This window comes from Lissotriton helveticus, chromosome 1_1 (genome assembly GCF_964261635.1).
Source record: "Lissotriton helveticus chromosome 1_1, aLisHel1.1, whole genome shotgun sequence".
Lineage (NCBI taxonomy): Eukaryota > Metazoa > Chordata > Amphibia > Caudata > Salamandridae > Lissotriton > Lissotriton helveticus.
Window position 1 is genome coordinate 2,120,871,424 of NC_136057.1, and position 144,179 is coordinate 2,121,015,602.

A 144,179-nucleotide genomic window follows, 5' to 3' on the forward strand; every position below is an offset into this window, starting at 1 on the left:
CAAACCCATTGAGAAAACAAACACACCATCACAAGGACATATTTCAATTAATTACAAGGGGGCATCTCAATGAAGTCCAGTAGCATGCGGGTAAAGGGCCCTCGCGATTTCCTGATGTGACTCATACTGACCACTGTTTTCCTTCCTGCATTTTGTTGTTGAAATTTGACATCTCTGATACAGACTCTCTGCAATGGCTCTAAATTTGGGATTATACCAAGATTGACGAAAGAGACGTGGCATAGCATATCTAACTACATGTGCAGGTCCATGGCAAATCCTTGCCTTCGGTGACAATAGGCAACACAGGTCTCCCATCCAAGTAAACCCAAACCTCATCATCCTGTCTGTGATGACATCCTGTTTTGATCCACCCTTCTCTTTCTGCCTGTGGCACTGAATCTTCTAATTCTCTGATTTCCTCCAAAGTCTCAACAACCGAAAACATCAATCTGCAATTCGTATCATCAGAATTTTCCTTCAATGATTCCCCATTAAATGCACTACTCATAAGGTGCTGTGTTCAAGTTCATGTTAACAAACCTCAACTTAATGTGGCATATACACTTTCAACGGATGTCCCATCACAATGTTCTCACACTGTTCCAAACTCACACATGTTGTAGCAACAGCTTTCAAACTTACAGGTAAATCAGAAGCCACAGGATCCAATGTAGCTGAAAAACATGCGACAGGTCTGCGTGTATTTCCATGCATTTGCATTAGAACTGCACAACATTCACGCTCACTGCAAAACATAGTAAAAATCTTATTGAAGTCAGGCATTGGGCTCAACTTAAACTTTCAAGCTGTTCAAGAAAAGAGTGAATGCATTCCTCATCCCATGGAACAGGATCGTACACGTCTTTATGTGTCAATCTCTGGAGTGGCTTGACTATCAAAAAAAAGCTCGAAATCCACTGCTTGCAGTGACCAACAATTCCTAAGAACATCTGAACTTCCTTTTGTGACTTGCTCTGTCAACAAATAAAATGCTGCTGAATCATAGCGCTAATCTCAGGTCTTAATCACTAAACAAACCGATACACAAAATGTCCCAAATCGTTCTCTGACACATTTTTAATTCCATTATACTCTTTAAATGCCTGTAAGAGCCTTTCATAATAAGCATGTACTGTTTCTTTTAGTTCCTGGGTAGACCGATCTATTTTCACCAAGTCTGTTTCATTTTGTGAAATCTTTCCTTTCAAATATGTAACAACCTGATAATATTTTTTCATCACTTCTGCTGATGCTGCACCTGTACCTGTTTTTAGGTCTCTAGCATATTCTGTTTCTGGCCAATCAACTGCAATTTTACATTCCGCCCATAAATCTGTAGGAATCTCAATATCAAATAGAGCATCCAAATCATTTAACAGGACTTTCAAAACCTTTACAAACCTTTCCACTTGCCTATACCACTCAACTGGTTTCAGCAAATTTCTTATTAATATGTCTTGCCTTTCGAGTTATATCTTTACACATGAATATTAATTCTTCATCACAATATTTTGATAGTCACTCTGGACTAATGGTCCCCAATATAATTTCTTTTAACTCTACCTTTAATTTGCTCACGTCTATATTCATAGTTCGATTGGCACTAGTCAATGTATTTCCTGTAGGGGCTATTGGTTCTAATCCAATCATCAAGTTCTTCTGGGGATGGCCCTATTGAGGTACTCATTTCCGCTCTCGGTAATTCCCTATTAATCTCCACTGGCCTCATCAGTGTTCATAAATCTGTTATCTGGCCTCCCATTTGTAAAATCCTCCCAGTAGTCATTCACTGTCCCCTATTAAGGCGTTTCAAAGATTTCTCCGATAATTTATCAATGACACATTTTTCCCTTCCCTTAAACTCATGCATCCCGTCACAGTCACATTTTCTGCACCCAAAATCACCTGCTCATATTTGGTAACCGACTACTCATAAGGTGCTGTGTTCGAGTTCATGTTAACAAACCTCAACTGAATGTGGCACATACACTTTCAACGGATGTCCCATCACAATGTTCTCACACTGTTCCAAACTCACACATGTTGTAGCAACCGCTTTCAAACATACAGGTAAATCCGAAGCCACAGGATCCAATGTAGCTGAAAAATATGCGACAGGTCTGCGTGTATTTCCATGCATTTGCGTTAGAACTGCAAAACATTCAGGCTCACTTCAAAACATAGTAAAAATCTTATTGAAGTCAGGCATTGGGCTCAACTTAAACTGTCAAGCCGTTCAAGAAAAGAGTGAATGCATTCCTCATCCCATGGAACAGGATCGGACACGTCTTTGTGTGTCAATCTCTGGAGTGGCTTGACTATCAAGAAAAAGCTCGAAATCCACTGCTTGCAGTAACCAACAATTCATAAGAACATCTGAACTTCCTTTTGTGTACTCAGTGGATTAATCTGCAATATAGCAATGATTCGATCTTGTGACAATTTTCTGATTCCCTTTTCAATGTGATGTCTCAAATAGAGAACTTATCTTTTGAAAATCTGAAGCTTTGTAGGTGACACCTTATACCCACTTACTGCTAAATGATTCAGTAGGGCCACAGTATCTGAGACACATGCCTCTTTAATTCTGGATGCCCACTAACAGATCATCAAGGTACTGCATTATCACAGAGTCAATTGGCATCTCTAGGTACACCAAACTTCTCTTCAGGATTTGATTAAACCTTGAGGGGCTTTCCCTATACCCTTGTGAAACTTGGCACCATGCCAATACATGGTTTCCAAACTGGAACGCCAATAAATATTGACCATGCAGATGCAAGGGAATAGGGAAGAATGCTTGACACAAGTCAATCACCGGAAACCATTCAGCTTCACATGGGATTTGATATAGAATTACTGCAGGGTTTGGTACTATTGGGCATCATGGTGACACAATCTGATTAGTTTTCTGCACATCCCGAACTATTCTATACTTCCCATTAGGGTTTCGTATGCCCATGATAGGTGAATTACATGGACTGCCCAAAATCTCACTCAAAAATCCTTCTTCAATCAAAGTCTCAATCAATGGGTTTATTTCACCAATAGTCTCAGGACTAAGGTTATATAGTGGGGTTCTCGGATATATAGCATTTGGTTTCACTGTGATTCGGATTGCAGTAATATCTTTACCTGAAAAAACCTATATTTCAGGCAGGACCATTTCTTTCAGTACAGTAGGTAAGTCATTTTCAGTAAGTAAGGGATACAAACTCTTCACTTCTATCTTTTATCTAGCCATTTTAAACACTGCATGTTCATCTGCAGCATGAAATGTAATTCCGTCAGGAGTACTGTAAATGGAACAATTAATTTTGCACAATAAATCTTGCCCCAACAAATTCACTGGACTAGTATCACACTCCACACATTTATGCATCTCCTCGAATTTTCCAATCTGTATTTTTAATGATTCTGTCACTGGAGTTGGAATTAATTGATTCGATACTCTTACTACTTGGATCGGTTCTCCAGTGAGGGGTAGGTTGGGAATTTGCACAGTTCTCACAGTGGATCGGGTAGCACCAGTATCTACAAGGAATGAAATAGGTGTTCCATTTACCTTGCCATCCACATAGGGACCATTCTGATTTACCTCTAGGGATACGTCAAGCACGGCATTCCTGCTCCCTCCTAAGGCACCATCATTGGGATGTATCTGAGTCACTGTCATCTATCTGTAATAAATATTGTGAAGCCACTTGTACATTTGGATTTTCTTGATCGTTGGTATGAAAACCAATATTTACGTTGTATTTCTGTACTGGCCGATTCAAATTTTGCATTGGAGCTCTAGGTATATTCTGATTCTTCCGTCCTACATTTAACGCTAACGGATTTAACATATCACTAGTCGTCTGCATTTGTATCAATCAATCCGCACTTGACACCATAGTCAAATCCATTTACTTAATTAGCCAAATTTGATTTACACTTGCGCTTCCATTGCCAGAACTTGCTGCAACTGTGACGAGGGAGTCTTTTTCAATGACTCTATATTTGATCCACGTCCCCTTCCTTGTGGCATCAAATTCAGTAAGGGATTTACCATTACCCCTTTCATTCCAGTGGAAGTCTGACCATGTCCCTGTATCCTTCTTGTAAAATCTGAATTGTAACCCACATATCTTTTCTTGGCTACCTTCATCTGTGTAAACATCAACTTTTCTTTCAACTTCTTATGTCACATCTCATTTTCATCCCCACAATACTTTGCATAACGCAATATTTCATCTATTGACTTGCTCTGCCAACAAATAAAATGCTGCTGAATCATAGCACTAATCTCAGGTCTTAATCAGTAAACAAACCGATACACAAAATGTCCCAAATCGTTCTCTGACACATTTTTTATTCCATTATACTCTTTAAATGCCTGTAAGAGCCTTTCATAATAAGCATGTACTGTTTCTTTTAGTTCCTGGGTAGACCGATCTATTTTCACCCAGTCTGTTTCATTTTGTGTAATCTTTCCTTTCAAATATGTAACAACCTGATAATATTTTTTCATCACTTCTGCTGATGCTGCACCTGTACCTGTTTTTAGGTCTCTAGCATATTCTGTTTCTGGCCAATCAACTTCAATTTTACATTCCGCACATAAATCTGTAGGAACCTCAATATCAAATAGAGCATCCAAATCCTTTAACATGACTTTCAAAACCTTTACAAACCTTTCCACTTGCCTATACCACTCGACTGGTTTCTCCCTCAACCTCAGGAAATCATTTGTAAAGGATAATATGTCATGACCTCTCTCATATGAAAAGCCAAGGCATCTGCCTCATTAGTTTCCTGTTCCCTCATCAGATATAGAGGCAATTCCATTGCAGTATCTTTCTTCTTTACCACCCGTCTGCCTTCCCAACTCTCTATCTTTCCCCATTGTTTCAGGATTGTTATTAATTCTTAATCTGCAATCTCTTTCCTGAGGAATTTAGACTCTCCAAATGTTTGTCACTAAAATCCAATCAATAGTTTTTCTGCAGAGCTTTGGACTTTTCTACATCCACTCCAAATGTCTATGCTACTTCAGCAAATTTCTCATTAATATTTCTTGCCTTTCGAGTTATATCTTTACACATGAATAATAATTCTTCATCACAATATTTTGATAGTCACTCTGGACTAATGGTCCCCAATATAATTTCTTCTAACTCTACCTTTAATTTGCTCACGCCTATATTCATAGTTCGATTGGCACTAGTCAATGTATTTCCTGTAGGGGCTATTGGTTCTAATCCAATCATCAAGTTCTTCTGGGGATGGCCCTATTGAGGTACTCATTTCCGCTCTCGGTAATTCCCTATTAATCTCCACTGGCCTCATCAGTGTTCATAAATCTGTTATCTGGCCCCCCATTTGTAAAATCCTCCCAGTAGTCATTCACTGTACCCTATTAAGGCGGTTCAAAGATTTTCTCCAATAATTTGTCAATGACACATTTTTCCCTTCCCAGGTGACATTCGTTTTAATACACTCTTCTGTGCTATTCTCATGAGTCTCTACTCTTACTGTTGTACACCTTGTTCCCTGATTTCTCACTATTTCTCTTGTTCCAGGTAATGGTACGTATTTCACCTTCATTGTCGCTTGGGGCTGTAATTGCATGAATCTGTGAAACTCCTCGTCCTGTCTGTTAAAGAGGAACAACTAGACCAATTGTTACAGGTACTGATAATGCATCAGAGTTATTCGTCATAATCATATTAGAAAATCCTTCTCTCTCAGGGTTCAGATTTTTGTCTAAAAATATACTTTTATATATTGAATTTAAATCTACAGATGGAGCTTAAGGCCTTAAACATACAAATGGATTAGACTCTGAATTATTCTGCTCTTCATGATAAGGTGGGGGTCTTTTCAGCAAAAGTTAATTCAACAACAACTATATCCTGTAAATTCTCATCAGCTACAGAGAGTGCTTGAACCATTTGCTCCTCTGCATGTTTCCTCTTTTCCTTACATTTTTCTCTTTCCTTTTGTTCTGCTACCATTACCGGATACATTCGGGTCCCAAAGCATTTCTACCCTGACATTTCTCTTTTTCTCTCCGATGTGCTTCATACTCCCACTCCTCAAGGGCCTCATATTTTTTCCCCTTTTTATTTTGGGTCTTTGTATTTATCCTATTGCCCCTTTTAGATTGGAGCGATACAAAAGGGGATGATGGACGGAGCGTTTGAGCAAATCAAACACTCACCCCCAGTCAACTGATCTGGGTTTAATCCATCACCATTCATTAGCTCACTCGGCCACCCCAGTTCAGACATGGCAATATGCAAATCAGTCTGACCCTATGCCTCATGGGAACAGTCCAGCCCGAACTACCATGGCATGTCTTCCCTGGACCGGAAACAAGCACCCTGGGACCGGTTTCGGATTCATAATCCTCATCAGCCATGCTATCTTGATGGATCAAACCCAGATCTTTTGACTGGGTGTGAGTGTTTGATTGGTTCAGATGCTCCATCCATCACCACCCCCTTTTGTACCCCTTTGGCCGCCCCAAGTGTGGCAGAGTATGCTCAGACATGAGTCCCTTGCTCACTTTGCCACTGGATTCAAGCAAGCCGGGCTGAAGACGGCTGGAATGCCAGAAATCGGTCCTCGGAAGCTTGTTTCCGGTCCAGGGAAGGCATGGCTTGGCAGTTCGGGCTGGACCTTTCCCATGAGGCACAGGGTCAGACTGATTTGCATATAGCCATGTCTGAACTGGGGTGGCAGAGTGGGCTAAAGAACGATGATGGATCAAACCCAGATCTTTTGACTGGGTGTGAGTGTTTGATTGGTTCAGATGCTCCGTCCATCACCACCCCCTTTTGTACCGCTTTGGCCGCCACAATTATGGCAGGGTATGCTCAGACGTGAGTCCCTTGCTCACTTTGCCACTGGATTCAAGCAAGCCGGGCTGAAGACGGCTGGAATGCCAGAAACCGGTCCTCGGAAGCTTGTTTCCGGTCCAGAGAAGGCATGGCTAGGCAGTTCGGGCTGGACCTTTCCCATGAGGCACAGGGTCAGACTGATTTGCATATAGCCATGTCTGAACTGGGGTGGCAGAGTGGGCTAAAGAACGGTGATGGATCAAACCCAGATCTTTCGACTGGGTGTGAGTGTTTGATTGGTTCAGATGCTCCGTCCATCACCACCCCCTTTTGTACCGCTTTGGCCGCCACAAGTGTGGCAGGGTATGCTCAGACGTGAGTCCCTTGCTCACTTTGCCACTGGATTCAAGCAAGCCGGGCTGAAGACGGCTGGAATGCCAGAAACCGGTCCTCGGAAGCTTGTTTCCGGTCCAGGGAAGGCATGGCTTGGCAGTTCGGGCTAGACCTTTCCCATGAGGCACAGGGTCAGACTGATTTGCATATAGCCATGTCTGAACTGGGGTGGCAGAGTGGGCTAAAGAACGGTGATGGATCAAACCCAGATCTTTTGACTGGGTGTGAGTGTTTGATTGGTTCAGATGCTCCGTCCATCACCACCCCCTTTTGTACCGCTTTGGCCGCCACAAATGTGGCAGGGTATGCTCAGACGTGAGTCCCTTGCTCACTTTGCCACTGGATTCAAGCAAGCCGAGCTGAAGACGACTGGAATGCCAGAAACCGGTCCTCGGAAGCTTGTTTCCGGTCCAGGGAAGGCATGGCTTGGCAGTTCGGGCTGGACCTTTCCCATGAGGCACAGGGTCAGACTGATTTGCATATAGCCATGTCTGAACTGGGGTGGCAGAGTGGGCTAAAGATCGGTGATGGATCAAACCCAGATCTTTTGACTGGGTGTGAGTGTTTGATTGGTTCAGATGCTCCGTCCATCACCACCCCCTTTTGTACCGCTTTGGCCGCCACAAGTGTGGCAGGGTATGCTCAGACGTGAGTCCCTTGCTCACTTTGCCACTGGATTCAAGCAAGCCGGGCTGAAGACGGCTGGAATGCCAGAAACCGGTCCTCGGAAGCTTGTTTCCGGTCCAGGGAAGGCATGGCTTGGCAGTTCGGGCTGGACCTTTCCCATGAGGCACAGGGTCAGACTGATTTGCATATAGCCATGTCTGAACTGGGGTGGCAGAGTGGGCTAAAGAACGGTGATGGATCAAACCCAGATCTTTTGACTGGGTGTGAGTGTTTGATTGGTTCAGATGCTCCGTCCATCACCACCCCCTTTTGTACCGCTTTGGCCGCCACAAGTGTGGCAGGGTATGCTCAGACGTGAGTCCCTTGCTCACTTTGCCACTGGATTCAAGCAAGCCGGGCTGAAGAAGGCTGGAATGCCAGAAACCGGTCCTCGGAAGCTTGTTTCCGGTCCAGGGAAGGCATGGCTTGGCAGTTCGGGCTGGACCTTTCCCATGAGGCACAGGGTCAGACTGATTTGCATATAGCCATGTCTGAACTGGGGTGGCAGAGTGGGCTAAAGAACGGTGATGGATCAAACCCAGATCTTTTGACTGGGTGTGAGTGTTTGATTGGTTCAGATGCTCCGTCCATCACCACCCCCTTTTGTACCGTTTTGGCCGCCACAAATGTGGCAGGGTATGCTCAGACGTGAGTCCCTTGCTCACTTTGCCACTGGATTCAAGCAAGCCGGGCTGAAGACGGCTGGAAAGCCAGAAACCGGTCCTCGGAAGCTTGTTTCCGGTCCAGGGAAGGCATGGCTTGGCAGTTCGGGCTGGACCTTTCCCATGAGGCACAGGGTCAGACTGATTTGCATATAGCCATGTCTGAACTGGGGTGGCAGAGTGGGCTAAAGAACGGTGATGGATCAAACCCAGATCTTTTGACTGGGTGTGAGTGTTTGATTGGCTCAGATGCTCCGTCCATCACCACCCCCTTTTGTACCGCTTTGGCCGCCACAAGTGTGGCAGGGTATGCTCAGACATGAGTCCCTTGCTCACTTTGCCACTGGATTCAAGCAAGCCTGGCTGAAGACGGCTGGAATGCCAGAAACCGGTCCTCGGAAGCTTGTTTCCGGTGCAGGGAAGGCATGGCTTGGCAGTTCGGGCTGGACTTTTCCCACGAGGCACAGGGTCAGACTGATTTGCATATAGCCATGTCTGAACTGGGGTGGCAGAGTGGACTAAAGAACGGTGATGGATCAAACCCAGATCTTTTGACTGGGTGTGAGTGTTTGATTGGTTCAGATGCTCCGTCCACCACCACCCCCTTTTGTACCGCTTTGGCCGCCACAAGTGTGGCAGGGTATGCTCAGACGTGAGTCCCTTGCTCACTTTGCCACTGGATTCAAGCAAGCCGGGCTGAAGTCGTCTGGAATGCCAGAAACCGGTCCTCGGAAGCTTGTTTCCGGTCCAGGGAAGGCATGGCTTGGTAGTTCGGCTGGACCTTTCCCATGAGGCACAGGGTCAGACTGATTTGCATATAGCCATGTCTGAACTGGGGTGGCAGAGTGGGCTAAAGAACGGTGATGGATCAAACCCAGATCTTTTGACTGGGTTTGAGTGTTTGATTGGTTCAGATGCTCCGTCCATCACCACCCCCTTTTGTACCCTTTTAGTTTGGAGTCATTTCCTTCTTTTTCTTCTCAATTTGTTCTTAGTTGCATTCTCTAATATGGCGCTACCCCCTAACTAGGGGACCGAATTCCAGGGCTTCTTTATCTGCCTCTTCCGCCTATTACATCATGGCCGCTCGGTTGCTCTCTATCGCCGGCCCAGGCTCAGGACATTCCGTTCTTATAGTTTTTCTGTGTCTTTCTACCAGCCTCAACCGCCCATTCCATCATGGCCGCTCGTTTTTTTCCGACCAGTCTTCTTTCTATCGCCCGCCCGGTTGCAGGTGATTCCGTTCTCACAGTTACACTGTGCATATTTGTAAGGAAGGATTCAGGACCTGGATTCATTGCGACGGCGAATCGCGGATAGACGTGTTGCCGCTTCGGGAATCTGCACTTTGATTACAGGTATTTCTGCTTGGTTATGGGGGGGCGCTACTAAGCCGGGTCTGGCGGTCAGTTAAGGACAATTATTGAAACATTTTTTATTCTTCTTACATTGTTTATTTTTGGTTTATTTAGCCCCCGTTGTTCTGGAGGGACCTCTCCTTTCCTTGACCTCCTGGGACCTGCTGGGTGCATCGGAGGGTTTACCGATTCCTTCTGGCCCCCTGTGATCTATTTTAACAACACCACGGTCTCTTCTAGGTAGGTTTATCTTTATCATTATATTTGTATGGTTCTTCTTGCTTAGGGACCTGTATTCTGCCCTTATACTCTCCCGCTAATCTCTTTGGACGGTGTTTGTCTGTTTTTTTCCTTAGCTCCCCTTGCAGTCCTTATTGACTAGCTAGCACCTTATCGAAATTGGCGTCCCCTGTGTCCCATTGAGAGGGTTTTTGAGTGTAAGTGGACCCCTGCATTTGCGAGGGTGGAAGCCTTGTGTGATATCACACCTTTAAGTATCTCTTTATGTCCATTTGGTTGGTACTTTGTTTAGTTTATTTTTGACTCCAAGTTAACTTAGGGTCTCACTATACTGTTCGCTTCTTGTGCCCATGCGGAGACAGAATTTAAGAGGTTTTTGTGTAATTTCCTCTTGCTCTGTGTACCTTTTATTATAAGCATAGGGGTCCCAGACTGGACAAGAAATGATTTAAATAGATTTTTCAAAGTTTGAGAATAAACGAATTTGAAACACACAGTGTTTTTATTTTCACTGCAATTTCACCGTTAAATGGTAAATTGATATAAATCTAAACATTTTTCACTTTGTTCACTAAGCCCACAGGGGAAGGGGAACAGGGGAATGTGCAAAAATACTTTAAGATAAATGAATCAATAGTCAAAAAGGTTACTGATATACACATAAATTCATGAATATAAACAATAAGTGCTAGATGGTCCTCGCGGAGGAGGCCACACCACAATATACGCAAAAGTCAGAACATTCTTGACAAAAACATATTCCTAAAAAGGTGCACATGTCACACTATGGTTAGGAATTGACATTTGTAGATAGCAGTCTACGTTTCGACCCAGAAGGTGTAGGATAGTCGATCCTTACTGCGCGGGTCTTCGTCAGGACGTGTGGGAAGGGGTGGGACGGGGGCTGAGTCCTAAATTAAAGAAAAGGAGAACTATTTATTTGAAATGGTCTCCGTAAAGTACCATTGATTCTTAGTGGAACATCTTGAGTAACAAAAAATAATAGGGGAACTGAGGAATATATACTAGGCGTGAGCCACATAATGTGCTCATAAACATTGTTACAAGGCAATTACCTGTTGTGTTGGCGGGGCAGGAGATGTCCAACTCTGCCGAAAAACTTTGCGTGGGCAATCTATATAATCAAAGGAATTTAATGAAAACTAGTCCAACTAGTTAGATAGAACAAGCGTGGTCGGTGATTAAAATTAACTTTTAGAGGATTTACCTGCAAATGTGAAGGGATGATTGGAATTAATCAATCAATGATCCGTATCTGTAAAAATGGAAGGTTGAAGGGCCAGTCATTATTTTGATCACAGAGTGCTAATAGCGATTCAGAAACATGATTATACGTGATATTTCAAAAAAGGGGGGGCGCTTACCCGTAATGAAGGGAATACGGGAGTAAATGTGAGAATCAGGGCACGAGTCCCTCACCGACCCGGAGACTGTACAAAGAATCCAGGCAATTGGAGCAGTCAAGGCTCGATGCGGGAAAATCCGCCGACGAATTCTGTAAATTTAATAAATAAGACTCGTCGTTACTGGCTACATTCAACCGGTATGCATCCTAAGGTAGGGCCATGTGCAGTTGGTTGAAAAGGCTTACCCGATAGATTAGGGCTTCACGAAGAGTACAGGGCGGCGTGTGAGCGCGTCTCCATGTAACCAGGAAGTGCTGCAGCGATTAGACAGCGCAGCCTTCGAAAGCTCGGGGGTAAAAAATGAAAAAAGACTACGCGGCCGTGGTTGCTAGGTAACCACTAAAACCCACAGGTACAGTTTGCTTAATAGGGACTCATAATTGACGTCTAAGTGTGCAAGTATAATCAGAAACGTTCCTATTACCAACAGAATGATTTTGGGGAAGGATTACCACTGTCAAGCTTGAACTTATTAAAAACGGATCATCATAAGTGCGCGAACCTACCAACAGTGTGGTCAAGGCGCATGGCAACCAATAATGGACGAAAGTACAAAATTGTAATTTGGCACATGCATGAACCTGCCATGCTTCAACTTATTAAAAACAGATCATCATAAATGCGCGAACCTACCAACAGTGTGGTCAAGGCGCATGACAACCAATAATGGACGAAAGTACAAAAATATGATTTAGCACGTGCGTGATCGTACCCACCTATGGTTTAAATGCATAAATTAACAATAATACATTTCTCAACATTAGTGATAAGTAGTGCCTGCATTAGCGTGAACCTACCACATGGCGGTTAGACGCAAATCATAATCAGGAATTATTACAGAACTCACCAGACAGTGGGATTTAAAGGATTGCCATTTGTGCAAAACTGCTCTCAGATTCATTAAGGCCGTTACGCACTGAGTCAAAAAATTGGATCCATTTAATTTCCCTGACATTGAGGATAGGTTCTATATTGCCACCCCTGGGGCCAAGCTTAACCTGTTCCAATACAAGCCACCTGAGGCTATCTGGAGAATGGTTCTTGATGTCACAATGTTTCACAAGAGGAGCTCTTTGAACCTTACATCTAATGCGACTACAGTGTTGCAAAAAACGCATTTTGGCACGTTGTTGAGTCTGTCCAACATAGATTAAATCACAAGGACATGTGATACAGTACACCACATCAGTGGAATTACAATTAGTGTGGGATTTGAGTGGAACACGTAGTTGTTTATGGACAAATTCTTTAGTGTGAATGGTCGATGGGCAGGCCTTACAAGAGCCACACCTGTAGTGGCCCACAATAGGTGGAAGATTCCACATCGACGTGATGGAAGGTTCATTTTTCATTCTCAGAAATGAGTACACCACGTGGTCCCGAATGTTTTTTGCCTTCTTGAAAGAATGTAGTGGTGGGCTGTGGGTTTCAAGGTCATTGGAGATCAAATTCCAATATTTATTAATGGTTTTCTTTATCACATTACTTTGAGTGGAGAAAGTCGTCACGCAGATCAGGCGGTGTTCATTGGTGCTAGTCTGCTCCTTTGGTTGGAGTAAGATTTCTCGAGGATTGAACCAAGCCCTCTTCCTGGCTCTCTTTGTCAGACGTTTTGGGTAACCACGTTCTGTAAGTCTGCAACCACGGCCGCGTAGTCTTTTTTCACTTTTTACCCCCGAGCTTTCGAAGGCTGCGCTGTCTAATCGCTGCAGCACTTCCTGGTTAAATGGAGACGCGCTCACACGCCGCCCTGTACTCTTCGTGAAGCCCTAATCTATCGGGTAAGCCTTTTCAACCAACTGCACATGGCCCTACCTTAGGATGCATACCGGTTGAATGTAGCCAGTAACGACGAGTCTTATTTATTAAATTTACAGAATTCGTCGGCGGATTTTCCCGCATCGAGCCTTGACTGCTCCAATTGCCTGGATTCTTTGTACAGTCTCCGGGTCGGTGAGGGACTCGTGCCCTGATTCTCACATTTACTCCCGTATTCCCTTCATTACGGGTAAGCGCCCCCCCCCTTTTTGAAATATCACGTATAATCATGTTTCTGAATCGCTATTAGCACTCTGTGATCAAAATAATGACTGGCCCTTCAACCTTCCATTTTTACAGATACGGATCATTGATTGATTAATTCCAATCATCCCTTCACATTTGCAGGTAAATCCTCTAAAAGTTAATTTTAATCACCGACCACGCTTGTTCTATCTAACTAGTTGGACTAGTTTTCATTAAATTCCTTTGATTATATAGATTGCCCACGCAAAGTTTTTCGGCAGAGTTGGACATCTCCTGCCCCGCCAACACAACAGGTAATTGCCTTGTAACAATGTTTATGAGCACATTATGTGGCTCACGCCTAGTATATATTCCTCAGTTCCCCTATTATTTTTTGTTACTCAAGATGTTCCACTAAGAATCAATGGTACTTTACGGAGACCATTTCAAATAAATAGTTCTCCTTTTCTTTAATTTAGGACTCAGCCCCCGTCCCACCCCTTCCCACACGTCCTGACGAAGACCCGCGCAGTAAGGATCGACTATCCTACACCTTCTGGGTCGAAACGTAGACTGCTATCTACAAATGTCAATTCCTAACCATAGTGTGACATGTGCACCTTTTTAGGAATATGTTTTTGTCAAGAATGTTCTGACTTTTGCGTATATTGTGGTGTGGCCTCCTCCGCGAGGACAATCTAGCACTTATTGTTTATATTCATGAATTTATGTGTATATCAGTAACCTTGTTGACTATTGATTCATTTATCTTAAAGTATTTTTGCACATTCCCCTGTTCCCCTTCCCCTGTGGGCTTAGTGAACAAAGTAAAAAATGTTTTGATTTATATCAATTTACCATTTAACGGTGAAATTGCAGTGAAAATAAAAACACTGTGTGTTTCAAATTCGTTTATTCTCAAACTTTGAAAAATCTATTTAAATCATTTCTTGTCCAGTCTGGGACCCCTATGCTTATAATAATTACCTACCCAGGTCCCTTTGACTATATGGGTCTAACCCAATTTTCTATAACACACTGTGTACCTTTTAGGCACTTTTCCCTGGATTTCAGGTAGCGATCGGCTACACTGATTAGAGGCGGGTTCGATCTATACCTCTTGGTAGGTGTTATTGTGACGTGTATTTTGGGAACTTTTGCAAAGGCCATCACATATCCTGTTCGTTTTTCGTGCCATGCCACGGGTGTTAAGGGTATTCTTTTATATCTATTCATTCATTTTTTCTGCAGGATTAGTCGCTCTGCCCTCTCTACTGCACTAGTCTCTACTCATGCACTCTTTTCATACCATTCTTTTATTATGGTTTTTGGTGGTGGTTCTCCAGCAGCGTTTTGTTGGTTTTATCAGTGCTATGTTTATTGATTTTGTCTCATTGTCCCCACAGAGAGTTAATATACTCGCTATTACAAGCCTCAAGAAATAGCCCTTGTGATTTTGGGATCTCCTATTAAGGACTGATTAATCGAAAGTTGAAGAAATCCACACCTTTGAAGAAATTGTACATATAATATGGTTTTCCTTGCGCCGTGACGAAGGAACTGTGGATATTTGTAATTTCCGAAACGCGCGTCGGCACTTTTTTGCTTGTATTATCTTGTTCTTTTTCTTTGTACCTTGTTTTGTTATATTTGTACTGTTTTTGTGTTATTGTGTATGGTGTTGTGCTTGCTTGAGAGGATGCCTGGATGTGTGAGAATGATTGGGGGCTATATGATGTGTTTATTTGACTGAATTGCATTGTACATATATGTATATCTTTTATCAAACAGTTATCATTGATGGATTTCAAAGAATAAAATTATATGTTTTTCTAAATAATTTTGTTTGTGTGGGACTATGATAATATATATAAATTAATGGATATATTACCTATAGATTTATAATGTTCTAGGAGAGGTTTTTCTGTGTTTTTTGATCCTCATATTGTATAGGCCTAGGATTAGGTTTTAAATCATCCATCTGTCTTCTCCAATTCACTAACGTTCTAACATTAAATGTCTTTTACTTTGGAAACACTAAGGGACCATCTTTCTCAATATATTTTATCCAATTCACTAACCATATACAAGTGTGATATCCTTTTTCTAATTACATCTGCAAAGCAGGTGTACCTTCTGGAGCCACAGGAAATCCTTCTCTAGTTGGCATTGGCTCATCTTTTTGCACTAAAGCTTTTATTAACTTGAAAAATGTTATGATTCCTTTTCTCTAATTAAATCTGTAATTTAGAATAGTCAGTTTCTCTTCCGTATTTTGTTTCCTACTACTAATCACAGTTTTTCTCATCCACCAATACCAGTGCGGCTTTTACACCAACTACCAATACCAACGCTGCACTTTATGACTTCAGTCTAACTCCTCCCTTTACAGTTTGTTCATCATCTTTTCTCTCATCATTTTAAACAAACTTCACAAACAATATAAAATAAAACAGCTTTGTCTGCTCAACTAAAAGAATTAAAGTTACAAATGCTTAGCTCCTTGTTGCTTTTCGAAGAAATCTCAACAATTCCAACTTGTTATGCACCAAGTTCCCTTTCTCAATACCGGCAAAGATATCTCATGCACAGTGCTCACAAAACAGCAGACAAACACACTTAGGGGCCGATTCACAGAACTAACTTAAGACAAAATCCTAAACGTACAACTTTTGGTATTCACAGAAGGCATTTGGTAGTAGTAAAGTTAGGATTTTGTCTTAAGTTTGACTTAAGACAAACTTAAGATAAACTTAAGACAGACTTAAGACAGACTTAAGACAAACTTAAGACAGACTTAAGACAGACTTAAGACAAACTTATTTATTAGAATTTACTACATTTTTTCTAATTTGGTTTGGGATGTTATTTGTCTTGTGTTTTGAGATTATTGCTATTTCGTTACTGCATAAAAGCTTCGCACATTGCCCTAAGTTAAGCCTGTCTGCTCTGTACCACAGCTATCAGTGTGATGATCTCAGGGTAATTTAGTGACTCTGACTGTGTTAACTACTTACAGTGGTTAGTCTCCTTCTTGACTGATAACCCAATTTCTTACACCCACAAGGTAGGTGCTTGTGGGTGCAGTTAAACCATTGTAATGTTCCTCTGCATGATGCCTAAATCCCTGTGGTCTAATGGAGGTAATACCTCACCTCTGCTCACACATATATTGTGCATTCATTTGTTTGGAAGTACGTAACTGTGGTAAGATCTGCAGAAGGGCATGCATGTATAGCACCTGAAATTATGTACATCAGTTGGTTTGATTGTATATGTGAACAACACTTCCATCTGCACACATTGTGTCCTTGTGTAGTAATTATGGAATATTCAGGGGGGCCATCACCACCAATATGTGGAGCATATTTGTGGTGTTCCATAATACATTCACTATGCAGATTTATTGAAAGTGTTTATTCTACAGGAGATGAACCGTGTATTCGATAGAAATGTACTATAATATTTATCAAACGCATTTCTTCATTTACAGCATTGATAAAATCATGATCATGCCAGTGTTTGCTGTAACACTGATGTCTGTGTTTCCTAAATACTTAAATCTGTCTGCTACTGCCTCCACAGCTCCTCCATTAATAACACTTGCAAACAGACCCCCTGACAATGGAAAGCATTGCTCGTAGATGGATGGGCTGGCCTCAAGCATATTTGCATTTGAAAAAACATCACACAGTCAAAGAGATTGGTAGAGATGAATGGCTCATTGTAGCAAAATGACATGGTAAATTTGGAATAGTTGAAGCTGTATTCACTGCCAATATATCCTGGGTATTAGCAGACAAATGTTAGAAGTAGACATGTGTCTGACGTGCGCACATTTCCCTGAGGTAAACATCTACATAGCACAACCATCTTTCTCACTTTCACTTGATAATGAGAAAAAAGAACTGTCTGACGATGATTTATATGATGATCGACTTCGTTCAGTGTCAATTTGCTTCAATTGATGTTGCTGCTTGACCTTTGCGCCGTGGTGAACCTACCTTTTCCTTCACTTTACAAATCATCACAAAATGGTTCTCTTTCCCACAGCCTTTACATATCTGACAAATGGCGGGACATTTACCTTCATGTGGAAAAGAGAATCTACATCTAAAACATAAATTTGCTGTACATGTAGATATTCCTTTGTGTCCTTCAGTCTTTTGCTTTGTCTTAATTTTCAAGCTCATAACTGATTCACTCTGGGCACCTCCGGTCAGCAGCTTGTCTTTCAGCATGTTTCTTAGCTCTGGCGGCTATCAACACTCGCTCCAGACTAAGAGTTTCTCTCAGCATTTGTCATCTTAATGAATCTGACAAGCATCCATCAATAACTCTACAATGCATAGCTTCTTCATCATTACATTCTTTGAACTTACAGCGTTTGATGAGTGTATTGAGTCTCTCCACAAATTCATCAATGGTTTCACCAACTATTTGATGTTCTTGACTGAAAATGTATATTTCGTGATCAACATTTAGTACTGGATTGAATTTGAGATTCAACGCTTCCTTAATCTGAAGCTATGCAATTTATTCATCAGTTTGTGGCATTTTCTTCATGAATTCTTTCATAACATCACCAGAAAAAGTTTTGAGATACTTAATATTTGTTTTGTTATCAATCTCTTCAAGTGCATCAATGAAATCATCAAATGCACCCATCCAAGCAGTCCATCTTTCACCAATATTTTGCTTTTCTGCTGCATCGAAAGGTAGTGGTGGTTTAAGGAAGACAATAGTATTATAGACTAGTGTGAAACTTACTGACACCATTGGTGGATCACTGTGGCTTTGTTTAGGCAACTGATCAGTGAGAAATTGCAATGTGCTGGCCTCTGGATTATCTTTGATGATGACTGGAAATAGGCTTTCTGCTTGTTCTCCATCCCAAAAACAGCCTTTCATTATTTGGCAAAAATCGAAAACTGTGGTGGTATGCTGAGAACCAGTCAAAAAAAACTAATGCTTAGCCTGGGTTGTGGCATCTGGTACTTAGTTTGTGTCTGCTTGATAAGCACAACCCCAGGCCCTTCTCCTTGATCCACTTCACAAATGCAGCGGTACAATGACTTTATTTAATGATTACGGTAAGTTAATTATTTCCTCTGTTCTAACTGTCAAGTTGTACTTTCTGACACCTGTTTGATCTCTGCCTTGCAGTGCTTCTGCTCAAAGTGTTGTTTTGCAAGGTATGATTATCAGTGACTGTGCTTCATAATACCTTGTTGAACCTGCCTTCAGCATCAACACTCTGTATAATGTACAGCTTTATCTTGTGTGGCAGTGCTGTACCTTGATGTATGGCCTACCTGGCAGATTCTTGGCCATCAATGTGTAGACTCCTTGCAATGCTTTCATTGTCTCCAGCTGCTTTACAGTGACTGAAGCTGTGCTTTGACTCCACATACATGAAGGATTCCCGTACTCCAACAGTCACACACATGGCAGGCATGAGTAGTTTGCTTGGACTATGGCAAACTCTCTGGGAGAGCATGGTCATTCTTCTGGTTACTTATCCTGTTTCTCATTGCCAGTTGTAGGGTCCTATCCAGCCTGGGTACCCACCAATGAACTCATTATTGCACATCTATATTCATCTGTGTGTAACTGTGAACTCAACATTCTAAAACAAGCGTTTTATTGTGTTCCACTCCGACACCTACGTCTCAGCCCTATTGAGTCCGATATTACACAAGTGGGTTCCGTCATAAAACTTGCAAGACACTGCACTTAGTCAATAATGCAAATAATTGGACCAAACCTGTTCTGTTGGCACTGTGCCTTGAGCCGTTTGAACATATGCTAGTGAAATTGGAGGAAGGGTGGGTGCTACCTATGAATGATAATTCTATTTACATTTTCAAAAGAAATAAGGGGGGGAATACTATCTGCACAATCTGCAAAGAGGGCTGACCTTGTAATGGCAGAACTGTTCCTTGTAAGTAGGAACACAAAGCTCAAATCACAACCAACAATGGCATTCGTGGCCAGTCAGCCCTGTACCTCAGAACATTGATTTACCTTCAGCCACTTTCCATTATGTCACCTTATTATATAATATCCTGCCCTTAACCAATGTCACAGATGAACCAACCATGCAGTTACTGCACAAAGTCACCCATCAGCACAGGAAGAGTTTATTTAGCTCTGGAAATGCAAAGAATATTTTAATGATGTGAAGGGTTACTCGTATCGGCCCTAGTGAGTGACGGCTTGATATCGCCATCTTTCTAAAGATGTACTTTGCAACATTCAATTGTCTTCAAGTTACAATAGGTTTCTACCTCTCACCTTTTTTTTACAGGACTTTAAACCTCTCGGAGCACATTCAATGAGCAATGTCAGACTCCTGGCCTTGCCATAGTCAACATGATGAATTCAGCACCAGCAATGGGTTTGTACACCACTCAGGTATAAAGACTATTGGCTGAAATGATGAAGACATTGGCTTCTCTTCCCTCTCTCTTAGTTTTATTTTGTGAACAAATTGATGGGATAGTCAAGTCAAGTAGGAGCATCATCAAGGTGGCTAGTTGGAACATTGTATCACCTCTAAACTGAATGATGAGTACTGATTGGGCTTTAGCATTAGCTTTGTGTTGTGCTATAGCAGGAAACATGGAAATCTAAAGATAGTTATTGCGATGGTTATATATGCTACTCTAAACCTGCAATTCCATCACTCTCAGGCAGGGTAAAATCTAGGTTGTCTTTTTTATGTTATAGCCACCTTACCCTACCTTTTAACCCCCTATACTTGTAGAGTGTTCCTTTACACATGCATTTTATTTGAAGTGACCTGGAGGATTATGCTTAGTTTTGATAAACTTTTATAATTGTGACTTCCTGAATAAAGTTCTCTGTAATATGTCCATCTTGTTTGACTTCATAGATAATGTGTAAACCCTAGGCGGGAGCTACAAACTGCTAGTGTGATGCAACTTTAATGTCAAGTTGGGGAGTAGTTCCTTGATTCCATCTGTGAATCTGTTTACTCGTGATGATTAGGAAGTGCTAAGGATACAAGCTGGACCTTTATTTATAACTACTTGAAGAGATGTGATATTTGTAATTTCTAAAATTTTCAAACTGTAGAACCATTGCAACTCCAATGTTTGTAGGTCGTAGTAGAAATTCTATTATTGATTATAATTTTGTCTCAGTAAATGTTTGCAATTCCCTCTTACAGGCTGAGGTCATACCCCACATTTATAATGACTATATTTCACCATTAATTTCTCTTCCTACCTCCAAGGGGAATAACATTAGACATATCTTTTGCTCTCATCCTTTGCTCGAGAACAAAAGGTTCTTTTTTCCATGGTCAGGAGATACCATGGATATCTTATATCAGGATTGGCCTAGAATAACGGGGCTACATCTGTTCACAAACCCTAATTGTATTCACAGCATGGATAAACGCTGGTTAAAATAGGCTTTTTCCAAAGAAGGGACACAGGTGAAATTGGTGGTTGATCTAAAGAAAAAGTCTGTTAGAGCTTATGTGGGTACTACAATTTGCATAGGCTTGGAAATGTTCTTAGACTGGTCATGTAATTCTTGGGAGCTTTCACTGCTTACCCATTTTAGATTTGGTCCAGTTACATAGGTCCTGAGTTTTCCTTTACAAAATGTTTGATCCTAAATCAATCTGTTTGTGCCTGTGTGACGAAAGCTCACCCCAGAGTCTTCTGCATTCCACTTTTTTTAAAAATATGTTCTTGTGTATTCTAAACCTTTTTTATTTCAGATGTTAAAGCATGGTATTAGGAGTTGTAACATAGCTTTAATATTAATGCAAAAACTCTAGTCCTCCGAAAGGCTGTGCAAATGTGTGTTCATTTTTAAAATCTGCCATCTGTCATCGTAAGTCTTTGCTGTTCTAAAAAATTATCAAATGTACTAATATTTATCTATGTTACAGATATTATAGTTTCTATCTATTAATAATGTTTTTATGGATTGGATTTACAGTGAAAAATATTTTTCATTTAATGGTATTGGGCTTTTATGATTATTAATAATCTCTAACTGGAGCGGCCAAGACCCATGACACACTGACAGCTAACCTGGCAGCCAAATTCTGGCCAGTGGGTTCTTCTGGGTGGGTATAAAGGTACATCGGTCTTGGTTTGATGATCGCAGTCACGTGACTAAGTGGGCCCTGATAGAAGCTATCAAATTCAAGGATAAAACCCAAATTAAAAAATGAGGGCATCTTATAGAGATAGCATTACTTCCGCAAAAAAAATGAGAGATGGATCAGTGGGTCTTTTTGAAATGGGCCCTATCAACCAATGATATGAAAGCTTTATGGAATATAACTAACAGGCTGTAGTGATGGAATGCAGGCTATAGAGCCAAATTTACCGACAGACGGCTGTCAAGATTATTTTCAGGCCCTATACACCATGCCGGAGACTGAGGGCACTACCATAACACAAGCAACAATTCTACAACAAAACTCCCATATAAAGGTCCCTGAGCTGACTCTGACTGAAGTAATTAGTGCCATAAGCAAACTAGCCCAGTGCAAAGCACCAGGACTGGACAAGATACCAAGGGACCTCTTTCGGGCTGAGTCAAAAATTTGAGGACCCTATCTGTGGGTATCTTTTAATGCCATGTTTCAAGGAATCACAATCCCCACAACATGTGCTGGAGCTTAGACCCTCCGAGTATATAAAAAAGGCTCAACCACTATTTCCCATTAACTACAGACCAATTAGCTTAAACGATGTAACTTAGAATATCTTTGCCCAGGTACTGCTGCACCGCTGCTAGATCTGGATGGAAGAACATGTAATCCTGAACCCATTACAAACAGGCTTTACGGAAAATCATCCACCATTGGTCAAATACTTAGGCTTCAACTTCTTTACTAGAAAACGGTGTCCTTAGGGGGTGGCAGTCTCTATCTAGTATTTGTGGATCTAAAAAACGCTTCTGACCTAGGGACAAACTTTGAGCTGTACTAAGAGATCTTGGGGTTCCCCTTTATCTTTTGAATATGCTAAGGAGGTTACACAAAGGCAACTATGCTCAAATTAGGTATGGGAAACACAGGGAACTCACCACACCACTTGCAGTCAATGGAGGAGTCAGGCAAGGTTGCATGCCTGCTCTTACCTTGTACTGCCTATACATTAATACATTGGTCAATATATTGAATGAGATGAAGTACACAGATTCCCCGAAGCTTGCTCATAGAAAAGTGCTGTCAATGATGTTTGCTGATGATACTCTCCTGCTCTCCAAGTCACCGATAGGCTTTCAGAGGATCCTTTAATAGCTTTGGTGCATTTTGTAAAAGCAGGGGGCTGGAGATCAACATACATAATACAAAATATATTGTCTTTTACCAAGCTAGTTCGACATGTCCCAATCCTCTCACGAATGGTATTCCACATGAGAGGGTATCGGTCTTCAAATATCTAGGTCTCAATTTACCAGAAAAAATGGATTGGGGGCCACAAATAGATTAATCAAGCCTCATGCTAGCATAGACAGCAGGTGGGTTGGCTAAGCTATTCAGGAACTCCTTCCACAAGCCTGTATGTCCAGTAATGGAGACTTATAAGATGCAAGCAAGGGGTGCTGTAATGTATGGGGCTGAACTTTGGGGGCACTGTCTTCCAAAAAACATTACCAGGTCAGAGAACAACTTCATTAGGCAGCTATTTGGTCTCTCCCCGTTCCCCACTCACTCCACTGTGCTTGGACCTGGGGGTGAGACTGATCGCAGAAGAAATTGGCTGGAGACCCCTAACATTCTGGTGTTGACTATGGAGGACCCCTGAAGTGGCTCAATACAGGACTGAGCCAAGGAGGTGCTGGGTCTCCCGGGCACAGGAAAGTTGATGTGGTTTTTATACATTAAGGAAGGACTCCATAGTATAGGCAGAATGAGTCTATGGAGTAATCCAGAGGTAGCTTGTCCTGCAACATCTAGGAAACACCTGGTCAGGAGATCTAGGGGGGTAACTTGCCCAACTGAACAACAGCTCATCCATCGGCTCTCTAACAGTTAATTTTAAATTAAGGAGTATTAACTTAGAGGCCTGCGTGGACAAAATACAACAGGCACTAGCCAGGAAACTATATGTGTAAGTTAGGCATGGGTCTCTTCTTCTGCGTGCATTTTCTAATAAATGACCCGGCAGCTCCACCCTAGGGTGTCCTGCATGCAGTTGCGAAGAGGAGACAGAACTCCATGTATTGTTCTTTTGTCCTGGATACAAAAAAGCCGGGCAAAGATGGCGGATCCAACTGTTTAGGAATATAGGTGCCAGGTGTTGTGAAGAAGTATTTATACTTCTGAAATATAACACCCAAATGCCAATTGTATTTGCTGTGTTACGCTTTTTATCATACATATGGCGGGTGCGCAAGTCACTCTTAGAAATTAATTAATGGACTTTAGCCGACCGATTTTCATCTGTGACCCATCTCATATCAATTTTAACTTTGTTTTTAGTTGGGCTTTAGTTAATCTTAAACTTGTGAACATTGTGAACACTAATTGCAAGTACTCCCACTATAGGTGATTCCAGCGACCAGGGTAAACATTTTTTATTGTGTACAGTTAATTAAAACCTTTACAATATTGTTAAATTAAAAAGACGTGTTGTTTTAAAAAAAAAAAAAGTACAAGTTCTCGGGCAGTTAAAAAAAGAGAAGAAAAAAAAGGTTTCTAGGGAGTCCATGTGTTTGGTTTAGTTATAAAAAAAGATGTTTCAGAGAGTCTATTCGTTATGCTTCACGCGTCCGACTTCGTGCCTTTTGTTTCCTTTTTCTCGGTGTTTTGTATTAGCTGCAGTGCCTTATGGCAAAATCTGGCGGCCCTGCAAGCTGTCTGCAGTTGATGACTGTTCAGAGCAAGCATAACGGCCGGGCGGCATGTTCTGATTTGGAAGAAACGGTATACGTGAAGGAGATAGTAGCGTCTCAAGTTTTTCAAAGAGGGACAAATGCACAATATGTGCATTGTTGATTCTTCCTTTTGTCCACATAGTCTACAGTCAAGGCTCGTCCATGTTTGTTTCCATGGAGGGGTATGTTCTTTCAAGATGGTAGATCCCAAACGTAGATTTAGAAGCATTTTTTGGGCGGCGGTGGATATGTGGTTGACTAGATAAGGTTGCGGCGCCATTTTCCCGTATGTGGCCAACACCGTCCAGCCGTGTTTTTTCTTTGCTGTTGCATCTTTGTCTGATAGCCATGATATCTGCTTTGCGGCTCCATTGCTCGCTTTTTTAAAAGCCGCGAAGGTTTGGATTGTGTTCCATGCCTTTTCCAGCTTGAGGTCTGACAGGGCATTCTCACATACTGTTTTCCAGCTGTTTTTCGAGTTTATCTGGTTCTTCATCTCCATCCAGCAGAGGCCCATGAGCGTGCCTTCTTGGGCTGCTCTTAGTTTCCAGCATGTTTTTAGGATAGCCCCTTGTCTGACTTGGTGCTGGTTTGATAGGCCAAATTCCAGACGGATCTGTGATTGGGATACAAACTTCGGGATCCGAAAAATGTGTTTGAACAGCTCTGATTGATGTATGTTCAAGAAATTTGCATCTTTTCCCCTGAACAGTTCGGACCCATATGTAAGAGATGGTAAAAACTTGGCGGCTATTACCTTCAGCAGGTGCGAATTAGATGGACAATTAAATTTTGTTTTTAGTAAGTTTAAGGCAAAACGTAACTTATTTGCCTGAGCCTTTCTGTACAGTTGATGATCTTTCAGAGTCCACCTGGCATCGACCACCATGCCCAGATATTTGTAGGAAGCAGTCTGCTCAAGTGTGTTGCCTGCGATGTTCCATTTGAAAGATTTCTTCCCTGGCCGCAGGGCAAAACAGACGAGCTTCGTTTTTTTGTAATTGATTTGCAAGCCCTGGGCACTGATGACTATAGGGGATTCCTTTTTGTAGGGTGTCCGTGGGCAGCAGAAGGCACAAGATGACATTGATGGTGGGGAGAAATAGTTTACCTGAACAAGGTCACTTCCGGGCAAGTAGTTTGTTCAGCATGGCAAACATTTAGTATTATATATCATTTTATTTCCCTTTTTAGGCTTTGCATTGTAATTGAGTGGATCCCAGATGATAGTATCAAAGGTGAGTCATCCAATATTCTATGTTCAACTGCAATTTATTTAATCCAACCCTCCATCTTCATCACAAGGAGTGAATTCATTATGATCAATTATATTGCTCTTCCATGGATCCAAAGCAACAGCTACCGTCTTTGATAATATCATTTGGGATCTACTCAATTATAACGCAAAGCCTACCTAGAGATGATACACCTGGTTTTGAGCATTTACTTACAACCCAGATGAAGTCCGTTTAGGATGGCATGCGTTGGTTGGGCTGAATGAATGTCTACATCTACAAAAGGAATAGAAATAAATCAAGATTTTTTCATTCATCAAGATTCTGTGACTCCTGTGTATTACTAATGTACACTCCCGTAATTACTGGTTGGATAATTTATATATTTGGTATTTTAATAGCTGTACTTAACTTAGCAGTATCATTGGAAATGGATATACATTGATATACCAGTATAACAGGATAGCATGATGGACCTGTGGGTAGGGGGGACAATTGCAACAAGAAGCATATAAGGAAGGGAGAAACAATAGAAAGATGAATGGATGGCTTGAGACATGGTTGGAAGGCATGGAGGGTGGATGGATGCAAAGATGGATAAGAGATTTATAGAGAGAAGGACAGAATGGGTGGATGCAGAGTAGGAATAGAGAGAAGAGTGGATGCCAGGAGAGAAGTGTGGACAGATCCAGCAGAGGATGACTGGATAAAGAAAAGCAAATAAATTTAAAAAGGAAGGAAAGAGGATGGATGTTGCATGGATGAATGAATGGATGGTGAGAAATATGAACCAAATTATGGATTTATGTATTGATGAATGGAGAAAGGAAGAAAGGGAAAAGACCGCAGATTGCAGAGAAGAAAGAATGGATAAAAGAAGACTAGCAAGACAGAAGGATTGATGGATAATTGGAAACATATCAGAAAATGATGATGGAAATTTACATGAGCACCAGTTACGTTACACAAAGATACATTCATTTTTTTGTTAGGCACAGGTAGATTAAGTGATTTGGCCAGAATCACAGGATGCTGAGCGTCATAGCTGAGATTCGAACCCGGTTCCCCAGATTAGAGATTGACTGCCCTAGCCTGTTCTCGAACCCGGTTCCCCAGATTTCAGATTGACTGCCCTAGCCCTTTCGGCCACATCCTCTCCCGGATTATTGGACTCCCTTGCTTATTGTCATTTGCAATATGGTTCAAGTGAAGGGCATTTTATTTATTTTTCTGGCTAGTGCCTTGTTTAAAAAACCAAAATGTCAACCCTCTTCAAGAAGTTAGACACAATATTATAAGTCTTCTTCAATCTCTTGTTGATTGAGACTTTAACTTGTGAAAAAAGAAAAAAGTATGTTCTTCTCTGTCCAAAATTAATTGCGCCCATTGAGTGATTATTTTCAGTGTAGACTATTATTCCCTTTTATCTTACAAACGGAGATAAGTTGTATCTAAGTAAGTAAGTAATATTTTATTTTATTGCATAGGTATTTTAAACCATTATGAATACCAATGAAGGCACTAAAAAGAAAAGGAAAGTTCAATCGCGTAAATAATAGATACTGACATTGGTTTTTCAGTAATAGACAGAAGTTCAATATTTTATAACAGTGTACTATAAACGGTTTATAATTTCAGCTAGTAGCTACCCAGGCCTCTGATAACAGGATTTGAAAATGTCATTAACCATGGGGAGCATGACGCTGAACTCACATCTAATTTAAAAAGTAACAAGCATTTGCAATGCAATAGATCTCGCATTAATTAAGTTTGAGCTATTGGCATTGCTAAATATTGCAACACCAATTGCATCAAAAGTCTATAAATTGTAGGTCAAAAAAATGTGTATTTATTTTTGTAGCAATGATGGCATGCTGCGCTTTAGAGTAATATGTTTGAAAGTAAAGTGCACCATACTGCGATTGCTACAATAGTACATTTCATTATGGATGCGTTAACAATTGTTGTGTGGTGTGTGTGCCTGTAGAAAATGTGCACTGATGACTGGTGGTGTGGGTGCCTGGTGGAAGTGTGCACTGCCAGCTAGTGGTGTGTGTGCCTGGTGGAAGCGTGCACTGATGGCTAGTGGTGTGTATGCCTGGTGAATGCGTGCACTGACAGCTGGTGGTGTTTGTGAGCCTGGTGAAAGCGTGTATTGATGGCTGGTGGTGTGTGTGAGCCTTTTGAAGCATGCACTGGCGTCTGGTGGTGTGTGCCTGGTGGAAGCGTGCACTGACGGCTGGTGGTGTTTGTGTCCGGTGAAAGCGTGCACTGACGGCTGGTGGTGTTTGTGCCCGGTGAAAGTGTGCACTGATGGCTGGTGGTGTTTGTGCCCGATGACGACTGATGGTGTCTGTGCCTGGTAAAAAAGTGCACTGACGGTGTGGTTGTGTGTGTGGATGTGTGTGTGTGGTTGTATGTGTGTAGTTGTGTGTGTGTGCGGTTGTATGTGTGGTTGTGTGTGTACTGTATTGAATGGCAGCTCTACATGTAGACATCCTATTTAATAACGGCTTTCAATATTTCCCCAAATTAAAACAAGAAAGCATTTTGAACAAGTGAAAGACTATGTTAAAAAAGTATTGCCTATCAATAAAGTCTTGATCTTTAAATGCTGGCAACTTGTTTCTGCGTGTGCCAATGCTTGCTTATGGTTTTTTTTGTTATTGAGGGGCATAAATAACAGGAGGCTGAGGCTTGGAAAATAGTACCTGTGTAACAGTTAGTAAGATAGCAGACGGTCTGTGGCATGTAGGCGGTACCTCTAACCAGCCCGTGACATTAAACAAGCTGCCGTGAGGTGCAAAAAACTGAAAAGTATCACAGCAACCACAAGCTGGGGACCGCGGGTCAGATGGCAGTGGGTTTTCATTCTGGCTCGTGTGTAATATTAGCGCTTTACAAACTGCACCAATGTGCATTCTGTGTAGTTTGTGTCAGCGCTTTACCATACCGAGGCATTACGAATACCAACCTGAGGGTGGCGCTTAAGATACAGTGCCTGTGCCGGACCTGTTGGCTTCGCTGCTGGTTTGCGAGGGGTTTGACGGTGTTTCTGGTACTGTCTGACTTCCAGAATGTCCCTTGGTGGGCGGTGTATTTTTTCTGAAGCGGTAAATGCGGGGGCGTAGTCATTTCGAAGTTGCAGAGGTGTGTTTTTCATCTGCGTCGCCCCTCTCTCCCCTCACTTTGGGTTCTTACTACAGACTTTAACAAGCACTCACCTGCTATCTCCAATGATTCATGCTAGCTGCCCGCACCAACACAAAACGAGAAAGAAGAACCAAACGGCAGACAAAGCGATCGCTTTCACTTTCCCGATTGCTTGAAAAACAAACAAGCAGCACTGAAAGCGATCGTTTTTGCGATCGCTATAGTAACAAGCGGAAGCTTGTAAAGTAATAGTATGTTTTCCAGCACAACTAAGACAATGCTGGGTCCTTGTACCCGAACGCCCATATTTTGTCCTGAAAGTAGCTTTTTTTTTTTTAAATATAGGCTCAAGTAGGAAATGTGTAGGCAGCCCCAGCGCTATTTAAACGTCGAAAAAACACTTCATTCTTCTGATGCTCGTTCAAGTACAACCTGAATCACTGATCACTCTCCTTCAAGTACAACCAATATTGCCAACTCCATGCACAACATGCAAGTACAACATTGATTTTTCAAGTACAATATGGGCGCAGGAAAGGGGTTTCGCCTCTGCATGGGGCTGGCGGTCTCCCAGCAGAGGCGTCGGCACTCTACCCGTTCAAGCAGTTTCGAAATCAATACGAAAATGTACAGCGTCACGTGCGGGGTTTGTTAATTATGATTCTTTCTGTGTTTAGGAGGAAAGGGTCGATTTTTAAACTCTTAAGCGATTCTGCGTTGTTGCATTACGAGGTGCTAAGTGCAAAGTTACTCACTGATCTTGGATCAGACCAGCTGCCTTGTGAAGGAGGGGGCAAAGGGCAGACAGGGGAGAGAAATCGGCAGAGTGGAGCTCACATTTCAACCCTCTCAGCTACAGAACGTGGAAGAAAAACAAGCGGCCCAACGGAACGAGGGAGAGGAGGGGGGACCACGCCCCCAACCAGATGGCACACTGCACACAATTAAGTGCGAGCGGAGGGAAACTGTAATTAGGCGCTGCTGCCTCGGGACTACACGGAAGTGACCACAGGGCATACTGCCAATAGAAACCAAGAAAACAACAGCAATGCCTAACTTAAACCAATCACGAGGGGCAGGAGAAATTACATGAAGGTGAAGCCAATATAGAGATTACTTTAGTCTCGCTGAGACAGCGCATGCAGCGCATGCGCTGCCAAACACGAGACCTAAAAAATCATCAACAGTAAAACTACAGCTAAGTACCATTATATATTTAAGCTCATTATTATTTTCTTCAATTTCAGGTCCACAGTTTGAAAAAGCAATTTGATAAATCTGCTTTGTGACTGTGGCCATTCACTTTTCATAGAGTGAATGAGAACCTGTCATTTGTGTGATTGAGAGGGTGCTGAATCAACTTCTTACATTCATTATTGAGTGCAGGACAGAGACATAACATATGCAGGATTGAGTCTTGCTTATAATCACGGAGTCTACATTTGGAACAAGGGATTTTGTGGAAACATAAAAAATCGGACACTCATCAATTTACGTTACAGTCTCAAGGGATAATTGTTTCCGAAGTAACATCGAGTGTAACTAAGGGCCATATTATCAAGAAAGGGCGATACATTATCGCCGCTTTTATCAGCAGGAAACTGCCGCTAAATCGGCGATAATGGACTTGATGATATGCCCTTGTGAATTCCCATAGAAGCCCAGGTTCTGGTGTTAACCTGGGCTTCTATGGGAATTCACCAGGGCATATTATCAAGCCCATTATTGCCGCTTTAGCGGCAGATTCCTGCCGATAAAAGCAGCGATAATGTATCGACCTTTCTAGATAATATGGCCCACAATTCATAAGAGGTGAAAAACAATGCAGGCATGAGATCGCTTTCGTAAATCAATTTTGTCATCAACATGTGAAATTGTAGCACTTATTCACATTTTTTTAAACTGATTCACACTAATTACCATTTTCAATGATCATTCAAATACAACGTTCTCACAGCATAAAAATATATATTCTTGTATGGGTTTCTATTATCATTTCTGGTTTTATGAATTTCTGCCCATATATATTGGTTCAAAGGCAAGGTTGGATAATTCTTGAGTTTATAGCATAGCTTAAGGAATGTCGGTTGGTGTGCCAGCTTTTGCCTTAGCAGACCAAATTACAATCTTATCTGAGCATTTGATTACAAATAGAAGGACTGTATAGTAACCTGTAAATATTATAAAACATAAGATGGAGACATTTGGCAGGTTTCACTCTTGGCTTTATCCAGCCACGGCCCTTGTGGGTAAAAGCGGTGAGGCCTGGTTGGGGAGGGCTTCAACAGACGACAGTGAGGGTAAATTAAATAAATATTTATTTTCCCCCGTCCTCTGTTGAGCTCACCCCCCACACCCCCCCACACCCGACCGCACTGCTCTTACCTGCACAGACCGCAGCTGGCTGTATCAGCTGCAATACGTTTTTGAATTCATATGTTAGGGCATTACTTTTTATGACCTGTAATAATGGTTGGAAAGAATGTCTACTCAAATTCTTACCTAAGATCTCAAAGGCAATCTCCAGTGATGGCGCTCTAGAATTAATTGAGGACAGCTATTTGCGGACACTACCACGCTTGTCTAAAATTATTCTAAGATACTAGTTGTTTGCAACTATTGAACAAGTAGCAAGTTTTCTTTATGTTTCTACCAATAACAGCACTTAAGTTTTGTTTAGTTTGAGCTTAATGTAATATTAGTTACACTTGTCTAAGTTGTGATCAGTCTTTGAAATCCTATTGGTGCTTTCCATAGAAGAACAATGTGATCTGTACATTGAGAGGACGTTATCAGTTGCCCCCAATCTTCGATGAGTGAAATACCAAATCATTGAGTGCATTATTGAGATCTACTCCATACAATTTGAATAAAAGGGCTGTAAACATACACCCTTGATTATGCCCGCTTCTTGTATGTATTTTAGCTGAGACTGTGAAGCTGGCACTCACTTTGACTCTAGTCATGTTTTAGTGTAAACATCCGGATTGCACGTAGGAGTGGTGGGGGTATGCCTCACTGATTAAGCTTGTGCCAGAGGTGCTTACAGAGATTTTATCAAAGGCGGGCATCAAGTCAACAAAGCAGGCATTTGATATTATTCAGTGTAAAATGATGTTTCAATTAAGACAGCACGTGATGCTGTACCGGATCCATGTAATAAACCTAATGAGTGTAAATACCATGGTCATAAATCCGGGTCAGGACACCGGCTCAGAATTATGCATTATGTTTAAACAAGCCTGGTTGTAAATCATTAGAGGCAGCAGCACCATCAGTTTTTAATGATTTGAAATAGCTGAGAGTTTGGATAGTGGTAAAACTATGTTGCTAATTTATGCATCTCACCCAAACACATAGGGTATTCTACCCCCATAAAACTGGTTCAGATTTTTGGTGCACGCTTTCACTGTATGAATATTATCTCTGACCATCATGATGGTGTTCTCCAGGATATGTTTACACTTCTGAGTCCCACAAATGAATAGACTTGACTATAGGTTCCAAACTATAAAGAACACGCATTGGAATTTTAACTTCATACTTCATAAATTCTGATAAAGACCACACAGCAGAAGGCGTTCTTTTGAACATGGTACATGCCGAGTGATTGCATACTGTTATCAAGGCAAAACTAAAGTGCAGAAGATGGAGCAGGAGAAAAATTATACAATTCTAAGATTGGAATTTGAGAGTGATAATTAGTCAGGATTGTGAGAGAGATTTCTGTATATCAGAAATGAACAGTATGTACTCACTTAGAGATGGAAGAAAGGAAACTTACCAGAAAGAGTTACATTTATAAAAAATAATTGGTATGAGTGCAAACATTATAGACATCTCGTGCTAATATGTGGAAACTAGAAAAGAAATGCACTTGTTTAAAATGTTATATAGAGATACACATTCGAAATGTGATGCTGATTAACTCAGAAAAGATGTAATAGACATACATTGGGTAAGCTGCAATGAAACAAATGCCTCAGAATTATGACACTAGTAAGTCATTAGAGAAGTTCAAGAAGCAAGTAGATGTTATAGAATGACACCACCTCAAGCCTCAATGATCTATAATGAAGCGTACAGGTGGTTGGTTAAGTGCTTACTATAAAATTAAGAACGCTTTTTCCAGAGTACAGAAAAAGCAGCATTCCTGAATCGTAGATGCAAGCACATATGGGCACATTTCTAAATAAAGATAAAAAACAAACAAAGCAGAATACACTGAATTGGCTGATATGTTTGATTAGTTCACAACAACGCATTTAGCTATCATGGCAATCAGATCTCTAAATTCATGACCACATTTTTGAGGAAGACGAAGACAGATTTATTTTGCACACTAATGAATATAAGCAGGACTGAAAGCTGAAATCAGTGTAGCCATGAAGTCAATATGCTATTAATCTCCATAACGCGGAATGCTACAAAATCATACAATCAAGTTCAATAGGAGTATCTACTGTTTACTATGATAAAAGGAGCTTAAATGATATTTTCCAATACAAATACTTATTTTCATCAGAATCCCAAAGCGTCATATGAGAAGATCATAATATAGCATCTGCTCATCTGAATTACTGAAAAACTGAATTCACATTATAAGTGGATGATTTAAAAGTCTACCATGCAGGTCTAGACATAGCTCTGGCCATATCAGAAGTTATTGTGAAAAGGAAAAACTATTTTAAATATCATTCAGTTGCTAAAGGAAATAAAGTCTCATTCCTGCTCATTAAGAAAACTCGCATGCACAGAAATATGTATTATCGACAATTTTAATGAGAGGTAAAAAAAATATTTCAAATGTAAAGTGAAGAAGAGAAGAAAGGCCAGAGCTTAATAGGCCGCTGAAGATTGTTGCTGATTGGTAAAATCAGTGGTATTAAATTGAATATCTTTCTATGACATTTTTCTAGAGGCATGCTTTGGCTATTAAAGTCTGAAAAACGTGCCATCAATGATTAAATCAGCGATTCCAAGATCATTTCTCTGAAAAAGATTTGAGATTATAAATGCCAACCTGCAAGCATCTATATTATTAGATTACTATGCAGACAGCACGAACACATGTACTATCAACTGGAGAAATTGTTAGATGTCATCTCAATTATCTTACCCAGAGCTCCTTACATAACTTTCTTTATATGTAAGTCTTTTTATCAAATTTTCCATGAATAGTGAAATTTGAGAACAGCAATGAATAAAACTGATCTCTGTATTTGCTCTTACTAACAATAACACCATGTTTTTCCAATATTCTAAGAGAACATACACTAGCAAACTGCATCAAAGTCTGCTACTATTGAATTGCAGTAGTTATTTTCAAAATTGGTATTCCTCTTGAAGTAGCAAACTCGAGGATTCAGTTATAGTTCTATAAAATATTTACATATTAAGCTATATTCACTACTGATGATCTCTTTCAAAATAGGGATGACAATAGAGTAGGGGTTCTGTCTACCCATAGGAACAGTATTTCAGGGGAAGATCCCCAAATTGGGGTGGGCATTAGTTTGATGGTGGTGAGGGAGAATGGCCTTATAAAATCCCCTTTAGTAAGATCCTCCTTTCCCAATAGCACCTCTGGACTGAAAGGTTTGGGCAATGTCAATTTGCCCATCATCCCTGCTTATTCTGAAGCCACAACTCAGGGGCATTCCAAACCAAATCTGCCCATAGTTTCTTGGAATATAGCGGGATTATCTTCTAAAACTACTTCAACTGAGTGATCTGCATATATTGAAAACTAAAATATCTGGTTATTCCAGGAAACTTGGTCCCTGGAGCAAGGTTACCATCCCGGGTTTTTAAATTTCTCTAAAGTAGCATTGGGGGGACAGAGAGGTAGACCGATAGGTGGACTTACATGTTGGGCTAGACAGCAAGCAGGTTACAAGGTGGAGAAAGTATATATTGATAGTCCGGACATCATGGCTATATGGCTATGTTTGGCACAATCACCACATATTTTGATAATTAACGTTCATGCAAGAGTGTTGCCGGGTGGTAGAGATTCCAACATAATTACGCTTCTTGAGAGTTTTATTGAAAGTAATAGGGGATGGTGTAACCTGATAATAGGATGAGATTTTAACTGCTCCTTTAAGCCCCTAGATCAAGATGATGGTAACCTCAGTATAGAGAAGGATGCTCAGTGGATTATTCCACAACTGGATTTATGTCCAATTAGAAAGTGGGCTGAGGCCGCCTTGCGGCTGAAAGGGCTGTGCTTGGAATGAGGTGTGAGGGCAGTAATTGGGAAGTCCCAGTCGGATAGACTACATATTCCTTAATATAGAATTCTGGTCACCCCTAATGGATATGGAAGTCCAGGAGCGGAATGAATGTGATCATAATCCTCTGATGTTATCAATGGAGGTTTTGGGTCTAATTAACGCCAACGACCAGCCTGCAGAGCTGCCTACAGCAGCTGTCATGCTTACTAATGATTCCAGGAGAGTTAGATGGGCTGTGATTATTGACAACAATGGGGACCTAGAACAGATGAAGATAATGGTTGCTCGCTCGGTAGCTACCCTTCAAAATTGTGATACGCAGGAGGACATCAATGCAATTGTTCTCCAGATCCACAATGATTTGTTTTCGAAACTTAACGTTTTTTTTAAACCTAAAAGATGGATGTCAAAAGCGTGCCCAAAGGCAGTGTCCTAGTATAACAAATTGTGTAGAGAGGCTTACAAGTTACTATCAAGAACCATTAGATCTAAAATCATGGGTGATATTAAAAAGGCAAGAATCGGGTACAAGAAAACGGAATATCTAGCAAAGAAGGATTGGGATGAGCAACGCTGGCAAGCTCTGTTTATTGCCAGTAAAGGAAAAAAAACATGGTAAGAGTTTGGCAGGTTGTTAAATGGCGTAGTGGTGTACTAATCCGAACACCAGTTAATCATGTAGTCCCTGAGTTGTGGGCCTCGCATCATGAGGTGCAGTTTACCACTTCCGCTCATAGTAATGACCTCTTTCAAATGTCCACTCCTACTACAGCTTTGCATTTTACTAGATTAGAAGTTGCATCTGTTCTTAAAATGATCCTGAGAGGTAGGGCCCCAGGTCCTGATTGCATTCCGGCGGACATGTTTTTGCACGATAAAGAAGCTTGGGTAACCTACATACAGATACTGGCCAATGCAATAGCGAGGGGTGCCCCCATTCCAGACACTTGGTTTGGTGCTGAAATTCTCCCGCTATATAAAAGAGGGTGACCATTCCCTACCAGGTAAATACAGGCCGATAAGTCTTATTGATTCCATCCAAAAGATTGTTGCCAGGCCAGTGTTGGCAGGCATCCAGACCTGGATAGATGGAATGGATATCCTGTCCCCACTACAGGCGATGTTCCACCCATCCCCTAGCACTATAGACCAGGCTTTTAGACTTATGCTAATTTATTGGCGGGTTGTTATTATCGGAGGGGGCTCAATGTATGCAGCTTTTGTCGACCTCAAATCCGCATTTGACTTGGTCCCTCAAACCAAAATGTGGAGCCCTTTTGTGGATATGGAGATGCCATTAGAATTACTGGCCATTTTAGTTAAATTACATAAGTTTAACTATGCACAGGTATGCTGGGGTATGCATGGGAATGTTAGCGGCAGGTTCTCTGTCACTAAGGGGGTAAGACAACGGTGCGTATTGGAACCAACCCTGTTGTCTTTATTTATTAACAGGGTGGATCAGTATTTTTCTACCTATCATACAGTTGCCCCCACACTAGCTGGTATGCTCATGTTCGCGGACGATACCTTGACCTTTCAAAGATCCAGAAAGGGTTGCAGTCCACCCTGTCTCAATTTGAGGTCTTTTGCCATGATAATGAGCTAGTGGTAAATGTGGAGAAAGCCAAGTTAATGGTTTTCCGCAAACATAAAGCTATAAAAGGGAGTCTTTATGAATAACGTCATCCTGGAGAAGACAGACGTATTTACTTATCTGGGGACCACACTAGGTAGGAGATTAAAAGGGAGTCTTTATGAATACCGTCATCCTGGAGAAGACAGACGTATTTACTTATCTGGGGACCACACTAGGTAGGAGATTGAATTGGAAACCCCAGATCTAGATGCTTGTCCTCAAACACACCCAACTAGCTGGAGCGCTCATTAAAGAACATAGGCTTTCACATACCAAGCCCATTGCCCCTGCCTTAAAGATTTATAATTCTAAAATTAGCTCTTCAGTATTGTATGGTTCTGAGCTTTGGGGGTGTGAGGATTCATCAACTCTTACTGCTGCTCAAAACAAATTTATGAGAGCTCGGGTAGGCCTCCCACAATCAACACCACTCACGCCCTTATATTTAGACTTGGGTTGCAACACCATTGAGGCTACAGCGCGTTTTAGACCCATTGCACTTTCGAGAAGGCTCTGGATTACTCCTGAGCTTTTCTTGTATGCTAAAGCTCTCTATGAAGTACGGGGGCAAATTGCCTACGTAGGATTTCTTGGTTAAACAAAGTAAAAACTACTTTATTAGATATGGGGATGAGTAGTTTGTGGGAGGACCCTGATAACATATTTCCGTCAAAAAAAGAGTTTAAGGCATCATATTGGAACATGGTCAAGACTAAGAGCTTCTCACCCGTAACAAGATCCATTTTGTCAAGAGGATTTTTGGAGTTCAAACCTGATACTGAGTTCGAAGCTTATTGGGATGTCATTACCAAACCGAGTGACAGGAAGATGTACCACCAATTTAGGGTGGGTTCCCTCCCCATAAAAGCCTTCACAAGTAGTTGACATCCCCCGTCAGATGACAAATGCATTACATGTCCTGCACAGATCGAAACATTAGCTCAGACTTTTTTTGTATGTCCAGCCTATAAGATTCCTAGGAAAAAATGGCTTGAACCAATTTGTTCTAATCTGGGAGCAAGATCACGCATGAAAGCATTAAGAATTCTGAAGACAAACACACAGGAATCCATAGTGATTGCAGTTGCAAATTTTTGGAGTTGAATGTTGGTCATCCTTACTATACAGATGAAGGTATACCTATCCTGTCAGATTTAACTAATGTTTTAGTCCCAATGCTTGGAACTGTAGTCCTACTTTTCATTAGACACATTTACTGGCACTTCAATTGCGTGCTCATCGGTCAACAAAAAATTGTGCGAAAAGTATTTGCTAGTCATGCTCCCGTGTGTTTTATGTAATTTATTACTTATTAATTAATCTTTTAAATCGTGTGTTCAACAAATTTTTCTTTTACCCTATTGTGGGCCATTTTTAGTAATAAGTTGGTCATGGAATTTTACACATTTTTGCTATTATGTATTTTTAAATTGTAGTAATATTATGTCTTTTATGATTGTATTAATCGAAATAAAGACTACCTGAACTGAACTGAACATATTATGTGCTATTTCTGCAAGCTGGCTTAACCAAAAATGATGTTGCCACAAAAAATAAAATTATGTCAATAAACAAATCATTATATTTCTTAATATATTGATGTTCTTCAAGATTGGATTGGATAAAAGGTATTGATCCTATGAATTGGGAGACAAGGTCTTCATTGCTCAATGGAAATTGATCCTCATAACATTTACTTGAAACTGCAAGTTCCTTCTGCTCTCAAAATATACAATATCCCTGAACCTATGACTTATGCTTGTGGAATGTCGTCATTTGTGTTAATTTAGTCTGAAAATTAAAATCAAGCTTATGAGATATCTAGCTTGCTGATTCACTGGCCAACGAATCTGAATGCACATTTCAGAGGAGACAGAAAGTCCGCCAGTTTTTATGTAGAAAATTGCTGTAGGAAATGACGATCTTTTCATGTTGTCTCTCCCCACTATTTTTGCTCTATATGTTTTGCTGGCATTAAAATTCTGTGCCTATATTCACTGGTAAACAGGCGTAAAGTGTCTTCGCTACCACATTTAACATGACAAAATGTCAACGCTTTTCTTTAAAAAAATCAAGAGGTACTTGGAAACTTTTTGGAACTTTTTGACATCCAGTCTTTCACCATGACTATTCGACTCCATTCGGGTATTATCACGGTTGGCCTCAAATCATCCCTAGGTGCTGTGTACTGCTTCCATAGACTACCAGTGGCACCTGGTTCTTTTTGGTGCTAGTTTTACTTAAAACTTAAAAAATTCATATAGCCAGTTCTCCTTATTGGCTTTCTGTTGTTTTAATGTCATTTCGTTTAGTACATTAAGGGCCAGATGTAAAACTCTTTTATCAACTGCCCGTTTGCGACTGCTGAAAAGGTGTGTGGTATGTACAAACCCAATTTTGGGAGTCAGCAACCTAATACTAACTCACAATATAGGGTTTGCCAATTGCTATTAGGAAGGGGCACGCCAAGGGCGTCCCTTCTTATTAGTGAGTCGCACTGGTATGTGCGATTGTTTTGCAACCGCAAAGGCAGTTGCAAAATAATTTCAGTTGCCACCTACTTCAAGTAGATGGTAAGGCAATTGCAAATAGAAGGGTGCCCAGGAGACCCTTTCCCCTTTGAGTTGGGCAGTGAAAATATTTGTTAAGAGCAGGCAGTGCTCCCATGGAAAAATGCCTACTCTTAAACAAGGAAACAGAAATGTTTGATTTTTCTTTTTTAAAGGCATCCCATTTCCCTTTATGGAAAACGTACTGCTTTATTTAAAAAGAAGTCACAAACCTGGTGGTCCCCTGCAGGCCACCATCTCTATAAGTACTAGCCATTCCCTATGGGTAGCAAATTGTGACCTGCCTCATTAATATTGATGAGGCATGTCATTTGCAGACCCATTGGTAATCACAAACAGTGTCTCAGACACTGTTGTACATTCCATTTTGTGAGTCACAAAATTACAAATTGCGACTAGCAAAATGAAATGGTTGTACATCTGGCCCTTTACCCTTTTTTCTCATTTGAATTGGGACTTCTATTTTTTGGTGGTTTGACTTTATTGCCATTTGGGTACTGCATTAATATGTTTCACATTGCACTAAGTTAAGCTTGTCTTCTCTGTGTTACAGCCAGTAGCGTAGCTAGACCATTTGCCGCCCATGGCAGTCGGGGAGCTTGCTGCACGTGATGGCTGCAGGTGAGAGTGCGGGGGAGGGGGTGGCGGCTGCTGCCCCAGGTTATGCTGGTGACTCTGAGAGTTCACCCTGTAATTATTTGTTGAGATGGGGAGTCGTCAACCTCTAATAATAATCCACTTTCAAACATTTGCCAAGCAGTCAATAATGATATTTTGAATAATATTACAGGAACCCTCTTGAGGGCACTGATGGATATGAAATACTGAATTGCGTGTATGCCAAATCTTTCACCCTCTTGTCAACAGAGCGCACTCTATATGGCGTCTTCGCCACTTGCGTTAGGAACTGTGAGCAGAATCTAGACTTGGCATTTTTCCATATGGACTGTGTGTTGTGCACAGGCCTTGCCTTTAGCCAGGGCCTACAATCAGTAACTATGTCCTCATAGGCCCGTGTACAAAGCATTCATCCTGCCCAAACATATAAAGTATATTTTTCATTATATTTCCAGGTTTCAAAAATAATACATCCATAGATAGTGCATTCAAGAGCTTTGTAGAAAGGTAGAACATAAAAAGAGGGAAGTAAGGACCGACTTTTTTGTTCTATTATATGAACTGGAATTGGAGAATCTAAATGAGCCTTTTTTGGGTAGGTGCTGTTTATATTGTTTATTTTTCTTTGCTATAGTTTTATTTTATTACAAAAAAAAGCATTAGTGGGACTGTCCACTAGAAACCTGTATCGCAATATAACATAACATGATCTGCTGTTCATTAGAACTTGTGCAATATGGTTATTCATCAAGCTAGAGGCAATGTTCTAGTCATTATCAGCCATTTATTTAGAAAGCTCTCAGTCACTCCAAAGAGCATCATGGCACTGGGATGTCAAACCACCAGCTGATCAAAAGTCAGACATAGTGAAAGGACAGAGACTAATCAGCAAAATTACCACACAACATGAAATGGTACTGTCTCCCGATTGCACAACCAGTAGTGACACCGCAGACGGATGTATGACGTTACAACGCATGCCATTACGATGCAGGTTTTACAACGCAAGTCGTTACAACGACTTGTGTTGGGGGGCGCTGGATAGTGAATAGTTTAATTTACTATTCCAAATCCAGTCCCCATGGATAGTAGGGAAGGTGTTGGATAGTAATTAAACTATTCCCTATCCTAGAGCGCCCTCCAGAGCAATTCGTTGTAATGACTTGTGTTGTAAAAGTTGCGTCGTAATGGTAGTGCGTTGTAAAAGTTGTGTTGTAAAGGATGATTCCCACCGCAGACAACCCATAAACCGAGTTTATGGACAAGAGCTGAGAAAAGTGGATATAACATATATTTTATTACATGTGGAGGGATAAAGTTATCTTTATATCTGAAATGCATTGCGTTAAATGAGGTGTGGCACTTTGCAGTAGTACTCAAACAACCTTTTTTGCTTATGTATTTAACCGCTACAGCCTTTTCTCTGAACAACGCTCTGATACATTTGAGTCATGCTTGTGCTTTATAAAACTCCCTATGTAAATAAATAAAATATAAAATTACTAATAACCAAAATTACATTTACGATTTGCACTCTTTTCCAAAGATAAACAGTGTTGTTAGCTTTGTTTGAAAGGTAGGATGTCTAAAAAAACATCCACTTGCAAAAGAGAACATGTTAAAATGGAAGTCAGCTGTAGTGTAGGGATTTCTGCATCCTATATAACATCCATAATACATAGTAATAGGAAATTAAGGGGCCCATCATGATAACGGGCGGATCGCCACCGCCCGTATGGTGGTGGCAATCCGCCCGCCAAAAACCACTGGCCGCCTCTAATTTCCCCCACCACATTACCATGGCGAGGGGGATCCCGGCGGACGGTCCGCCGGTTTTCCATCGGTAGGCAATCCGCCCGATTGCCTACCGGGCGGAAAAGTAGTACATATGGGGGTGGTGTTACTCATTGTGAATTGAAAATAGTAAATCAGAATGCCCCAGAGTCCAACACATTCCCCAATGTTGGAAGTGGGAATAGTATATCGAACTCTCCAACAAATAAAAAAATAATTTCCTAAAATTTGAATGTAACAAATTATTTATATGCTTGTAGATTTATATGTAACTAGCTTACACTTTTAACAGGTAAAACAAATGTATTTGTCAAGATATTTAAAGTTTAACTTTATTTTCAGATAAACTGATAAAAATTTATTTATGTTTTGTAAATTAAATATATATCTTAATCTAGAAGTCATAATATTTTTGTTAATTGTAAATTAAGGTACATATTGTTTTAAAGACCAATTGCAAGATAACTTTATTTTAACTATAGTTTAGCATTCCTGATCCAGGTTGAGCGAAGTTCCTGTTCTGGAGCGAGCACTGAGGGAGGCCACAGCAGTGCGGCACCAGCGTCTGGCCCAGGAGCCCGAGTGCCTCAGCTCTTGCTCCCGGTCCTCAAACATCAGCCCCCCTCCCACTGGCCGAGACTATCAAGCAGGCTTGGCCAGGTGAGGTGATTTCCACACCCCCGGGGCTCTGCAGCTGCAGCATGCTGAGCTTGTCCAGGATCACGGCTGCCAGTTTTAGATCCCGTATGGACCCGTTGGGGTTATTTTTCCCCTTACAGCCTCTCCAGCCATCAGCCTTCAGTTATTCCCACCCAACAATTGCCTTCAATAGGTAATGATTATATCGGAGCACCAGAGGATGCAGTGGCAGACGTAGGCAGCAAGCAACCCCCTTAGCAACACCAACAGCAAGGCAAAGAAAGGTGAGGTGGTGGTGCACACAGGGCGCACAAAGGAACCATATCCAGAAAGGGGGGAGCTGTGAGCACATGTGCATAAAAGGCACCTGAGTTTGACACAGTGCGGCCTGCAGCCTTGTGCCACTTATCTCTCTAAGGGCCTGCCCCCAGCCTCAGCCCTCTTTTGGCTCCCAGGCTGCCCTTCCATCGGTCATCTTTGGGTGCCCATCCTCAACTCTACCTCAACCTCTACATCCTTTACCCGTGGTCACTTATAGAGACAGCTTCAAGACCTGATTGTGCACCCAAAGGGGCTGGGAAACTTAGAAAGGAATCAAACATCCATGTGGCACTCTGTGTTCTCTGACCCCGGGTGCTTGTGCTCCCCTCTGCCCTGCAGCAAGGAAGTCAGGTAGAGTGGCGAGGGGGCGTAGGTCTACCAGAAAACCAAAGGCAGCACCCAAGCAAACATTAAAAAGCAAAAGTGAAATCCCTAAATACCCTTCCCTAAAGACCCATGTCTTCAATAGTAATAAATGTGGACGCGTAGTGCAACATGGGCTCCTACCCTGGTCCACCAGAAAACCACATAAATCAGCAAAACACCAAAAAGAGAGGTGCCTGTGCATCACAAAATGAGAACCCAGAAGCTGTCAAGGAACCACCACGTGCAAAAAGAATCAGGGTCCAGTTTTGTACAAAGAGGACATCCGCCCGGGCACCCCATCATAAAGGAAGTCAGTCCATCGGCTCTGGAGCCACAGAGTGAACTCAATAATGATATCTGAGGCTTCCTAGTGCAGCTCAAGAAGCCCAAATCACCAACTACAACATAGACAAAACCAACCAGGATGCATGATTTAGATCACACACGGACTTTGGGCTTGCCAAACATGGTTGGCTCAAGGATAATCCACCTAACATGAATCAACATTCAAAAGCAAACAAAGGGCTACCTCAATTCCCCATGACTCAGGTTCCAGCCCAGAACCAAGAAAGGCCAAGCACTGGTGGACCTCTCCTCCCCTATCATTGAACCAAAAAGAGGAAGCCTAAGCTCCCTGGAGAAGGACAGAGATAGAGTTATCACTCGCCAGCTATTGGGCAGAGTGATTCCATTAAGCCGGGAGATACAAGTGATAAAAGGAATGTTGAACCCTGAGAAAGAAAGTAGGAATTCAACAGAGGATAGGGAAATAGCCCTTGCCCACAAAGCTTTTAGCAGACACCTCAAGCCTCTATGTCACTACAGCCCCCTTACCACCCAGACACAATAAACATGTGTAAGATAAAAGAGAAGAAGGATAGAGTCATGCAAGAACACAAACAAAAACAACTACCCACGAGGAAGGGCCTTGAAAATGACAACATCATTGAAGATCCAAAACTTACCCCCCAAGTCAGCCCCCCGACAACTGCTTTGGTAACATTGGAAAGATTAGACGGAAGTCAAACTAGTGGGGCATGGCCAGAAGAAATCACTCACGATGCTCTTTGTTGTGCTGGTGCTCGAACTTTTCAAGCACCTGCTTCACCTATAATCAGGAACTTGAGCAAGCCGTCAGAATGACAGAACAGCAAACAGCGATAATACTGCAAATGGCAGCAATCGTAAATGTCAACAAAATATTGGATACTAAGACCAATGTGAGATTTTTACACGCAGATAAGCTGGAAGTGTACATTTCTACACTGCAAACATTCGCCACCTTAATCATAAGTAAAGATGGCAAGCTGGACACCACACTCAGCTTAATCATTAGAGCCCAAGATTTATAGTGAAAGCAGAACATAAGCAAGATATGCGCACCTGTGGCCCAATAATACTAAAACTAGTAACTCTACCACCAGTAATGATAACCTTGATGGATGACCTGAAAAAGTAAGCCATCTCCCAGGATAGCAACCACAGGCTGACTCAACATCAAAATCCAGGGGCACCATATCCACCCAAGACAGCCTTTATGCCAGCATGTGATTAAACCCAGGAAAGGGAAAGGACACATGCAGAAGCTCCACTCGACAACCTTCACTCAAGTGACAATGATCTACCCCAGATAAGTAATAATGCGAATCAGTCGTGCCCAGAACAGAGGATGTCACAACCATAAACACAAGATATAATCAATAACTAAAAGCCACAGAAAAGGGAGATCTTCCTTCTAAAGAAAAGCAAAAAGATAAAAAAAATACATAAAAGCAATAACTACAACAGGAGATTGACCCTTATCCAATGGTTACGATCAAACTCTGAAGAGGAGCATGGGAGAGCAGAACCGTGCAAACCAAAATCCAAAGAGAACAGCACATCAAGTCAAGAGATGAACGGAGATTTAGACTCCTGAGGCGGAAGCCGGGAGTGGTAGCTGTGTTTTAACATTGTATTGTAACTTGTTTTTGCCTGTGTCACGCTGTTCCCTGGACTCTTCCCCCCTTTCACATTTGCTGAGACTTCCTCGCGCAGCTCTCGATCACGCTGCCGCGGGTGGGGTTCAGTCATAGTCGACCTCTGAGGCGCTAAGTAGGCCACGCCCACTACCAGGAGGCCACGCCCCCTTTTCCTTCTTAAGGCGCACTGATCTGACGAGCGCGCCTTGAGATTTAGACTCCTGAGGCGGAAGCCGGGAGTGGTAGCTGTGTTTTAACATTGTATTGTAACTTGTTTTTACCTGTGTCACGCTGTCCCTGGACACTTCCCCCCTTTCACATTTGCTGAGACTTCCTCGCGCAGCTCTCGATCACGCTGCCGCGGGTGGGGTTCAGTCATAGTCAACCTCTGACGCGCTAATTAGGCCACGCCCACTACCGGGAGGCCACGCCCCCTTTTCCTTCTTAAGGCGCACTGATCTGACGAGCGCGCCTTGAGATTTAGACTCCTGAGGCGGAAGCCGGGACTGGTAGCTGTGTTTTAACCCTTTAGGTGCTGCCGTCGGCCAACGGTCGTCACGGGCACTACCTCCCCAGTGCTGCGTGCGACCGCTGGACGTCCAGTTCAGCACTGGATAATGGACAGCGCAGCACTGGGGAGGTTTGTTTACTAGCTCCTAAGGTGTTAACATTGTATTGTAACTTGTTTTTACCTGTGTCACGCTGTTCCCTGGACACTTCCCCCCTTTCACATTTGCTGAGACTTCCTCGCGCAGCACTCGATCACGCTGCCGCGGGTGGGGTTCAGTCATAGTCGACCTCTGGCACGCTAATTAGGCCACGCCCACTACCGGGAGGCCACGCCCCCTTTTCCTTCTTAAGGCGCACTGATCTGACGAGCGCGCCTTGAGATTTAGACTCCTGAGGCGGAAGCCGGGAGTGGTAGCTGTGTTTTAACATTGTATTGTAACTTGTTTTTACCTGTGTCACGCTGTTCCCTGGACACTTCCCCCCTTTCACATTTGCTGAGACTTCCTCGCGCAGCTCTCGATCACGCTGCCGCGGGTGGGGTTCAGTCATAGTCGACCTCTGACGCGCTAATTAGGCCACGCCCACTACCGGGAGGCCTTGCCCCCTTTTCCTTCTTAAGGCGCACTGATCTGACGAGTGCGCCTTGAGATTTAGACTCCACAGTGGTAGCTGTGTTTTAACATTGTATTGTAACTTGTTTTTACCTTTGTCATGCTGTTCCCTGGACACTTCCCCCCTTTCACATTTGCTGAGACTTCCTTGCGCAGCTCTTGATCACGCTGCCGCGGGTGGGGTTCAGTCATAGTCGACCTCAGACGCGCTAATAAGCCACGCCCACTACCGGGAGGCCACGCCCCCTTTCCCTTCTTAAGGCGCACTGATCTGACGAGCGCGCCTTGAGATTTAGACTCCTGAGGCGGAAGCCGGGAGTGGTAGCTGTGTTTTAACATTGTATTGTAACTTGTTTTTACCTGTGTCACGCTGTTCCCTGGACACTTCCCCCCTTTCACATTTGCTGAGACTTCCTCGCGCAGCTCTCGATCACGCTGCCACGGGTGGGGTTCAGACATAGTCGACCTCTGACGCGGTAATTAATCAATCAATCAATCAATCATGCCATTTGTATAGCGCACTACTCACCCGGGAGGGTCTCAAGGCGCTTGGGGGGAGGGGTATGCTACTGCTCGAACAGCCAGGTCTTGAGTTGCTTCCTGAAGGCGAGATGGTCCTGGGTCAGCCGAAGGTGGATGGGGAGGGAGTTCCAAGTCTTGGCAGCCAGGTAAGAGAAGGATCTTCCTCCGGCGGTGGCTCTTCGGATGCGTGGTACGGCTGCGAGGGCGAGGCTGGTGGACCGTAGCTGGCGGGTGGGCGTGTAGAAGGTCAGGCGGTCGTTGAGGTACTTGGGGCCCAAGTCATGGAGAGACTTGTGTGCGTGGGTGAGGAGCCCGAACGTGATCCTCTTGTCGACGGGGAGCCAGTGCAGGTTCCTCAGGTGGCTGGAGATGTGGCTGCGTCTGGATGCGCTGGAGTCTTTTCTGTAGCTTGGCTGTGGTTCCGGCGTAGAGGGCATTTCCGTAGTCCAGTCGGCTGGTGACGAGTGCCTGGGTGACAGTCTTCCTGGTCTCAGTCGGGATCCAGCGGAAGATCTTGCGAAGCATACGCAGGGTGTTGAAGCACGATGAGGAGACGGCATTGACTTGTCTGGTCATCGAGAAGGAGGGGTCCAGGATGAAGCCCAGGTTGCGTGCGTGGTTGGTTGGCTGGGTGCGGTGCCCAGGGCTGGGGGCCACCAGGAGTCGTCCCAGGCGGAGGGCGAAGATCCCAGCATGAGGACTTCCGTCTTGTCCGAGTTCAGTTTCAGGCGGCTGTCCTTCATCCACTCGGCGACGTCTTTCATCCCTTCGTGTAGGCAGGTTCTGGCGGTGTCGGGGTCTCTGGTGAGGGAGAGGATCAGCTGGGTGTCGTCGGCGTAAGAGATGATGTTGAGGTTGTGCTGGCGTGCGATGGCTGCAAGAGGTTTCATGTAGATGTTGAAGAGGGTGGGGCTGAGTGAAGATCCTTGTGGGACACCGCAGATGACTTCGGTGGCCTCGGAGCGAAACGGGGGGAGGCGGACTCTTTGTGTTCTTCCAGCGAGGAACGAGATGATCCACTCCAGTGCCTTCTCTTGGATACCGATGTTGCTGAGGCGCTGGACTAGGGTGCGGTGGCAGACCGTGTCGAACGCAGCGGAGAGGTCCAGGAGGATGAGGGCCACTGTTTCCCCCTTGTCGAGCAGGGTCCGGATGTCGTCGGTGGCTGCGATGAGGGCGGTCTCGGTGCTGTGGTTGGCTCTGAAGCTGGACTGCGAGGAGTCGAGGGATCCGTTCGTCTCGAGGAAGGCGGTCAGCTGTCTGTTGACGATCTTCTCGATGACTTTAGCAGGAAAAGGGAGGAGCGAGATGGGGCGGAAGTTTTTGAGATCGGTGGGGTCCGCTGTAGGTTTCTTCAGGAGGGCACTGATCTCGGCGTGCTTCCAGCTCTCCGGGAAGGTGGCGGTGTTGAAGGAGGCATTGATGATGTTCCGGAGTTGGGGTGCGATGGTGGAGTCGGCCTTGTTGAAGACGTGGTGTGGGCAGGGGTCGGTCGGTGATCCGGAGTGGATGGTGTTCATCGTGCGGGCTGTGTCTTCGGTGGTCACCGTGGTCCAGGTGCAAAGGGTGGCGGTGGGGGGCGTTGGTTCGACGGTTGGGTGCGTGGGTGGGGCGCCGAAGCTGTTGTGGATGTCGGCGATCTTGCGGTGGAAGAACGAGGCGAGGGAGTCGCAGAGGTCTTGTGACAGAGTGATGTCGTTGGTGCCGGTGCTGGGGTTGGAGAACTCCTTGACGATAGTGAAGAGCTCTTTGCTGTCGTGGGCGTTGTTGTCCAGTCGTTCCTTCAGGGATTTCTTCTTGGTGGTGCGGATGAGCTGGTGGTGCTTGCGGGTAGCGTGTTTGAGGGCGGTCATGTAGTCGGTGGTCCGGTCGAGGAGCCAGGCTTTCTCGAGGGTGCGGCAGGTCTTCTTGGAGTCCTTGAGGTCGTCGGTGAACCAGGATGCCTTCTTGCTTCTGGGTCTGCTGGGAGGGTTCTTTAGTGGCGCGAGGTCGTCGGCGCAGGCGGTCAGCCACTGTGTGAAGTTGTAAGCTGCTTCGTTGGGGTCCGTTGTGTTGGCGGGTGGGCTCTGGCTGAGGGAGGTGGTGAGCTGGTCTGCGGTGATCTTGCTCCAATTCCTGTGAGGTACCTGTTGCGGGTGGTGGTGGGTCGTGGATCTTTTGAAGCTGAAGTGGACGCAGCTGTGGTCGGTCCAGTGGAGTCCGGTGGCGTGGCTGAAGGTGATGTACTTGCTGGAAGAGAAGACGGGATCAAGCGTGTGGCCGGCGTAGTGGGTGGGGGTGTTGACCAGTTGCTTGAGTCCGAGGTTGGCGAGGTTTTCCAGCAGGGCGGTGGTGTTGCGGTCCTTGTTGTTCTCCAGGTGGAAGTTGAGGTCCCCGAGGAGGATGTAGTCAGTGGAGGGGAGGGCGTGCGGGCTGATGAAGTCTGTGATGTCTTCGCTGAATTGTGTGCGTGGTCCCGGGGGTCTGTAGATGAGGGTGCCTCTGAGGGTCGTCTTAGGGTCGGTGTGAATCTGGAAGTGGAGATGTTCAGCTGCGGCGAAGGAGTTGTTGGCGTCGGTCGTGATGCGGATGGTGTTCCTGTGGACGATGGCGATGCCACCTCCGGTCTGGTTGATGCGGTCCCTCCTGATGATCTTGTACCCGCCCGGGATGGCGAGGGCGATGTCGGGTGCAGAGGAGGCGTTCATCCAGGTTTCCGTGAGGAAGGCGACGTCCGGTGATGTAGCGTCGAGGAGGTTCCAGAGTTCCACGGCGTGTCTGTGGACGGAGCGGGTGTTGATCAGGATGCACTTGAGGTGGTTGCTGCTGGTGTTTGTCTTGGCGGGTGCGGGGCAGGTTCGGAGGCAGGTGAACTTGCAGGTGCAGCAGGTGAAGGGTCCGTGGGTGCGTCTAGGGGTGGCTCGGCAGCAGGCGTGGGTCCAGCCGGCATTGAGTGCGTTGAGAGTGGCGGTGTCGTAGGTCAGTCGGGTCATCTTGCCTCGGCGGGGAGGGCCAGGGGTCCTGGCGCTGGGCGCGGGCCAGGCGCGGACGGGCGCAGACGGGCTTACCTTTGGCGCACCTTCGGCGCTCAATCGGCGCTCCCGCTGCGCGCGTCTGCTGCGCGGTCGCTCTGGGGGCGTCATAAGTAAGGAGCCGGGAGGGAGGAGCAGCTGGGTGGCGGGAGCGGGGCGGCGAATGGAATCACAGGGGGGCGGGACCGCAGGGAGGCAGCGGCGGGAAATTCCAAGAAGCAGCGGGCAGCGGGAAATTCCCAGGAGCAGCGGGAAATTCCCAGGAGCAGCGGGCAGCGAGCGAAGGAATCGGCAGGCAGGAGGCGGCAAAGGCAGGCAGGAGCGGCAGCAGTGAGTGGGGCGACCAAGCCCTGTGGAGGGCTGAGCGGTCAATTAGGCCAAGCCCACTACCGGGAGGCCACTCCCCCTTTTCCTTCTTAAGGCGCACTGATCTGACGAGCGCGCCTTGAGATTTAGACTCCTGAGGCGGAAGCCAGGAGTGGTAGCTGTGTTTTAACATTGTATTGTAACTTGTTTTTACCTGTGTCACGCTGTTCCCTGGACACTTCCCCCCTTTCACATTTGCTGAGACTTCCTCGCGCAGCTCTCGATCACGCTGCCGCGGGTGGGGTTCAGTCATAGTCAACCTCTGATGCGCTAATTAGGCCACGCCCACTACCGGGAGGCCACGCCCCCTTTTCCTTTTTAAGGAGCACTGATCTGACGAGCGCGCCTTGAGATTTAGACTCCTGAGGCGGAAGCCGGGAGTGGTAGCTGTGTTTTAACATTGTATTGTAACTTGTTTTTACCTGTGTCACGCTGTTCCCTGGACACTTCCCCCCTTTAACATTTGCTGAGACTTCCTCGCGCAGCTCTCGATAATGCTGCCGCGGGTGGGGTTCAGTCATAGTCGACCTCTGACGCGCTAATTAGGCCACGCCTACTACTGGGAGGCTACGCCCTTCTTCCCAACTACAATGATGTGTATTTGTAGAACGCGCAGCGAACGAATGCAGCGGGTGCGCCGTCAGCGCGCCAAAGGCGCACCAAAGGTAAGCCCGTCTGCGCTCGTCCGCGCCGGAGGTAGCGCCATGGGCCAGTTACGCTGTCCGCCCTGACACCTATCCTGAACGGCCCCCTCCTGAGAGCTTTTACTCAAGGGAGGCGCTCATTGGAATAGGCAAGCTACACGCGGATAAAGGTACTCTCTCCCTGTCACCAACATCGCACCCACAAGCTGATTTTCTATGTGACGATTTGTTAAAGTGCGGGCTTCTCAATGTCAGGACTTTACCCAAACATAGGGCCCCATTAGGATGTCGGGCGGATTGCCTCCGCCCGAGTGGCGGTGGCCACCGCCACCCTGGCGGAGGCAATCCACCCGACATCCTTCCCTGCATTCCCCCCCGCCATATTACGATGGCGGAGGGGACCGCAGCGGTGGGAAACACCGCCCGCCTGTTTACAGGCCCGGTCGCCTGGCGGCCGGGGCGGATAAGTGATAACATGGTGGCGGTGTCTATCAGACACCGCCAGCCATATTAGAATAGGCATCTGACAATGCCTTTCCGTGACGGCAATGCCGCCACGGAAAGGCAGGCGGACTTCACTCTGGGGGCCCCCTGCGGGCCCCCAAAGTGCAGCACAGTAGGGGGGTGCACACAGGGGGGTACCTATGGTACCCCCCTGCATTTGCATAATGAAAGCGGCAGGCACCGCGCGGTGCCTGCCGCTTTCGTCATGAAAATGCTGCAAAGCATTTTCAGCATTGTGGCGGGCGGTGCAGAGTGCACCGCCCGCCACAATGATGGGAATACAGGATGCGCCCGCCACTGTGGCGGGCGCATCCTAATGCTGCCAACGGGACCCCCGCCCTCATGGCGGCCGGTCCCTAGTACCGTGAGGATGGCGGGCGGGCAAAGTCCGCCCGCCATCCTAATGGGGCCCATAGTATTGAAATTCAACTCATGATTGAGACTCACAAACTGGACATTCTTTTTATGACAGAAACTTGGACCCGTCCTGACTGTTTGGTTGACCCTGGATTTGCGTGTCCCCCGGGGTTTACATTTCTTCACACCCCACGGCCCAATGGGAGAGGCGGGGGAGTGGGAGTTATCTTTAGAGCTTCCTGCTGCATTAAGGCCCGTACCTTAGACCTTACTTTGGGCACTGAGCTGTTAGGACTATCATTACAGACTCATTCCGGTAGTAATATCACCGTGGTAGTGTGCTATCGCCCACCTGGGTCTTTTAGCTCTCTGCAGCAACAGGCACTCCTAACTACCCTCACTAACATCGCTTTCTCCCACCATAAGCTCCTCATCCTCAGCGATTTCAACCTCTGGTACAACGGGTCCCTTGACTCGGGTCTTAGGAATTTAGTTCAAGCCTGTGACAGTTTTGGTCTCTCGCAATCTGTCACTGAAGCCACCCATATTGCTGGTCATCTCTTAGACTTGATTTTTGCTGCCCCGGACTTGGTGGCGATGGGGGAAACCCTAGCTATGGATTGGACTGACCACTTACTCGTTACATTTTTTATACATACGAGCAGTGGACCCCACAAAGCCCCCGTGTCGTCTAGACAAATTAAGTGCCGAGATTGGAGGGCCCTCACCCGCAGGCACCTTACCGGTGAGGTGTTTCAATCGGTGCAGCTCTTCAGTGAGGAATTGAGCATTGAAGAAAATTACTCCACTCTCTGCACTAGAATCACCACGGTCCTTGATGACCATGTCCCTTTAAAAACACGTAGCTGTAGGGGCAAAGTATCTGCCCCCTGGTACAATGACGAACTAAAAAACTTAAAGCTAGGATGCAAACAGGCTGAGAGAAGGTGGAGACGCGATTATAGTAACACTTCGAAAGAGCTTTGGTAGACCAAGGTCTCTACCTATAAGAGTCTGATAAAAAAATCCAAAGCTGAATACTACTTCTCGCTAATATGCAACACTACCAACAATTCCAGGAGTATTTTTAACATTCTAAACAGCGTCACTAATCCGGAGTGCGCCAAGAATGCGATTGTCCCGTCCCAAGATCTTTGTGACAATCTTGCTATATTTTTTAAGGAAAAAATCGAGCTTATCCTTAAAGACCTGGACATGCCTCCGGAGTGTATCCCTCCACCTGTCCTGAGCTCTGTCTCTCCGGCAGAACGACCGACCGACCTCGTCTCGGAGGCTAGTGAACTGCTACATGCGTTCCCTCCATTTACCTATGAAACCTTAACTGAGGTAGCTAGAGGGATCGTTTCCGGCTCTCCTTTGGATCCGGTGCCCCCCAAGATTTGGAAGGAATTTGAGGACGAATTATTCGGTCCCCTACAACAAATCTTCAGCCAATCCTTGGTTACTGGCACTGTCCCAACCCATTGGAAACGGGCGCTAGTTTCTCCTCTGTTAAAGAAACCCTCCTTGGACCCTGACTGCTCTAAGAACTATCGGCCGATCTCCTTGCTGCCTTTCCCCGCTAAGATAGTTGAGCGTTTGGTGAGTAACACCCTCTCCAACCATCTCGAGCGCCATCTATTACTGAATGGGGACCAATTTGGTTTTCGGCCTGCTCACGGGACCGAAACAGCCCTCATCACCGCCATGGACGAGCTTCAAAGGCGTGCAGACAGAAGACAGGCAGCATTCCTGATCCTGCTCGACATGTCTGCCGCCTTTGATACGGTGAACCATAAGATCCTAATGCAGCGGTTATGGGAGGCAGGAGTGAGAGACACCGCGCTGCTCTGGTTCCACTCTTTTTTGAAGGATAGGCAGCAGGCAGTCTCTATGCCACCGTTTCAGTCAGCCTTTTCCCTGGTATCACATGGAGTCCCTCAGGGCTCGGCTATCAGCCCCATTCTTTTTAATATTTATCTTAGACCTCTGATCTCTCTTATCAAAAGCTTTGGCATCAAAATTGTGAATTACGCCGACGACACGCAGATGATTCTCTCCCTGGAAGGTGAGGACTCTACTTCCTTGGAGGTATTACATAATTGTCTGCATGAAACGTCTAGGTGGCTGAAGGATAATTCCCTTCAGTTTAATGCTGGAAAGACGGAGGTGCTTTTTACTGCTGGTACTAGGATTCCTCAACCTTTTCCATCTAATTTTTGGCCCCCGGAAACCAGGACTTCGGTACGGCCAGTGGAATCTGTTCGGAATCTAGGGGTCATGTTGGACCAGAGACTTAGCATTGAGAGACACATGTTCAAAAAACATCTGCCTGCTGCTTTGCCATCCTCCGCTCTCTAAGGAAAGTCCTGCCCCTCCTACCTACTTGTGCCTGTGCGCAAGTGGTTAGATGTACCATCCTTAGCAGGCTGGACTATTGTAACTCCCTCCTGCTTGGGTCCCCTGACTTCCTGCTGGATCGGCTCCAGAGGGTCCAATCAGCGGCTGCTAAACTGGCCCTGGGGCTTCCGAGAAGTTCTCATGGAGCAACCGCATTGGCAAAGTTGCATTGGCTTCCTATAAGGCAGAGGATCCAATTTAAGGCCCTCTGTATAGTGTTTAGGGCTCTCCATGGAGCTGGCCCCGCTCCTCTGCAATCAAAATTTGCCTGGTATTCCCCTACTAGACAGCTTCGATCCTCCGACGCCAAACTGGTAGTTGTTCCCAGATTCAGGAAGGTTAGAGCTGGTGGCAGATCCTTTGCAGTGACTGCCGCCAGACTATGGAACACTCTGCCCATCGAGATTAGGCATATTGGTGAACTCCTCCCGTTCAGAAGAAGGATAAAAACTTGGCTATTCCCCTGCTAGTCCGCCTCCCTTCGGTCTCTTTTTCTCTTAGCGCCAGGATGACTGCAATGGTGACGGTTGCGCTTTATAAATGCTTAAAATAAATAAATAAATAAATAACGCCAGGGTCCCTCTGAACTAACCCAACAAAAGCTCTCAGATGAAGCCTCAGAGGCCATATCAACACTCAGCCAGGTTTTGGTTCCAGAAGATGCCAGTGACCCAGACCAGCTGCTGAAAAAGGACCCCTCCACCTAAATGCACATATTTTCAATAAATCAGGCAATCTAGAGGGGGGAAAGGACCCTGCAATACCCCTGAGTTGAGTCACACACAATGGAAATAATAACAGACAAGAAATCGTAGAGAGGAAGTCTTGATGAGCATCTGACCTTCACTCCCGCAAACATGCCCAGTAATAAAATGGAGGGCCCACACAGGCATGGTAAAGAAACTAGGGTAAGGACAATCCACAAGCATGTCAGTATAGACCTCAAGTAGACCAGGCAAACTGGAAGAAATTACCTACAAGACCATAACCCATAAGACTCATCCTCAGGAAAAGATAAAAGCAAGCCAGGAATGGATCGAACAATAAACATTTATCCATAATATGAGCCAAGGGGAACACAGGATATCCTCAACAGTGGTAACTTTCAGAAATTATGTGTACACATAGCAAGTCTGGAGCAAATCTGCTCTGCTGATATAGAAGGGCTTGCCTTCCATCAACCAGGGAATGACGAGATCTATGAGCGCACAAAAATTATCTTTAATAACCCAAACCCCATCAATGCCCTAAAGAAAAACAAAACACAGCTTCAACAATTGGGCATAACAACAAGCAGATCTGGCAAAAGGCAACAGTGCACAGCCCAATACTCTGCACCAACTAATTTGGCATGGCTCTAAAGCACATTAACTGCCCGAAGCTAGCCTAGGGCCTCACAACACCACAATTGGGGACCCAGTCTAAAAATAAGCTCATGCAATATAAGAGGTTTAACCATAAGCAAGGGCTCAACCATAAAAGAGCTGCAGAAACACAACATTATTGCTATTCAAGAAACCTGGACACTAAATTCCTCCTCCTGACTGGATTTTAAAGCATATGAATCCCTTGGAAAGGCCTCACAAATTGGTGGGCATGCCTCTGGTGAGGTATCAATGTATGATAAAAACAACATAATGTCAGCAAGCAAGATATTAAAAGTAAGAAAAGGGGTTTCTATCATAGTGAAAATAACTCTGACTAGTGGTGGGCAAACAAGGACTAAGCTATCTCTCATAGTAGCCAGTATATACTTACACCCCATCAGACTAAAAAGGGAAATTACCTGGATATCTCGGTTCCCATTTCTCCAGGACCTCAGTGCTGTGCCCCCGGATGGTAAGTAAATAATTACAGGTGACTTCACCTCCAATTTAATGCAAGAGGACCTAAATAATAGCCTAATAGGATCACAAGTTGAGATCTCGGACACCCACCTAATTAAATCACAATACCAAAGAGCGGAGACACACGGCATGAATCTCGCAGCACAAATAAATCATCTGAGCCTCCGCATTATAAATGACAGAGTGATCCCGAATACCTTTTCAGCTTACATGCATTTTTCCCCTTTTAGGATAGCCAACATAGACTACGAGTGGGTGTCTCTGGCTCATTTCCAACATATAGGTACATTTTAAGTTATTACAATCTTAACCAGCGATCATCCCATCCTCAGCTGTGAAGCCCAAATGCAGTGCCCCTGTTACCCCAAAGTCATCAGAAAGCTGAACAAACTGGAACTCATCAATTGGATAAGGTGGGACATGGACAACTAAGAAGAGTATGGCATGTGCATGGACTCCTGTTTGGTGGTGATTCCGACGTTAGGCAATGAGCCTCCAAATTCAAATCTTTGGTTATGTTTGGCCTCATTCCTAAAACAGTCAGCCATCATTAATACAATGATGGTCAGTAATGAGGACACATCTGAGCCCAGGCTCGCAACAAGCATCAAAAACAATTGCAAAGCTTTGAAACAACAATTTAACTAAATCCTTAAAACCTCCAGAAATAACAAGGTGGAGAACAACTAGATACAATTGCAGATTACCGCGTTAAGAAAATAGAAAGGTGCTCTACATCCAAAGAAAAGAAGAGGAAGCCAGCTCTTGGGCCGAATCATTTATAATAATACAATCAGAAGGACAGAGGAGATTTTGGTGGTGGATCATTAAAACCACAATCCAATGACTCAGGTGAGAGGTGGTAACATTGCACCCATTGACTGAGAAGCATATGTCATACGCCTATACAGGGGAGGGGCAAAAAGGAATTCCAAAATGAAAGCAAGGCTCATGGCATGATCACCTACCTTCCCCCAAGACCTGCCAGCCCCCGCCTGACCGGTGACCTGACCGCAACAAGTTTGGCTCAATTTACCACAGCAACCAAAGCAATGTGGCCAAGTGGCGCACCAGATCCAAGGGGCATTATGGTTGCAGTATATATATATGGGCCCTCGCCAGATAGCCCTCAGTCATGGCACCCCATTTCCAGCAATATTTGCTGGGTCTCAACCATATCCAAGTCATGGAGATGCTCATTATTGGTACCAATACACAAAAAGGGCTCTTGGTCTTGAGAATTGCAGGTTAACTACACTCCTGGACACAGAAGGCAAGTGCTTTGCCAGCATTTTAAACTCGGAGCTCCAAACCTGGGCAGATGGCATTGATCTAACCCCTATGAACCAAAATGAATTTCAATGGGGAAACCACATTGAAGACAATCTCATCTGTCTGTCTCATTTAAGTGAAGCAACTAGGACAGCGAAGGGCACAGCCCTGAACACTAGTTTTATAGACTTTCAAACTGCATTTGATACAGTCTCCTGAATGGGCCTCTGGTTACAACTGAATGCCTTGGGAATTCCCCCACTATACTAAAAGCCATTATTTCTCTTTATACAGACATGTGGGTCAAAATAAAAGTCAGTGGAGGATGGGCCACCACCACTAAAATCATAACAGATAAAGGAGTAAGACAAGGATACATATTGGCACCACTTTTGTTCAAGTTGTATCTGGCTGACCAGCTAGCTCACCTACAGATGACAAGGTCGTGTCCATCAATAATGGTTGGCTTCAGAATACAACTGCTACAATATGCAGACAACACTGTGCTCCTCAATCAGACACCTATCAGGTTGCAACACCTCTTTAGCGCACTAGCAGCCTACTGCCTAAGCAATACCCTGAAAATAAATAATGCAAAACGTAATTCATGATCATTTCATAAAAAATAAAAAAAAGAGGGGCCTGGTCTATTGAGGGAAGTTCTGTGGAAGCCGTGGAAGCTTATAAATATCTGGAAGTGTGGCTGGACCACAGGAGCCACATTTCAGCACATATCCACACACAACAGGCAGCCGACAACTCGCTGGAATGGGCCTTCAGGACATTGCAGAAGTCACTAATGAACCCAGATCCAAGATCACTGCTAAGGATGATCGGCAGTTTATTGCTTCCAACAATAACACATGGTGCAATTACCTTCAGAGAAAGAATGGCAAACTGGCTTAAAAGAGCCCAATCAGTGTGTTTTCCCTCTCAAATTGCAATTTGATCTCACAGTACTGGACACTTTAAATCCAAATTTCTAATATATTGCAAGAAAGCTAAACAATCTAAAGAAAACATGCCATAAAGGATAATCTGGGAAATGGTAAAGAATCCCCAGACCAATTGGCATAAGAATGTTTGCTCCACACTTGATTCACTAGAGGCAGAAGAGATTTGGTCTAGCAGCTTTCTAATACCAACAGCCTCTAGGCTAATAAATAAGCTAGCAAGGGATCATGAAATTCAGACAAACAAGAACCTGGGCCCCTGTTTGGCGGGCGTTCGTCTTATATGATCTAGGAGTGCTGCCAACTTACCAATCCTTGCCTCTCAATCTAGCTCTAAAATTGGAGCTCCCGAGACTGGCACTGGGTTTAATTCCATTAAAATCATACTGGTATGGCAGCACAATCTGGGAAGAGCAGGATAGATGCTACAGATTCTGCACAAATCAGGAAGAATCACTAACTTATATCCTCTGGTATATGTGAAAATATGCTCCTCAGAATTTTCTGTCTGTCCCCAATAGGGCGTGCTTTAAACATTAGAACCTGCAGTGCAGCGGTCGAATCATACCTGAAAGGTGAGTTCTCACTACTCCTGGCTTAGTTCCTGAAGTTTATGAAAGCAGCTCTAGCATTGACAGCAGAAAAACTGACAGCACGCCTCAATAGGCTGTCCAACTTTTCCTTTGATATTTTTTATTTTTTTTATTTTAAAGAAATTCGTTTTTTACCCAACAGTTTACAATTTCGGTGTTTACATCTTCAAACAACGACAACCCCCCACCCCCACCCTGGATCTGTGAGAAAACAGAAGCAAAAGAAAAGAAAGATATATTTTCAGGCTGTTAACATTTACACTTTCCAAATGCATTTTGTTTTAGCACATAGTAAATAATAAGTCCGAGAAAATTAACTGAGAGCAAATCGCATCTAATAAAATAAACATAATACCAGAAAGAAAAGACTGTGAAGGACGCATGAGTGGGGAGTAAATCACGGGGAAAAGATAAGGAGAAAATAAGAGGGGGGGGGGGGAGGACGGAGGGGGCTCAGCACATGGAGTGGAGTGCGGGGGACAAAGCCCAGGGCAGAGACAAGGGATAGGAGGGGATACAAGGGAATACAAAATAAAAGTACAAAATAAAATAAAATAAGAAGGGGAGGCCAATACATTATCATGCCTGGGTATTCACAGTTTCCAACCAGTTGGTCATAGGATCCCAAACTACCAGCCCCCTTTTCTTTTCCCTCTGTCCTTTCTTGGCATAAATTGCCTGCTTCAGCCTATAAGTAGCGAGTAACCTTGCTTGCCATTGGCCAAAATATGGTGGATTCAAATCTTTCCAATAGGTCGGTATGCATATCCGTAAAATAGACATTGCAACAAAAATTAATGCCCCACTAGCTTTAGGATCTAATCGGTCATATAACCCTAACAAGATGGTGCAAGGTGTAAGTTGGATATCTAAGGAGAGAATCCTGCTCAGAAATTGTTGTACCTCTTGGATTAATCGCTTAAGTTTAGGGCATGTAGCAAACATATGCACTGCGTCTCCGCAATACTCTGTACAGCGCGGGCAGTTTACTCCGGAGCCAGATGTCCATTTAGCGACTCTGCTGGGTGTTATATACAAAAAAGAAAACGGTTTTATAAAATTGCGCTTGCTATTTAGAAGATAAAATATATGTTTGTGCTAGGCCCAAACTGGGGTGGCAGAGTGGGCTAAAGAACGGTGATGGATTAAACCCAGATCTGTTGACTGGGTGTGAGTGTTTGATAGGTTCAGATGCTCCGACAATCACCACCCCTTTTTGTACCACTTTGTTCGCCATAAATTGGCAGGGTATGCTCAGACGTGAGTCCCTTGCTCACTTTGCCACTGGATTCAAGCAAGCCAGCCGAAGACGGCTGAAATGCCAGAAACCGGCCCTCGGAAGCTTGTTTCCGATCCAGGGAAGGCATGGCTTGGCAGTTCTGGCTGGATTGTTCCCATGAGGCACAGGGTCAAACTGATTTGCATATGGCCATGTCTGAACTGGAGTGGCAGAGTGGGCTAAAGAACGGTGATGGAATAAACCCAGATCTGTTGACTGGGTGTGAGTTTTTGATAGGTTCAGATGCTCCATCCATCACCACCCCCTTTTGTACCACTTTGTTTGCCATAAGTTGGCAGGGTATGCTCAGACGTGAGTCCCTTCCTCACTTTGCCACTGGATTCAAGTAAGCCGGGCTGAAGACGGCTAAAATGCCAGGAAACCGGTCCTCGGAAGCTTGTTTCCGGTCCAGGGAAGGCATGGCTTGGCAGTTCGGGCTGGACTGTTACCATGAGGCACAGGGTCAGACTGATTTGCATATGGCCATGTCTGAACTGGGGTGGCAGAGTGGGCTAGAGAACGGTGATGAATTAAACCCAGATCTGTTGACTGGGTGTGAGTGTTTGATAGGTTCAGATGCTCTATCCATCACCACCCCCTTTTGTACCCACAGGCCTAAAGCAGAGCAGAAAGCATTCGGTGGAGTATTCATCTTGAGCTGCCATTTAGCGTCAGTTTAACTCATATCGTCTGGCCGCTGTTCATTCAAGGTAGAATAAATACTTCCTATCCTTGACAAGTTAGGGTTTAATAACTTATCAATAAGGCCGACTGCTGCAAACCCTGCAGACCCCCCAGTTTTATTTGTTAAATAGCTCTTGATAGCCTGATATTGGAAGATCTATCTATTACCTAGTTTGTAGCAAGTTTACAGGTCTTGAAATGATCGGATGGAACCAAAGTTAAAGAGATCACCCAGTCTACCAATACCTGCTGAATACCATTGATGTAGATATGCGTTTTGAAATATCAGCAGCAGGTTATCGTTATATCTAATGGGGGTGTAACAGTTTAGTTTGGATATTCCAAAAACATTGTGAACGTTACTGAAACTTGATACGCACTAAGCATAGTCTTAAACCGGACTCGCATATAATAGCCAAATTCCAGCTGGCGCCAAAGACACCCCCTAACAATTTTCCCCAAAAGTAGAAGGTAAGGAGAGAGCAGTCCTGATGGACTTTATACACAATCCTCATATAGTAACTCACAGGCATGTTGAAGTGCCGCAGCCCAATATTATAATTTTAGGTTAGGCAGAGCCCAGCCTGCCCGTTCCCTGGGTAGGGAAAGGAGATTAAAGGCTCTCCTTGGCTGCATGGATGCCCAGATGAACTGCGAAAAGATTTGCTGAAACATAGCTAATGAGTAGTTATTCAAAACAAGCGGGATTGTCCAAAAGAAATAAAGTAGCTTGGGAAAGTATGTCATCTTTACGACATCTTCCTACCATAGTTAAGTGCAGGTTATCGATTTTCCGAAGTGATTTCTCCATTGTTGTAGCAAGAGGAGTCAAGTTTCTGATACTAAAATGTCCAGATCTGAGACTATATTGATTCCTAGGTATTTCGCCTTCTCGGTTATCTTACTATCTACCCAGCTTATTTTCCTGTTTACAACAATCTGTGTTTTTGATTTGTTGAGTACATAGCCAGAAATTAATCCAAATTCCCCTGCTTCTTGTTCTAGGGCCCTAAAGGCAGACTCAGGTTCGAGAGTTATTATGACTAGGTCGTCGGCATAGGCCATGATTTTTGTGTATATGCTGAACCTACTAACTAGCAAGATAGAGGGATTTAGCTCAATTCTTTTTATCAGGGGGTCAATATACAGAGCGAAGAGCAGGGGTTAGCAAGGACAACCTTGCCTCGTCCCTCTCGTGATCTTAATTTGCTCTTTAAGATGACCGTTAATAAGAATTTTAGCGGTGGGATCTTGGTAAAGTGCCTGCACTGCCTGAATATTCTTGGGCCAAAACCGATCCTCCTCCTAATAGCCCAGAGGAATTGCCAGGAGACACGATCAAACGCTTTTTCAGCGTCTAGAATGATTAATGAGATCGGGTCTCCTGACACTTCTGCAGCATCAAATAAGGTAATAGTGCGGCGGACGTGCTCAGTAGTAGCTTTTTTTGGTATGAAGCCATGTTGCCAGTCAGAGACTAAAGGTTCAATGTTGGCAGAGAGTCTAGTAGCAATGATTTTAGATAAGATTTTTGAGTCAGTATTGATTAAGGTTATGGGTCGGTAAGATGACATTTCCAGCGGTGATTTATCCTTTTTGGGGAAAATCATTATTTTGGCTGTTGACCATAAGTCTGGTGGTTTGACCCCCTCGAAGATAGATCTTACAACCTCTGTAAATATCTCTTGTATTTGCGAAGAAAAAACCTTATAAAGTTCTACGGGTATACTGTCAGTCCCGGTGACTTTGCCGTCCAGGAGGCTAGTAAGTGCTGTTAAAATCTCATCCCACGTTGGGGAGATTTCTATAGCCTCACATTCGCTCGGGTTAAGTTTGCTAGAGGGTATAGTCGATAGGTATTCCCTGATTTTGATCAGTATATCCATAATTTGATCCTCCTATTTCTTCTGAGTAAAGTTCCTCGTAGAACTTCCTAAATGCTTCCTCTATTTTGCTAGGGTCGGAGGTTATTCCTACGTCATCTATATTTATTGTGGTAATGAATTAGCAGTTATCTGCTGCCTAGTAGCAATGGCAAGCTGATGGCCAATACGCTCTACCAGCATTTTTCTTTTGAAGCTGCCCATTAAATAGCTATTTTCTCTGCGAGAGCTGTGCCCATCTCCGATTTGGCCACTGATACCGCTAATGTGCCTCATTGATTCCTGTTCCTGTCTGGAACGCGTGTATTAATTCCTTCTCCGCTTCTATCATCCGTGCCTGTAACAGACTGGTTTGCTTCCTCTCCTTTCTGTTCCTCCTAATAGAGAAACGCAGTGTCTCGCCCCTTATGCCTGCCTTGAGAGTGTCCCATACAACCATAATGGAAGCAGTCCCAATATTTATATTCAAAAATTCTTGTATCAACCTTGCCATATGTTCTCTATAGCTGATATCGTATAATAGTGCTTTTTCGAAAGTCCAGTGCGAGATTGGCTCCTGGTTGCCCCAACCTTCTAAATTTCAGATAAGGAGATTGTGATCCGACAGTAGTCGGGGGCTACATCAATAGAGCAGTCATTGATTAGAGCAGGCGATACAAAAAAATAATGAAGTCTAGCTAATGACAGATGAGGAGCGGAAAAAAAAGTAAAACCATTCTGATCCGGCTTCAGACAGACCCAGACATCTTTTAAACCATGAGTATTGATCAAGTCGAGCAGCGCTCGGAACACTTTAGGTTTCCTACCCTGATAAACCCATACCCCTGTTGAGTCCCAGGTACTAGGCACGTTTAAGTTCAGGTCCCCGCATAGGATTACAGGCAGTGGCCAGAGAGCAAGCTCTTTGTTTACCTGGTTTATTTTCCCTGGGTCATCTAGGTTGCTGGCATAGACAGAGCATATCGGAAAAATAGAATTAGAAAATAAAGTACACCTTGCAAGGTTTTCCGGGCCAGAATCCCAACCCCCTTCACCGTAGCCCCTTGAGAGGTTGCCCCTATCATTTAGAACCCAAGAGAATTCAGCAAAGATTTCTGGCCCCCCTCAATGTGGGTCTCTTGGAGACATATTATGTCTGCCTCCATCAAGTGCAGTGTCTGCGCGGTTCTCTGCCTTTTTGATAGATCATTCAGGCCGCAGATGTTTAATGACACAATCTTAAGTTTATTTAGTGATCCCATTATTTGGCTCTAATGGTAAAGGCCTTCACCATAGCGACCCCCCCTCCCCACACCCTCCAACCGGCCTTCGCCCGTCCCCCCAATCGCCCACCCCCCGTTCACACCTAATTCCTCCTCCCCCACCCAAGAACACACCCATCCAGCTCTCCAAAGCAACAATGATACAAAAAATGTAAAGATTAAATTCAGTTGGGCTCAGCCTGTTAACCTTTGACCATATTGTGTTTGCCACAGACCCAGTCACCCTCCCCCACCCCCCTCCCAAAAATAGACAGTCAGGATAAGCCTGAATGATGGTGAGCACATCTGAGGTCCTGGCCACCACCTTATTTAATATCTAGTCAGTTGGTGAGCTGGCCTGAATTAATAACCTGGCAACCCAAGAAAAAAAAAAAAGGAAAAGAGAAGTGGTACAAACAATTTCAAAGTGCGGGAAAAAAAGAAAAAAAATGAGTCTTAGGAATGCCAGTCAAGCTTAACCCCCAGCTTAAAATGTCAATTTAGAATATCCTAGCCAGAGTCCAAAGTCTAAGTTGTTTAGGATTTCTTCCTTCAAGTTAGCTCCTTTAGATATTCTCCAGCTTTGATTTCAGACAAGAATACTCGGGTTGATCCGTCAAATATGATTTTCAGTCTCGCTGGATTCATCTAGTATACTTGTGCACCTAGTTGTTGTAATGGTGTTATCAGTTGGCGGAGCCGCCACCTCCGTTCAACTTTAGCATGGCCAAAGTCTGGTTTAGAGAAAAACTTTATCCCGTCTACTTCCTCAGGAGAATTTGGCCTGGCCTAGTCATAGACTATTTGTCTTAACAGAAAGTTCCCCCCAAAAACTAGAAAGACTCTTGGTTTTTCATTTCTGGGGTTGTTGCCATCCCGCTTTGATTTCAGGTTAAAAGGGAAATGATGAGCTCTTTGGATCTCCTGATCCCAGTTCCAGCTAGACTGTGAGGGGGAAGCGGCCCGTCAAAGTTTCTCAATTAACCCTCTAGAATCTTCTTCCTCGGCACCCTAGGGAATCCCTAGTAGCTTGAGGTTGTTCCTCATCATCCTGTTCTCCTGCTACTCCAGCTTGGTCATCATGTCAGTCAGACAGACCTCGTGGGTTACAGATTGTTCCTTTACTTGCACACTACAGTCTCGAGGGTCTCTGTTGTTTCTTCCACCATGGTGACCCTGTCTCCGATATCGGTGCAAATTTTGTTTAATTTTCTGATGCCGCCTTGAAGCTTTTTGGAGGCCCCTCTTGCAGCTAAACTTTCTTTTCTAGCTTCTTCTCGGAATTGCTTGATAGATTCCAGGATTGATAGTAGAGATCTTCATGGGTACTTGTGGAAGGTAACTGTGGGCTTGCCTCTTGCTGGTGGTTAGTGACCCCTGAGGTTAAAGTCCCTTGCAAGCCTGAATGGTCCCATTTCACCTGACTGCGTTTCCTATTTCGGGTTCTCTTTTTTTTTATTGTACTCAACATTAAATCGCTTTGTCCCCCTTCAGACTTGCTATTTTCAGGTGAACTTGATACCTCGTCATCTGTCCCCATCAGAGAGCCATCTGAGACAGAAAAGAAGTATTAGTTTTTTAAGTCTGGGGTCTGCGGATCAATAGAATTCTGATTCCTATTTTCAAAACTATTCTCTGCGGCTTTTTTATCTTTGTTGGAGGTACCTTTTATAGCTTCAAGGTCAGTGGAGGTTGGGGCGATGGCGATAGCTGGTAAGATACTATCATCGGGGGCAGCAGCCGAATTGATAGATATAGTGGCTTGATCGCCATGAGTAAAAGCTGGTGGCATTGCTTCATTTTTGGCATTTAACTCTCCTCTGATTTCATCCATAGATGGTTGTAGAGGCTGCAGCGGCAATTGCATGGCATCTGAAGCTGAGACTGGGGCCATTTCGAGCGACTAGACTCAGCTGAAGCGGGAATAGGAATGATGGTAGTAGCTGGGGTAAGAATGGGGGTGTTTAACAACAGGGAAATGTCTGGCAATAGATGCAGGGTTTCCCATAGCTGCAGCACCTGCACCAAGATTTTCTTTTACATTGCTCGCTCCTCCAGGCTTCCCTGATTTCTTAACCCCCCCATCTTCCCTTTTACCTTTTTTTAAGATGATCTGCTTTTTCAGGAGCCTTCTCCAGTTTTTCTCTGTCACTGGGTTCTTCATGGGTTGAGGTTACTTTTGCTTTGAGCACTTTCTGGCCCCGTGTAGACATTCCGCCGCCCCTCACACAGCTCCGTTTTGCAAAAGAAATTCTGCTGCACCCACCAGTAGCGTTCAGCAGTCTCGGGCAAGCCTGAGGTAATTGGAGCTGGAGTGCTTTAACAAAAAGCGTAGGAGAAGTAATCCGCAGTTACAGGAGAGTCAGCGCAGCACCGTGCGCGCAAGATCACGGTAATCCAGACGCGTGGTCTGATGCTTTTGTGACTGCCCTCATTCAACAAAGGAGCCTAAGAGGGAAACTGCGACAGAGACAGGCCGCCCCCCACTCACAACACTACCAACAACAAAGGCCTTCCCTATAATGCTATGGGATATGTATCCCTAGATCAATTGTTTCACTTTTACTGTTAAACAAACCCAGGGTCGACTTCACCCTTCAAGCCTGCTGCGCTGCTAGCTGTCGCATAGCTATACTGCCATGTATCTAAAATCGTGTGTGTGTGTGTGTAAATCTCCCAGTCGGTGCCAACTGCTTCTTCCACCCTCCTACTGTGAAAAAAGGGAGGGGGGTTTGACAGAGCCTCACGGGAGCAACACCCAGGGGGGGATTTTACAGACTGGTACTCGCCTGTATCCCCACTTATCATCATCAGCGTCTGTCAACCCAAATAGAAAGGGGATAAACGGTATGCAAAGAACTCAAAAACCATATATGTGACAATGTTTAGAATGACCCGTATGAAATTAAAAAGAGCTGTGCTAAACTGGCAACTGTATCTTTATTCTTTGCTGTTTGCTCGCTCTAATAAAAACCAAAAACCGACATGTTTCATCACCATTCCTACTTTACCGGTGATTTCTTCAGGGTTTTGTTCGGGTCAGCGTGTGATTTGCACCTCCGGATTCTCCATGTATTGTACCTGTGTAGAACGGGAGAACAAACACAAACACACACACAATGTACTTGCTGTGTCACTCTATCTCCACTGTAATTCTGGTAAAAAGTTAAAAGTAAATCAACTTGGGAGCTGATTATTTCACACGAAAGTCTTAATGACTGTCTTCATACTTTACCAGGTGGCCTCTCTTTTCCAGCCTACCGGCCCCCGTAGGAGAATCTGTGTTTAGGGAGTCCCCCTAAAACGTTAGCGGGTCCCGTATATCGCCAGGAGGTCGGTATCTGTAGAAGAGAACGCGCAACAGTGACATCTGTGCAAATCATACTCATATATTTTGCCCTAGGTGCTAGCAGTGTCATCGCTTATTAAATCGGTACCTCGTAGTCTCTCATTATTAACGAAGTGCTTCGTACTCCTGCTCTCACGATTAACTTCAAGAGCCCCTGCCCCCATTGCTGTTATGGTTAGGTGTGGCCAAACTTCGATTTAGCGGGTTCTGTGATAAGCCTAGTTAACGCGCGGCCCTCAATGCAGGTTGTGTACCAGTGTGCTCCCTTGGTTCTCCCCGCAATGGTTGGACCTCCCGCCCTCATTTTCTCCTTACCGATAGTTTTCCATGGTATGGCTTCCGCTCACCCTTCGTGTGTCTGGACGTTATCGTGGGCTGGGCTAAATGTCACGGTTGCGGTCATGTGGTCGCTACGCTACGTAACGTGTATGTAAAGCGTAACCCAATTCGCTATGAATGCGGCCGCCATCTTAGAGTGGATAATATGTTGTTCATATCCAGTCTACTTCATATTCTCTATTAACCTTAACGTATCAACCCGGGGTAGCCACGACTGTCCTAGTGATACGTTATCAAATTGGACACCACAGATGGACTATGTCCCTTAGTCAAATTTAGTAGTCTCTGGTCACGTTGTATTATCAGTGGACACAGCACACTGACAATCATGCTGTTCAATTGCTGATGTGTCAGATGATGTTCGTGGGGCCCCTCGATAATGTTACAGCAGGTGGTTTTAATGCCTCTTCGCACATCTACTGTGCTGACATCGTGGCATACCCACCTACATCCATCTGCTCTGACCCATAGATTGTCCGCTAGTGTGCCAGAATCTGTACTATGACAAAAAGAGTGAACAGTCAGATAAAAACCTCTACAATAATGACAGACGTTCCATTCAATAATTTCGTTGAGGCCTCTCTGATCTGTTCCCTCTTCATATATCCAACGGGCCTCTTTCCTGAGTAACCTGTTGCCCATGTTATATTGATCACCCTTAGCACTTTCCATTACCACCCAGCGTAAGTCCCTGGGCTGATGTTTCAAGTCACTAAAGTGTTGCACCAGTTTGGTCGTAAGTTTTGCTGTTTTTAAGGTACTGAGGTGTTCTTGGATTCTGGTTTTTACTTTTCTTGTTGTTAATCCAATGTAGTGCAACTCACATGGGCATGTAAGCCTGTAGATAACATTACGTGTACCTGGGAAGGCATGGCTTGGCAGTTCGGGCTGGACTGTTCCCATGAGGCACAGGGTCAGACTGATTTGCATATAGCCATGTCTGAACTGGGGTGGCAGAGTGGGCTAAAGAACGGTGATGGATTAAACCCAGATCTTTTGACTGGGTGTGAGTGTTTGATTGGTTCAGATGCTCCGTCCATTACCACCCCCTTTTTTACCGCACTCATCCGTTCAGGCACGTCAGGGGCCGGAGCAGTTTAGTCCAAAATTCCACGCCGAGCCGAAGTAAAAGTCCGACCGTTCAGGTCAGCCTCGCGTTGTGAGTGGCGTGGAGGCCGGAAAGGGAAGCACTCACACTAGCGCCATCTACTGTCCAGAGCAGCACCCAATGAGGCTTCTCGACTGTCCAACTTTTCCAAGGAGCACACCGATTTCCTTTCAGTTTAAAACGGGACCGTTTATTTCTGCATTCCTGCTGCTGCCCTTGGGACCAGGGGCTCGGGCTGATCTAATTATTTTGCCGAGCTGAGCAGGGGGACTGGAGCACCTGCGGACCTTGCTGCTGAGACAGCACTTCATGCCACACTTAGCGCTGCACTGAGCCACGAATAACTACATGTCCTAACGTTCACTGCTCCACAACAGGTGCCGCCGGTGAAAGGCAGGAGTGGCCATCTCGCTTATAGCGCTGCCTCGACCACCGTGGCACGGGATGCACGCGGGCGGCGCGCGGGCTAAGCCCGGGCCAAGGGCGGGCCTGTTTCAGCCCGCTCGAGAAAGTAAGAGGAAGGGCCGTGCCCCCCCCTCTGACGTAACCTGCACTCTAAGGTCAGTCCATATTAGCTGAACTGTATACCTGTCGTATTGGCCTGACTTGGTATTTGGATATTTGGGCTAGTTGTTGAGTGAGCTCTAACTCTATGATGGCCACCAGAGGAAGAAAGGGGGAGAATCCACTTATGGGTGGGTCTGTGGCTGGGACATTGGACCAGTTCATAATCAGAGCAACATCAATACTGGCCCACGAAATAGCCTTGACTGAGAGACGTTTATCGCTGGACCCCACGCAATCTAAATGTTCCTCTCTGGGCGGACTGATGCACGTAAGATCGCCCGAGCAACTAATAGATCTGGCCAGTGACCCCCACGCTTTGGAAGGAGGTAATAAGCAATTATTGTAGGACTCAGAGATTCCAGTTGATACCTCTTTATCATTGGAACCCCCATCTAATACCTCTCCTGCTGCAGCAGCAATAAAATAGTCTGCTCGTTGTATACCACCTCGTGTCTTAATGAGGTCTGTGTGTAGCTCTACACTGCAAACCATGTTTCAAGTGCCTGGACCCGCATCGAAAAGAAAGCGGGGAGGAGCCCCTCAGACAAAAAAAAAAGCAAAAATCCATTAATCCAACAGCGACGCCACCCTTAAAGGAGACTCGGTTGTCTACTCTACCTATGGGCACGCCTAATTCAGACATGGCTGGCGCTCATCTACCCCAAGTTGCAGAGGATTTTTGGATTAAATTGGGAGCCCTACTTACTTCATCCTATTTACCAATCCTAGAAAGACTCTCATCAATAGAGGAAAAACTCTTGCATTTTGAATCATTTTTTGCCTCTAATCATGCCGGCAGTAATAAGTCAATCAGGGGTCACATTGGGCTCCCTGAAACAACTACGAATGTAATGTCTAACCCTCCTACCTCTATAACTTTACCATCTACCTCATTGCCCTCCAATTTAACATTAGTACCTTTTAGTGGGAACGCTGAGGTTGGTACCTCCATAACTATTGGCATTGTGACACATGGTGGGGGAGAAACCAATGAGAATGCGGGTCTAGAGACACCCACTCCGGGGGAAGGGTTGGTGCCTAAACTAAAGCGAAAAGACAAACCCTATGATCACCACTTGTGCTCTCCTGCCCGTGATGTAATGAATCCTAGCCTGCCATGCATAGATCTACCACCTGGATCAATTCCGTATGTTGTTGTATTGGGTGGTGTTCCTGTGTTGGAACAGGGTAAGGAGGAGTTGTATACTGATTTAAAAAATAAGTGTGTCCATTGGTTAAACACAAACAGATCACTTCCACCACAGGTGTATAGCGAAATCCTATTTGCCCGTAGAGTTAGTTGGGTGGGACTAAGAAAGAAATGCATTGATAAAACTGAGGAGGTTATAGACAGTAATACTCCTGGCATGGTGGGGCCCCTGCCTATTACATTTGATTGGGGCGACCCTACTCCTTTAGTTCAGGCCAAGAAAGTTCAAAGGCCCCAGGGAGTTGTGGTTTCTGACCACCCACCGCCGTTGAGCAATGACATGTCAGTAGCAGAGAATGCTAAAGGGGAAGTAAATAGCTACATTGAGGCCACTGTTGAAACTACTGGTGACTAAGAGGAGGTGAACCCGCTCTTGGACGCGGAGAGAGGGGAGCCCAATATAGCAATGCAGAGTATTAAGGTAGCAGCACCACAAGGTCTAAAGATGTTGTCTTGGAATATAGCTGGACTAAATACTAAAATGAATCTTCCAGATTAGGGTGAATTCATTGACACCCATGAAATCTGCTTATTCCAGGAGATCTGGGCCCTAAAATCTCTCCATAGAGCTTGGTACGCCACATACTGTAAAGCGGCCGTTCAAGGGCCCAGCGGAAGACCATCGGGAGGTTTGAGTATATGGGTTGGTGTACACCTTGGTTGTGCAGTTAAGATGATAGACACACATTCCCCAGATATTATATGTATTATTATCTCCCTTGGTAATTTTCCAAAGGTGGCCATTATTAATGTTTATTCTCGCCCTGTAAAGTATGGGCAGACCTCACAGACGCTAGATTGCTCAGCTGCCTTTCTCTCCACGCTGCCTGAGCGAGTCTATCTTATCATTGGCGGGGATTTTAATTGCCATTTTGAACCTTTAAATGGTTTATCTCACCCCATTTCAAGTGATGAAGATTCAACTTGGGGAATTCCAAAGTGTAACCTTTACCCGATAAGGGGCTGGACCCCCCTAGTCCTCCAGTTGACTTCACTCACCCTCAGTTATTCACTGAGGGCCTGTAATGGTCGCCTGTTTGCCGATAACCCAGGGAAATATACTTATGAAAGGAATGGTCAGACCTCCACAATTGATATCTTGGTGAATGTGGATGTTTGCATAGGATTGTGAACTTTTTGGTGCAGACCCATACTGAAAGTGACCATAATCTGTTGGTTGTAACCCTGGACTGGCATCAATCGGCAGTAGGACAGGCCGTAACTAACCCACCTCTATCCTAGCAATTGATGGAGGCAGAAGAATTTGCTGGGGATTCTTTTTTACAATCTCTAGAAGCAATGGCCGCCCTGTACAAATCCATCATTACCTGTTTGGAAAAGGCAAGCTCTACTATAGATAATAGCGGTGTGACCGACCCTATAGAGGCGTTGGGGTAAAACCATTTGGAGTTGATAGGAACCCTGGCAGAGTTATTTTGCAATACCTCAACTCGCAAAAGAAATGAACGTAGAGGCAACAACCCTTGGTATAATAGGGCATGCGGAGACGCAAAGAGCGATAATGTGTGCATCAGGGAAGTAAGGGCATATTTTAAAAAACAATTTTACTAGCTAAATCAGAATGGGAAATTGAAAGATGGCAGGCCATTAAGAAAGCCCTAGACGATAAAGATTTAAAAGGGTTTTGGAACCTGGTGAAGACAGGTAAAACCGAGGGCAGGTCTGCAATTTAGCCAAACCTTGGGGAGGAGGTCTGGCAAACTCATTTTAAACTTTTGTACTCTAAGCCACAAACAGGAGACATTGAGATGGGCCCGTTGTCACTGATTATACTCATGTTCCCGGGTCCCGTTGGCGACATACCCCTTGCTCGTTGGCTGAGGTAACAGTGGCCCTGGGCAAAGTTTTACCAAATAAGGCACCCGGATTGGATCGGGTTCCAGGAGACCTGTTCAAATCTGAACAGGTAGTTTGGGCTCCATATCTGCAGTGCCTTTTTAATGCAACTTTTCATGGCTTGGCACCCCCTCAAACATGGGCGGGTGCCGAGACCATTCCTATTTACAAAAATGGCTCCCCACTAGAACCGGCAAATTACAGGCCAATTAGCCTAATCGATGTCACGCAGAAGATTTTTGTGCATGTTCTTTTTGGAAGATTGCAGACCTGGATGGATGACTATGATATACTTACTCCCTTACAAGCCGGTTTTAGGTCCAAAACCTCAACTATAAAGCAGCTGTTTAGATACCAACTGATCGATTGGAAAACCATAATGTTGGAAGGTGGTTCTCTCTACCTAACATTCGTAGACCTAAAGTCCGCGTTTGATATGGTGGATCGAGACCAATTGTGGGACTTACTGCTTGAGATGGGAGCACCAGTTTACCTCTGCCACCAGCTTAATTGCCTTCATGAAGGCACTTTTGTCAGAATTAGATTTGGGAATTGCGGGAAACTATCAGCCCCTTTACCCGTTGAGAAGGGAGTATGACAAGGCTGTGTGCTTACACCAACTCTTTTCTCCCTCTTTCTAAACAGGTTAATTGAGGATCTTTAGCCGCTAGGGATGTAGATTCTCCAAAACTTGCTAACCGCAAAATACCAGCACTAATGTTTGCGGATGACACGCTTTTGCTATCCAAAACACCTATGGGGATGCAGCGTGTCCTAGAGGAATTTAGCTCATTTTGTAAAAAAAGGAATCTGGAGGTAAACATAAAGAAAACAAAGTACATAGTCTTTCATGCTGATTCTATCAACTGCCCACACCCTAAACTGGGTATTACGTCCTTAGAGAGGGTGCCAGTTTTTGATTACTTGGGCCTTACCCTAAATGAGAAAATGGAATGGGGGCCGCAGATCACCAAGGCAAACCTAAAACTAATCCAGGCAAGTGGAGGGATTTTAAAAGTCCACAGGAGCTGCGCCGTAAAGGTTATTGGCCCCCCTGCAGAAATGTACAAGGTTCAAGCAAGAGGAGTCACTATGTACGGAGCCAAACATTGGGTCCACTCTTCAACTAACACTCTGGCAGTGACCTAAAATAACTTTTTAAGGCAGCTCTTGGGCCTCCCAAAAAGTACCCTCCTAATCCCTTTAAGGATGGACCTGGGTATTGCCCCTATTTTTGATTTGATTGCTTTCCGCCCACTCCTCTACTGGTGACGGCTATGGAGCAAGTCAGAGTTGGAAAACTATAGAGAGGAATTAAAATCAGTTATGTCAATTCTAGGGGCAGGGAAGATTACTTGGTTGTCTTTTATCAGGGATGCATTTCGTAAAATAGGGAGAAATGACTTGTGGTCCGCACCTGAGGAGACTTGTTTTGCTATATCTAAACAATCTTTAACATCTGCTCTAAAAGAACACAGACTAGCATGTACCATCCAGTCAATAGGCTCATCTAGTTTAACTTTCAGGTTTCTGGATGTAAAGCAGCACTATAGCCTGAAGTCTGCTTTAGATTGTATTCAACCCCTTGCAGCCAAGAAACTGTTTCCCCAATTTAAGGCATGAGACGCACACCCTTTATGGATTTACTAAGAAATGGGTGGGTGCTAATAAATCGCTGTTGAAGAAACGGAGATTCATGTTATCTTTTTCTGTCCTGCCTATAGTGTGGCTAGATATAAATGGGTTCTTCAACTTTGCAGAAACCTGGGTATAAGAAACTATAGAGAGGTCTATAGAATATTAAATTATGATACCCACCCGGTTTTTGTCATTGCAGTTACTAAATTCTTATTTGCAATGAGGTGCAAACGCAGATGTTTAGTGAAAAGTTAGAGTACAGAATCATGTTGTTCTTGTTTTATTCAAGATCAATTTCCCTGATTGTAAATGGTATTAATTGAATATGATCTGCTTTTAACCTTTTTTCAGTTTTTTAAATACTTGGTCTAATACGATGACATTGTTTAATATGATGTTAATGTTGCCCTCAATTGAGATACTTGTTTATGTTTAATGCACTCTAAGGGTTATCTAAGGGGGCAGGACTCTCTACATTTTCAACTCCTTGACTCCTGGGGCCCATATGTTAAATTACAAGAATTGCAACTGTTCTTCTTTTCTATCTTGCTTTTAATTAATAGTCTGCTATCTCATGATGTTGAAATGTTATATCACTGTGCTTTTATGGCAGTATTGCCGAAATAAAGTTTTGTGACTGACTGACGAATATTGAAATGTGATAAGCAACGTAAAAATAGTATAAATAATATTTATTACATTTCTTTTTATAAAATAATTTGTAATATACATTTTAGGAGCGGGATGTTGGGTTATTAGGTTATTAGGGGATAAGGATGTGGAGGGTTTTAAAAATATAGAGATTGATAACATTTTAATAAAAAATATTTTTTTGTTGAGGGTAAATAAATATTTATGAAATGTTTAAAAATGTAGTTTATACATTTTAAATATTTACAAATTTAAAATTGTAAATTTTACATTCAAATTTGTTGATAGTAAATATATTTTGTAGAATTATTAGTAAATTGTGATGTATTATATGTTGAAAATATTGCAAATGTAAAAAAACAATTGTTTTTTTGAGAATAAATAAATATTTATGAAATGTCCAAAATTTTAGTTTATAAATTTGAAAAATTTAAAAATTAAGAAATGTAAATTTTACAATAAAATTTCTTGATAGTCAATACATTTTGTAGAATTATTTGTTAATTGTGATGTAATATATGTTAAAATTATTACACAATAAATATTGTAATATAAATTTTAGGAGCGGGATGTTGGGTTATTAGGGGATAAGGGTGGGGAGTGTTTTAAAAATATAGAGATTGATAAAATGTAAATAAAAAATGTAAATGTAATTTTCTACAGTTTAAATAATCAAAAATGTTGACATAAAAAAATATTTGTATTGTGAGGCAATAGATATTTATGAAAAATTTGACATTTACATCTTCTGCATGTTAAATATTTTAAATTAAGAAGTGTAAATTTCAAAATGTAATTGTTTGAGAGTAAATGATTAATTTAGAAATAATTGTAAATTGTTATGTAAATGTTTAAAAATTATTTACAACGTTTTAAAAAAAAATGTTTTCAAACTAATACATTTGTTTACATGTAATTGGATTATTTTACAAAATATGTTATTTTTAATGATGTGTTTTTTGAATATTTAATTGATTGATTAAAAAACTTTTGGAATATTAAAATTGTTAACATTTTATAACATTTAGGGGCCGATTCCGATTCGGTAAACCAATCATACGATCTAATCAAATCTGTAGCCCTTTCCGTACGACTCGTACAATTCTGCCTGAATTGCCCAGTACGATTTGTTTGAAAAATATATGACCGAATGGTTGCGAACCATACGAAAATCAAGGGAAAATCCGTACGACACGGACCCTCACAGTGAACCGTACGAATCGTAAAAATGATGTACGACCTGACAAGTACAATCCGGACCGGGGAATGAGAACGTGATTCGTAGAGACACCCACTCCGGGGGAAGGGTTGGTGCCTAAACTAAAGCGAAAAGACAAACCCTATGATCACCACTTGTGCTCTCCTGCCCGTGATGTAATGAATCCTAGCCTGCCATGCATAGATCTACCACCTGGATCAATTCCGTATGTTGTTGTATTGGGTGGTGTTCCTGTGTTGGAACAGGGTAAGGAGGAGTTGTATACTGATTTAAAAAATAAGTGTGTCCATTGGTTAAACACAAACAGATCACTTCCACCACAGGTGTATAGCGAAATCCTATTTGCCCGTAGAGTTAGTTGGGTGGGACTAAGAAAGAAATGCATTGATAAAACTGAGGAGGTTATAGACAGTAATACTCCTGGCATGGTGGGGCCCCTGCCTATTACATTTGATTGGGGCGACCCTACTCCTTTAGTTCAGGCCAAGAAAGTTCAAAGGCCCCAGGGAGTTGTGGTTTCTGACCACCCACCGCCGTTGAGCAATGACATGTCAGTAGCAGAGAATGCTAAAGGGGAAGTAAATAGCTACATTGAGGCCACTGTTGAAACTACTGGTGACTAAGAGGAGGTGAACCCGCTCTTGGACGCGGAGAGAGGGGAGCCCAATATAGCAATGCAGAGTATTAAGGTAGCAGCACCACAAGGTCTAAAGATGTTGTCTTGGAATATAGCTGGACTAAATACTAAAATGAATCTTCCAGATTAGGGTGAATTCATTGACACCCATGAAATCTGCTTATTCCAGGAGATCTGGGCCCTAAAATCTCTCCATAGAGCTTGGTACGCCACATACTGTAAAGCGGCCGTTCAAGGGCCCAGCGGAAGACCATCGGGAGGTTTGAGTATATGGGTTGGTGTACACCTTGGTTGTGCAGTTAAGATGATAGACACACATTCCCCAGATATTATATGTATTATTATCTCCCTTGGTAATTTTCCAAAGGTGGCCATTATTAATGTTTATTCTCGCCCTGTAAAGTATGGGCAGACCTCACAGACGCTAGATTGCTCAGCTGCCTTTCTCTCCACGCTGCCTGAGCGAGTCTATCTTATCATTGGCGGGGATTTTAATTGCCATTTTGAACCTTTAAATGGTTTATCTCACCCCATTTCAAGTGATGAAGATTCAACTTGGGGAATTCCAAAGTGTAACCTTTACCCGATAAGGGGCTGGACCCCCCTAGTCCTCCAGTTGACTTCACTCACCCTCAGTTATTCACTGAGGGCCTGTAATGGTCGCCTGTTTGCCGATAACCCAGGGAAATATACTTATGAAAGGAATGGTCAGACCTCCACAATTGATATCTTGGTGAATGTGGATGTTTGCATAGGATTGTGAACTTTTTGGTGCAGACCCATACTGAAAGTGACCATAATCTGTTGGTTGTAACCCTGGACTGGCATCAATCGGCAGTAGGACAGGCCGTAACTAACCCACCTCTATCCTAGCAATTGATGGAGGCAGAAGAATTTGCTGGGGATTCTTTTTTACAATCTCTAGAAGCAATGGCCGCCCTGTACAAATCCATCATTACCTGTTTGGAAAAGGCAAGCTCTACTATAGATAATAGCGGTGTGACCGACCCTATAGAGGCGTTGGGGTAAAACCATTTGGAGTTGATAGGAACCCTGGCAGAGTTATTTTGCAATACCTCAACTCGCAAAAGAAATGAACGTAGAGGCAACAACCCTTGGTATAATAGGGCATGCGGAGACGCAAAGAGCGATAATGTGTGCATCAGGGAAGTAAGGGCATATTTTAAAAAACAATTTTACTAGCTAAATCAGAATGGGAAATTGAAAGATGGCAGGCCATTAAGAAAGCCCTAGACGATAAAGATTTAAAAGGGTTTTGGAACCTGGTGAAGACAGGTAAAACCGAGGGCAGGTCTGCAATTTAGCCAAACCTTGGGGAGGAGGTCTGGCAAACTCATTTTAAACTTTTGTACTCTAAGCCACAAACAGGAGACATTGAGATGGGCCCGTTGTCACTGATTATACTCATGTTCCCGGGTCCCGTTGGCGACATACCCCTTGCTCGTTGGCTGAGGTAACAGTGGCCCTGGGCAAAGTTTTACCAAATAAGGCACCCGGATTGGATCGGGTTCCAGGAGACCTGTTCAAATCTGAACAGGTAGTTTGGGCTCCATATCTGCAGTGCCTTTTTAATGCAACTTTTCATGGCTTGGCACCCCCTCAAACATGGGCGGGTGCCGAGACCATTCCTATTTACAAAAATGGCTCCCCACTAGAACCGGCAAATTACAGGCCAATTAGCCTAATCGATGTCACGCAGAAGATTTTTGTGCATGTTCTTTTTGGAAGATTGCAGACCTGGATGGATGACTATGATATACTTACTCCCTTACAAGCCGGTTTTAGGTCCAAAACCTCAACTATAAAGCAGCTGTTTAGATACCAACTGATCGATTGGAAAACCATAATGTTGGAAGGTGGTTCTCTCTACCTAACATTCGTAGACCTAAAGTCCGCGTTTGATATGGTGGATCGAGACCAATTGTGGGACTTACTGCTTGAGATGGGAGCACCAGTTTACCTCTGCCACCAGCTTAATTGCCTTCATGAAGGCACTTTTGTCAGAATTAGATTTGGGAATTGCGGGAAACTATCAGCCCCTTTACCCGTTGAGAAGGGAGTATGACAAGGCTGTGTGCTTACACCAACTCTTTTCTCCCTCTTTCTAAACAGGTTAATTGAGGATCTTTAGCCGCTAGGGATGTAGATTCTCCAAAACTTGCTAACCGCAAAATACCAGCACTAATGTTTGCGGATGACACGCTTTTGCTATCCAAAACACCTATGGGGATGCAGCGTGTCCTAGAGGAATTTAGCTCATTTTGTAAAAAAAGGAATCTGGAGGTAAACATAAAGAAAACAAAGTACATAGTCTTTCATGCTGATTCTATCAACTGCCCACACCCTAAACTGGGTATTACGTCCTTAGAGAGGGTGCCAGTTTTTGATTACTTGGGCCTTACCCTAAATGAGAAAATGGAATGGGGGCCGCAGATCACCAAGGCAAACCTAAAACTAATCCAGGCAAGTGGAGGGATTTTAAAAGTCCACAGGAGCTGCGCCGTAAAGGTTATTGGCCCCCCTGCAGAAATGTACAAGGTTCAAGCAAGAGGAGTCACTATGTACGGAGCCAAACATTGGGTCCACTCTTCAACTAACACTCTGGCAGTGACCTAAAATAACTTTTTAAGGCAGCTCTTGGGCCTCCCAAAAAGTACCCTCCTAATCCCTTTAAGGATGGACCTGGGTATTGCCCCTATTTTTGATTTGATTGCTTTCCGCCCACTCCTCTACTGGTGACGGCTATGGAGCAAGTCAGAGTTGGAAAACTATAGAGAGGAATTAAAATCAGTTATGTCAATTCTAGGGGCAGGGAAGATTACTTGGTTGTCTTTTATCAGGGATGCATTTCGTAAAATAGGGAGAAATGACTTGTGGTCCGCACCTGAGGAGACTTGTTTTGCTATATCTAAACAATCTTTAACATCTGCTCTAAAAGAACACAGACTAGCATGTACCATCCAGTCAATAGGCTCATCTAGTTTAACTTTCAGGTTTCTGGATGTAAAGCAGCACTATAGCCTGAAGTCTGCTTTAGATTGTATTCAACCCCTTGCAGCCAAGAAACTGTTTCCCCAATTTAAGGCATGAGACGCACACCCTTTATGGATTTACTAAGAAATGGGTGGGTGCTAATAAATCGCTGTTGAAGAAACGGAGATTCATGTTATCTTTTTCTGTCCTGCCTATAGTGTGGCTAGATATAAATGGGTTCTTCAACTTTGCAGAAACCTGGGTATAAGAAACTATAGAGAGGTCTATAGAATATTAAATTATGATACCCACCCGGTTTTTGTCATTGCAGTTACTAAATTCTTATTTGCAATGAGGTGCAAACGCAGATGTTTAGTGAAAAGTTAGAGTACAGAATCATGTTGTTCTTGTTTTATTCAAGATCAATTTCCCTGATTGTAAATGGTATTAATTGAATATGATCTGCTTTTAACCTTTTTTCAGTTTTTTAAATACTTGGTCTAATACGATGACATTGTTTAATATGATGTTAATGTTGCCCTCAATTGAGATACTTGTTTATGTTTAATGCACTCTAAGGGTTATCTAAGGGGGCAGGACTCTCTACATTTTCAACTCCTTGACTCCTGGGGCCCATATGTTAAATTACAAGAATTGCAACTGTTCTTCTTTTCTATCTTGCTTTTAATTAATAGTCTGCTATCTCATGATGTTGAAATGTTATATCACTGTGCTTTTATGGCAGTATTGCCGAAATAAAGTTTTGTGACTGACTGACGAATATTGAAATGTGATAAGCAACGTAAAAATAGTATAAATAATATTTATTACATTTCTTTTTATAAAATAATTTGTAATATACATTTTAGGAGCGGGATGTTGGGTTATTAGGTTATTAGGGGATAAGGATGTGGAGGGTTTTAAAAATATAGAGATTGATAACATTTTAATAAAAAATATTTTTTTGTTGAGGGTAAATAAATATTTATGAAATGTTTAAAAATGTAGTTTATACATTTTAAATATTTACAAATTTAAAATTGTAAATTTTACATTCAAATTTGTTGATAGTAAATATATTTTGTAGAATTATTAGTAAATTGTGATGTATTATATGTTGAAAATATTGCAAATGTAAAAAAACAATTGTTTTTTTGAGAATAAATAAATATTTATGAAATGTCCAAAATTTTAGTTTATAAATTTGAAAAATTTAAAAATTAAGAAATGTAAATTTTACAATAAAATTTCTTGATAGTCAATACATTTTGTAGAATTATTTGTTAATTGTGATGTAATATATGTTAAAATTATTACACAATAAATATTGTAATATAAATTTTAGGAGCGGGATGTTGGGTTATTAGGGGATAAGGGTGGGGAGTGTTTTAAAAATATAGAGATTGATAAAATGTAAATAAAAAATGTAAATGTAATTTTCTACAGTTTAAATAATCAAAAATGTTGACATAAAAAAATATTTGTATTGTGAGGCAATAGATATTTATGAAAAATTTGACATTTACATCTTCTGCATGTTAAATATTTTAAATTAAGAAGTGTAAATTTCAAAATGTAATTGTTTGAGAGTAAATGATTAATTTAGAAATAATTGTAAATTGTTATGTAAATGTTTAAAAATTATTTACAACGTTTTAAAAAAAAATGTTTTCAAACTAATACATTTGTTTACATGTAATTGGATTATTTTACAAAATATGTTATTTTTAATGATGTGTTTTTTGAATATTTAATTGATTGATTAAAAAACTTTTGGAATATTAAAATTGTTAACATTTTATAACATTTAGGGGCCGATTCCGATTCGGTAAACCAATCATACGATCTAATCAAATCTGTAGCCCTTTCCGTACGACTCGTACAATTCTGCCTGAATTGCCCAGTACGATTTGTTTGAAAAATATATGACCGAATGGTTGCGAACCATACGAAAATCAAGGGAAAATCCGTACGACACGGACCCTCACAGTGAACCGTACGAATCGTAAAAATGATGTACGACCTGACAAGTACAATCCGGACCGGGGAATGAGAACGTGATTCGTACGGAAAACATTGCATATGAGTGATTCGTACAGAGAGCCACACAATCACATACGCACCGTACCCCTGCAATCATGGTGTGCACGCACCGTACCCCTATACACCATACCCCTGCAATCATGGGGTGTACGCACCGTACCCTTATGCACCGAATCCCTGCAATCATTGGGTGTATGCACTGTACCCCTGCAATCATGGGGTGTACGCACCGTACCCCTACGCACCGTACTTCTGCAATCATGTGGTATACGCACCGTACCCGGGGGGGTCCGTTTCATACGTGGTTCGAGTTGTAATCTCCTTTTCCGGACGTTTTAAGCTCCCGTAGAAAAAGAGTCGTATGGAGTGTTGATGAGACGAATCGCACTTGCTGGGTCGGAAAATGCTGCATCGATCTGTACAGACATCGCGTACTGCGTGTTCTGAATGCGATTCGTACGGATTTTTAAGTCGTATGATTTTTCGTACGATTCGTATGGAGATCTGCTTTGGGTCCGAATCGTACTTCATCGTATGTACGGGGACGTTTAAGGGTACGATTCGTATGGGAAATATGCTCCGTACTGCTATTTGCAAGGGATTTTACCGAATCGGAATCGGCCCCTTAGCGTATACTTATAATATGAAGTATTTTGTTGAAATCTACATTGTGGGTAATTAAAATAGTTTAAAATATATTTGTTATACATTTTAATTTTATTTTATATTGTCAACATTGCAAATTTAATTTATTTAGTTTTAGCTGGAGTGGGAATAGAAAATTATATTTTTTACTATCCAGCACCTTTCCATATTTAATATTGACTCGATTGGTAATATTAAATTATATTTATTTACTATCCAGCACCTTCCCTTATTTAATACTGACTGGATTGGGAAAAGTAAATTATATTTATTTACTATCCAGCACCTTCCCAGAGTTAATACTGACTTGAGTGGAAATAGTGAATTATATATATTTACTATTCAGCACCTTCCCTTATTTAATACTGACTGGAGTTGGAATAGTAAATTATATTTTTTTACTATCCAGCACCTTCCCATATGTAATACTGACTGGAGTTCGGAATAGTAAATCATATTTATTTACTATCCAGCACTTTCCCAGATTCAATACTGACTGGAGTGGGAATAGTAAATTATATTTATTTACTACCCAACACCTTCCCAGATTTAATACTGACTGGAGTGGGAATAGTAAATTATATTTATTTACTATCCAGCACCTTCCCAGATTTAATACTGACTGGAGTGTGAATAGTAAAGTATATTTATTTACTATCCAGCACTTCCCTGATTTAATTCTGAGTGGAGTGTGAAAAGCAAATTATTTTTATTTTCTATTTTAAACAGTAAATAATATTATTTTTTGGGGGAATTTTTACAGAATATATTTACATATATGCAAGATTTATTTTATTAATATGTGTATCGTTACTAATATTAATAATTACATTGTTTACATTTTTATTATTGTTGTAAAAAGAATATTGCATTTAAATATACTTGCATTTAACAAAACATAATATTAGTGTAATAGTAATGTTTTTCAATATACACAGCATATTTTTTATTAATAATATTAATATGTTCTTTATTAATACTATTAATATTGACATTATTTAAATGTCTATGTTTTTTGTCTAAAGGTATGTATTTATTTAACATATTGATATATTTTATTCATATATTTCAAATGTATAGTAATACATTTTTTTAATAATGTTAATTAATATATGTGGTATATTATTTATTTTTATTATTAATTAACAATGTTGGAAAAGTTTTACAATATTTTTTATTTATTTATACACATTTTGTACATTTTTAGAAAATATGTTTGTTAAGTTTTTTTAAGTTTAGTGAATGTTGTCATAATATTTAATTTTCAGAATTATATTTATTCTGCCATTTTTGTTTAGGGGGACTACTTTTGTAACCGCTTACTGTCGTTTTGGGTTATTTCTCCTGGATCAGATCGCGGTTGGGAGCTGTGTTGCTTTGAGCCAGGTAAGACTAACTTAATTTTGTTAAAACTAAGTTTTAAGTTAATTTGGATGTAGTTAGGTGGTGTGAAGTGTCTTTAGTGTTAGTTAGTTGTGTTTTTGGTGTGTTTTAGGTGTATGTTCGGTTTGTTTATGTTTGACTGGATGTAGGGGCCCATGGAAGAGGAAAACAACCGCCCACCGGGACTGTGGAAAAACCGGTAGTCAAATTAGGAACCACCGCCAAAAAAGACGGACCGCGGTGGAAGCGGGCAAAGAAAAAACACCGTTGCGGGCGGTGATGTCTAAAATCTAACCGCGGCGGACGGAAAGCAGCGTAGAATCTACAACCCACCACAAGCATAGCGGAGACACCGCACGGGAAATTAGGATATCCCCGATGGTCCCACGTAACGATACGCTGTTTCCGACCAACGCGGTCGCACACTGCAGTGAATGGGAGAGCCAGCGGAAGAGCTGCAGCACAGTCACTGCAGCGGACGATCCATACAAAACATGGAGGACGATGCTAAAACTCCACAATAATGCTAAACATTGCACAAATAAAAGTAGACATGCCCCCAAGGACACAAAAAACATCCTAATTAAACAAATACATGCCAAACTGAAACATACAATTCCCAGGACAACACACCTGAAAAAAAACATTTGGACACACCCACATAGCTGAGTATAAAACCATTCCCTTCACTGACCACAATCCTTTGCAACACCCCAGAAGAGAAGGCCATACACCGGATCTGAGAGGAGAGGCAAAATAACTCAGCACACTCAACACAACCACTACCATCACCCCAGCACAAACAAGCCCCCAGCACATAACACACCTCATACACCAACACCACACCCACCACCCACACCCCTGCACCCACAAACACTTTGCACACCACACACCATGTCCACACATAAAATGCCGAAATTTTCAGAGAGTGAGTTGACAGTCATGGTAAAAGGGATAGTCAGAGTGGAACCACAAGTCTCTGGTAGCCTGGTCCAACAGACACCATTAGCCAGAAGGGTGCAAATGTGGGAAAGGATAGTACAAAGGGTCAGTGCAGTAGGGACCACCCCGCGATCCAAGAAGGAGATCATGAAGCGGTGGCATGACCTCAAGAAGGTTGTCATAGAGAGGAGGAGCAAGAACTGGGAGCTGGCTAACCGGACTGGCAATGGCCCTCCCATCCCACCGAAAACATTCACACCATGGGAGGAGAAGGTGCTTGCCATATTGCATCCCGAGAATCTCACAGGAGTATCCGGGGGAGTGGAGGCTAGTAAGTACAAACAAATGTTACCCAACACACTGATATGTACTGTCTTGCACAACCAAAAAGCCACACCACCCATGACAAATCCCATACATCTGCACCACACACCCACAAAAACCTGTCTCACAGATCCAGCAGTCACTCACTACCATTTACCCTAAACGTAGCTACCAACATTACCATGGGAAAATGAGCAAAGGCAGCCTACACCGCTGCTCCCACCATGCCCCTTGTCCCACCTTCCAGCAGGATGGAGTACTCCCTCCCACCCACAAGCAGTTTGAAGCCATTGCAGTGTTCACCTTCACCTAACAGGTAAGTAGCCATCTTCCCTGGGAGGGCTGTTTGGGGGTGGGAGGCCTGCACTGCTACTGTCACCATGCCCCCTGGCCCATACCCCAGCAGGATGGAGCACTCCCCCACCCCACCCACAAGCATGTGTCAGGCATCACACTACCCTCATGAAACTCACATGTAGGTAGCCATCTTCTCTGGGAGGGCTGTCTGGGGATGGGAGGCCTGCACTTCTATTCCCACCATGCCCCATGTCCCACACCCCAGCAGATGAAGCACTTCCTCCCATCCACAAGCATGTGGCAGCCATTGCAGTATTCATCTCCACCTAACAGGTAGGTAGCCATCTTCCCAGGTTGTGCTGTTTGCGGGTGGGAGGCCTGCACTACTACTCCCACCATGCCCCCTGTCCCACACCGCAGCAGGATTGAGTACTCCTCCCACCCACAAGCAGTTGGAAGCCATTACAGTGTTCACCTTTACCTAACAGGTAGGTAGCCATCTTCCCTGGGAGGATGTTTGGGACTGGGAGGCCTGTACCACTACTCCCACCATGCCCCCTGGCCCACACCCCAGCATGATGGAGCACTCCCCCACCCCACCCAGAGGCATGTGTCAGCCATCACACTACCCTCATCAAACTCACAGGTAGGTTGCCATCTTCTCTGGGAGGGCTGTCTGGGGGCGGGAGGCCTACACTACTACTCCCACCATGTTGTGAGGGGTGAGTCCTCAGACGCCGCTGGCACCACAGCAGGGCCCACCCCAGCCAAGCGACCAAGGGGCCATCCGTAGAAGCGCCTGGGAGTCTCTGGAGGCAAAGCACCAGCCAAACGCCAGTCACGGAGCCAGCCCTGATGGCAACCTTCTTCCCCACTGCATTGACTGTGTGGACTGTCCTTCCCCACACTGCCTTGTGAATGGCATCTGTCTGTTGGACCGGGTCACCATATCAAAGTGGTATCTACTTTTATATCGCATTTACCATGACTGTCAACTCACTGCTCCATCACTAACTCCATGTAAATCTGCTCACCCCACTCACATGTCAACTTTTTAAATAAAATACCTTACACATTGTTTTTGTGTCAGATTTGTCTTTAGTGCAGGATTTACAGTCTTCAAAATGTCCATAATATATCCGAAGTATGTACTGTATGTAGGCAAGGATAAGTCTGAGGCACCTAGGGAAACACAACAGAACAACATTCACTGGTGTGAGTGTGGCATCACAGACATTACACTACACCAACCATCTACATAAACCAACACGCAGACAACACAATGGGCTAAACGTGTCAACATACACGTCCTGTATACATTCAAAGATGACATGTCACAGTCACATATCCAGACACAGGTGACTTTACATCTGTCTGTTCAAACCATTCGCACATAGCCCTTCACGGCAACAGCAATCTCATCAGACAATGTATATGTTGGACTTCGTCACCCACCTTCAAGTGAAGTAGCAGGTGATGAGCTGTTGACGCATGTCACCACCTTCCTCGTCTCCACTGGCCTCATCACTAGACTCAGGTTGTTGTGCAGGCGGGGGCCTTGGGTCCTCATCATCATCCAGGAGCAGGGGAATCTGCTTGTGAATGGCCAGGTTGTGGGGCATGCAGCATGCCACTACGATCTGACATACCTTCCTGGGCGAGTATGCCAAGGCACCTCCAGTTTTGTCCAGGCAGCGGAAACGTGACTTCAGCACACTAAAAGTACGCTCCACCACACGACGTGTCCTTCCATGGGCCTCATTGTATCGGATATCAGCCGGGGTCCTGGGATTCCGCAGTGGGCTCAGCAGCCATGGACAGCTGGGATATGCAGTGTCACCTAGGAATGACAAATACACATTGCAATGTTGCACAGGCAGAGGGCAGCAGGTCACACACTCAGCATACCAAACAACTAGGCATACTCACCCACATTCCATGCACGCTCAGGAAGCAGATTAGCCATCATCTGGGGCACAATGCTGTTCCTAAGGATGTAGGAGTCATGGGCTGAGCCGGGGAATCTGGCACACACATGCAAGAGGATCATATCTGCCAGGCACACCACCTGTACATTGATGGAGTGGTAATGTTTTCGAATACAAAAAATTTGCTCACTTGTCTGTGGTGGCACAAGACTGACATGTGTGCAATCTATGGCACCAACAACATGGGGGATGTGCCCAAGGGGATAGAAGTCTCCCTTCACAGCTGGCAATTCACCACCCCTGAGGTGTATATATCTGCCCTTGTAGATCATCATTGCGGACAGAACACGCAGCACCATGCTGAACATCGGTTTAGACATCCGACCAGCGCTGGCCACAGTCTCCTGGAACGATCCAGTGGCAAAAAAATGGAGGGTTGCCATCAATTTATAAGTTGGGGTGAAAGCTGTTGGATATGTCCAGCGAGGCTGCAGGTGGGGCTCCAACATATCACAAAGGGACTTTATGGTGGCTCTATCTAGACGGAATTTGTGAATGATCGCCACATCCTCCATGTCCCCCAGCAGTGTCAAGTGACGAATCAGAATTGACCTCCTCCTAGTTGAGATGAAAGTGGATACATGTCAATGACATCCATCATGAGATGGCCACAGCATATCCCGTACAGGATGACACAGAATAAACAAAGACTGCCTTGACAAATGAGTGACACACCAGGACACATAGGTGGACGTTTGAGCCATACAGAGGGCACACCTCTCTATTTTCAATACACAAGTGCCTCAAACACCACACAGGTCAAAGTGAATGCACATAGTTTCAGGGCCACATTTCACATGTGCACGCCTGGGAGCATGGAATCCAGCCAATGTGAGACAAATCAACACCACTGTCTCATACTCATCTGCTGTACCTGACACACCTCACTGCATCATTCAAACTTGGCATACATTCACAACACAATGACCACAGTTGGCGGTGAACTGGCAATTGCGTGTATGAGCAGACAGAAAAGCACAAGTAAGCAACTACATCATACAGTGTGACAAGCCTTGCTAAGGTCATTACTGCCCAACAACACATTGATATGTGTACACATTGTAGAGTCCACTACAACACTATCCTGCCTCATCAACCATCTAATGCCTTTGTGACATGTTAGGGACTACAAACCAATGTACATCACACATACGCAACCATAGCACATGTAGGCACCTGTGGACTCAATGGAACATTGGCATTATGTGCACGATCATGTGCCCTTCACCATGTGGCAACTGCACTGTTGAAGTGTTCCGATGGACATTGCCATTGTATGTGCCCCAAATCATGGTAGCTACTGCCTGGCCACGGTGGTGTCTCTCCGGCACCCCCCCCCGACACAGGTGCGGTAGTCATTGGCATGGAGACATGGCCAAATGGCGCTTGGCATGCTCCGCCACCCAAATCGCAGTGCCTCATGCCATTGTATGTGCCCCAAATTACTGTAGCTATCCCGGAGTCATGGCGGTGCATCATCGCCATGGAGCATGCCCCAGAGTCAATGGGAACGATGATTGCAGTGGCATGATGCAATTTTAAAAATCGCGGTAGGCATGCACCGCCACTGTGGAGGCGGTCATTGGATGCTTTTGAAAGATGCACCATTGCGGTACCACACCCCGGACCCCTGCGGTGCATCACCGCCATGGAGCATGCCCTAGAGCCAAAGGGAACAATGATTGCGGTGGCATGATTCAATTTTGAAAATCACGGTAGGCATGCTCCGCCACCGTGGAGGTGGACATTGGATGCTTTTGAAAGATGCACCATCGCGGTAGCGCACCCTGGGCCCCTGTGGTGCATCACCGTCATGGAGCATGCCCTAGAGCCAATGGGAATGATGATTACGGTGGCATGATGCAATTTTGAAAATAGCGGTAGGCATGCACCGCCACTGTGGAGGTGGTCATTGGATGCTTTTGAAAGATGCACCATTGCGGTACCACACCCCGGACCCCTGCGGTGCATCACCGCCATGGAGCATGCCCTAGAGCCAAATGGAACAATGATTGCGGTGGCATGATTCAATTTTGAAAATCACGGTAGGCATGCTCCGCCACCGCGGAGGTGGACATTGGATGCTTTTGAAAGATGCACCATCGCGGTAGCGCACCCTGGGCCCCTGTGGTGCATCACCGTCATGGAGCATGCCCTAGAGCCAATGGGAATGATGATTACGGTGGCATGATGCAATTTTGAAAATAGCGGTAGGCATGCACCGCCACCGCGGAGGTGGTCATTGGATGCTTTTGAATGAGGCAGACCTGGACAACCAATTGTTCCAGCTTGGCACCTCTGAAATGACCCCAGGAGGCTATATATGTATGGGAGTGAGCCTCACATTTCCACTGCTCCCAGAGCCTGCTGCCAGAGACCCCTCATCTGTTGCTGCCTCCAGGGATTGCTGCCTGAGACTCTCATCTGCTGCTGCTTCCAGGGACTGCTGCCTGAGACCCCTCATCTGCTGCTGCCTCCAGGGACTGCTGCCTGACACCCCTCATCTGCTGCTGCCTCCAGGGACTGCTGCCAGAGACCCCTCATCAGCTGCTGCCTCCAGGGACTTCTGCCTGAGACCCCTCATCTGCTGCTGCCTCTAGGAACTGCTGCCTGAGACCCCTCATCTGCTTCTGCCTCCAGGGACTGCTGCCTGAGACCCCTCACCACCAAGTTCCACCACAGGTGTTCCATGTCCACAGGGATGGCAAGGACAGAGAAGATCTGTGCCAGTCCATTCACAAGCGAGGAGCTGGATGTCCTGGTGGACGAGGTGCTCGCACAGTACCCAAGGCTATATGGTGGCCCAAATGTTGTGGTAAGTAATAAGAAATGGAAGTGTAGGGCAGGGGGTCACACATGTAGTTGGACTGCTGCAGTACATGCCTTACGGTGTGGGGTTGTATCATGCACTGACAAACAAGCAGTCTCCAGGGGGAATGAGTGTGTGTCCCAATGTCATAGGTTTCCCGGCCTGCAGTTGTAGGTCTGAGTGAAGTGTGTTGCATTGTCAACCAGTCAGTGACACAGTATGTTGGCCATGCAGGTGCCAGGACAGTGATTGCTTGGCTGAATGGCTATGTGTGCCCCTGTTGTCCAACTCAGTGTGAGCCCTGATGCTCTGTACAGTGCCCGCCCACCAAGCAAGATCACATCACTGCACTAACTGTGTCCTTATGCTTCTTTTCTCAAAGTGAAATCCAACTATGCACCATAGCACGCAAAGCAAGGCATGCAGTTTCTGTGCCCACTGAGGAGGTGTTGTATGGCAAGGGTAAACCTAGGAAGGGCTCAGAGCCACATTCTCCCAGCACATCGACTCCCATTCCAAGCCCAGTGAAGCAGGTGAAGGAGAGCACTGTAGGGGGTACCCCTGGCAAACAGGTGAAGGATGGCACTGTAGGGGGTACACATGGCAAACAGGGGAAAGCTGGCCAGAGGTGGAGCCAGACAAAGTGTTCCGCAGGATCTAGCACATCACCAGAGGGAGTGCCAGTGTCTGCACCTGATGCGGCTCTGTTGGTGTGTGTGCCTGTTGTGTCAACACCAGTTCCATTAGCCCAAGTAAAGAGAAGCCATTCTGAATTCCCAAGAAGTGGAAAGGCACCCCTCAAACCTCTCCCACCCACACAGTGTCTCAGGTCTGCATGACTCCACCTCCACGTGCCACTACACCACCTGGTCCAAGCAGCCCTCTGGCTTGCCAAGCCACTGATAGCCCTACCTCACCTGGGCTGCTCTCTCCCCAATCAGGTGCTCCTGATGTCCCTGAGACACATCCAGCTCCCAGTCCACCAGAAAGCCAAGTGTGAGTGCTAGTCCCCCCTCTCACACCTGTCTCTCTCACAGGTGTTCTGCCCATTATTACCCCCTGACTGTGTTGCTGCCCATGGAAGGGTACTGTCGCACAAACTCCCTCTGAAGATTCTCATCTACACACTCTGCACTTTGCCATGCCCACTGGGCTTACTGTACTTCCCTTGCCTGTGCAGATTCTCATGTACTCACTTTGCACTTTGCCATGCCCACTGGGATTCCTGTCCTGCCCTCGCCTGTGCAAATTCTCATGGATTTGCTCTGCACTATGCCATGCCCACTGGCCTTCCTGTCCTGCCCTTGCCTGTGCAGATTCTCATGTACTCGCTCTGCACTTAGCCATGCCCACTGGCCTTCCTGTCCTGCCGTTGCCTGTGGAGATCAACAGTGAAACACCCCATGATACCGAAACGCTCAGGAAGTCCTGTTAAAGGCAAGGTTTATTGAAACGACCGCAATAAATACTTAGACGGTACGTATATGCATGGCAATCTGTCCCAGACATAAATTGGTGTTCACAAATGACATAGTTTAAAATGAATAATATGACCCCTTAAATTTTACAGGCACCATCAGAGCCCGTATTGATACAAGATCCTGCGCAGATTCAAAGTCGCAGATAGGAAAAGTGACACAGATAACATTAATCCCTCTGCTTCAAGTAAGCGTTATGAAAGTGTAACTATAACTTCTCCTTATAATTGATTCAGGGAGGATTACTGAATAGCTTATCCTCATCATTACAGAAACCGTGGAATACAAATATTGATAGTACCCACGAAGAGGCCACGAATACACAAAACCGAAAGGTCCAGAACCCCGAGTAAAGATCTATGGCAAGATAAACTAAGTAAGAATGCCTCTTTACATTATCTTAGTAGATATACAAGTGACACGGTAATCAAATTAGGTACTCGACATGACACAATAAAGTTTCCTCTCGAGTAGATTTATGACACTAATTGTATGTATTCATTTTTTTAGAATGAAGAATCATTGTTTTTAAGCAAAGCTCTGTCCTGAAGAAGGTGCAATAGGATCTAGAGCAAAGGCACTGAAACGCGTTGACAAAAGGACTTTTTTTCGCTGATTTTAATACTGTGTAGTAGAATGCTATATTTTTTAAATGGTGATTTATGATTGATTTCATGGATAATATACGAATTGTTTACTCTGATTAGGAATTGTAAAAGGAATGGTTATAAGATATGTGGAATGTGTATCAGAGTACATGATTGTAAAAATGTTATATGAATATAAAAAACTGGTTTTAACATAAACTTTCATAAAGAATACATTTAAGAGAGAAAGATAAACTTCAGTGTCATGCAGAAATAATTACCAGTGTACAAATGTGTTAATAGTAGTGTGTAGGCCTATTGGTCACTTTGAAAAAAGTTAATATCACAGAAAGGAAACTTCTTTTTTTGAGACTCGCTCTGCACTTAGCCATGCCCACTGGCCTTTCTGTCCTGCCGCTGCCTGTGGAGATTCTCATGTACTCACTCTGCACTTTGCCATGCTCACTGGACTTCCTGTCCTGCCCTCACCTGTGCAGATTCTCAAGTACTCACTCTGCACTTTGCCATGCCCCCTGGCCCTGTTGCTCTGCTTTGTTGGACTATTCCCTGTGCAGCCTCTCATGTACTTGCTGTGAATTTTGCCCTTAACACTGGCCCTGTTGCTCTGCTGTGTTGGACTATTTCCTGTGCAGCCTCTCATGTACCTGCTGTGAATTTTGCCCTGGACACTGGCCCTGTTGCTATGCTGTGTTGGACTATTCCCTGTGCAGCCTCTCATGTACTTGCTGTGAATTTTGCCCTGGACACTGGTCCTGTTGCTCTGCTGTGTTGGACTATTCCCTGTGTAGCCTCTCATGTACTTGCTGTGAATTTTGCCCTGGACACTGGCCCTGTTGCTCTGTTGTGTTTGACTATTCCCTGTGCAGCCTCTCATGTACTTGTTTTGCACCCTGAACTGTCCACTGGCCCTGTTGCTCTGCTCTGTTGGACTATTCCCTGTGCAGCCTCCCATGTACTTGCTGTGCACCCTGAACTGGCCACTGGCCCTGCTGCTCTTGTGTGTTGGGCTATTCCCAGTGCAGCCGCTCATGTACTCACTCTGAACTTTGCCATGTCCACAGGGCTTCCTGTCCTGCCCTAGCCTGTGCAGCTTCTAATGGATATGCTGTGCATTTTGTGTCTTGCTCTTCTCTACTGTTGGTGCCTATCTATGCAACATGTGAATAGTTACTCCTGTTGTCTGTTTTGTCAGTGTCCTTACTGAATAAAGTTATTTTGGCGTGTTCATACGTTTGGCTGTGCCCCATGCTCCATGTGGCACTTCAACATTGCCAAGGTCTTTGCTCGCCTACTCTTTTTTCACAGGGGTGACAGGGACTTAGGTTCTTTCTGACACTGATACTTGTGGCATCTGTGGTGTTAATTTGACCTGTGTTGCAGTTCTCATTTTCACGGTTTTCAATTGTTGGCTACATTGTTCACATGTCAGGTTGGGGGACACTGCCAGCACAGAGTGTGACTCTGTGCACAGGTTTGCATGCAGGCTGGGCAATGTCATCATGTGTGTGGCTTATTCCTTTATGTGTGCCCAGCTGTTTATGTCAATGGTCATCTTGTGATGGGCCGCCATCCTGGTCCCATGGCCGACATGAGATGTGTGGTCTTGGGTTGTCAAGAGGTGTGCAGTGTGTTGGTATGTCCGTGCTGTTCTGTCTGACTACTACTTGTTGTTTTAGTCACTTGTAAGTGTGCAGAGTGTGTGACTGGCATATCAGTGTCGTGTTTGTTTGATCATCCATGTGTCTTGGTTCTGTTTGTGTAGACTGTGCAGACCTGCTGCTACACACTGCCATTGTGGTTGTGTTTCTCTGGCATTGCAGGCACATGGTGCCTTTTATCCTCCTTTATGGCATGGTGTGTGTGGTGTAATGCCAGCCCCTATGTGTGCTTCTTGTACGTACTCTTTGTGGGCCTGGACTCCCTCTGATTATGTTTTGTGCATTCCTGCCATGTCCACTGATGACGTGCAGTACACTTCACTTGGATGTCGGCTGTCCCCTTGCTTTGTGTGTGTGTATGTGCCTCCTCATCACTTCATTTGTGACATTGTTCTGTGTGGTGCATTTGTTTGGGCTTGGGCTATGGACCACTCAGGTTCTTTCCCTGATTGTTCCGCTGTGTTGTTCTTGTGCTGTTTGGCAGTCATGGTTGCTCATCTGCTGTTCAGCTGTATGTGCTGGCCAGTACTATGTTCAATTTGATTATACTATTGTGTCCCAGATCTGTGCATCTGTTGTGGTTGTGTTAGATGTATGTGTGTTGGCTGTGTTGTTGCTTCACTTCCTGGGTGTGCTGTTGTGTTTGTGCTGTGCTGATTTGTGTTGTATGGGTTGTTGTTGTGTCACTCATGTCTGTGTGTAACTTGTATGCTTGGTGTGCACACACTGCTTGTTGTGCTTAGAGTGCTGTGTGTATGTGGCCCTGACATTGTATAATGTGCATCCCCTTATGTCCTGCAGTGTTTGTTCAGTTTGTTTTGCCTGTGCATCTGTAGTTGATTTGATGTGGCTGTGTTGTTCTGTGGTGGTACACTTCTTGTGTGATTTGTGGTATGTTGTGTGTGCTTTGTTACAGAGTGATGAGGTTGTACACTCCTGTTGTGTCTGTGCTCACATTGCCTTGCCACAGTTTGGCTGAGAGGGTACGTCTGTTTTTGTTGTGATTCTGTGTGTGTTTCTCTTGGGTTGTGTGTTTGTGTGATGTTTTTGCGCAGCAATTTGCTTTGGCATTCCTGTGTGTGAGGTTTGTGGCTACATCCAGGGTGTGTGTGTGTATGGACTGGCAAGTACTGGCAGCCTTCAGTGTGTGTGGCACTGGTGATGTGTGCTGCTGTTGTGAAGGGTGTATGTGTGTACATTCCTCCTGGTGTTTGTCAGCAATGGAGTATGTATATGGGACCTGTGTGTTGTGCTGGTGGTGTACTCCTCTGAGGAGGTTGTATGCATGTGTGGCTGTTCCCAGTTTGACTTCCAGGACTTCCTTTGTTCCTTGTGCCTTTACCTGGTATGCCTTGCTGTCTCCCTGTGTTCTTGCACTGTGGTGCCTGTGGTTTGACTTGACTGGCTGTACCAGCCATGTGTGGTTTGATGGTCTCAGGGTGGTGTTTTTGTGTTCCTTGTCTTGCATGTGATGGGCACATGCTTGTTGTGTGTCTCCATGGCCTTCCATTTGTGTACATCCCACTTTGGATTTCCTATTTCCTATATGCTGGGCTGCATTGCTGTTGGCATTTGCTGTATGTATGTGTGTGTGTGTGTGTGTCAGTGAGTAGTATGTATGTGTGACTATGCAGGCTGTGTGTCCATTTATTCCTTGTATGTGTTTATTTGGTGCTTGTTTTCATGTTTGTTCCCATGTGTGTGGTGGTGTTGTGGTGTGTGTGTTTCCCTGGCCCTGTGCTACTGTGCTGTGTGTTGTGTGTTCCTGTGAAGCCACTCCTGCTGTGGCTCTCTCCCTGGTTGTTTTTTGTGTGGTGAATGAAATGAAATGAAAATTATATTTATATAGCGCATAAACTACCCTGAGGCCTCGCAGCGCTGATGAGTAGAATCAGAGAACAACAGGGCAGGCGCTATGTGGTGCAGGGTGTGGTTTGACCAGGCTTTTTGTTGTGCCTGGGTGTGCACTGGATAGGCACATGCATGTTCCTACATGGGTTGTGCTCATGTGTGGTGGTGAGAGGTGTGGCCCTGGGGTCTTTGTGCCCTGCCCATGACTTGGACTGGCCCTGCCTCCTTTCTTGTGCGCATGTATTCCCTTGTGTTCTCCACTGCGGTGACGTGACAGGTACATTGGTGCATGAACACGGAAGATGAGTATCCAGGATGCATAGGGGTGACTTGTTGGCCGGTGGGTCATTTGTGGGTGCTCTTGTGGATGTGTTACTGCCCCAGAAAGGTGTCTGTTGTGGATTTGGACCCTGTGTCAGCCTGTGTGTTGTGTGTTATATTTGTGTAGTTGCATTCCTGCGGCGGCGTCCGCGGGGGCCATGAGTTCATAGTGATGTAGCAGGTACAGCACCGGGAACACGTGTAGAGCGGGGTCCATGGTGGTCATGACCGGGTGGAGGGGACCGAGACTCTGGTTTTGCGTTCCGCTGTTGTGCTTCTGCCGTCTCTGATTGAGCGGCGTCTCTGCTGCAGTGCGTCTGCTTGTTTGGGGCTTCCTAATTTGTGGAGCGGACGGACGTCATTCCACACAGCGGTGAGTTTCCATTGGCTCACTCCGGCGCGGTGACGGGCACACTTTGATGGCAGTGCGCGTCCCACTGTGGCGGACGGGAATTGACCTATGTTTAGCAATACTAATATGGCGGACGTGTTTACCGCTACTCGCGGGTGGAAAAATGCATTTTTCCGCACCTCCGGCACCGCAGTGGTGCCACCGCCCAACATCCTAATGGACCCCTTGATGTTTGAGGCCTAGTGTTTCGAGTGTAGTATATGTCGATACATTTCAGTGTATTGTTTTTAAAAGTATTTTGAAGTTGTATCTGTGTATTTTTGTGTGGGTGGGTATGTTTTTCTTTTTTCTTACAGACTTTCGTTTTACGACGTCGCGCTTTGGAGAAGTTTGCAGTTTTTTTTAAGAGGTGTGTATTAGTTTTGTAAACTAATCTTTATTTAACACCCTCTTAATTTTTCGAGTTTTCATGGAGCATTTTTTACCTATACTACATTTTCAGTTTTTTTTATGGGATTTGCCAATTGGATTTATCGAAAGAGGAATTGTTTTGGTGATCATTGCATTTTTCATTTTTTCATTTATTTTGGGGTTTATTTTAAATTATTTTGGAGAAATCGACAACTGGATGGATCTAGAAGTTGTGTCAATTAACTTTGGAGCTACAACAACTGTAAGTAATTTTTGAAATGGAATGTGGGGGGGAAATGTAATTTTATTATATTTTAATATGTGTTATATTTTGTAAAATATTAATATTTTTTCAATATATATTTAGAATGTTATCAATTATATATATTTGACAAATTAATAATGTTTTATAAAATATGAAAAGATTTTATATATATGCATATGCAATGCCACCACGGAAAGGCATGTTCCCACCCGCATCCTAATATGGATGGCGGTGTCTAACAAAGCGGCGGACGGTCTTTCCGTCTGCCGCGGATCCCCCAGCCATAGAAATATGGCGGGGGTCTATGCAGCAAGGATGGCGGGTGGATCAACCCCGCCGGGCCGGCGGTGGCTACCACTGGCCCAGCAGGGGCGATCCGCCCGCCATCCTAATGGGGCCCGTAGTGTTGACTTTTGGAGATATCTCCACAGGCACTGATTAAAATGATAGTAGCACCCTTGTATAGCTGTATGAGGGTATGTTTTTAGAATTGCTTTAATCATGGCTTGTTTAAAATTCATCCATGATTATTTTTTGTGGAAAATAATCAGGATTTTCTGCTTTTATTTGGTTGAGAATTTCTAGATAGGTACTTTAAGTTTTATTTGGGAGTAAGCAATAGAAGAAGGGAATATTAGTATTTTGGTATATAGTATGTACTGTGTATAGTTGATAAAATGGTTTTGGACATATTTTAAATGTGTCATCTATCATCTAGGTGTTGGATTGTTGGAGTTTTGTTCAGTTATTTGCAGTGGGAAATATAATTATACGTTTTTCACTGTTGTGATCGTCAAAGAAAACTAATGGCTCTTTGTTATGTGTAATGCTTAGTTCTGGTGGGATATTTACTTCTAGGAATGTTTTAGGGATAGGCATGGTAGTTGTTGTTTTCCTTTTCTGTCTAAATATAACTTTTTTAAATGCGTCAATGGATGGTAATTGTCCAGATGCGTTTTGGGGTATTTTCAGTACTTGTTCTGTTAATATTTAACTAGTGGGTTTGTCTGTGCTACTGCTTACTTGTTTGATATTTTCTAGAGCTCCCCTAATTTCAATTTCAGTTATATTTGGGGTGTGGCTGTGCTCATTGACAGATAAAACAGTAGTTTCTTGGGTTAAGGCTCTTCCGTAGCATTTGTTGGCATAGTACTTGCTACATTTCGAGAAGACTTTTAAATCTTTCTGCTTTTCCTGTGTATATACATAACCCATATAACACAGGAGCATGTTTCCCTTTTGGGACTCTATGAATTCTGCACCTTCAGTCATGGTGGTGTCCTTAAAGCTAAAGAAAATGTATATATAATTAAGTTAATATAATGCAGTGTATCATTTTGTCAGGAAAATATACATTTGGTGCAATATACTTACAATGTTGAATTAGATGTTGAAAAGATTTTTATTTTGATGTTTGGTAGCTGTTATTTTCTGAATGTAGAAGATATATCTGTTGATATAATAAAAAAATATTTAAGATATTTTGAAACATGTGTTGTAGGTGATAGGGGAATTAGGAAATGGTTTGTTTTAATTAGCTACATTTTGGTTTGTGTTTAAAGTAGTTATTTTATATACTTACTTTTTGATTAACTTTATTTTCTTAGCTGTTGTAGATAATTATTCCTGTAGCTGGAAGAATCTATAGTGGAGATATAAATAAATTAAAGTATATTTTAGTTTATTAAAATTGAGATGTATTTTTTAGAGAATGTTAGCAGTATTAAAGTCTTAAAAAGTTTATTTACTTACTTATTGTAGCTTAAACTTTTCTTTTGAAAGTAAATAATGTTATCAGGAAGCAATCTGGTAGAGTTTCCTCTTCCCCTTTCTTGTAGTGTTGAAGTGGAAATAAACAAACCTTTTTTTGGCTTTTATACAGTTTAATTAATTAGTTAATTTATGTGATAGGTCCTTTTTGTTAATGCTAGAATTCTATTTGTTGTTGTGCTCAGTTTGAATTTGTTTTAGTTTGTTTCCTTATATGGAAGCTGCTAATTAAGGAGTTGTATTTTTTTAAGTATATTCTGTTGTTGAAATGTGTTTTATAATGAATTAAATGGTATATATTTTGTGAATTATATGTGTAAAGTGTTTATTTATTTATTTAGGTTTTAGGTGATATTAGCAATCATTATTTATTTTGGTGTTAATGTGTTTAGAAAATATCCATTTATATATATTAATTGTATTGTGTATGTTTACATTGTGAACATTTTTTGTTTTATATGAATATATATATTATAAAGTGTTCTATATTTATTCAATATTATTAATGAATCGATAATATTGGCTCTCTATATTTTGATATTCGATATAATGGTTATTTGTTAATTATTTGAATGTTTTCAATATTTTTTATTTCGATATTTTGTTGTTTGATAATATTCGAAACAATATTTCTTGTAGTCGATATGGTGGGTTTGATGTTTTAGTTTATTTTTAATTAAGTATTGGTGGTCGATATTGTCGCTTTCTATAATTTGGCATCGATATTTTGTCAACTCGATATTTTGTCTCTCAATATTAAGTCACTGATCCATTACAGGTAGCCTTGGGGGTAAGCCCACACTCCATCACAAAGCAAAAATTGCACTTTAGCCGCATTTTTGCACTTTAATGCTTGCACTTTAGACTAATGTATTCTAGATGGGCATATTGACTGATTTTATTTATACTTCTCTACAAATTTTAATAATCTCTACCATCAGCTCAGGGCTCAGATTTTGATGGGCCCTGTTGCTGATGTGCACGAATAACTATTGGTTTTATTGCAAAGATTTTAAATAATCACACATTAAAGAATTCTTTTTCTTAAACTATATGAAATATATTTTTAAACAGTATTTCATTTTTTTAAAGCTTGAAAATTAATTAATTATTAAAATGCTTTCATATTTTCAAAATACATAGCTTGTAATTTATAAAACTAAATTCATGTTAAAAGTCAATGTTACTGTAACCTAGCTATTTTCAGGTATTAGATGTTTTGTAGGTTGATATTTTGAGTTAAATATTTTCTGTTTTAAATTTAAATATGAATGTGGGTTCTTGATATGGTTTTCAACGTTTTGACTTCATTTTGTTGTAGGTTGATATTTTAGTAGTAGTTATTCAGTTGTACAATCCCCCTTCCCATTTCCCCATTACCTTTACATAAAAACTCTGCAAGGATATAAAATAACATCTCTAAAGCGAGAGCATATGGTTGGTTGAGGCTATTCATCACTCCTGTTGGGACAGAATGCTCAGGTTATTTCTATAAATCTTTTTATTAAGAAGTCGAATCTGACAGATTTCCTAGTCCACATATTAACCAAACCTTACTGATGGATAAAAGCAGGGTCTTAATTGCAATCTTAAAAACCATCACCCCGTTACAACAGAAAGGGAATGTTCCCCAGTCCAACGTTCACGTTGTTAGGGATGAGCTGAAAGCAGCCCTGAGAAAGCTAATGGAGTCAAAGAGTATTTTCCACAAAAGGCTAACACAACACCAGTTGTTCCCACCCAAACTTTGTTATCTATCTTTACTACATCTCAGCCAATACAGGCACCACAAATCCAAGTTGTTGAACCACCACCTATTCTGCTAGCTTTTCCTAAGCATTAATTTGGGAATCTGAAAACACAGCAGTCTTTTTAGTGACCAAAAAAACATTATTTTATTTGGGATTTGATAAAAATGATGCACATTGATGCTGTGTGTGTATTGTCGGCATGCAATCCACTTCATTAAATATTTTAAAGTAACAGAAAAAAAACGATCTGCAAAGTCCGAAATAAATCACAGGTCATGGTGGCAGCGAACTTAGAATATGGTCTGTAATCAGAAAACTAGTTCTCTTGGTAAATACTGAGATGAATTTCCAAACAACAATGCCACCAGAGGTCTCAGTGAACTTAGTCAACTCTATACAGTTGAATGTGGCATATTTAAATTCACTAGTGTGGTTATATTGCAGGGATTCAGTTTAGAAACAGAGCTATGCTAGGGGTCACAGGATGGCAGAATGTAGGGCCCATACCACATCATTGCCTAAGGGCCCACATCTGACTAGTTCATAGTGCCTTAACTGCCACCCTAACCTTACCAAAGTAACAGATAAATATGCAGAACACAACTCTCTAGTCACCAGGTAAACCGTGGACACTGATCTTTCGTTTTCTTACTTATGCATGTCCATTATATACAAAAGAAATAGCCAAGTAAGGTTTGCAATATTTATTGAAACTAAGCAGAGTAATCAGCCATACAAGTAAACTAAACAATGAAAAACCCTACCATGGCGAATGATATCTCTGATTAAGCCTACAGTCCCTACGTGATCACAGTGATATCTCAGTGATCTCTTGTATTAGAACCAGTCTGTCATTTGTAGTTAGCTGGTCTGCAACTAAAATTGTGCAAAGCTGGTGTACAAGTTCCGGGGCCTTTCCCTCTGCAAAAATTCTCCTCTCTGTTTCTGACAAGGCACGCCACTCTTTATATGATAGAGAGTGCCATGTTGGAAAACAACTGCTTCACTTTTGTTGTGTCTGTAAATTAGGAGATTTTGCTTTACCGAGCACAGGAAAACAGGGCACTATGTTGTTTGACTTTAGATGAAATGTTCCGACTGAGTCCCAGCAGAAGAACTGAATTACTATAAAAATATGTACAGCCTATTTCTATAAAAATATTGTGACACAAAATAAAATGTGTTTTGTGTAGCTATGCATAGCAACTATAGCCTACAATGTGCAGTTAGGCTAAAATAAGGGAAAACTACAGGTACTTAAGATATCTGCAGAATTTCCATAGGGCTGAATACATTGTAAGGAACTTTATCCTAAACAATTCCATCGGTTACTGGAACAGCTGAAATCTTCACAAGGAGGAAGTCTCTTTTTGCTTATGTGATGTGAGGGAAGTGTCAACACATCATCGACCAATGGTGTAGCAGAGTGTTTTTGTAGGTAATGGGCATTAATCAGCAAGTAAAAAACAGTATCAAATCCAATTCAGAGGAATTGAAAAAACCCCAAAAATTGTATCCAAGCATATCCAAGATAGGACCAGATAAATGTTTTTTAGCCATGAGAAAACAACACAGAACCGCGCAGGGGGATTGTCTAAAAAGGAAGACTCATCAAAGAAGTCAAAGAAGAATCATCTTGACCCACATAATACCCAGAATCAGTTAATCAGTCAGTCAGTCACACAGCTTTATTCGATGTTTAATAAACAGACCATAAAAGCACAATAGTACATATAAAATGTCCGGACCAATAAATATTTAGATGCAGAATTAAAATGAGTATTAAAAAAATTTCCAGTGGTCCGAGTAAGACCATTAAAATCATTTAAAAAAACAGTTGATAATTAGAGTTGCACAATACTACTAGGATGTGAGCCCGCCTTTTTTCCTCTTCCTAAAACAGGCACATAAAAATTAAAGCGACCCAGAAACATGCAAATGGGTCCAGTAAGGTCTTTAGAAAATACATGGCGACCTGGCATTGCCTAAAATTATGGAGCCTCAGGATTGGAAGTAGAAATGTTTTCCTTTCCTCAGAATAATTTTCACAGAATAATACGATATGTAAGTCTGACTGGACGACATAGTTGTTGCAAGGGCAGGGATCAAGATCTGGTAATCTGTATTTATTTTGTGGGAATCCCAGGAGTAAAAGAATAATAGTCAGTCGAAAGCCCAATAAAATAAATCTGTGCTGCGTGGTATTTATACGAGATAAATATTGAAAACCTTCTCCTGATATTAATGGAACAAGATCGTATGCAATGGAGGAATGAAGGATACGTTTTTTTTCCCTTCTGACATATTTTATTCTTTGGGCATATATTCATTTAATCGAAAAATGAGTGCCTCAGGTACAGTGACAGGGCAGATGAAATCCTAAAGTTGTTGATATAACATCAGCTGCAGAAGAAGCAATAGTAAGAACAGTACTCACTTCAGTCCTGCTGCTGGTAGTGGTAGCAGATGCAGGTATTCATTTTAGTACATTCTCCACCACCACTCCAGCTGGCAGGAAACAGCTTTGATGGGGATCTCTATCTGTAAAGGAATTTCCTATATGGTAGTGGAGTTAGGGAACTACCAAGGACTCCTCGTGGCCTAATGTTGATTACCGGCCACATAACATAACTTAATGTGATCAATAGAGACAAAACGGTAATCTTTAGAACCAGGAAGTGGTGACAAGATTACATTTCTTGCACCTTAAATGCCAAGGACTGGCACAGGTGCCCGATATGATGAGCCACTTCCCTTCTTAACCACCACCTTCTCTCACACAAGATCCCCAACTTATGCAAACTAGCCAGAAGATTATGGTTTCTCCTTGATTCCTGCAGACGTGGATGTCTTCAACTGCTCTGTGGATTGGGTGTCGCAGAAGTTTTGTACATCCTGTAAGACAGCACAACTATCATTTGCATCAAAGGGCGTGGCTGCCCCGACAATGGCTGCACCATTAAGGTCTAAACTAATATTTTTTATGCCAAATAGGTCTCATACAAGGCCCGTTCACCCAGAGATCTTTTAGGGAGATTATTAAGTGCTCTTTGTACCCAGTATAAGTGGTGCATTCAACTATGCCATGTGCCTTGTAAACTAGCTGTGGAGGACTGCTTTAAGTCACGGGTCATCCTCTCCACAACAGAATTGCCCTCAGACATATATGGAAAATAATAATGCACCTGTAAACCCAGGGAAGCCATAGAATACCGGTATGCTTTATAAGCAAAAGCCAGGCCCTGGTCAGAGTGGACTCTACTGCATACATTTGTCCAGATAAAGACTTGCATGTCTTTAATAAAAGTGAAAGCATGAGCTGAATGCTGTGACCAAATACAGAGGAACCTGGATCAAGAATCAACTGTAAATAGGATACATTTTAACACAGTATCTGAAATAAAAAACCACAGTGGTCCAAGTAAATGTAGTTGAAAGGCTTCTTGGAAATTAACAGGAGTCTCTGCGGTGGACGAGCCACGGCGGAAGCTTTAATTTGTTGACAAATGTCACAACAAAGCATATATTTTTTAACCTGTTGATATAAGCCATGCCAACAATGATGTTGCAGTAGCAGTGACATTGTGAGCACCACACCTGCATGTGCAGATGCAACACTTGCGTGTGCAGCTATCATTAAAGCTATTCAGCGGTCTTGGTTGGGAATAGAACAATCAACAACTCCTGGTATTGTTACAAAAGGAATGTTTTGTTCACTTAAGTGGTATGTATATCTAGAAGGAAAGCCATTAGGTCTCTTTTAGCATTAAAGTGCAGCCAAAATATCAAAATCTATTCTCGTTTCAGAACGAGTAATTGCAGAAGCAGTAGCATCTGCAACTGCAGATTTGGGTGCTTCATCAGCCAGATAATTCCCTTCAGCATGTGCTTCCACATGCTGATGACTCAATGGATCAATAACATGGGCCTTTGGCAACCTATCTTTGACGCCTGTCCCTTTAACCATAAGCTTTTTATGCTTTATTGTGTTGCCTTTAAAATCTGTAAATCCATTCTGATGCTAATAATGCAAATAGTCATTATAGGACTGCACACAGTTATATGAATCACACACAATAAGTGTGGGTAATTCAGGATCCATATGTCCTAGAGCCAGAAGCATAGCTTTCAGTTCAGCCAACTGAGCAGTGCAGTCCCCTAAGGACCGGGTGAAAGTTTTTTGCGGTCGAAATCTGTCATCCAACATTACACCAACAACGATGGTGCACCCCGCTGAATATTGTTGTTAAGTGCCTATAGTAGGCAGGGCTAATTCATCAGTATCAACAATATCTTTATACTGTTCGAGAGGTAAGACAGAGGTGGGCATGGGGTAGACATGCTCGCACTTCAGAAATTCTTCTGTCTGTAAAGATGGGTCAAAGGCAAAGTCTATATCAACAGCTGTTAAGGATTTTGCCCACTGTACCCATCTTGGATGTAGGGCTATGTGACAGCCTCTAAAGATGGCACAGGAGTAACAACAATGGGGCATTTCCTTTGTGCAAGCAGCCGCTGTTTAATCATAGCTGTCTGCACAGCAGTCAGTATTTTTTCAGTGGAAGAAAAATGCATTTCTGCACTGGAATATAAATGTGATTTATTGCAATCAACATGGTCTCACCTTTGTTAAAAGTGATATAGGTAAATTCAACTGCACCCGGTAAGATCCAGATGACTAGGTTTTAACATATGTGTGTAAGTGACATGTTGCAAGCAAGTCAGATTCTAAAGATGTCTGTGTGTTCTGATGTCCAATGTGAACTGGAAAAATCAGGGTGAATTAATTCATACAAAGGTTTGACGTGTTGTGCATAATCAGGAATATAAATCCTGCCAAAATTAGGGAATATACAGGCACATGCATCATTGTCAATTGCATTCGCAAACGGTGCGAATCGCAATTTTCGTCCGTTTGCGAATGCAATTGACAAAATTGGGATGCATCATGTTTTTCGCAATTTTAGAAATCGCAATCATGTTGCGATTTCTAAAATTGCGATTGCATTTAAGAAATCGCGATTTTAGATTTCTTAAATGCAATGCATGAACATTTTAAATTTGCGAATTCGCAAATAGGGAGAGGTAAATTACCATGAAGTTGACCTTCATGGTAATTTGCGAAAACTTTCAAAAATGCACAAAAGTGCATTTTTAAAAGTTTCATTTCACACACACACATGCCCTTGGGGCATGTGTTTGTGAAAAATGCACTTAAAGTTATATTCCAGGGGTGCAGGGTGGGGTCCTTTGAAATTGCATTCTCAATTTGCGATTCGCAAATTGCTAATCGCAAATTGAGAATGACTTCCCATTCATTCCTATAGGCCTCTAAGCCCATGGGAATCAATGGGAAGGGATTCCTTAATTGCGATTTGCAAATTGTGAATCGCAATTAAGGAATTTTAAGAAATTGCAAAAAAATTTGCGATTTCTTAATGCATAGCCTTTTGCGATTTCCTAATTGCGATTCCTTAATTTTCGCAATTAAGAAATCGCAAACGGCAACAATGATGCATGTGGCCGATAGATTGTAGTTCCTTTAAACTATTTGGAGGTTGACCCTGTGCACACTTCTGGAAACACCCGAGGGGCAAAACTCGTATCCTTATGTGTTCAGTTCATATCCTAAGAAAAGAACACTTAAAAGTGCAATATGAGATTTCTTAAAGTTGAACTTATAGCCACATGCAGTGAATCCTAAAATTATGAAGTTCACTCTGGCCAAATGTGGGTTTAACTCATTGTCCGTGAGGTAGATGTTTTCTGAGTAGGACAATGCTTCAGGGTCAATATCATGTAAAATTGGCAATACGCTGCAGCAGACAGTCCTGGACTGTTCTCAAATCCCATTGCAAGCCGTGCAAATTGCTGGGAATTGACACCGCTAAGCTACCTCAAGAGCAGAGTGAATTGCTGTCAACTCCTATTCAATGGGATGAGGTAGAACTCGTGGTAAAGTATTTAGCAAATGGTAAAGCTTACGCTCTGCCTCTTGAGTTCTTTAAGACATTCCTGGAGGAGATTCGGAGAGATTTGCTCAAAGTGTTCAGAGCCGCGCAGAAGGGTATTGTTCCTGAATCTTGGAAAGACACTACTATAGTCCTCTTTAAGAAGAAAGGCAAACCGGAGCTTTTACCCTCATCTTTCCGACCCATATCATTAATAAACAGCGACTCAAAAATGTATTCTAAAATGTTGGCAGTCAGATTAGCTCGAGTAATTACCCATTGGTCTCATTATGCCAGCATGGTTTTATCCCCGGGCGTGACACATCAGACCACGTTAGATGGGTCATAGCTCTTTTGGATTGGGCTCAGGTCACGGCCTCTCCCCTCGGGGTGATCCTGTTGTACGCCGAGAAGGCGTTCGACAGGATCTCCTGGGGGTTCTTGTGGGCTGTGCTCCGGTGGAAGGGAATCAGTATTGAATTTATTCAAGCAGTTCGGGCCTTGTATTCTTTCCCAAAAGTGGTACTCCGTATTTCTGGGCAAAAGACTCGCTCCTTTGCTATAAGTAGGGGCACACAGCAAGGGTGTCCGTGTTCACCCCTTCTATTTGCCCTGTACATCGATCCGTTCTTGAGCAAGATAGAGGGCAACCAGGACATAATGCCAATAAGGGCTGGCTGAACGATGTACTCCACTTTAGCGTACGCAGACGATATAGTCGTTTTAACAGCAGATGTCTCTTCTGCATTTAGAGCACTTAAGATCTTGGCCGAGTGCTTTGGAGCAGTGTCAGGGTACAAATTAAACGTAGCTAAAACCCTAGTAATTCAGACACCCGATATGCCAATCTCTGATGCCCTAGTTGTTACAGAAGCTACATATCTTGGGTTTGCATAATGGCCAAAGTAGAAGCCATTCCGGATTTAAGCATTCTTCCGGTGGTAGAGGCAGTTAATATCAAATTAGAACGATTATACCACCTTCATCTTTCTTTATATGGCCGATGCAGTGTTCTTAAAATGGTTATCCTTCCGAAGTTTTTATATTTGTTCAGGCCGATCCCCTTAGAATTAACACAAAGCAGTCTTAGCAAGGCAGATAGGATTTGTAATAGATTTTTGTGGGGATATAGGCGGTCACGCCGCGCAGCTAAGTTTATGTCCCTTCCCCGGGCTCGGGGTGGTAGGTCAGTACCAAATCTTTTATTTTATTATTGGGCAGTTATGGTTCAGACTCTGGGCGTACCATTGCTTAGAGATAAGGCAGTTGCGCCTTTATGTAATCGGCCAACTATTTTTGAGATTGGTCTAGGTGTTGAGGCTAAGGGAATTTTATTGGAAGTAATTGAACCAAGTTATTATAAGAGAACACGGTTTAAGGTTATAATGGCCATGGCTGCTATATGGCGGAAAATTAGGCGGAAGCTATCTATTCCTAATTTGAATATCTTTTAAAGCTACTCGGCTTTTGCCAGGTATATTCCAGGATCAAACGATGATCAGATGGCAAGTGCTTGGGGCTCAGGTTATAGGGGACTTAGTTAGGGATGGTCAACTTCTCCCTTATGTCGCTTTGAAAGATAAATTCAAGTTTTCACCGCAGGATTTTTTCAAATATCTTCAGATACAAAGTTTTATACATAAATCTGTAAGGGGCACACCTTCTTTATTAGGTAAACTTCCTGTTATAGAATTCATTCAAAAAAGAAGTAATATAGGTGTGTTGTATCAATATTTGTTATCCATTCTCCCTGATGATTTAATAATACAGGGTGCCAAGTGGGATGCCAAGTTTGGGAAGACGGGCACGGATTTAACACCAGCTTTGAAATTCGCTAGAGAGGTTTTGGTTTCTAGGACTCTCAGAACTCAAAGCTATATGGCAATGTTAGGCCTATATTATACCCCTGCTAAGATTGCAAAATGGCGCAGGGGAAAGGGGGATTCTTGTGCAAGGTGTGGTTTGTTTGTGGCTGACTCCATCCATATGTTTTATACTTGCCCATCTCTTGCCGTTTTTTTGGCAGACGTTGAGCGTTTTATCAATTCCAAACTCAAGATTAACTGCAGTCTGTCACCAAAACTGGTGATATTTGGATTGGATGAGGGGACTAATGAAGAAGCGAATCCACGTTACATATTACCCTTCTTGTTTATAGCTATGTCTCAGATCCGGCTCTGTATAACCTCTCAATGGTTGTCCCCCGAAGCTCCTACTTTTATGAATTGGTAAGCTAGATTACTAGCTATCCATAGGCTTGAAATGTCAGTTTTTTCTTTAAAGGGTAGAAGGAGGAGGGAGATAGCATCTACCATATGGGCACCGGTTGAAGATTGGATTAATTAACTGCTCGAAAAATAGTGATTATAGGATTAGTTATTTCCTCCCTATTCATTTTTATGGGTAATGTCCCAGCCTTATGACTAGTATTTCATCGATTTGTTTATCTCTCCAAATTGTAATGTAATGTATCTGAATATGTATGCATTGTTTGAGTTAACTCCTACCAATAAAACTTTTTATAAATAAAATAAACAAAATTTTAAAAAAAGCAATCCGTGCAAACCGATGCTGAAAGCAAAGGGCTGAGAAGACTGTCAAATCTCGGCTTTCAGGCTCTAGATTGTGTCTGAAAAAAAGCCATTGGAGATAGCCATGGATGTTTTGTATTTTTTATGGACTATATTGATAACTAGGGCTGTACTGTGTGCATTTTGTATTCCAAAAGTGTGTGTATAACTGTGTAAATGTTGTAGTCTAAAACTATGTGATATGAATGATCCGGTTTCAAAACAGGAAAAATAGGATTATCCATATAAGAGACACAGGGTTCAATTGCTCCACAGTACACCAACAAGGAGAGTATTTCTCTAACATGTGCTTTAGCATCCTGTTTAATGGGGTATTGTGGTTACACCTACGGGCTGGACCTTACGGGTATTAGGAGAGTCCTTATCCCAGCTGACACGATTGCTGTGTAATTCCCGGGCTTGTGCAAGAGCCCATTCTACTGCATAAGCTTGTTTGACTTCTTCAGGGACAAGAATAGAAAATGAAGGATGTATTACATCCTCCCCTTATGGTGATGTTTGGACAGAGAGTGGGGGCCAATCGACCACCACTAAAAAGATGTCGTAAGACAAAGTTAAATTCTCCTAGAAGATTAATTTAATGGCACGCTGTTATGTCACCCTCAATTTGTACATCCAAGTCATATAATCTATCTAGAGGCACTACACGCCTATCTGGGGCTTCAACTGGAACAAAGTCATCATTTGCTCTCACTGCCAAAAAACTCCTGGAGAATCTGGTATACAATAGTGACTTCTGCTGTGCTGTCGAGGAGAGTCACTGCCAAACTCCTGGTCAGGAGGAGGGTTCTCAGTGTTTGTGGCATATTTTGTGGTTGTCTGTGTTCAGATCACTCTGCTTTCTCATACTGCTTTTCAGATGATGCAATGGTTTTTAACAAACTCACATGCATGCTTGGCTTACTCGTCTGCACTAGGTTTGCTAAGAGGTGATTTAGTAGGTCTTGTTCCCAAATTATTGCATTCTCAGGATGTATACATATCAGCAATAATTTTAGGTAGTCCATGTTCTTTGTCAGCTTGTGTGAGCACTGCAAGCCTCTGAAGTATAGTCAGAGATGCCCCTTCACCTTTAATGTTAGGAAACATCATTGCAGACACCACTGGAAAACCTCACATAAGTTTCATCCCCAAATCCAGGGCTGCAGCTGCCCTTTGTTCATTCTGTTTTTCTTTTAACATATTCAGCAAGGCGGACATGGATGGAGTGCCATGAATGATGGTATATACAGCTGCAAAGACTGTGCCCTAAGTGCTACAGTCACCTATTGAAGGGACCATGCCATGGGGTAAGCACTTAGTCAATATCCTGTGCTTCTTATGTGGTCCGTAAAAGGAAACACAGCTTCACATTGGTCAATTTATTGGGTGATCCAAAATGGAATTTCCTCATGATTAGTGGGGATTTCGCCCATAGCTGAGTGAACAATGACATGACTTATTGTGAGCACTGAAGGCAGCTGGGCTTGCCCTGGCAGGTCAGGCCTTGCTGGCACAGCCAAACAGGTATGCAAAACTTATTGAGGTAAGCATCTATATAATCTAACTAGACTGTTTACAGTTATAGGCCCAGATGCATGAAGCTAAAAACCGATCGCAAAGGGGCAGATTCTCAGAATCTGCCCCTTTGCGACCGGTCGCAAATTGAGAATTCGCAAAATTGCAATTACTTGCATTTAAGGAATCTCAAATTGAAATTCCTTAAATGCAATGCATTAAAGTTAAAAAAATAGCGATTTTGCTAATAGGGCTCGCAAATTACCATGAAGTACAAATTCATGGTAATTTGCAAAAACTTTGAAAAATGCACTAAAGTGCATTTTTCAAAGTTTCATGTTGCGCAACATGTGTGTGTGCAACATATGTGCACAGATCAATTTCAGGGGTGCAACAGGGTGTCCTTTGGACACCCCTGCATCCTTGAAATCGCATTCTCATTTTGCGATTCGCTAATTGCGATTCGCAAATTAAAAATTCTTCCCATTCATTCCTATTAGCCTCTAGGCCCATAGGAATGAATGGGGAGGTATTCCCTAATTGCGACTCGCAATTTGCGAATCGCAATTAAGGAATTTTAAGAAATCGCTATTTTTAAAGGGATTTCTTCTTGCATACGATTTTGCTATTCCTTATTAGCGATTCCTTATCTTTCGCTAATAAGGAATCGCAAAATGGATGCTTGATGCATCTGGGGGTGAGCTTTTTAGCAGTGAAATTCGCTAAATTAGGGGATGGTGTCTAACCAGCTAATGCTTAGTTATGCTTAGTAACTAAGGGGTCTATGCATACTGGTGCAAGTACGTGTGGAAGGGTGCCATGAAACCGAGTGTGATGTTCCCAAAGTGATAAAGGTGTTTCTATGAGCACATATGCTTGGTATTGTGCTGGTGGTGCAACAATTGTGTACACATGAAATGTATTTGTTTGAGCATCCACAGATGAAAAAGTGACCCAAAAATAAAAAAACTTGAAAGCAATAGCCACAATGGGCTACAGACACGAAAATAAAATCATCACTTCATTAGTAAGGCCATCTTATGTAACATGTTCATGGACAACAGGTTTGTAATTAACAGCAAAGATAATGGATGCTGGCGTAGCCATGAGGAAAACAGAAATGGAAACAGATTGCAGCACAAAAATGGATTACCCTTATCACTCAGCAAAAGGATCCAAGCTCCCTTTCTGATATGCTGCTGAGACAGGAAGTGACCTGAAATTGATCTACAACTACTACGCATGCGGTCGAAGTGCTGCTGCTACTGGCCACATTCCTCTAAATTCTCCCCTGGCCAATGGGCTGGCTCCTCCACTCACCTATCCGAACCTCCTGGGAGCTTCATTCCTCCCTTTTTCACCTCTGCTGTGGCTGTGCCCTATCCCGGGCAGTGCTGTTGAGCAGCCACACAGTGGGGCTCCCACCTGACTGCTGATCCTGCCAAAGTTCCTGGGATGACCTTAGGGCATTGCCACTATGGCGCCTGCCCCTGTATACTCTGCCTGCTGGGAGTGCCTCCCCCGGGGGTGGCCAGGTGCATGGTGTATCCATGGTCCTGCACAACTGCAAGCCGGTCTCAGTCTCAGCCGCCACTGCTGTGTTCTGGCACACTCACCCACCCTGAGTGCCACTAGGGTCCAGGGAGGCTCTTGTGGCCCCTGCTGCTTCCCCTGCAGAGCCTTATCCCCACACTGTGAACTGACTCCATGAGCCCTGGGTAGTCTGCTGCTACCCACTGCAGGCTCAAAGAGCCGCCTAGGAAAGTGGATGCTGATACACATGTTTGGGGCCCACTGATTAGGACTGCCGCAATTGACTGCTCTGTCTCTTGGCGTCTGCCTCCCCTCCTGATCTGATCTCTTTACCTCCTTTCACTTTTTGTGGTCTTCTGTCAAGTGATTCACCTTCTGCAGCCTCTGTTATTTTGTCACTTTCTTCTCCTGATTTCTGCATTTTCTCCTCTCTTTCCACCAGTCGCATTGTTACTTTCCTCACTGTATCCCTGCAGCTGCTAGTCCCCCACAGCCCAGCCCTTCTCCTGTGCAGCTCTCCCCTTTCCCACCTCCCTGCCGCCTGCAGTCCAGCCCTTACGCCACTCCATGGTCACTGCAGCGTGAACGTGCTGAAGGTGCACCGAAAAACTGGAGCCAGCAGCCAACTACCTACCTGGACAGAGGTGCCCACTACATAAAGGATATGCAAATATTTAGCACAAATTAACTAATCAAATGATTTGACATTTCTCACATGATTTTTAATACAAATCGAGTGATTTCAATCAAAAAATACTGTGTTATTACAAATTAGTGCATAACACTTGTACAAATTTCAACCTTGTTATATACAAACAACTGAGTTTTCATGTCATTTAAACAAACATAATTGAAACAACAGCCCGATGCATTTCGGGACTGACGACCCTTCGTCAGGGGCACATCTGTCAAAACAAAAAATAAGTATTTACATGTACAATCATTGATCGACGCCCATTCAAATGATTTCATTATATTTCCATTATGTAGTGCGCACCTCTGTCCAGGAAGTCAGTTGGCTGCTGGGCCCAGTTTTTCTTGTAATTACGGTGTGAGGTAAACACTAAGGGGTCCATTAGGATGGCGGGCGGTGGCACCACCGTGGTGCTGGCGGGGCGAACAAATGCCTGTTTCCGCCCACGGGCCGCGGTACTCACGGTACTCACGTCCTCCATATTAGTATAGCAAAACATAGGTAATTTCCGGTCCGCCGCGGAGCACCACGCACCGCCATCAAAGTGCGCCCGCCACCACGGCGGTGGGAGCCATTGGAGACTCACCACCATGCTGAATGATGTCCGCCCGCTCCACAAATTAGGATGGCCCAAACAGGCAGACGCACCGCAGCAGAGACACCGCCCAACCAGAGATGGCGGAAACTCGACAGCGGAGCGCGATAGCAGAGACCCGGTCTACACCACTCGGTCACGACCGCCATGGACCCAGCTCTACATGTGTTTCCGGTGCTGTACCTGCTACACCACTATTATCTAACACACAACAAACGGCTGACACAGGGTCCAAAACCATAGCAGACACCCTGCTGGGGGCAACAACACATCCACAAGGGCACCCACACATGACCCACCTGCCACCATGTCACCCCACTGCATCCTGGACACACATCGACCACGAACCGCAGCGGTCAACACATGCGCACAATGCACAAGGCAGGACCATTCCAAGGCATGGGCAGGGTCCCAGGCAGCAGGCTCTGGAGGCAGCAGCAGGAGAGGGTCCCAGGCAGCACGACTCTGGAGGCAGCAGCAGGAGATGGTCCCAGCAAGGCTCTGGAGGCAGCAGCAGGAGAGGGTCCCAGGCAGCACGGCTCTGGAGGCAGCAGCAGGAGAGGGTCCCAGGCAGCAAGGCTCTGGAGACAGCAGCAGGAGAGGGTCCCAGCAAGGCTCTGGAGGCAGCAGCAGGAGAGGGTCCTAGGCAGCAAAGCTCCGGAGGCAGCAGCAGGAGAGGGTCCCAGGCATCAAGGCTCTGGAGGCTGCAGCAGGAGAGGGTCCCAGGCAGCACGCTCTGTGAGCAGTGAAAATGTGAGGCTCACTCCCACAGATTTATAGCCCATTGGGATCGTTTCTTAGGTGCAAAGATGCAACAATTGGTTATCCAGGTCTGCCTTTTTCAAACCCATCCAATGACCTCCTCCGCGGTGGCGGAGCACGCCTTCCGCAATTTCTCAAAACCACTTCATGCCACCACAATCATTGCTCCATTGGCTGTAGGCAATGCTCCATGGCGGTGATGCACCGCAGGGGCCCGGGGTGCGCTACCACGATGGTGCATCTTTCAAAAGCATCCAATGACCGCCTCCGTGGTGGCGGAGCACACCTTCCACGATTTTCAAATATACTTCCTGCCAGCACAATCATCGCTCCCATTGGCTGTAGGCAATGCTCCATGGCGGTGATGCACCGCAGGGGCCTGGGGTGCGCTACCGCGATGGTGCATCTTTCAAAAGCATCCAATGGGAGGACGGCTTTCGCGATTTTTAAAACTGCTTCTTGCCACCGCAATCATCGCTCCCATTGGTTGTAGGCAATGCTCCATGGCGGTGATGCACCGCAGGGGCCCGGGGTGCGCTCCCGCGATGGTGCATCCTTCAAAAGCATCCAATGACCGCCTCCACGGTGGCGGAGCATGCTTTCTCCGATTTTTAAAACTGCTTCATGCCATCGCAATCATCGCTCCCATTGGCTGTAGGCAATGCCCCATAGCGGTGTCTCACCGCCGTGGCCAGGCGGTAGCTACTGCAATTTGGGTGGCGGAGCATGCCCCCGCCATCTACCCATGTCTACATGCCAATGACTACCGCACTTGTGAAGGGGGTGGTGCTGGTGTCACACCACCGGGGGCAGGCGGTAGCTACCGCAATTTGGGTGGCGGAGCATGCCCTCCGCCATCTACCCATGTCTCCATGCCAATGACTACCGCACTTGTGAAGGGGGTGGTGCTGGTGTCACACCGCCGGGGCCAGGAGGTATCTACCGCGATTTGGGTCAAATGCTATGGCAATGTCCATCGTGAACACTTCTACAGTACACAGCGGATGCATGGTTAAGGGCACATCATCGTGCACACACAGCCATTATTCCATTAAATCCACAGGTTGACGCGTCATGGTTGGCTATGTGTGACGTACATTGGTGTGTGCTCCCTGCCATGTCAATTATGCATTTGATGGTTGATGATGCGTGACAGTTTTGTAGTGGACTCAACAATGTTTAACAAATCAATGTGTTGTGTGTCATTGCTGACCTTGGCAAGGCTTGTCTCACTGTATGGTGTTGTTACTTACTTATGCTTTCATATGGAAGAGGTGTGGCGCCGCGGCTAGGGCGACTGACTCCCGAATCTGGGGATCACAGTTTGATCCCCGGCACCGGCGGCAGATTAGCCCAGCACCATGTGACTCTGGGCAATAGCTTGCTTAATCTTCCCGACGCCCCCCAGCGCCTAGAGACCCTTGCGGGTGATTGTGCGCTTTGCAAATGTGGATTTATTATTATTATTATCTGATCATGCATACAAATGACAGTCCGCCACCTACTGTGATCATTGTATTGTGGATGTGTGCCGATTTTACATGATGCATTGAGGTTTGACAGGTACAGCAGTTGAATATGTGACAGTCATGTTAATTTTACACACATTGGCTGGATGGTACGCTACAAGGCGTGTACATGTGAAATGTGGGGTTCAGTATGTGTGCATTCACATTGACCTATGTGTTGTTTGCGGCACTTGTGCATGGGAAATGGAGAGTTGTGCCCTCTGTGTGTCTCAAATGTACACCCATATAAGCTGGAGTGTAACGCATTTCACATGGCAGTCTTTCTTTTTCCGTGACATCCGTGACGGGATGTGCTGTGGGCATCTCATGAAGGTTGTCATTGACATGTGTCCATGTTCTTCTCAACTAGGAGGAGGCCTAATCTCCTACGTCACTTGACACTGCTGGAGGACATGGAGGATGTTGCGATCATTCGAAAATTCCTCCTCGACAGACCCACCCTGAAGACCCTATTGTGATCTGTTGGAGCCCCACCTGCAGCCTTGTCGCCGCTACCCAACTGCTTTCACACCAACGTACAAAGTGATGGCAGCCCTCCATATTTTTGCAACTGGTTCCTTCCAGGAGACTGTGGCCAGCGCTGCAGGGATGTCGCAACCCATGTTCAGCCTGGTGCTGAGGGATGTACTTGCAGCCATGATGATCTATAAGGATAGATACTTACATTTACCCAGGGGAGCAGAATTGGCCGTTGTAAAGGGAGACTTCTATCTGCTTGGGAACATCTCCTATGTTGTTTGTGCCATCAATTGCACCCATGTTGGTCTGGTGCCACCACAGGTGAGTGAGCACATTTTTAGGAATTGTAAACATTATCACTCGGTCAATGTCCAGGCGGGGTGCCTTGTGGACATGACGACCATGTCGCATTTGTGTGCCAGATTCCCCGGCTCAGCCCATGACTCCTACTTCCTGAGGAACAGCATTGTGCCCAGGCTGATGGCTAATATGCTTACCGAATGTGCTTGGATTGTGGGTGAGTATGCCTAGTGATATGGCGTGCTGTGTGTGTGACCTGCTGTCCTCTGCCTGTGCAACATTGCAATGTGTGTTTGTCATTCACAGGTGACTTTGCATATCCCAGCCGTCCATGGCTGCTGAGCCTACTATGGAATCCCAGGACCCCGGCTGACGTCAGGTACAATGAGGCCAATGGCAGTTGTGAAGGGCTATGTGTGGATGGTACAGACAGGCACATGTTGAGTCACCTGTGTGTGGAAATGTGGCAGTGACATTTCACATGTGAACGTATAATGAACTCTGTTCACACTTGTTGCACATTGTGTTAATCTGCCTGTAGACCTATGTGGATGTTTGGTGTAGTGTTATGTCTGTGATGCCACACTAATGCCAGTGACTGTTGTTCTGTTGGGTCTCCTTAGGTGCCTCAGAATTATGCAGCAAAAGACACAAGATGACGGATGGAATGTTGCACAATGGCAAAACATTCACCCCCAGTCACAGATCTGGGTTTAATCCATCATTATTTTGCTCAACAAGCCACCCCAGTTCAGACATGGCTATATGCAAATCAGTCTTGACCCTGTGTCTCATGGGAACAGTCGAGCCCGAACTGCCGAGCCATGTCTTCCCTGGACAGGAATCAAGCATCCTATGACCGGTTTCTGGCTATCAGCTGTCTTCAGCCAGGATAGCTTTACTCCAGTGGCGTCGTGAGCCCGGGAAAAATTATCCAGGCCTACACCCTATACATCTTTTGGATACACCATGGACATTTTGAACACTGTAAATATTGCACTAAAGACAAAGCTGCACCAATTGAAGTGTGTAAGGTATTTTATTTACAAAGTTGACCTATGAGGGGTGTGGGCATATTTACATGAAGGTGGTGATAGAGCAGTGAGTTGACAGTCATGGTAAATGAGATGCAAGAGTAGACACAACATGGATGTGGTGACCCAGTCCAACAGACAGGTGCCATTCACAAGGAAGTGTGGGAAAGTACAGTCCAAACAGTCAATGCAGTGGGTAAGAGGGTTGGCATCAGGGCTGGCTCAGTGACAGGCGTGTGGCTGGTGCTTTGCCTCCAGAGACTCCCAGGCTCTTCTTTGGATGCCCCCTTGATTGCTTTGGTGGCGGGGGGGAGGATGGTGCACTGTCATCCTGAAGCACAACAGAAGGGGGCGGAGCAGTTGTTTGGGACGCAGGCCTGTCCCTCAGTAACGCCACTTGCTGGGCCATGAGGTCCACCATTTGTCCAATGCATGTGTCGATGGACCTCATCAGCAGGATGAGCTCACGTAATAGTTTGTCAATCTGGCCACTTTGTCCCTGGACCTGTTCAAATGCCCCGATGACTCTGGTGAAGTGGTCCAGGGATGGTGTTCCAACCTCCTAAGGTCTGGGGTGACCCTGGCCCTCCCACCTGCCCTGCTGCCACGGACCTGTTGCCTCACCACTTTGGATCCCCGCACACTCTCCCTGCCGTCCACAATTGTTGGTGTGGCCTGGTCATGATGGGAGTAGTGGTACAGGCCTCCCTCCCCCAAACAGGCCTCCCAAGCAAGATAGCTATCTGCCTGTAAGTTTGTTTGGTGAACAATACAATGCCTTCCATGTGCTCCTGGGTGAAATGGGGGAGGGCTCCATCTTGCTGGGGTGTGGGACAGGGAGGAGTGTAGTTCCTATATTACCAATAGGCTCTGCGCATTGGAATAATATATCCTATAGATTAGACGTAGGACTGAGGTCTACTAGGTCTCTATCGAATATATTAGACTTAATTGTGAGTGCCAGCTAGCTCAGAGGTCACTAGAAACGTTCTCGAATTCACAAGAAGGGATTAGTTTCTGACAACCGCATAAACATGACAACTTTATTTCCCCAAGAATAAACTGATCTCCAGAGTCGTGGAAACAATAGATAGATATTTCAATCAGTCAATCGTGCATGCTTCGTTTCACCAGAGGTGCAGAGAAATAGATAGACGGCCGTTTTAAAAAAAAAGGTTTTATTGAACAGTCTTCTTTCTCAAGCATAAGAAATGAAGTGCTACAATCGTAATACTGGTTGCAAAGTATAATGCGTACAATAAGAAGAGTAGGATAAAATAATACTATAAAAGCAATGTATGGTTCCTAAACCATAGATAAATACATACATGAATAAATAACTGAGGCTAAAAGTACTCAACTGGTGCTTCTAAAATACGCCTACCCCGATGTACCTAACCTAAGCTTAGTACGAGAGAAGAAGTAAGTGAGGTGCAGCATAAATGTAGTATTATTTTGCCAAGAATCTGTCCAAGATTTCTCTTAGGGTCTAATCAGCTCCGTACCTTAGTTTGGAATGAAGAAGGTCAGGCTCAGGAATCGATTTCCCAGCAATCTGCAAGGGTAGCTTGGAAACACTGGAGCTGGATTTCTCGGCAGGAGAAAAGACAGTGTCTCTCTCAGTGCGTCTGTTGGAGGGTCGGCTTCCTTCGGCACTTGCTCCAAACCACCGTGTTTTTGCTAAGGCAAATGTGGGCATATTTATACCTTGAAGTTGCAGAGTTGACGTAAAGGTGGACATAATAACGTCATTAAAGACTCTCAGTTCTTTGAAAACGCAATGAGTTCTTGGACAAGTCAGTTTTCGAGCAAGGGAAAGTCCCTAGCTGTTGAAGCCGAGTTTTCCAAGAAATCGTTGTAGATTTTCAGAACTAGTGGAAGTAGCCCTGCTGTATTTGGACTGCACGAGCTATGACTAAATATGGTTATGATTCTTATGCCTATATAAGGACATAGTGATTTACACCTATGAATCGGGAAATTTACAATAGTGTCCTAAAATGGTTCACAACACCCACTCCACGTTATCATGTTCATCTAAGATTAAGTACTAAATATAAAAGCTAGAACATGTGTTTTTACAATCCCACCCTAAAATACATGAAATGTATTAAAAAAATGGTCGTACACAAGATCCGCATTTGTACAATATGCATCTAAGTACAATGATTTCATTGTAAGCATATGATATGATATTAGCAATGCTAACCAAATGAATCACGAAATTTACATTTATGAAATGGCTCTAGATACAGAAAAAAGGTTGAGATCATCCCATAGCAGAAAATACAAGCTAGTTAGATTTGTGCATTAGTTAAATATTGTTTCTAGGAAGTAGTCAAAGAATTCTGGTTCTCCAAGAATGGTTCTACTTTAAGCAGATTGCCTTGTGCCAAAGTTCAGTCTGTTTTGGAAAAAGTCAAATTAAATTGTATTGAAATAGAGTTCCAAATTTGGAAGCTTTTGTTTTGAAAAAAGTGAAGGTCGAATCTCAGCGTTCGAAAGAACGCTGTGTGCTAATTTCAAAAGTTATTCTCCTGTGTCAGGAGAAAACATTCAGTTATCCAGGCTGGCAAAGAAATCATCTACCACAGTAGATGAAAGTTCAACTACTTCATTAAGAAGGTCAATTGTACACAGATGTGAAGCATCGCCGTCAGCGCCAGCTGCATTAGCAATGCTCATAGCAGATGGTACCTGTGTGCCTGTCGGTCCGCGTATCTCACCTCCAGTTGAATTTGCCAGTGAGATCTCAATGAATGGTGTCATCCGGATTGGTAGCCGTTGGGGGTAACACAACACATGAGCCGTTACCAGACCCAGTAATGCGTCAACATCCGTTGGCATTGCCGATGGTAGTGTTAGACAGATATCTAACACGCATTCCTCTCCACAAAGCAGGCATCGTAGAACAGGTAAGATGCAATCTTGCCAGATTGGTCTGAATGGCAGGAACCCTGTGGTATTCAGATCTCTCAAACAAGCCAAGCCAAGGATCTGTGTTATTATGTCATGATACCTCATGGCCTGGAGCGCCATCTCCATGCTGACTTGGGTATCGCTGGTGGCTGGATGTGCCATAACGGAGCAGGAGGAATAAAAATAGGATCCCTGCTTCTAGTCCCAAGATGAGAGGCAGGCCGCCGAACAAGAGTGTATGAAGTTAGGAAAAATGCCCAGGACTGCTTCAAAGGGTGCTAACAGTCCCGAAAAACTTGTCTTAAATACATGTGCAATACCGCTGGCATCAGACATGTTAAAGATACGACCTAACATTTCTGCGAAATGTATTGGACAGTTTGTTGATAATAATGCATGTATCTCTGCAGAAGACCTTGCAACTTGCAGATCATACGTCTCTCTGGACGAGGTCAGTGGCACAGTTTTTTGCAAAAGAATGGCTTTCATTCTGCTTAAAGTATCAATTCGTATAGAAGAGATGTTCAGTGAAGGCCATAGTGGTGACTCCTCGTCTGTTTTAGTTTTAGGAAACAATACTTGCATACAAGTGACCCTGGCTGACACACTAACGAGATAGCCTATTCCTGGCATCATTCCATAACAGCTGTGATCATTTAACATAATGTAGCTACCATTGGAAAGCTGCCGAAAAACTGGATCTATCACCGCTGTGGGCGAACCTTGCAGGTGGCAAGAAAGGTTATTGGAAGAACCCTTGCATGCTCGGTGTAAATTAATACCTCGACATAACAGTGTACCGCTAAGTGAAATTTTACGATTTATACTACTAAGAAATACCTCCTTTCCCCCACTCCAACATTTATGTGTGTATGGTAAAACCCAGGTCGACTTAATGTATTCTTTACCCAACTTTTCATACACGCCTGCTGGTATGTGTTTTAAGCAATACTGAAACTGGAAAATCGTCACTGGTATCGTGATGGCACCATGTATTATCCATTCAAAAGATGGTTTATCAGAAACGGTCAATGGTAATCTCTCCAGTTTTTCTATGCTCAGCAGCGTATAGTCTACTCCCCTCTGTGCCAACGAGATTTGTTTATATGTAAGGTTAAACACAGTAAACAATGACGTAGTGTTAATTAAACGCCAAGGCATGTAGCCTGAACGGAGATTTTGTAATGTCCAGCCTAGCAGCATAATAGAACGCAATTGAGACTGGCCATGTTGTAACATTAGCAAGTCCTGTTCCATTATGTCAATGGCAGAGGATACAATGCTGTCCAAAGAATAAATTCTGGACAACAGAGTTGTTAACCCATTGTCAACTACAGAAAATGATTTCTCTAAATGAATACGATCAATTTCTCGTATTCTTTCAACTGTTTCCATTTGCATGACTTTCCATGCTTCATTGTATGCAGCTTAGATACCGGTGTATATGAAACGTTTATGACATGGATTACGAAGTCCCAGTAAGAATTCTCGCAAATCAACTTCATCTTTAAGCAAAGACAAGTGTTGTTTTCTTTCTAGAAGTGTGGATCTCTGCAGCCACTCAAGGCATAGTTTTCCTACACTATAAGTTGTTATTATCCCTGGATGTTGTATTTGGATTTATCTTGGATCTGGCCGAGTTACTGTGAACCCTTGTGTCTTCTTCATGAATCTATCTTGATAGTTATTCATGTCTGTGGGCCAGATTAACAATTTTTTCCATTCAAGATGTGTTCTGTTTTGTAGAAAAATATAATTTACGTCTACCTCCTCACCTGAAGTTAAATTACTATCACTATTACTTTTATCTTAGCCAGGCCAAGAAAAGATGTCTGTTGAACAGTTTCATTTAAGAACAGTATTTGTTCTGGGATGATGCAGGCTCTGAATAATGCTTCTAAACCTTGTACCTGCCAGTCTTTTGTGCCCCAAACAGTTTTTGTCTCAATGTTGTCTTTCCAAAAGTCAAAGCCTAAGGTGGACAATTGAGCATAAAATGCCGTAGAATAAATTTGTTTAGTATTTGTCAACATACTTTTCATGCCTGTTTTATTCATATTTTGAAAGTAAAAACTTTCTGGGTTTGTAACATTAAAACCTGTAAAATATGGACATTTTCTAATAAATGTTTTAGAACTACCTTTTGGAGGTTTTGGGCAATGTTCCCATTGATTATAAGTCAAAACATTTCGAGGGTTTGCAGATTTATGCAAGTAATGATGGCTAAAATGATTAAAACAATACATTTCTTCATAATTTGACGAACCTTCTAAGTATTCATGTTTTGTAAATATTGCTGACATTTCTAAGTCTGTCCTCATGTTATTAACAGTTTCAAAGTCCCAATCATCAGAGAATGTGCTGGGTGAAACAATATCACTCAAGGAAACCTTAAATTGGTGTGGTATTTTCAGCAGCTCGACAGGGCCATAAATGTCATAATCAGTTGTATCCCAAGCTATTCCACCAGGTAGAGGAACCGCTGTGATGTTCACTGATGACAGGTCTCGTTGTTCACGATGAGATGATTTGTGTGGCTTCAGAAGCAAGTTGATATTCTTACTTGCTGTGTCCATGTTAATGTGTTTTCCATCTATCAGCTTTCCCAAACTTAAAACAAGAATGAGCCATAGCAGGAGATAAAATACACCTAATCTAATCCAAAATTCAACCCATGGTGAAACCAGATATGTTTTTGAAAGCTCTTGACCAAGTTCAGTTTTGTTTCCTTTAAAGTTTAATTTGCTGGCGTAGTTTCAGGTTCACTAGGATCCTCAGAAAAGTTATCAAAGTTGATAAAATAGCCAGAGGCAGTCCTGTTAATAGTTGGTATTGCAACCAGATTCTTTGAAATCGCTGGAGTTGCTTGGTCCCTTGACATATTAGTATAGTCAGATGCTACATCATTGTAGACGGGAGATTCTTGAGAAACTGTTTTTTGGGTTCAAGAGGCACAAGTTCCATGGCTTTGTTGCATAGTCCTTCTTTTCTCACTGTAGATTCTTCAAAGGTGATGAGTCTTTCAGTTTGAACCTCTTGTATAGTAGCAAGATTTGGTCTTCTGCTACATCTTGGGAGCCCACTGGGCCTACTACTTATTATCGGCCACATGGTGTGGTTTTACCAGGTCAATTGATACAGACCGGTTCTCCTTTCTTCCAGCAAGGGGCGGCAGTAGCATTGTTCTTGATCCGTGGATTGCTAGTACAGGTACTGGTTTTCTGTAAGAAGGCCCAAATTCCTTCTTGTCTGCTATTTTATCCCTGACCAGATCCCCAATCTTTGGAATCCAGACAGGTCTTACTGGGACAGGCGGTTTTTCTTCAGTGGTCGTTGGCTTTTCACTGGTCGTGCTTAGACTTCTTCTTGTTTTATTTAAGTCCTGTAAAACAGCCAAACGATCTTTGATATCAAATGTTTTTTGTTCCACCACTGAAGTGTGACGATCGAGATCTTCAACCAACATTCTAGTACCAAAAAGGATTTCATACGGAGTGATTCCACCCAGAGAATTTTCTTGGCAGGTTATTAAAATTACGTTGGAGATTTATTAGATGTTTGACCCACCCATCACCCAAACCTAATACCCTAGCTGTTATAGATTGCTTTATGTCACGTTTCTTTTCTCTCCACAACCGAATTTCCCTCAGGATGGAATGGGCTCGAAAATCGCAATGCAACGCCAAAGCTGGCCATGGCCTCCTTGTAAGCCCTAGAGCTAAACGCAGGACCCTGGTCAGAATGTAGCGTGCCGATTGCGTATGTGCCGATAAAGACTCGCACATCTGTTATAACAGTTTGGGCATCAGCCGAGCGCTGAGGCCACATCCAAATGAATCTTGGGCATGAATCCACTGTGACCATGATATATTTATAGTTGCCATCCCTTTGTAAGTGACCACAGTGGTCCAGGTAAACACATGCTAGTGGTTTATCTGAAATCAGAAGGGTTGTCTGTGCCGGGCGTATCACTGTTGAAACTTTCAATTTCTGGCAGATTTCACATTCCAAAACATAGTTTATGGTTTGTTTCCTCATGCGTGGCCATCAGTATTGCTGTTTTAATAATGAAACTGTGGTGGAAACACCTGTCTATGCAAAGGCAAGCCCTTCATGTGCTGCTAAGATTAGTCCTAACCTGTGTTCCATGTTTGGGACTGCTCTATCCCCCACTCCAGGGATTTGAGCAAACGGAACATTATTTGCATCAGTTATATATGAGTACTTGAGTGGATAGCCTTTTGGTAGTGTTTTACCACTGTCTTTTATTGAAGCAGTGACTGCTTGCATTATTTCGCTGTCTTTTCTCATTTTCAAACGAGTGATTGCAGCTATGGAAGCCATTTGCACAGCTGCCTTCGTGGCTTCATCAGCCAATGAATTCCCTTCAACGTGAACGCCATCACGCTGATGACTCAGTGTATGGATCACGTGATTCTTTTGTAGTTCTTTCTGCAAAAGAACTACTTGTTCCCAAAGCATCTTATGCCTGATTGTGCCATCTTTTGCGTCTTTAAAACCATTTTGAACCCAGTTCTGCAGATATTCATTATAAGACTGGATGCAGTAATACGAATCACACACTATGAGTTGGGGAATTTGTGATCAGTATTTTCCAGCGCCATCATGAAAGCCTGTAGTTCAGCTCGCTGAGCTGTACAGTCTCCTAGAGATTGAGTTTTTGTGACCATAGGTCGGAATTTACCATCGCGCCAGCGACCTTTAACAATCGCGCACACAGCACTATAAGCCTGTTTACCCCGAATTGCGGGTTGTGCTGATCCATCTGTATATATTATACAGCCGTAATGTTCTAGAGGTAGAATTTCAGTAGGCAGAGGACATTCTTGTTGGTATTGGGGAATTTCTTGTGTTTTCAAGTAAGGGTCAAAAACGTATTCACTGTCTGTCGCAGCAAGAGAATTAACCCATTGTATCCATCTTGGATGTAGAGTTTTTGCATTTGGAATGCTTGCCTCCGTTACTGCCTCTAAGGCAGGTACAGGTGTAACGACTTCAATGTATTTACCCTGTGCGAGGGCTCTCTCCTTTGCTACCGAAGTTTGAACCGCTGTCAGAATTTTTTCTGTTGAAGTGAGTTTTATTTCAGCTTGTGTGTACAAGTATGACTTGTAAGCTATTGGTACCTTTTCACCTTCATTAAAGGTTAGGTATGTGAATCAGCATCTCCCTGGGATGATTTGGATTACAAGGTTGCGTACATTGTCGCGTGTTTGGAAGTGTGTTGTTGCCAACATGTCTGTTTGTACTGAACGTAAAATTTATGTGTGTTTTTGAGTCCAATTATTAGGTTTGAAATCAGGTTTGATTAGTTCGTAGAGAGGTTTAACCCTTTTTGCGTAATTCAGAATGTAAGTTCTTCCGAAGTTAAGGAATCCTAGAATTGACTGTAAGTTTTTCAGCGATTTTGGAGGTTGGAGCAGCGCACATTTTTCTAAAAAGTTGGCTGCTAGGCTTTTGCCTTCACTTGAAAGTTTGTATCCCAAGAATAGGACGTTGAGTTGGGCAATTCTTGATTTTTTAAAGTTGAATTTATACCCTTCAGAGGCGATTCCAAGTATTATGGTGTTCACCCTGTTCAAGTGCCTATCCAAATCATCATCTGTAAGATAGATGTCATCGAAATAAGATAATGCCTCATCATCATACGTTTATAGTAACTCTGTTACTCTGGCTGAAAATAACCCTGGACTATTCTTGAATCCTTGGGTGAGACGGCAAAATTGACTCAGTGTCCCCATTATTGAGAAAGCGGTCAAGTACCTGCTTTCTGGTGCGATATTTTGACAGAAGCAACCGTTTGAAATGTCTAATGTTGTTTTGTATTTTTTGCGAACGATGTTATTCATCAGTGCTGCACTGTGTGCATTTTGTACTGCAAAAGTTTTGCAACAAGAGTTTAAATGTCTGTAATCCAAAACTAGACGATATGATTCGTCTGGTTTGGAGACAGGAACCAAAGGATTGTTCATGGTGGAGGTGCATGTTTCAATCACCCCCTGGTATTCAAGTTGATCTAAGATCGCCCTGACTTATTTTTTAGCTTCCTGCTTTACTGGGTACTGCCTCTGAGCAGTAGGTTGATTTTTTAACTGTATTTTATGCTGAGGAGAGTCCTCATCCCATCCCACATGATTTTTATATAATGCTGGAGCCTGGGCCACAGCCCATTTTCTGGCATAGGTGTATTTTTTATGAATAGGAATATGGTTCGAGAAGGCTGGCATAATGATTTCTTCGCCATGTGGGCACTCCCTGATGAATTCAGGTGGCCAGTCTTTTTCAGCCAGAAGGATGTCATAACCCTTGGATAGTTTTTCCCAAAAGAGCGCTTTTATTTTTCTAGTAATGTCCCCCTCTATCCGAACTGTATACTTCATATAACTTATGGGGTACACTAACCCTGGTGTCAGCAGTTTCAACCTGAATGTATTCATTCAGATCCACTGTCTCCAGATGATCTTTCAGGTCCTGTGAGCTATGCTGACCTCTGCTGCACTGTCCAGCATTGTCTGGGCCCACTCCCCGTTCTTGAGTTGTGTCCTCAAGATCCTCGGCATGTCTGATTTTAATACTTGCTACCTTCTTTTTGGAGAATTGAGTTTTCTTATTTTTTGGAACGTGTTGATCGTCTTTGGACTTCACGCGTTCTTCTTTGTGTTCTGATCGTCCTCTTCTTTCGGATTTCTGCGAGGAAGTCTGAAAGGTACGAGGGGATCGTGTATCAGTATCTTGATATCTATAAGGTTTTCTTAAATTATCCTTATTTCTAAGGTTATACCTCTTTTCAGGGTGCTCCTTTTGAGGAGATCTACCTCTGGACTGAAAGCGCTTCTCTTTAGGAAGTGACTGTCTACTATTTTCCCATTTCTTTTTAGGAGTAGTTAGATTGTTTTTGATAAAAACTTTTTCAGGATTTTCTGTCAATTCGGGCTTTACAGGTTTTCCTCCCAAACTATCTCTTCCTAGTTCTTAATAGGATTTTTCAATAATTCTGGCAAGTTCATATGGTTGCTCAGTAATATCAAGTTCTTTTAATTTTTGGCGGATTGCTGCTACACCTTTGATGTTAGCTAATAAAATAGCTGAGACTTGTTTGAAATCTTTCAGTAATTTCATACCAAAATTCAAGGCTGGCTCTGCACAGTATTCATTTTGAACCTGTCTCAGAACGTCTGGTATCACCGCCATAGACGAGACACCCTGTGTTTTTGTGTAATTGAAGCAAAGACTGTAACCCAAGTGTCACAGTCCTCCACGTGTGGTGCAATCCCCATTGGTAAACAGATTGTTAGAATCCATCCAGTTTTTCTCATGATGTGTACTATCGGGAAATACTGCCTCTATTTGAGTAATTTTCTGGGCTAACCAGAATGGAATTTGTTCCCTTTTTGCGGGCAACTTACCAATGACTAACTGTATAGTCTGAGGTGTAATTTTGTTTGTGTTCCCCTGATGAGGGGTGTGCTGTGGAATTCTTATAGCAGGTTGGACTGTTAGAGACCGCATGACATATTGTACCAATTGTCTATGTATTTTGATTAACTGTTTTAGCTGAGCTAACAGTTCTACATCTGTCAGTTGTTCTATGGCAGGATGTGGTGTATAGCTGGCTAGAACCGGCCATGTTGCGCCTGGTCTACCTAGTGGACCGAGCCTGGTAATGTGATTTTGATGCTGAAGGGCACCTTTAAACCAGAGCTGATGCTCGTGGTAAGTTAGTGGAATTTCAATGCCCTTGAAAGGAACGTATTCCGCTGGATGTTCCTATAGAAGTGGAACACATGTGTTGTTGGATTTGCTTGTGGAAAGACAATCCATGAATAGAATTCCTCTGTCTGCCGATATTCATGTGCCTCTATGACAAATATGACTCTACCACCTCATGCCGATAGACCATTTTCTATAAGCTTTATACCTATGGTTTTCCTTACATTTATTGAGATGATTATAGCATCATCGTCGGCTTCACTAAAGTCTGTTGTGTCAAGACCTGGTTGGTCTGCTGCTGCAGCTCCACCGGTGGCGTTGTTGTCGTTATTCGACATTGTTTAATGAAAGTTTGCAGAGCAAGTTTCAAGGAAACAAAGATTAGGTGCACAATATTTTGGAACACTGTATCCTTCAACGTTGAACTAACCAAAAACTAATACATAGGATTTTTGTCCTACTCAGTTATGGCGGATATTATCCTTTCACCCACTCCAGACGTCTATTGGAGTTTGTTTTTTTTAACAGGAGAAAGGCGTCTCTGTGAAAAGCACGACTGAGTTATTCTAGTATCTAGCGTTAAATTAGTGCCTTACCAAACGTTGGGCGCCATGTAGTGTAGTTCCTATATTCCCAATAGGCTCTGCGCATTGGAATAATATATCCTTTAGATTAGACGTAGGACTGAAGTCTACTAGGTCTCTATTGAATACATCGAATACATTAGACTTAATTGTGAGTGTCGGCTCGCTCATAGGTCACTAGAAACTTTCTCGAATTCACAAGAAGGCGATTAGTTTCTGACAACCGCATAAATATGACAACTTTGTTTCCCCAAGAATAAACTGATCTCCAGAGTCGTGGAAACAATAGATATTTCACTCAGTCAATCGTGCATGCTTCGTTTCACCAGAGGTGCAGAGAAATAGATAGACGGGTGTTTTCAATAAAAGGTTTTATTGAACAGTCTTCTTTCTCAAGCATAAGAAAAGAACTGCTACAATCCTAATACTGGTTGCAAAGTATAATGCGTACAGTAAGAAGAGTAGGATAAAATAATACTGTACAAGCATTGTATGGTTCCTAAATCATAGATAAATACATACATAAATAACAGAGGCTAAAAGTACTCAACTGGTGCTTCTAAAATACGCCTACCCCGATGTACCTAACCTAAGCTTAGTACGAGGGAAGAAGTAAGTGAGGTGTAGCATAAATGTAGTATTCTTTTGCCAAGAATCTGTCCAAGATTGCACTGGAGCTGGATTTCTCGGCAGGAGAAAAGACAGCGTCTGTTGGAGGGTTGGCTTCCTTCGGCACTTGCTGCAGCAGGATGCCCGGGCAAGTAGATAGTCGAACTGCTCCAAACCACTGTGTGTTTGCTCAGGCAAGTGTGGGCATATTTATACCTTGAAGTTGCCGAGTTTGACGTAATGGTTAACATAATAACGTCATTAAAGACTCTCAGTTCTTTGAAAACGGCATGAGTTCTTGGACAAGTCAGTTCTCGAGCAAGGGAAAGTCCCTAGCTGTTGAAGCAGAGTTTTCCAAGAAATCGTTGTAGATTTTCGGAACTAGTGGAAGTAGCCCTGCCGTATTTGGACTGCATGAGCTATGACTAAATATGGTTATGATTCTTATGCCTATATAAGGACATAGTGATTTACACCTATATAAGGGCATGAATTGGGAAATTTACAATAGTGTCCTAAAATGGTTCACAACAAAGGGGCATGGTGGGAGTAGTGGTACAGGCCTCCCTCCTCCAAACAGGCCTCCCTAGCAAGATGGCTACCTACCTGTAAGGTTTGTTTGGTGAACAATGCAATGGCTTCCATGTGCTCCTGGGTGGTGTGGGGGGATGGCTCCATCTTGCTGGGGTGTGGGACAGGGGGCATGGTGGGAGTAGTGGTACAGGCCTCCCTCCCCAAACAGGCCTCCCAAGTAAGATGGCTACCTACCTGTAAGTTTGTTTGGTGTCCTGCAATGGCTTCCAGGTGCTCCTGGGAGGGAGGGAATGCTCCATGCTGCTGGGGCGTGGGACAGTGCGCATGGTGGGAGTAGTGTTACAGGCCTCCCTCCCACATACAGGCTTCCCAAGCAAGATGGCTACCTACCTGTAAGGTAGGGGTGGACAATTTAATGGCTTCCAAGTGCTCCTGGGAGGGGGAGGGCTCTATCCTGCTGGGGTGTGGGACAGAGGGCATGGTGGTAGTAGGAGTACAGTCCTCCCTCCTCCATACAGGCCTCCCAGGGAAGATGGTGTTCATTTTCTTTGTTTTGAGAGCTGATTTGAGCTCAGAATACCATAGGCAAAACTCTCTTCCTGTTTCCCCTACGTATCCTAAATCGCAGTGACACAGGATAAAATAGACCACATTTTGGCTCTTACAATTAGTGTGATCTAACAATTTGTAAATATGTCCTTTGTAAGTCCACTGCTCGGTGACTATAGCTGTATTACAGGCTACACATGTGCCACATCTGTGGTTGCCTTGGATAACACGAAGGTCTGTGATGGGCCTATCTAGCAAAGGTTTTTTAGGTGGGTCTCTAGAATGAACCAGTTTATCATTTAGATTGGCATTCCTGCGGTATGCCAATATGGCTTTGTCTAGTGCCTCCTGATCATCTCTGGCATTGAGGATGTTCCAATTCTTGTCAAGTATCTTTTTGATTTTTCAAATTTAGGGGGGAGTGATTGATAACACACTATTTTGTCTTTTTTCTTACGCTGAGATCCCATAAGCAAGGCCTTTCGGTTATAGATTCTGGCCCTCTTAAGTGAGTTTCTGACTAAACGCTTAGGGTACTCCCTGTCTAATAGTCTCTGTTTAAGTTGTTCTCCATGTTTATCATATTCCGCTATGTTAGCGCAGTTTCTTCTTACTCTAAGAAACTCCCCGGATGGGATAGACGCTTTTTGACAGTTGGGATGGTAACTGTCGTGCTACAAGATGGTGTTCTTGGCAGGGGGTTTCCTATAGAAACTTACTTCCAATGCTCCTTGGATGGCTAAGGTGACTCTGTCTAGAAATACCGCCTTTTGTTTACTGTAATTCGCTGTGAATTTTAGGTTTATGTCGCTCAAATTAAGCCAGGAAATAAATTCCTGAAGAGTTTGTTTATTTCCTTGTCAAACAAAGAAAATGTTGTCTATGAAGCAACACCACATTCTAACATTCTCAAAGAAAGGCGCTGCTTCATTGAAAACATGTTTCTGTTCCCACTCTCCCATGAAGATATTCGCCACGCTGGGAGCACACGAAGCTCCCATACTTGTCCCCTTAATTTGCTGATAGAGGACCTGTTTGAATTCAAAGTAGTTGTTACATAGTACTAGTTCGAGGCACCCTAGGATACATCTATCTGGCCTGTCACCTTCTGTTCTACTGAGTAGTGTGGCTACTGCCTCTACAGCTCTTCTTTGAGGTATATTTCTGTGGAGTGCCTTGATGTCTAGTGTTACCAGGAAGTCTTGGTCTAGGTCAAAAGGTTTGTTCTCTATCTCTTTAATAAGATCTCCTGTGTCCTTGATAAATGACAGATAGGTAGAAGTTAGGGGACACAGGAAATAATCCACATAATTGGATAGGGCTTCGGTATTCGAATTAGTAGCAGAGATGATGGGATGAAGTGGAGGGTCCTGAATGTTTTTATGTGTTTTGGGCACCCCATACATGGCTGGTGTCACTGGATTAGCTTTATTCAAGAAATCATATTCTTTACTGCAGATATCATCATTCTCCAGGGCCTTTTTTCGTGATGGCAACTATCTTGATGTTAAGAGATGTACGTTTGTTATGGTTTGCTGGTCTATAGTGATCTGGCACAGATAGCATGTCTAGGACTTTGAGATTGTAATTCTCTGTGTCCATGACCACTATCCCACCCCTTTTATCACATGGCTTGATCGTGATGTCACTCTGATCTTGTAATCTTTTAAGTGCTGCATTTTCCTCTCTGGTTAGATTGTAGGTACCTCTATGGTGATATTTGGTGAATTTTTGTAAGTCTTTGAATACTAATTGCTTGAAGACTGCTACTTCAGGACTTACCATTTCTAGGGGGGGGGGTAAAAGTAGATTTTGGCTTACATCCTGCCCAATTGTCGTCTGGCTCTTCTCTGTTGTTCTGACTAAAGAATTTTTGGAGTCTAAAAAAAGAATAAATGTCCTGATTTTGTAGGAACTTGTTGCATATGGTGCTAGGGACAAATGATAGGCCCTTGCTGAGGATTCATATTTCTTCCTCGTTTAACTGATGCTTGGAAAGATTGAAGATTGGGATTGCATCAGTATGTGGACCCGGTGGGTCACTACTTACCTCCAATATTGCTGATTCTGGGTTCTCATATATGGCTGCGGAGGTGGTGGGTCTGTTTGACAGTAATTCCCTCTGTTTGGTCTCTGGTACCCCATCTTCCCTCTGTTCTGACCTGTCGCCTAAAAAAGGGCACTGTTGTTGGTAATTTTGATTACGTTTCAATTGCCTTCCTGATGCCTGAGGTGGCGGTTGGTACTGTGGAATATATTCCTTTTGTCTGCCTTCTCTTGGTCTATAGTTTGAACTGACACCCTCTGGCGTGTGGGTGCCATCTCCCTCAGAATCTGATGAATGTGGGTCAGAGTCGGCAATTTGCTGCCTTCTTGTCTAAATTGAAATTTTGCTGTTTGATCTTGCTGCCACTCTTGATAATAGTTGGGCCTTGAATAAGGGTAAGCCATTTCTTGGGTTTACCATCTGGTATCTTTTTTTAAACTTGGCCATTTTCTTTTTTATGAGATACTCCTCGAAATCATGCAAGTCACTGCCCAAGCTATCTATTTTTGCTTTTGCATCCTCAAGCGCAGTCATGCTTCTGAGCTTGTCTTCCAGGTACTGAATTTACTGATTGAGGACAACCATGATCTCTCTAAGGGTCCCTACAATCAGGATCATCCAGTCCCTGGATCATCTACTGGATAGACCATTCCTCTAGGAATTTGCGTATTTCTGTAAAAAGTGCTGGTATATTATGTACTCTTAGGCCTGATGGAATAATACCTGATCTCAAATATTCCAGCATAAATACAGCATGTGATTCTGTTATTTTAGCCTTTTTCTTTAAGTTCATAAGTTTTGTCCACTCTCCATTATCAACATAAGACAAGACTACCCGTTTATTCATTGTGGGTAATTCTCCTATGAATGCCAAAAAATCCTCATCAGAAAAGCCAAACGTTTTCAGGGATTCCATAATGTGAGAGTAAAAATTGACTTGTCAGATTGATTTAAGATCACAACTAAGGGGCACATTAGTATGGCGGGCAGACTTTGTCCGCCCGCCATATCAGTGGGAAATTGGACTGCCCGCTAAGGGTGTGGCGGTCCTGAACATCCCATTAGGATGCGCCCGCCACACTGAATATTGATTTGTCGATTGGCAACATTACTTAGTTAGACATATGAAAACAAAAATGATTTCTTTATATATCTATATATTGCAACAACTCCCAAAAAAAAGGGCAAAGGTGGAATAAAGAACCTATTTTAACTCACCCCTGACTGGAGGGCTTTTTTCCCACTGTGTGACATTATATATATATATATATATATATATTACCTACTGGCGGTCGCCAGTAGGTAGTTATAGTTAGGACCTAGTTTCAATAGGAAATCCTCAACATTCTATTTGGATTAACTTTGGCCCTGGTGGATGAATCTTTGCGAATTTCTCAAAGAAGATGGCTCGGTCCGCTGCGCTCCTTCCCTGAAAGTTTGGGGGGGAATGGTGAAGTGGGGGCTGAGATAAAAGGGGGTCCCAAAACGTGTTTTCCTCATGTTATTTTCGATAGGACGTTTAGACACGGCTACAGGTCGAACGGCTGAATGGATTTATAAGAAATTTGGCAAAACTGTAGAGTCCGGCTCGCAGATTACGCTTTTTTTGGAATGGTGTAAATCCGTTCAGTAGTTGCTGAGAAAATTAAAGTTAAAGTCAATTATATATCTATATGCGCGCACGGGTGCGCGCACTCAAGCGGTTGCGCGCGAGCGGATTTTTTTTTTTGCTGTGTGACGTCTGTTAACGTTCGATTCGAAGGAAATCAGGAAGTGTTGACCGCCATTTTGTCACTGCGAGTAAATATATTGTTCATTTCAAAGCGTTGGAACATGGAAAGGGGAGAAGGTAGAGATTGTTTTGCTGCGTAGGTTTTCTCAGGGTGTGCAGTAAGGTCCTTAAAGGCGAAAATATATATATATTTTTTTGAAAAAAGTTGCGGGGTGCGCGCACTCGGGCGCGCACACCTATTTACAAGAGTGTGAAAATGGAGATAAATCAGAAGTTTCAGTGCTTTGATATAAGGTGGCTCTGAAAAGAGCCCTTGTGTTAATTGGGTTTTTCTGCATTTATAAGTAAGTAGCGATGCAGAGCCGGATGTTGCAGAGGAAGATTCTGTTTCTGCCTTCCTTCTTACTTAGTTATGGTTTTTTCACTCCCACTCCAGGCTTTTAGTCTGTGGATGGAAATCCATGAACCTAGACTCACCTATGAAAATCATACTATTGATGCTTGACTGAGGCCAAGGAGATCAGAGTGGATGTGTGTGTAAGGTGATGTAACTCTGGGGAGATGATGTTACGTTTAAACGTAGCCCCTGAGTGCTTAGTTCGGTTCTGTTCTCTGTCACTGTTGTTGATTTAGAGCCCCAAATACAAAGGCTTGTTGTTGCTTGTGAATCCCCAAGTGTATATTTGCTCATACTGATCCATAACACCCCGGCGTATCCATGTCGTAGGCCGCAAGAGTGGGCGAAACTCAGCTGGCCGAGCAAGACTTGGGGAGGGGGCAGGAGCCAAGAGGAAACAAGGAGGGGTTTTCATCATTTGGGACAAAAAATATTTCTAAACCAATGAAAAGTTTTATTAACAAGTCACATGACCTGTTATGCTTACGTTACGCGCTCCGCGCCGCGCCCCGGATTGCTTCCGGGAAGCTGCACTTCGCGCCTCACGCACCGGAGCACTTCCGGGTGCGCTAACGCGGCGTGTCATATGACGCATTATGCAACAACGCGATATGTCATTGGGGCTCCACCGGAACTGATTGAATTGGTAGTCTACAGTGTTTCTGGAAGTTTCAGACTGAAGCTGGCGTCAGCATGAGAGCACCCCGTGGCTACGTCGTGGCCATTCTGCGAGCAATCATGGCAGAAGCTACCCACCGGAAGTCTGCGGGAGTCGGGGGCCCCGGTGACTCTTGTAGAATCTTCAAGGCTGATGGGACGCTTTTGGGAATGGGGCCCATGCCGTAGCAGTCAAGCGTCCGAGTTCCAGGGTTGTCCAGAGCCATCCTTGCAGGCCAGGTCCAAGTCTGTGGAGCCGACCTCCATTTCCTGAGCTCCGTGGCAGCCGCCTGTCGCTGTACCGCAAGAGTGGGTGCAATTCAGCCAGATGGCGGGTGAGACGCTGTAATAGCAAGAGCAGGCGTAATTGAGCTGGCCGAGCGAGGCAATGTGCCGCAGGAGCGGGCGCAACTCATCTTGTCGAGTGAAGCGCTGGGGTGCAGCTGAGAAACCTCCACCTGGGGAGGTGGGGGAGGCTCGTTCGCGCCGCCTCTCCCTTCCAGTGCACCCCACGCCGTCTCCTGGCGCAGGTATATGTGATGGTTGGACCAGGGCACCGCAGGACGTGTCTTCAGATCAAACGGATTGTGGGACAAGGTCCAGAATGGAAGAGTCACCAAAAGGCTAAAAGTTCCGCCGGACCCCGGGAGCCGGCCGCCTATGTCGAGTGAAGTGCTGGGGTGCAGCCGAGAAACCTCCACCTGGGGAGGTGGGGGAGGCTCGTTCGCGCCGCCTCTCCCTTCCAGTGCACCCCACGCCGTCTCCTGGCGCAGGTATATGTGATGGTTGGACCAGGGCACCGCAGGACGTGTCTTTAGGTGAAACCCTCAACTATGGCACCCAACATCCAGGACTTATGCCATTTGTGGAAGGCAGTGACATCGAAGCATCTCAGGGACCAAGCATATCCAGAGTCCTTCCTACAGCCTCTGCTTTCCTTCTTACCTAGTTATGGTTTTTTCACTCCCACTCCAGGCTTTTAGTCTGTGGATGGCAAACTATGAACCTACACTCACCTATGAAAATCTTACTATTGATGCTTGACTGAGGACAAGGAGATCAGTGAAGCGCTGGGGTGTAGCTGAGAAACCTCCACCTGGGGAGGTGGGGGAGGCTCGTTCGCGCCGCCTCTCCCTTCCAGTGCACCCCACGCCGTCTCCTGGCACAGGTATATGTGATGGTTGGACCAGGGCACTGCAGGACGTGTCTTTAGGGGTGTAGCTGAGAAACCTCCACCTGGGGAGGTGGGGGAGGCTCGTTCGCGCCGCCTCTCCCTTCCAGTGCACCCCACGCCGTCTCCTGGCGCAGGTATATGTGATGGTTGGACCAGGGCACCGCAGGACGTGTCTTTAGGGGTGTAGCTGAGAAACCTCCACCTGGGGAGGTGGGGGAGGCTCGTTCGCGCCGCCTCTCTTCCAGTGCACCCCACGCCGTCTCCTGGCGCAGGTATATGTGATGGTTGGACCAGGGCACCGCAGGACGTGTCTTCAGATCAAACGGATTGTGGGACAAGGTCCAGAATGGAAGAGTCACCAAAAGGCTAAAAGTTCCGCCGGACCCCGGGAGCCGGCCGCCTATGTCGAGTGAAGTGCTGGGGTGCAGCTGAGAAACCTCCACCTGGGGAGGTGGGGGAGGCTCGTTCGCGCCGCCTCTCCCTTCCAGTGCACCCCACGCCGTCTCCTGGCGCAGGTATATGTGATGGTTGGACCAGGGCACCGCAGGACGTGTCTTTAGGTGAAACCCTCAACTATGGCACCCAACATCCAGGACTTATGCCATTTGTGGAAGGCAGTGACATCGAAGCATCTCAGGGACCAAGCATATCCAGAGTCCTTCCTACAGCCTCTGCGTTCCTTCTTACCTAGTTATGGTTTTTTCACTCCCACTCCAGGCTTTTAGTCTGTGGATGGCAAACTATGAACCTACACTCACCTATGAAAATCTTACTATTGATGCTTGACTGAGGACAAGGAGATCAGTGAAGCGCTGGGGTGTAGCTGAGAAACCTTCACCTGGGGAGGTGGGGGAGGCTCGTTCGCGCCGCCTCTCCCTTCCAGTGCACCCTACGCCGTCTCCTGGCGCAGGTATATGTGATGGTTGGACCAGGGCACCGCAGGACGTGTCTTTAGGGGTGTAGCTGAGAAACCTCCACCTGGGGAGGTGGGGGAGGCTCGTTCGCGCCGCCTCTCCCTTCCAGTGCACCCCACGCCGTCTCCTGGCGCAGGTATATGTGATGGTTGGACCAGGGCACCGCAGGACGTGTCTTTAGGGGTGTAGCTGAGAAACCTCCACCTGGGGAGGTGGGGGAGGCTCGTTCGCGCCGCCTCTCCCTTCCAGTGCACCCCACGCCGTCTCCTGGCGCAGGTATATGTGATGGTTGGACCAGGGCACCGCAGGACGTGTCTTTAGGTCAAACCCTCAACTATGGCACCCAACATCCACGACTCTGGATATGCTTGGTCCCTGAAATTCTTCGATGTCACTGCCTTCCACAAATGGCATAAGTCGTGGATGTTGCCGTCTCCTGGCGCAGGTATATGTGATGGTTGGACCAGGGCACCGCAGGACGTGTCTTTAGGGGTGTAGCTGAGAAACCTCCACCTGGGGAGGTGGGGGAGGCTTGTTCGCGCCGCCTCTCCCTTCCAGTGCACCCCACGCCGTCTCCTGGCGCAGGTATATGTGATGGTTGGACCAGGGCACCGCAGGACGTGTCTTTAGGTCAAACCCTCAAGTATGGCACCGAACATCCAGGACTTATGCCATTTGTGGAAGGCAGTGACATCGAAGAATCTCAGGGACCAAGCATATCCAGAGTCCTCCCCGGGGTATTTGCACAACAGTCCTCCACCCCTAGGCCGCCAGCTATGCTACCTTGACAGGAACAGTGTCATGCATTTGGATCGATGTTGCAGCAGGCTGCCATGTAAATAGTTATTTAATGAAACGTTTTACCCTGTTACTTTGTTGGTGTGTTGTATATATTTATAATATTTGCATAGGGTTTGTCGTTATTTTGGGCGGGGTGGGCGGCGGAGCAAATTCACTGAAAAAACCATAGGTTATAGACCATATATAGTTAGGAATTAGCATTTACAAAACCTTGAAAATTCACTGAAAAAACCATAGGTTATAGACCATATATAGTTAAATATCTCAAGTCCATCTGTGCACTCGATGGAGATACAGGTCGTCGATCAGAAAATGTGCTGGCCACCTCTAATGGTAATAGCGTGGCCAGGGCTTTTGTCGATGCCTCTGCAAATTGCACAGGGTGCACTTGTTTGACATGCCGCACCATGGTATGTATGGAAAAGGAATATTTTTTTGTTGGATTTCCTCTTGAGAGAAACGAGTCACATATCGTGCAGGTTACTTTTGGTGCATTTACTTTCTTTTGATCTTCAGGATAAGTGAAAAATTGCCAGATGAAAGATTCTTTTTTTCTCCTTAAAGGTAGTCGATCATTTTGTTCAGATCCGGAAGATGAATGAGATACGGTAGCCATTTCACCAAAGTCTTCCGAAAAATGTAGGACGTTGTTCTCTCTTGAGAGTAGAAAAGATAGTGAGAGAAGTGGGTGGAGTGCTGCGTGTAAATTCCAGAATAGAAACTAGTAAGAACCAATTGGAAGTGTTGTTTTCATGTTGCAGCAGGCTGCCATGTAAATAGTTATTTAATAAAACGTTTTACCCTGTTACTTTGCTGGTGTGTTGTATTTATTTATAATATTTGCACAGGGTTTGTCGTTATTTTGGGCGGGGTGGGCGGCGGAGCCGAGCTATGTTGCAGCCATCATGGCGTCGAGCTCGGTTTCTCTCACTAGTTTCATATTTCTCATGAGGGGTTGTTCCTAATGTTTCTATTTTAGCGAGGTCAAAAAGAGATCCTATCAGTGGCCTACTGATTTTGCTCGATTCCTTTTGTTTTTTCTAATGATTTTTAAGTTAAAGTTTGCTAGCACGATACAGCGGCTAGTCCGCATTTTATATATATGTATTTTTTATTAGGGTTGTCCTCCGGTGGAGTCGGATGATCTACCTCTAATAAACGGTAAGTGTTCCTCTGAAGGAATGCGTCTTGAAAGTGGCTGACTGTAATGTATGATATTTCACTCAGTGACTTTCAGGCCCATGCTGTTTCAAAACTGTGCATGTGCTTGAAGCAGGCGTAGGTATTGACGCAGCATTGTGAATATAGTGCATTGGTGAGCCTTGCTGGAGCTGCATCACAGTTGCGATGCAACTCTAGCAATGTATTACTTTTTCAGCACAGATGTGTTACGCATGTATGGTGTTTTTGTACCATGGTGCGCCACATTTCAAATGTGGCACACCATGGGTAACGGAGCACTAGCATACTGTGGTGCACATTAACTGGTGCATATCTGGGTATGAAGTAGTTAACATAAATCTGCCCCATAGGTTACAAATCCGCGTTTAGTAGACTGTTTGGCCTTTGTAGTTTTATGTTTTTTCTGTTATTCTATGTAGGTATGTAATATTGCAATATTTTTGTCACGAAAAAGAAGCCATGAGTATTGGGTTTGTGAAAGATTGCAAGATTTTTAAAATTAAAAAGCAACAACCATGGCATTGTTTAATATAGTATTGTAAATACTTATCTTTAACAATGATGAGAGAGTAAAAAAAGGTTAACCTGATGTTTTAAAGTTATTCACAGGCTTCTTTAGAGGAAATATTCTATATGATTGTAGCGTGGGTGTTTCACTTTTTTATAGGTAATACAATGCATTCTGTATGCTGTAGCAGGAGGAGTACTACATGCTTGAATATTCTTCAGTGCTTATTTTCATTTCGTAAGTGGTATTGAGACCGACACAGAACTTCAATGGATCGGAGGGGCTGTTCCTGTGCATCTGGAGGACTGCCAAGCCGTTGCAGCAGTGGGAGTGAGGCCTCTCACGACAGAGAACTTCAATGGATCAGAGGGGCTGTTCCTGTGCATCTGGAGGACTGCCAAGCCGTTGCAGCAGTGGGAGTGAGGCCTCTCACAGGGGTGTAGCGCAGCTCCTTTTGATGCTCACAATTGCAGATAACAGGGTAGAGATGTCTGTGGAATTTATAGATGGTTAGTCACACTAGAGTGTGGGCGGCGCCCCTAGCACTTCATTACGGCACACAGGGGAGCCGTGTTGCACAGTTTGAGAATCAGAGACTTAGGAGATAAACCTTCATAATAGGAAGGCTTCTAAGTGATAAAAATCGCCGGTGCTCGGTGTTAAAAATATCACTGCTATCGGTGGAATTTTCCACGGTGTTAGTGCTTCAACAGAAATGGGAACACATATCTGATAGAAAATCCTGTAACAATCTCAGTATTTCACATTATCGCGTGAAAAGAAAGTCTTTCAAAAGATGTTGAACGTTGTTCTCTTTTGAGAGTAGAAAAGATAGTGAGAGAAGTGGGTGGAGTGCTCCGTGTAAATTGCAGAATAGAAACTACTAAGAACCAATTGGAAGTGTTGTTTTCAAGTCACATGACTTCACATGCGCGTCTCAGGACGTGTATGCGGTGATAGTATCTGGTCACGTACGCCATTTGGAAGTAGCGGTCTAATTCAGCGAAGTTTCAAAACGTGAAAAGGAGTAAATCCAAACACATCCGGATTTAATATATCTTCTGAGCTCGATTCAAGCATACAATTGTTAAAGTATAAAACCTTTTATATATTTTTTTTAAAATACCAAGGTGTGTACATTCGGTCACACACGAAAGTTTAAAAAGACATTCGGCTCCATTTAATGAAAATTTTCATAATATTAAAAAAGAAGCCTAGGTTTAGTCTCTTTGACGTAGTGTAAGTTCTTTGATGGGTCTATGAAGAAATTCAATAAGTTCAGATTGCAAAGTTTTCACGAAATATATAGGCGGGTGCGCGCACACGGTCGCGCACGAACGAAAGCCAAAAAAGCGGAGATAAACCCCCTTTATAATATGCTCCTGGAGCTCTTTTTGGTAGAATGAGTTAGTTCTGAAAAGAACTTTTTTCTTTCTTTTTTTTTTAAACAAGTGTTATGTTGTTTTTGATTTTTTAAACTTGCAACTACATTTTCATGTGTGACACAGGATCAAAATGAAATGAAGAAATGTATCTTTTCTCGGGGCATTTATGACTCTCAATTTTTAGTTTAGTAAGAATGAGGCTCTGCTCTCCGTACAGAAGAATTTCTCCACACTCGTTGCATTTCATGTGCACCGTTGCAAGATATGGTCTCAAGTCCATCACAGCACTCGATGGAGATACAGGTCGTCCACCAGAAGATGTGCTGGCCACCTCTGATGGTAATAGCGTGGCCAGGGCTCTTGTCGATGCCTTTGCAAATTCCACAGGGTGCACTTGTTTGACATGCCGCACCATGGTATGTATGGAAAAGGAATATTTTTTTCTTGGATTTCCTCTTGAGAGAACCGAATTGCATATCATGCAGGTAACTTTTGGCGCATTCACTTTCTTTTGTTCTTCAGGATAAGTGAAAAATTGCCAAATAAAAGATTCCTTTTTTCTTTTTAAAGGTAGTTGCTCATTTCCTTCAGATTCGGAAGATGAATGCGGGGCGGCAGCCATTTCAGCAAAGTCTTCCGAAGGGTGTTGAACGTCGTTCTCTTTTGAGAGTAGAAAAGATAGTGAGAGAAGTGGGTGGAGTGCTCCGTGTAAATTGCAGAATAGAAACTACTAAGAACCAATTGGAAGTGTTGTTTTCAAGTCACATGACTTCACATGCGCGTCTCAGGACGTGTACGCGGTGATAGTATCTGGTCACGTACGCCATTTGGAAGTAGCGGTCTAGTTCAGCGAAGTTTCAAAACGTGAAAAGGAGTAAATCCAAACATATCCGGATTTAATATATCTTCTGAGCTCGATTCAAGCATACAATTGTTAAAGTATAAAACTTTTTTTTTTTTTTTAAATACCAAGGTGTGTACATTCGGTCACACACGAAAGTTTAAAAAGACATTCGGCTCCATTTAATGAAAAATTTCATAATCTTAAAAAAGAAGCCTAGGTTTAGTCTCTTTGACGTAGTATAAGTTCTTTGATGGGTCTATGAAGAAATTCAATAAGTTCAGATTGCAAAGTTTTCACGAAATATATAGGCGGGTGCGCGCAGTCGGTCGCGCACGAAAGCCTGGAAATGCGCTATCCATTTTATTGAGAACTGTTGCCGAGAGTGCGCACACCGGGTCGTGCACAAAAGTTTAGAAAGGCTATTTTTATTTACAGGCAAATTTTAATGCGTTGAAAAAAAGGCAAGGTACAGACTTTCTAATTCTGTATCGCTTTACAAAGAGTCTCTATGCAACTTGAACAGTGAAGAAAACGGCTTGTTTCCGAAAAAATATTTCCAGAACTTTATTGACAAAAGTATAGGTTGTATACACGAGATATTTCTGAATTAGCATTTTAAAAACCAATGAAATTCACTGAAAAAAACATAGGTTTTACACACGTTATAGTTAGGAAGTAGCATTTACAAAACCTATGAAATTCACTGAAAAAAACATAGGTTTGACACCAGTTATAGTTAGCTGGAAATTTTACTGATATAAAACCAATGAAATTCCACGTTATAGTTAGTTGGACTCATTATAACTTGCACGTGTAATGCACTGCTGATGACGTCACATATTACATCACTCATCACATCACTGATGACACCATCCTTGTGACACAGTGACAGACCTCCTTTCACTGTAATCTAACCCTTGAAACGCATATTCAAAAATAGAAACTAACATTTTCAAAAAAATGGAGATACCCTTACCAGTTACAACAACCAATTCAATAATTCCACCATCTACATACACATGCACTAATTCACCAACAGTTCTATATAGTCACTCATACATATATTCACTAATCATATGTAGTGATACACCTACACATCCTGTTACACACCGACAGTCATCCAAAAGTTATTCACACACATACTCACACATGCAAATAAACTATTGAACATCCATTTATTTGCATAAACAGCTATACACACACTACCACTTTACTTCTAAGGAAACTTACACATACTTACTCTCTTAAAAAATCACTTATAGAAACACATACTAATTTAAACAGGAACTCTTACAATCCCTCACTCTCACATATACTCACTTATATACATCAATATTCACATATACTAGCTTAAAACATATGTAGTTACTGATAAAGACACTAATAAGACAGTCATTCACTCACTAACACAGACATATACACACTCATCCACCCATACAGTCCTGCACATATGCTGTCTTCAAAACACATACAAACAGAGACTCAGTCATTCTTGCATCTATGTACTAAGTAATACTCCCACCAAAGCATGCAAACACTCATACTGATACTAAGAAAAACATCTAATAACCTATATACATACACATGTACCTACTCATCAACCCATGCAGCCACTTATATACAAAGTGAAACACTAATACATATATTTAAACATTTAAGCATTACTCACTAATATATGTATTCACTAAGATATTCAATAATATATACATATATAACACATATTTATTTTTCAGAAAGACACACATTCACTGGATGGTGTCATCAGTGATGTCATGAGTGATGTAATATGTGACGTCATCAGCAGTGCATTACACGCGCAAGTTATAGTGAGTCCAACTAACTATAACGTGGAATTTCATTGGTTTTATATCAGTAAAATTTCCAGCTAACTATAACTGGTGTCAAACCTATGATTTTTTCAGTGAATATATATATATATATATATATATATACGCCGAAAAATTGCTGGTAAATATACATGGACCTTAATGGAGGGGAATAACTGGCTACATCTTCCAGCATGCATCACTGGAGATTAGCATGCAATCAGTGGAAAATAACAGATGTAGCTCCGTGTTTTATCAGTGGCTGCCCACTGAGGAAGAAGTTTGTTAACTTTGAAACGCGTTGGGGAAGGTTGAAAACAGACGTATTGTGCAGCTTGTGGAATAATAAAGGTGTGTTGACCTACCTGTTTGCGGAGTGGCGTCCTTGAACGGAGAGGCGTTTTGGGTAACAAAAATATATATATATTACCTACTGGCGGTCGCCAGTAGGTATATATAGTTAGGATTTTTTCTCTATGGGATTTTTGAAAATTCTATGTCTAATAACTTTGGCGTTTGTGGACGGAATTGGCTGAAATTTTCAGGAAAATGGCACATATTGTTTCTGAGCAGCCCCTGAAAATTGGGGGGGGGGTTCGTCCAGGGGGGGTCGAGAAAAAAGGGGGGTCCCAAAACGTGTTTTTAACATTGAGTTTTCCATAGGGCGGTTGGCCTCACTTTTAGCCCGAACGGCTGAATGGATTTG